Genomic DNA, 131,556 nt, shown 5'->3' with positions numbered 1-131,556 from the left:
GGTCAAGTTTGCAAGCATCCGGTAACGGCGTGGTTCCAATCACCTCATCATTGAAGTCGAAGTAAGCGAATAAATCGACTGATGCCTCATTCCAAACCATAAACACTTTCCATTCTTTACTGTTGTAGGATACAAACAGAAATCGTCAGTAGCGACGTCCGTATGTGTAATCCTCCAGTAATCAGTGCTTAAGCTGTATACCTCAACATGGTATGTTTCTATCTCCATATTTATTCCTGCTTCTTCATAAATAGTAGTGAACTTTACCACCTTGTAATCATTGTTTTTGACATCAAAACCAAGCACTGGACTGAAGCTATATTGTTCCACATCACTACCTGATCTATGTCCACTGGGGATCAGGTATTGTGGAAGAGGTCTGAATTGTTTAGTGGCAGGGTTCCATAGAGCAAGATCCGTGTCAGACACTTGTAAACAAATAATGCCGTTGCTTGAATTTACAAATAATATTTCAGAAATCGAATGAGAAATATTCTGATCAAAATATCTATTGGCAGACATCTCGCAATTGTCCCCGGAGAGCAGGAGGTACTCACCGTCACTACCAAACCACTTATCATGTTCAGATCCTTGAGAAGGTCCCTAAGGAGCTAACATAGGCAGTGATCATGCATTCACGCCCATTGGACAAAATTGGCTGGAAATTACGGTTTTAGGCCAGTATGGCTGAGAATTTCGGTTTTAGGACAAAAACACGGACGATATCCTAAATTTGTATTCACATATGTAAATACAAATTCACATACTTCTTCAAGAGCAAAAAATACTGTTTAAATACAATCACATATGTAAATATAAATGTACATAGACAAAAACATGGACGATATCCTAAATTTGTATTCACATATGCAAATACAAATTCACATACTTCTTCAAGCGCAAAAAATACTGTTTAAATACAATCACATATGTAAATATAAATGTACATACATAAATTTGTACATGTAAATAATCACAACATATGATAGCTGCTGACGACAACCCGTTTTTGTTCTAAAATCGAAGTTACTGTTCACTCATATAGCCTAAATTCCTATTCAATTGATTCCTTCAAGTTGTAGTCATCCAACACCCATATTTCAAGGCGATTGATACGATCGTCAAAGTGATCAATACGATCTCTCACGGGACTACAGGCACCATAATTATGACTTTGCAAGCATCCGGCAATGGCGTAGTTCCAAGCACCTAAGTATTGGATTCAAATGAAACAAGCGAAAGATGTGACAGCATATACGAACCTTTATACGCAAACCAGAAGGCAGAAACACATGCCGTTCCTTACTGTCACAGGATACATTAAGACATTATTGATAGGCAAAACTACGTCTCTATGTGCAATCCTCCAGGAATTAGAGCTTATGTGAACTTGTATTGCCAATATAACAACTTCCTAATCCAGTACCAACTCTAACACACTAAACATCCTAATTAACATCGGCTATATCTCCAATTGAACTTAAACTTGTTAATCACATTTACTTATGAGAGCAAACAAAGAATCTGGGTAAACAGGTTTTTGGAAGACCAGTTCTCAACAGAGAACAAGCACATGGCACAGAACCAAGTTAGTCTGCTGCGACCAGTTCTCTAAAGATTTACTCATGTAACTGAATCGAGTATGACCCTTATTGAACTGAAACCCCATTAAAAAGAGGCACGCCAGAACAAGAAACCAAAAAATTGATGATGAACTAAGAAAACGTCTCTCATTATACATTTGCAAGTTTGTAACATAAGATCCATTTACAACATCTGAACATCAGACCATCTTAAGAAACAAATTATGATCTATAAATACTATAAAATGCCATAGGGGTCAATACTAGTGTACAATCACTTTTCAATAGAGGATTCTCATGACTTGTTCTTTCTTCAGAGTGATGGGGCTACTTTTCCAAGACCAAAACATTTGCCTTTTTGAAAAGGCCATGAATCCCATGATAGATTTCTTACATGTCTGGATCAGAATTACTGACGTTTTCACCCCAACCCCATCTGCGACCAAGAGAGAATTTGATGGAGTTTACCGTATGAGTATAATGGATACCCTCGTGCTAGTACTAAAGCATGTTTGGTACGGAGTATAACCCTCAAACAGTTATACTGAGTACACCACACCTAGGCTTACGATTCTCTTAACTAAATGTGAAAATAAGGAGCAATTCACTTAACCAATTGATAATTCCACTCACCTTTTACTTCATTCAGGATTTAATGCAGGGTCGGTACAGTGAGGCATCCTATGTCCAGCAACCTTGGTAGTATCTGGAAGAAGTTGAAATTGTCAAACAATATGTAACCGAGCTTGCGGCCATGCGTAGGATTGGCTGAAGAATTTGAGTCTCCAAAACTATACCTCCCCACAGCGAGCATTGATCTTTAAGGGTACAAAATCATCAGCCCGTGTTACACCAATGTTCACAATTGCAACTGCTGCACCTGCCTCATAGGCAGCTCTGTGGAACAGAACTAGAGAATGTAAGTACAAAGAGTTTTATCAACTGAAGGCAATGCTTATAATTGAAGGAAAACGAATCATTAAATATTTGAAGTCACATACTAAAGCTTGGGATAATGAAATTGAACTTAATTTGGTCCTAGTTTATAGAACTTTGATCACATCAGCTACAAAATGAGTAACAGTTAGACAAACCTAAGTTCACTACCTAATGAAGTTGCACTAAACTAATCTTCAGCTTGGGATAAATGGTCAGAATTACATTAGCAACTTAATTTAGGTCCATAATCTTGTTTATAGATATACCTTCGTACTTTGAGTTTCACATCAGCTACAAAATGAGTAACAGTTAGACACCCACATCCACGAGATGTTCGACAAGTGATCAGTCTTTGTTATGACCCTGAAGTTTTGACAAGTAGTCTTACACCCTTATTGGAAAAAAACAAAGACAAGTAGTCTTATAGGGGGTATAGAACATCATTGTCCTAGAAACCAGTTTTTACTATGTAGGGGCCAATGTGAAGAAGTTGCATCTTGTAACAGGAGAAACAAGAAATATTCCCAGTGTCATTGTAAGACACACTTTTGTTTTCCCTTAACTTTTTATTAAAATTTTCAAATCACATAAGTAAATCGTATTTGGTCTGAGTTGTTTGCTCCATTAAACCCAAACTCGATTGCAATTCCCTACACTGTTGTGCAAAATGCTATATCCATCAGAGTGTGCATTCTCCCATGGTTTTGGTTATGAAACCATGACTGAATAGATTTTTTTTAATAGATTAAATGAGAAACTGGTGGTGTTTTTCAGAAAGATACAGGTTTTAGACCATGGGCTCATACTTAACAGCCAGTTGTGCACATGCTACTTTTACCTCACAAGCCGGAAAGCAGACATGGTCATTAGTGATGATCCCAGCACAAGAAAAGCATCACATCCTTTTGCAGCTTCCATTGCTTTATCTGCTCTATCCTTGGGGACATTATCACCAAAGAAGACAACCTTACAAAACACCAAGATAAGACCAACCTAACAATTAGTTATTACATTAGCAAATTTGCTCCTAAAAGCCAAAAGATACTCTTTGAAAGGAACAGGGGATAATTTGATAATGCATAAGTCCAAAACATATATGACCCAAGCAGCGTAAGTTGATCAGCAAAGTGAACTGCTTGATACCTATGAAAGTAAATCTTATTCATATAAAAATTTTACATCGGGTTTTAGCAGACCGCTGCATTTTTGGCATGTGGGAATGTGAAAATCCTCCTCCCAAAACTTTTCATCAATTTCTACATCACCATCTGGCCTTTGCTTCATGCCAAAGCTCTTATCTGACCCAGGGCTTCCAATGTTCAAATTCTCAATTGCTGCAGCCCACTACAAAGCATCATCATATATTTACAATATCAATCTCACAAAAAGTTATTATACAGTGCCAAATTTATCAGTTATCACTTTCAAAAACTGCAAAGAAAATAGTAACACTTTCAAAAAGCATCTACTGTTATAAGCAACAGCATAGAGTAGTAATTAATATATGATACGCCTAAGTGCCTAACTGCATCATCCATCTATAAAGTGACAGATTTTCAAATGTACTCAAATTGTTTTCACCAGGACAAGCAAAACAGCAACCTACATATAGCAACATAAAGAACTAAGAATATGGAGCGTGGAATAGGTAATACAACAACAAGACTATTAGGATTCTAAAAGTGACAAAAAAAAAATACATAATAAAATAGCAACTGAACTTAACCTTTGGATTCAGGGCCTTCACTTGGTCCTGAAACTCATTCCGGCACAAAGATGAACCACAGTCCAAACAAATTACAGAATAAACAGTTCCATGTAATTCAAGTGGGTTGCTTCCAGCACGATGATGCAATCTGAAAAGAAGGGATAAATTTCCATTATACTTGATACATATTCTATAAACGTCACTAAATAAAGACTATGGAGCACAGACCTTCACCTGTCAACATTTTGTGTAATCATAAAATTTATTCGGCCGGCTTTCTCCAAAGATGCTAGAGAAATATGGCCTGGACCTGGCTGTGCTGCAGTGAATCGTCTCCATCCAGCAAAACTTCTTGCCCAGTACCTCCTACGAGCCCGACTTGATCGGACAAACTCCTGCCCAAAGAATGACCCACAAGGAGAAAAGTTTGAAATAGAATCACAAATTGAGAGAAATGAACAAGAAAAAAGAGCATTTATTGCTGGTAATGTTGGAATTTTTTGCTTAGCATATCTATCGTATAAAAAGCAACAGCAAAAAGAAATCAGAATCCTTGGTTTGATACTTGTGCCCACACATCTGATGTGCATTATAAGGTCACTCATCCCATGTAATTAGGCAGCTTGAGTATGTAAACTGCTTGTTTCCTTAATGCTTGTGCACGTGAAGTCTTACCCCTAATACACAAGCTCTAGGGATACCTTTACAGTAAGCTAACAAATACCGTTCTTATTATTCTTTCTTACCTAAAGTAAACATAAGAGAGTTGGTGATCACAAATAAAGAGTTTCTGAACTAGGAAGTTATCTTGTAAAAATATCTCTAACCTTCCTACTAATTCTTAATGGGGAAATTTTCAGTAAATACTTCTTCGATGAATATCAGAATATAAAAATATCACAACAAATGTCCTAAAATCACCTGATGTGTAATTGGTTTGAAACCAGTACTATAAGCTCCATTAGGGCTGCAAAAAACAAAGGCATAATTGTTAGTATGGGAAAGAAGCAACTCGATTGATACTAAACGACCATAAGTTGCTGCTTATGTGAGATTGTTTTCTGTTGTTACAAATATCACAAAGTCAAACACATATCCTCCATATTCAATTTAACTAAAAGCAGTTGAGGTTCAGTTGGAATGTTCAATAAAACTACAAGAAGGTAGCAAATTCGGTGCCACCCTACCCACATACCATTAACAAAATTGTGAATAAAAATAGAGAGAAACCTTCTATAATCTGGAATGCCACTTTCTGTGCTTATTCCTGCTCCAGTCAGAACAACGAGCTTCGTACTGCACCATAACCACAAAATAAACAAACTAAAAATCAGTAACAACTCCCTAGGATAAAAATATGCCTAGCTAGTTCATAGTTAAAAAATAACCTTGGATCAACAAACTGGTATAAATGGTTAATATCTTTGACACTAGGAGGCTCCGAATCAGGTATAATTTTCTTGTCCCTCAAAAAACTGGTAGTAGCTTTTTCTTTACTTGTCGACGTTGTACCAGGAGCTGAGATTCTGCATGTTGTATGTAGTACATGCTTTCTTATTCCCTTATAACATAATAAACTACTTACTGATTGTTTCTGTAACAACCCGTATTTCATACCCGATAAAACACTACCTAAAACAAATACAAAATACAGTTAATGCAATGCAACGACCAAAATGTGGAATCTAGATGCCTAAAAAGTTACAAAAACTTGCCTGTGCCCAATAATTCTCTAGCACTTCTAATATGCTGCATTTTATATATATATATATATACATACACCGCCCACCTACATAGGCACAACAAAATGGTTTTATGAGAGAAAGAAAGTGGTTACGGTTTTAAGGGGGTGAGATGGTAATATCATGAGCGTTTTTTGGACTCCGTGGAAGGACGATAATAACAACTTTTTTGAGGTTGTGAGAAGAGAGTATGTACACTTTTTATAATGTGTCTCATGGAATTGAATTGCTAACTAATTCTGGAATGCAGCTCACGGTCCGGTTTTTAGTGTTGTAAGAACTATAAGAACCACTTAATTTTACGGTTTCAGTTCTCATTCCGGTTTGTGGTTCTTAAAATTGTATAACCATCGGTTTTTAGTGGGTATTTTCGGTTCCGGTTTTTCATTTCGGTTCTTAAGATATTCACTATTTACACACATTTTTTATTTATTTTATTAAAAATGTGTACTAAAAACACAAAAATATCGCAGGAATGAGTTGTTTTTTAAATATTGATATAAATAATTATGTCATTCAATAATAAGTTAAATAAAACTATATATTTAAGGCTGTAAGTTTTATTTTTATATTATTTGTAACATTAAATACTATGAAAACTATATATCTATTATAACAAAACAAAATGGATAAACAATGGGTGGTCGGGATTACGTGAGGATCTGAGTTAAATGTGCGTATGAATTTGTGTAGATCTTTTTAATGAGAGAGGAAAACACGACAACTTAACATAAGGAAAACTAATGTAAGAATTTGGCAGCTTCCTAGAATTCCCAAAAATAACCGAGAACAATTGTGTTTAAATTTTCCTTATAATCACGCGCATTTACTCAAACATTAATAAAAATAAAAACCATTTGGCACCCACAAAAATGGTGGAGCACTTTTGAAAGACCGCGTTCTCATGTAATAAAATTTCCATAAATTCGCTAATTAGTAACTGAATAAATGAAAAATAAGTGAATGAGCATTCTTCTCCTTCCCAGCCCAGGGCTCATTTATGACAGGTGATAATAAAAAGAAAACATATGAATAAAAGAAACAGTCTCTCTCACCAAGATTATTCTCTAATATCAGTTAATCTATAGAAAATTCGGCAAGCAGGTTTGTCTCTACTCTCATCAACTATATTCCTGCAAATACAAAAGAAATTGTTATTGTATGGTTATTTTAAGATATTTATTCTCATCGATTTCGTAGTTTTAGGTTCTTTGGGGAAGCAGGCGGCATTTGGTGATTGTAAATCATTAGAGGAAGTCGACATTATGGTGATTCAAATTTTCCTTTTTATTTTAATTTTTGTTTTCCTGCTTTTATAGAAATTTCTAGACAACGTTGGAAACTACCATTGTTCAATTCCTTGTTTCAGCATTTTGTGAGAGGCTTGTTGTTGAAAGCTGAAATCAATTAGATCCAGTTCAGTAGATAAAGCAAACACCATTTTTTTTTATGGCCGGTCTTAATTTCAGGGAGCCAAACAACTTTAATCATCATTTTTCCATTGTTCAACCATTATTCAATTGGAGTATGAGAGCTTGATTTGAATTTGTTGTACGCCTAGATGACTGTCGATGTTGATCAATGGCATGGCTGATGTGTAGAACTTATTAATTAATCTTGGATTACTGTCAATAGCTATAAATTATTTATTTCTTAATTCATAATTCACCATTGTTGGATTATTGTGGGTTATAAAGTTAAACTTGACATAGATGTTGTTTCCATTTCGCATTTATTTTATTTATGTATGAATCAGCAACATTGCATCAATTTCAAAGTTTTTCCCTTTGGGTATTTTAATTTTATTGATTTCGATTGGGCTCAGGGTTCTCAATCTCATCAATGAAGGAGTAATATCAAAGCTTGATAGTCTCGCAAAGATAATAAATGGTTCCATATGAGAGTGGCTTTTAATAAATGTTTCACATTGAAGTTTGTTATGACATGATGTATAACCATTGTGAAATGTTAGTTGAGATTTTGATATAATTTCATATGAAAAACCTCTCCATGATAACATATTTTGTTATGCGCTTCTACAACCAGTTATGCTTTTAATGGATCATGATAACATATTTTGTGGTTATTGATTCCCTATTGTACAATCTTTCTAAGAGGCACAAATTTTCATATTCTAATAATTCATATATGAGTAATAAATATGCCCATAATTTACCATATATTTATGGGAAGGCGGAATTAATCTTTCAGTGTGGGAAGACAAAGGGTGGTCGAGATTTCACAAGGATTTGTGTTTGATTGGGAATAGATGTACGCTCGGAATCATTTTGAAACATCTTCATTTTTTTTTTCTTTTTTTTTCAACTCATCAAATGGGTTGACTTCTTAGCTAGATTTCTTCTCGGTCTAGTGACTTGATTCTCAAGTTCACTTTTGATCTCTCAAAACAGAAAACCTATGTTCTATTGAGTATGGTCTACATATATCTCAAAACAGAAAACCTCTGTTCTATGGAGTATGGTCTACATATGAACAAGGTACGCAAAATGTCACACGTCACACGTATGCCTTCACCCAAGAACGCAAAATTTGAGTCAAAACCTGGGTGGTGCCTCGCTCATCTATGTATGTATACGACGCACCATTGAACCGAGCGTCATTCCCGAGATCTCCAAACAAATCTATTACCCTTTGCATCGTGCAGAAATTGCAAATTTGTCAAACTGTCTCGGGTATGTAGTGCCCACCACCATCAGATTGGTTCGCCCATTTATCCAAAGATACATTTGGTCAGCCTTAGATAACATTGAGGTCCCAACATGCGAACCCAATCTTTGAGTATACTTTTAAAGTACATATATTAATATGTAAAAATGCCAATTAAAAGTGGAATAAAGACATAAAATAATTCATAACAATTCAGTTTAATTTGTGAAATGCAACAGTTGTAATAAAGGGTCAAAAATACAAAGTAGAACATGGAAACATTACATTATTATTAAAGATAATAATAAGTGCCGTAGTTCTCAACCCTTCAACTTCTTCTTCTCTGGAGAATAAGTGCTCTCACATAAAAAAAATTAGGTGATGTATTCAATACAATTAAATTTCTCCACGTGCCGGTTTAAATATTGGGTCTTAATGAAAAAAGGGAAAAATAAGAAAAATAGTAAAGGAGCCGATAGTTTTATCTTAATCTATTTTCCCCCCATTTCACACGACCTCCAACAACACCAATGCAAAACCATGGCTACGAAGCTGAGAAGACTATTTCATTCATTTCATCAAAGAGATAGAGAGAGAGACATGATATTCCCTCTTCACATCAGGTATCAATCATTTTTCTAACTTTTATGGTAACCCAATTACTGACGAGGGATTTTTTTTTTACTCAACAAGTTACCATTATCTACTAATAAATCTCCTCAATAGGGATTTGGAAAATAAATTTTAGTGATTCTTTAGTGAAAGGATTCTGCAAAGGTTAGTTAAGACTTCATTTGTCATGTGATTCTTTTTTACAATTTCGGTATTTTTTTTTTGTTTCACTCAGTTATTTTTGTGTATAAATCGATCTTATTGGGATCAATTCGTTTAGGGGATTACAGTTTGTGTGTTATCTTAACCTATTTACATTTTTCACATAGATGTTGAGAAAAATTAAATCCAAGATCGATTTACACCAAACATGCAATGTAGTTGTTTTTTACAGTTCCATACCATCTAATCAGTTTATTACATATGTTTTGTAGTATTTTTGGGCATTTTGCAGATCAACAAAGTAAAAACTCGCTTCTTGATATGTTTTCATAATTTTTTTTAATATATTTTATGTTTGTAATTAGAATATGTTTTATGCCTATTAAAAATTGCCTTTCAGAGGAACGACAACAAATTTAACACTTAAGAATCAGTTTGCACATATAACCGCTGATCCATTAAGGTGCGTAATGTTGCTTAAACAAGCATTGTTCTCTTTTATTTTTTTGTTTTGTTCGTAACGTTGTTGTATGTTCATTCGATTGTTAAAGTCTACCATCGACACTACCACATTTGTTTTTTATTGGCAAGCATGTTTTTAAACGAGATCAATAACTAATTGATGTCATGGGGTTTACTCTTTCTTTCCTACGATTTCCCTTTAAATGTGTGTACCCCTATTTTAATATCTAACATTATTTCTCTTATATTGTAATGCATGCAGAATGATATTTCTAACGAATTACAATGTCAAACCTAATACTCAACTTCATGTTTCTTATTAAAAAAAATATATAAATATCGTTTCATAAACAAAAAAATTAATACAATCATCCATCCTCAACTCAAGTATATACAATAAATTGGTTATCAAAAGCGTTATACCAATCAATTCATTCACATTCCTTATTACATCCTTAGTGATAATTTGTTTGGGTCATTTAAATGCGTTCTTTTCTCTAATCATCATATAATTAATGGTTTATTTGCATAATGGATCATCTTTCCAAAGCAACTGATAAGGTTGCCAATAAAGATCTTACTTCAAGTGAAGACAAATTCTCGGTTTATAAGCCAATACTCACCCTGGGCATCTGTCACACCTCGAATTTCGACATAATTCGAAAAAACAATATTTGTTCCCGACTCTTCAATTTTCGAGGTGTGATGCATTCTCAACTTCTAAAAACCCATAAACAGTTTAAATATGTGGATAATTATAAACCAATAAAAATTTTAACTTAAACAAAAGTCCTCTTCATTACAAAAATTCACAAATAAGATTAGGTTCCAAATCTCTTTTCAATAACTCTTTATTTAAAATTACAAATGAAAATACAAATAACATTGTCTCAACTGAAAATCTATATCACCTCAAGGGAAAACAAAACCTATCTTGAAATGCGACGCTTAACGCAAAACCACAAGCAAAGAACCAATCTTCTTCAACACTAAACTCCGCCAAGACTTATCAACTATGTTCATTTAATGAACACACCCGATAATCAAACATGCAAATCGGGTCAGCATTATAAAAATGCTGGTGTGAGTAGCTCTAAAATACAATATATACTTATACATATATTTACACACTAAATGAGGGAGTTAGTTCCTCCACCAAGGCGCCTTAACATCCAACGAATAATACAATCAACATCCTTAAGTACAATAATTAAGGCAGATAGTTCCTCTACTGAGGCGCCTTAGCTTCCCAACAATAATATAAATGCATTTAGTTCCTCCACCGAGGCGTCTTAGGTTCTAACTAAACTACTAACCAGCCAAGCATATTCTATACTTACCGCATTTCATGCTCAATTACAGAGTGGGTCGTCTCTGCACAAGTAATTAGTTTGACCCACCCTTCTGCAAAACTCTATCCAATTATATATTTAAATATATATCATTAACTCACATATTACTATAATTATATTATTTAATGTTTTCTTTGCGTGTCCTTAAAATCACGTCGTATCCATGTCTTACCTAGTTTTCCCTGGCTACCACAATCGCTTCCCAACGCCGAACATTACATCCACATGCCTCCCCTCACATAATGAACCACTCCGTGTGTAGCTACCCTGAGCGGGATGCCGCACACCAGGTAACCCTAACACGAAAGCCATTATGTAAGTACTGCCACTATTCGGCATAAAATATCACGCGTCTCGTTCAAATTTTGCAAACGGAATAATCAAGCCACTATTCGGCTACGCCAGAAGGGCTATTCAAATTCATTGAAACGCCAGAAGGGCCAATCAAATTACTTACGCCCAAAGGGCCATTCAGATTCACTGAAACGCCAGAAGAGCCAATCAAATTACTTACGCCCAAAGGGCCATTCAGATTCACTGAAACGCCAGAAGGGCCAATCATATCACATACGCCCATCACAAAGGCAAATCACATGAGTTGTGGTAGCTAGGTTCTAGGATTTTCGTTACGTAATTTATTCAAGAGTCAGACATTCATGTCTCATAATAATTTCACTTTATCACGTACATGCCAAATACAGTGTTGCACTAAGCCACAATATTTAGAAATGTCTCAATACATCTCATAACAACTTTCATTCTTTCACGTGCCAATATATTATTGCACTAAGCCATAATCTCGTGGGAAAATATCCACAAATACTATACTACCTCATAGTAGCATCTCATAGATAAAATAATTGAGCGTTTACATTTATTTCTCCAAAAAATATTGCATTTAATATATATATCCCAACATATCATATAATGTCATAATTACTCCAAACGTATCGCATAACATTTTTATAGCGTTTTAGGAATATTATATCTCCTAAAATTTCACTCTTGTCATGTGTCAAAAATACAAAATATCAACGTCACATCGGTCTTAGATAATGCCAACCAAGTTTATACAGACTTCCACAACATTCTATCATTTGATTTGTCCATATAATTTACAACATAAAACGTAGCACAATTAAACAGTCCACAATCCACAATCAAAGCCCAAAAATTAAAATATTTAAAGACCTCATTTTTTTTTATCTATATTAAGTTATATGAACCGGCCCCAAAACCAATTTAGAAATTGGCCTAAAGAAAACACTAGTTAGTTTTTGGCCCAAGCCCAAAAGTTTAAAACCAACATATTTATTCAACCTGATCCAATTGGGGACATAAGGACCAGCTCACATGAAACTAGAAACCGGCCCAAAGAATACTAATAGGTTTCGGCCCAAGCCAACAAAAATAAAACTTAAACTGGCCCAAAACTTTAATTAGTTCGGCCCACAAAACTGAACCTAAACCGGGCCAAAGGAAACTAAGGTGGTCCGACCCAACAACAAACTAATAGAACTGGCCCAAACCAAATTGATTTAGTTCCGGCCCAACTAACAAAACCAAAAGGCTTTGGCCTAAAGCCCAAGCCTAATTATCCGACCAATAGTGTCATCTTCTCCCTCCAACAGCCTCTTCCACCACCAGTTCCGATCGCCACCCCTCCAAACATACTCGAAAATGATCAGGGGAAAAACCCCAACTACTTTAACAAAAGCGAAATCCCCAACTTATTAAATCAATACCCTTCATCAAACTAGATCTCGCGACCTCCATTAATGGCTTCTACAAGCTTCGACAGCCCCATCCGATCCAGCATTCAATCACCCATCACTAGCCAACCTCAAACCAACCAATTAAACATCACTACAACAACAAGAGTTCAAAATAAAAACGGACAGGCGACGCCATTGATGCCGGATTCCAAGCTTCGACCGCCCCATCTAAACTTCAATCACGATAGCACCCAATCCAACCTCAACAACCAATATTATATCCAACTAACACACTATATATTAAACACAATACAAGTTTAAAAAGTATACATAGACGATCTCTCTGTCTTGTGCCGCCATTAATGCTTCTTCGAGCTTCGCCAGCACAATAACTTTTTTTTTCAATAATTAAGAACAACGAACCATATATAACAGAAATCAGTTTAACAATAACGACATAGGACGAGGAAGAACGAACAGTAAAAATGAGTGAAAACATTGAACATTAAGGTTGTTTCTGTATACAAGTGAAGTAGAAAAACTAACTACTCACCTGTATTAAAACTCGACGAATCCCTCATCGTCCGAATTGTTGCGCTTCAATGCTCTAGCAATCAAGCTTTTATCTCCGCCTCCATTTTTATTTTATTTTTTTTCTCCAAAACCCTATTCTCTAGAAAAATATGTATATATATTTGGGTTTGAAACCTAAGCTCAACACAGACTCAGGCCCAGAAATCAGGCCCACATATCCCAAATCCAATTCAACAAATTTTAAATAAATAATTAAAATAATTAATTAATTAATAAATACGTATTTTAAATACGGGCGTTACAGTATCTTAGGGTGTGTTTGTTAACTGGCAAACTTCTAGTGGGAAAATATAAGATTTGCCAGTGTTTTCCCAATATAGATTTGCCAGACAAATCTATAGTGGGAAAATTTTAGTTTGTCAGTGTTTGTTTACAAAAATTTATAGTGGGAAAATATAAGATTTGTCAGTTTTGCCAGTGTTTGTTTACATGGTTTTTCTCCAGTGGCAAATGATATTTCAATTTTTTGGAGATATTTTTTTTGGTTTTCAAACTCAATGAAGTATAACAAAAAATTAAATAAAATACAAATTAAATACAATACAATACAACTCAACTTTAATAGTATCCATAGGATGTCTTCTCAAACAACTATAAAATAAAGTGAAAGTGCAATGAATCATAACAATTATTGTTATCCAAACACATAAAATAAAGTGAAAGTGCAATGAACCATAACAATTATTGTTATCCAAACACATATAAAATGTCATTGTGCCTTGAAAAAATTCTATTTTTGTAGTTTCCCATACTCGGATTCTGTGATATTGCTTGATCCCAAATATCATTGTTAGCTATGATCTTCTGTTCTTCATAACTCCATTTAAACCCCTCTTGCATAGTTACATTAGCAATATCGCGTGCTATCCATCGTAAGGTCTTTATTCGTTGAGTTACATGACTAATAGTCAAGTCGATACCAAATGTAAATATGTTTTGGAGTGTTTCCGTTGCACGCTCTTTTGATATTAGAAGAAATCCATTCTCATTCTTATGACCTAGAAGTAGCTCGCTATGAAATGTATCGATAAGAACACTGTCCATCGTGCATTTGTTCATTTGCATGTCATATCTAATTAATAAGCATACAAGTCGAGTTAATATACATAAAACAATTCCTAGTTAAGAAAGTGCATCAAGATAATTAATAAAACAAAGATAATTGATACTCGATACACCATAAGATTCTCTGTATAAATCATGATCGTCTATTTAATTACATTTGAAGGCCAAATGTGGATTCAGACAACATACACACACTAAATCAGCACACACCACAGTAGCACACACACTACTCACGCATCACACACACTCACACCACTCACACAGCACACAAACACAATAAAATGCAGCACACTAGTAGCAGCGCCAAGCCGCCAATGACAAATAATTGCAATCCACACTATAAGTTTACTAAAGAGGGACTGCAATACACACACAAATTACCTTAACACTAGTGCACCACATCAAATTGAGGCACCAGTGCAATCCACATCAAATTTATTATAAATATTTTTTTGGTGAAGACGAAGTTACCTTTATTCAATAATGAGCAAAAGATGGTGAGATCCTTTTCCAAAGAAGTATGATTTTGTTTTAATGAACCAACAAAGAACATTCATTTCGTGGTAATAGAGACATGTTGGTGACTCATTTCATGTGGTCTGAATCCGCTGGAGATGGCCTTAAATGGTTTTCAAGAGCTAAAGAAGGAAGACTCGAATAACGAAATCAGACTTTTCCAAAAAGAAGGGTGTAGAGATCAAATGACAAATGGTCCAGTGCGTCTATTTAGTGTGGGTGGTAGTGGAATATTTCATTTATTTTCCCCCTTTTCTTTTCTAAACGATAATTTCCAACTTGACACTAGATCATGCTAATCTCATTTCTTACACTCTGCGCTGGGCTTATGCATTACTTACTACCCATGTTGATCTCATTTTTCTTAGTGGGAACTGAGAAATGAATGAAAATGAACACAGGAAAACAGTGATTGCTATATATACTTGTAACCTGTGCACACACTAACACTAAATCAGCACGTAACAAGAAACCGGCACTCAAAGAACACCAAAGACCAAAGGCCAAAGAAATTTCAAAAAGAAGAAGAAGAACCCAACAAAGATAGAAGAAGAAGAACAACACACCACCACCACCCACCCACCCACCCACCTAATTTCACACACACACACTACCACACACACCATTTAGTAGTAAAGTTTTGAGTTTTGATTAGTATATACATACATGAAACGTGAGTATTTTGGTTTTCTTTATTTTGGTGTCTGTTAATGCAAATAAATAGAAGTGATGAAATGCCAAAAAAGAAACAGTGAAAAAATGTGAGACAGATAGATTAAAAGAAAGAGAGACCGAAAGTTTGAGAGAGAAAGAGATAAGAAAAAAAAAAAAAGATGAGAGATGAGAGTGAGAGAGAATACCTGAAAAGAGAGCGAGTTGATGAGAGGCGGCAGTGAGAAAGAGAGAAGAGAGATCGAGAGGGAGAGTTGTTTCTATTTTCCTACCATAGTGGGAAAATAACGGGTGACTAATTTAACTTTGGGGAGAGGTGTTTTCTATTTTCCCACTTCTAGTGGGATAATTTGATTTGCTAGCTAATTCCAAATAGTGTTTGCCAGGGCCCTTAAATACACCCAAACACTGGCAAATAGTACTTATAGTGGGAAAATACAATTAGCCACCCCCATTTGCCAGTTAACAAACACACCCTTAGGTCAACAAGCAATCTTAACAGTATCTGAGCGACTACCTTTACAAAGCTCACCCAAAGCTGTCTGTCGTGATTGAAAAAATACTGAATAAAATTTCTCAACAAAACCACAATGCCTTTGTGGTTTTGGCAAACTTAAGTCTTCTAACAATTCACAATGCATGGAGAACATCGATTAAGTGCTCTTTGAAATTAAGAATATTAGTGACAATAATAAAATGTGTTGTTGACAATTTTTCGGCTTATAAATTCCACATCCAAACATGTAGTACCAATTCAAAATAACATCTCTACAAATAACCACATACACAAAAGAAAATAATAGGGTGTACCAAGAGTAATCTGGCCCACAAACAACATGATAAGCACTTAACAACAAACCGTGCCAGAGGCACGGGTTATACCTAGTTACACTAATAAATAAAATTTAGTAATATATAAATGAATGTTTGAAGTTTTTATACAAGAATAACTGCGATGTAGTGGGGGCGTGAGCGGAGAGTGGAGAAGAAAAAATAGAAGGAGAGTTGGGGAAGAGAGAGAGAGAGTTGGGTTTTGTTGAGGAGAGTTATGGGCCAAAGAGAGTTAGGGAGATGGAGCAAGTGAAGAAGGGTGTGCGTGAACGGGTGAGTAGTGGCAGAGAAGAGATTCGTTGGGTAGAGAGAGAGTGAAGTTGTGAAGAAGATGAGAATAGAGAATGAGAATAGATAGAAACCTACCAAATAGACTTTTTGGCCCACACCCACCCACCCACCCCCCTCAACCTAGATCGTTCGGTCTGCTAACTTGATTATTTATTTTGATATTTTTATATTAAAAATACGGTTCCAATCCGGTTCTAGTTCTGGTCCAGTTTTTTAATTTAAAAGACCCTTCGGTTCCAATTTTATATGGTCCGGTATTTTTCAGTACCCCTCATAATTCTACGGTTCCAACATCGAAACTCTCGGCTGCAGGTTAATTATGGCATACCTGAATGTGTCGGCAAATATAGAACGGTAAATGTGAAGTAAGACAATTCACGTGAATTGCACGTGCTCTTATTCAATCAAAGGACACTTACTACCCTTGTTCTGGGATTAAAGCAAATGAGAAATAATGAATTGCAATTTTGAGCTAAAGACTGGAACAATGACAAGACGAGAAATGTTATTGTTGTCAACATCACCAAGTTTTAGCACTTCATTTCTTCTTTCAACTCGAAAACTCCTCAAAATACAAAACCAGAAACCATACTCTGTTTCTGCAACTCTGTTTTCAACAACAACAGTGGCAGCACAACTTACACCATTACAGCATTCTCTAACCAAAAGAGAATTTAACCTTTCCTTATTCTTGGGTATCTCTAATATTGCCATTTCATTACTGTTTTGTACTCCTTCAACAGCTTTAACTACTGAAAATGAAGAACAGTTGGTGTTAAAGAGGTATACAGATGAGAATGAAGGTTTTACTCTTCTTATACCTTCTACATGGAATAAGGTTCAACCCCTTTTCTCCATTTCTCTTTTCATGTCTTTATTTATTTGCATCGTGTCTTTTTCTCTATCTAAATTGCTTTGTTCTGTGCTTTTTTAGGTGGATAAAGCTGGTGCAACGGCACTGTTTGAAGAGGTGAATAAAGGAGCTAACAATGTTGGGGTTGTAGTTACTCCTGTTCGTCTTAATACTCTTGGGGATTTCGGGAGTCCGCAATTTGTCGCTGACAAGCTTATCCAAGCCGAAAAACGCAAGGTATATACTCAATTGATGCTAAATTGTTACATTATAATGTGGTTTTTATTTGGGTGCAACTTGTTTTAACTTATTTGTTCAATTAAGTAATAGTAGAGATATAACATGATTGCTTTTTAACCTTTTTTATTTATAAAATTTACTTAATTGAGTGCGACGAAGACATCAGTGTTAGTGATGTGCTTGGCTTTAGGTTCTTACCTAGGACTGTATAGTAGCAGTTTGGCTTCGATGGATTACAAGTTGCATAACAATTTTATACATCAATAGTTACATTGGTGAGCATTGTTAGAGGCTAAAAGCATCTATAATAGGACTTAAACTATCTTCGTTAAATTGTTGAGACCTCTCGCAGACTGTACTCAGCATTCATAAACCTTAGTTTGCGTAGTTGTTTCGTCTTGGTGCACTGCACAGACAAAAAGCTTTTGGTCTACAGGGCTGTACTTGTTAAATTAAAATTAAGGTATAGAAACTGGTGCCTGTTTGGCGGAACTTTTGGAAAGGCAATTTGCTACTTAGAGGATTTAAGCCATTTACTTTGAACTAGGTAGGCCCGCTCAACAAAGCTAGCTTTACATCAGATGCTCTAACAGTGTGGGCCGCAAAAGGGCGCAAAGACACTGCTGCTCAATTAAAGTGTCTAATGCAAAGTATCTACCACACTTGGTTTGAAAGTTGAAGTTGTTTGAGCTAAAACTATGGGACTTGAGATCATGGTCTGTTGCTACTATGGCCTGCAGATTTGAGCCTGTAAAACCATTGCGTGTATAACTTAGGTGGTTCTATATTGTGTTGTTTTAGCAATTTGGTAAAATCCAATGTTTCCATAACTTCAGATATCTTTCATACATTTGAGCTCCGTGAGTATTGCAAATCTCTTATTTGTTATACACATTCTATAGTAGATTAAGAACCTCATAAGTGGGAAAATATCAATTTCCTTGTTTTTCACCCAAAAAACAACATAACTTGTAGATCAACTTCTACTAAGAAGAATCAAGGATGTAATTGAATTTCTTAAGTTAACACTTCATATAAGTTGTCCTCTTAAATTTTGATCAGCACGGTTTTCATTATGCATGTCTTGCACATTTTATCGTATAATTTTCTTTTTGGCATTGGAAGAATCTATGACATGTGGTTTTAATATGTGCTACTTTTCCCTGAACGTCCACTTTAACTTCTTTAAGCTGGTAAACTATTGAACTGTTTTCTGTTTTAAGTTTTAAAATTTCCTGAACTGATTGAATGTTAACCGAGTATAATGTAGGTCAAGTTGATTTCACCTGAGTCTTCAAGTACCAATTTCATTGTGAAGTATTAATTATTTTTGTCTCTTCTTGTTATTTCTATCTAGCCGTTTCTTTCATTATGAGATCAAAATTGGAATGTGCTATTCTATGAGATCTTAGATACTGTATATTTTCGGACCAATCCAGATAAGAAAATAATGTTGTCGTGGCTTTTGTCTTCACTATCTATAAATTGTTCTTTCGGCGACCTATAGTTACAGGGAGATTGTAAAGTGAAAGACGCGATTCTGTTACAGCCGCTTGATTTCATTTTTGTATCTTCCATTTAACCACAACTCCACAACCTTGCAAAGTTAATAGTCATAGCAAGCCATGTACCATGTAACTTACATCGTATATGTCTCACTTTTTTACAGGAAAGTACGAAGGATGCTGAGGTTATTGGGGTTGCAGAGAGATCAGGACATGGAGGCATACAAGTTTATGAGTTTGAGTACCTATTAGATAGCACGAGGGGAGGGATGAAGAGGATATTTTCAGCAGCATTTGTGGCTTCAAAGAAACTCTATCTCCTCAATATTGCGCACTCTGACAAACCTGAGAATCCTTTAGATACCAGTACCAAAATGACGCTGGAGCAAGTTTTGCATTCATTTGACACTGCGTCAACATGATTCACGGACGATCATTCTTTTGAGAATTTATCATCTTATACAATTGGAAGCACCTACTTTGCATAATGAGGTCAACCAAGCTCCACTTCCATACAGGATTCAGTTCAATGGGAAAACATCCTCGGGCTGATTATGTTAGATATCTTATCAGTTTGCACCAGTGGCAGAATTCCAGAGTCTACTGTGTGAATTGTGAAAAAGAAACAACTCAAAATGAGAACTCAAACTGTTCTGATGATGGGATTAATTTCGTCAGATATTGTGAAATTCTTTGAGTTTGTTTGCACCCTACTAGAACTTCAACTTTTTTACGCTCTCACTTACCAGATGGTGTCTGATGCTTTCTTGTGAGACTCTTCATGTAAGTTTTAGGTTGTAGTTATCCATGCTTTTGTAAACAAAGCATTTGAAATGTTTATATGATCTAATACATCTGTATGAGATGATTCGCGTTACTGGTTATTGAGTTGCATATATATTTGAAAATTACAAAAAATAAAAATTGAATAAAATTGCGCCGCTGCCGGGGATCGAACCCGGGTCACCCGCGTGACAGGCGGGAATACTCACCACTATACTACAACGACTTGGTTGTTATTTGGCTATCCCTTTAGATTTTGCATGTTTTCTCTGACCATAGATGCTGTTTGATACTTTGATGGCTGAAATCTCATCTGCTGGATGATGATTGTTACTGAGGTACATTGTGATTTTTATGCCTTATTTAAATCCCAGTGATGGCAGATCATGACCCGTTCAAAGGAAAATCTTATTTAGATATGAGGTCGTCAAATTCAAAGGGCAAATGGAAAGAGATTCTTTCTCACTACGCAACCATTAATAAATGTATTATGTGGCTTTCAATTTTTCATTCATGTCTTCATGATGTATGCTCTTCATATTCACACCTTTTTTTTTTTTTTTTGGCTAATCCATATTCACACATCTTGCACCTCCTCAGCTTCAAAAAGCATGTGTTCAAACTTCATAGTCAACCTGTTAAACTATTTGGTTTGCAATACTTAAAGATGAGGGACAGAGTGTGCATGATTGTCGAAAACATGACTAACATAATCACAAATGGTTTTGTCATGAAAGTACGAAACAAATAAAATCTGTTACTAGTATGTAGAGCTGCAACGTAACAAAATTACAAAACTACATTTATAATCAAGTCCATAATAAAACTGAAATTCTTCAACTCTTTAGGCTAAAGTCCAATAGTGCGGCAAAATACCAAATATCACATAAATTGTGATCCATGTGTGAAATCGCTAACCCGCTAACGCTATCAGTATAAGTTTCGTTATGTATACAACTAATTTTAACGATATAGCATATGCTCTACACGTCAAAACAAGTGGCGGCCACAAAAATAATTTCGAAATAAATCTACACGCCTATCACTATGACGGTTAGAAGAGAAAGAAATGGGAGAAAGGATTAATTAGGGAGGGCGTGAAAAAACAAAGAGCCACACGCAAGTGTGAATGGCGGTTACAAAAAAAAAATCTCTCTCCAGCCACACGCCAGTGTGAATGGCCCGGTTACAAAAAAAAAATACTCTCTCTCCAGCCACACAAGTGTGAATGGCAGTTAAAAAAAAAAAATTCTCTCCTACACGCTAGTATGAGTGGCGGCTACAAAAGAAAAACCATTGGATCGAACAACACTATCCCGCCGCAATATATTGTGCTGTGTGGTTTGGTGTTTTAGGTGTCCAAATTATTGGACTGAGAATAGGACAAATCGACTTAAGGCGCCATAGGATCTAGTCAACCAGAATAAGACTTAAACTAGAATTCAAACTTGGCGACAGTTATAGTTTCACACTAGGAAAAACTAGTTATTTTTTTACGCAAAAAAATTCTTCTTCTTCTTCTTACTCTGTCCCTCTCTCTTTACATTATCTTCAGAAAGCATTTGAAGCTGTACGTTGAAGGGAATCAGTTTCAGTTGATCTTGAGGAGAGCTGAGAAACTTGTATCTTAAATACAATGGTACACCAACAAGAAGGTCCCATAATAATGGATTCTGGAGAAAAGCGTCTTAATGAGCTTGGTTACAAGCAAGAACTCAGAAGAGAAATGGTAATAACTTCTCTCTACTTATTTTCGCGAACTGCAGTTGGTGTATTATTATTTTTTCTTACTTGAATCGGTGTCTGTGTGTTATATATTGATTCAGACTTTGTTCAAGACACTAGCTATTTCATTCTCGACGATGACGCTTTTCACGGGTATAACTCCATTGTATGGATCAAGTTTGCGATATGCAGGACCAGCTGCTCTTGTCTGGGGATGGGTAGTTGTCTCATTCTTCACTTGGTTTGTTGGAATTGCAATGGCTGAGATCTGCTCCTCTTTTCCGGTTTGTTTCTTTTTTTTTCCCCTCCCTTGAGTATTCAATTATTGATCTCTATACAAATTAAATTAGCATAGTGAATATGGCCTGGTTCATAATAAAGGATCTCCTGATTGTTTATGTATACATATTCATATTGAAAATCTAGAATTCGACAAAATGCAAGTTCGAAAACATGTAAGTAGGACGAATACAAATACTATCTACATGTAACTCCGAACTTGACCAGTACAGAGGATTTCACAAACACCTGGGGTTTATTTCACAAATACCTGGGGTTTATAATCTTGTTGAGTTGCATTGGGCTTTTGGAGGGCATTTTTTAAGCCAATCTTGTCTGCGATTCCATGTTAGTTACAAGGATAGAGGAAAGGGGAACACCATTTTCTAAAGGTTACGACACATGTGAGTAATGATGTTTCAAAGATTATGCTTTTACTGTTTTACATGTTGACACATATGTACAAGGAACAATTTCTGGGTCAGGTATTACAGAAAGTGTTACTAAATTTAAAATGTTCACACTTAAAGTGCTGGCTTAACTTGATACTCACACTTTTATGTTGTTCCTTCTTGTACTCGGTGAGTCCAATAAGTATCCTGCCCATAACCTTCCAGTATCCGTGTCCGTATCTCTATATCCATGTTGCACTCCTGCAGTAACCGACACTATAAGCTATCCGATCCAGTTTCATTAAATTGCCATTCATTGCAGACTGGGAAGACATCCCCCGTTTTGTCCATACCTCCCAAATCAACTGCATTGTCTTGATTTTTTAGGCAGTGCAATATGAGCACCAAAATTTACCCAATAGTAGTGAGATAAAACAAGACATGAGAGATAGGAAGAGAGGTTGATCTGAAATATTTCAGTCCACACTCCACACTCCACACTCAGTTCAATCTCTGAGCCTCTTATGAGATTGGTTAGACTATTTTCCTAGTTCACCCTTTGTTAAAGAAAATTAATAGTCTTGAGCTTCAATTGACCTTTTCTAATATATCAATTCCGTGGAATAACTTTGCTAACAAGACCAGTAAAATTTTATTATATCTAATGAAGAGAAACGTTTGGGGAGAAAAGAGAGAGCGGCTTTATCGGTTTGGGACTTCTCTCACAATATGGAAAACATATTCGTTGCCACCTATTTAATGTCTCGTCTTAGAACTCTAAAAAATTGTTCTGTACTTGGTTCCCTCTATATCTATTTTGGTGTTATTGTTTCAAATCGAAGTTGACTTGTTTCTGGTGTGAAATTTGAACAGACAACTGGTTCTTTGTATTTTTGGGCTGCTCACCTAGCTGGACCAAAATGGGGTCCCTTTGCATCATGGTGCTGTGCTTGGCTGGAGACTATTGGCCTTATTGCTGGCATAGGGACACAAGTGAGAACACTAGAGTTTAATTGCTTCTTGTGATCATGCAATATAATCCTGACATATTAATACATAAATTGTACTTTAGCTCCCCATATGCTTCTGACTGATGATTTTCTTGCTTCCTCAATTAGGCTTACGCAGGATCCCAGACATTGCAGAGTATTATATTACTATGTACTGGAACAAACAAAGGCGGAGGATACTTTGCTCCTCGGTGGTTATTCTTGTGCATGTACATGGGTCTTACAATTATATGGGCAGTACTCAATACCTTTGCATTGGAAGTCATTGCATTTATTGATATAATTTCTATGTGGTGGCAGGTATATTTGTTTTTCCCGTATATTTCACTTGTATGCTCATTTTGTGTGGTGATTTTCATATTCAATGCTGACAGGTGAGTAAAGATACACTTTTTTCAGCTATGGGGAATATATTGATTTATGATTTCTTCCACGTAAGGTGGACTAACTAAACATGATATGTTTCTTAGCTTCGACGTTATGAAACAGTAATACCTGCTTCTTTATGCTAGAACATTTCACATGGGTTAACAACATGACACTGTGTGCCTTATGACTTGTTCTATTTCTGATGAATTAAGTACTTGTAGATTCATTTTTGGCTGATATGCAAACTAAAGACTTGAATTTTACTGTATTTTATTATTCTTACTCTTGTTTAATAAGAATTATAAGACTTGTAAAAGGAAGCCAAAAGAAGTAGGACGAGTTTGAACACTCCGTGAGCATCAGTGTATACCTAGTTTCTGTATATCTTGAAAAACAAAAGTTTACATGAATCTAAAGTCGATTCTTATATCTGACATCTTGCTGTTAAGCATTATAAATATGCATTTCTTTAGATATTTGAAGACTGCCTTATATTGAAATGCTTATTTTGCAGCTAATTGGGGGGTGGTTATAGTAATAATGCTGCCCCTGGTGTCGTTGACTACACAATCTGCATCCTATGTGTTCACTCATTTTGAGACAGCTCCAGAGTCCACTGGGATCACAAGCAAAGCATATGCAGTCATTCTATCTGTTCTTGTTAGTCAGTACTCATTGTATGGATATGATGCTGCAGCACATTTAACAGAGGAAACAAAAGGAGCTGATAAGAATGGTCCAATAGCAATTCTTTCTAGTATAGGGATCATATCGTTATTTGGATGGGCATATATCTTAGCCCTTACTTTTAGCATTCAGGTATTGTTTATAAACTGTTTTTACAGTTATAATTACCTACTGAACTCATTTTGTTTAACATAGATTTGTAATTCTTATGCAGGATCCGAGCTACTTGTACGATGTTAACAATGAGACAGCTGGAGCATTTGTACCAGCTCAGATTCTCTATGATGCATTCCACGGAAGATATAATAATTCCACTGGAGCAATCATTTTGCTCTTTGTCATTTGGGGTTCCTTCTTCTTTGGAGGGCTTTCAATCACGACGAGTGCAGCCAGAGTGGTATGTAAATACTACTTTTCTCCACTAATAGTCGTGGAACCTTTTGAGTAATTTGTTGTTATTATTGTTGTTTTTCTGGAGTGAAGAAACCATGGTAGAGGGAACCCTGTTTTGAGTCTATCAGGTCATTAAGAACTAGGCAAAAGAAAAGATTTGTAAAATACGCTTCCTTTTCCTCTAGAATGTAACACATTGAGTTTCTTCATATCAACTGTTTTCTGTTGCCATGGTCAAGCCTGATTTAGTCTCTTAGACATCACTAATAACCCACAGGTGAGAGACCTTTGAGTTAAAGGTTCAGTTGTTCATAGTTGTCACCTTTTGAAGCATTATTTAGTCACAGAACTGTGAGATGGTCAAAGAAGAACTAGCACAGATGGTTTATAGTCTCTTAGACATAGCTAGTAACCCAAAAGCTCATTTGAAGCACCACAAAGACATTTTCCTTACACAGTGATACCTTGTCATTTTCAGGTGTACGCTCTGTCAAGGGACAACGGAGTCCCCTTCTCGTCTGTTTGGCGAAAAATACATCCAAAGCACAAGGTTCCTTCCAACGCTGTGTGGTTATGTGCCGCCATATGCATTCTTCTTGGACTTCCAATATTGAAAGTTAATGTTGTCTTCACTGCTATAACTTCCATATGCACAATCGGATGGGTAGGTGGCTACGCAGTTCCTATTTTCGCAAGGTTGGTCATGGATGAAAAAAACTTCAATGCAGGACCATTTTATTTGGGCAGAGCAAGAAAACCAATTTGCTTGGTAGCCTTCCTTTGGATATGTTATACATGTTCTGTTTTCCTATTGCCAACTCTCTACCCAATCAAGTTGGATACATTCAACTACGCACCAGTAGCTGTTGGTATATTCTTGGCCCTGATTATGCTTTGGTGGGTATTAGACGCAAGGAAATGGTTCAAAGGACCAGTTAGAAACATAGATCTTCAGAATGGCAAAGTTTAATTTCCATCACAATTTGCACACTTGTAATAACGACATTGGATATTTGGATGTATATATATAGTACATTGGATGGCAAAGTACTCCTCTTTCTTGTGCCTTTTGAAATTGTATTATCAGTGTTTGATTTCCATTCTCTTTCCAAAACCAATGAATATTGAGCAGCTAGCAACAAACATGGGTGGAACATTTTACGTAAGTACATGATTATGTTAATAAGTTGTGGGAATGTATAGAGCAATTGTTTCAATCACTACTAATAGCTAAATATGCTTCTCTATCACTTAAATGGGTAGGAGAGTAATACTTTACGTACCCAACAGTTTTACTAACAAAGAGACAGTAACTAACGTGGTTACCTATTATCCAATAAAAAACGTGGTTACCCAGTTTCATTAAAGACTCACGCTGATGCTGACTAGAATTTCTAATAACAAAGCTAAGAAAAAGGAAATATAGTTAAGAGGTTAGAGAGAGAGAATCATTAAGATATCACCAAATTAAAATCAGTAACTAAACACCAGGTTGCATGAACGTACAAGTAACACAATTAAGTACAATCCCATAACAATTCAAGAGTGGTTCAGACTTGAGAGACAAAATGACACCAAAAGTGGTTCAGAGTTTCAGACTATCACACCAATAGCTAATGGAACTATCTTGGTTGGACTTAAACCATGGTTATGTCCAAGTATCACAAAGGTTATTGTCCACTCTTCATCAAGGCGAAGAGCTGCTGTAATTCTAGTTTTGCAATCTGTTTTTTATGATGGACACATATTAACTTGACTTTATGATATAGGTCGAGCCTTTCCTTCAGGCGAACAAACCCTATTATCATCTTCCGAACTGCTTCTTTTACAAATACCAAATCCCATCTCTTTCCATATCTTGCATAAAATTCAATGAGGTCATTAACATAGCTAAACAACATTCCCGTTGCAGGCTTCTCAACTCTGAGCTCTAGGGCACCCTCATCACACCCAAGATTTTCAACACTTAAAGTAGTTTTTGATTAAAAGATCATAATTAAAAGATGGGTGAACTAGTGTTAACCCCTACTAGATGAGCCAATTAGAATTTCCCCCACTAGATGGGAAATTATTGTCTCCCTCCTAAATACACACAATAAAAATTCGGTCAATCCAATTTGACTTTTTTTTGTGTGTGTATTTAGGGGTAGACCCTAATTTCCCATCTAGTGGGGGAAAATCCTAATTGGCTCATCTAGGGGTTAAAAGATCGGTTAAGGTTATAGTATTAGACTTACTGTATCAAATAATCAACCTTCTTAACCTTAAGCAAACAAAATGACATAGTAATAGTGGTGCATTAAGTATTCAAATTGAAGTCCTGGAAAATAAGTCAAATCTTGTTTAGAAGAGAATTGAAGTAAACTAGCTTATTTTTACAGTTTGCAACAGAGCACTCTATCACCAGCCACTGCACTACGATATCTTTTATGTCTAAGCTTAATTAGTGCTTCTTCGATAATTCCCAAACGACAAGTTCTTTAGCTTCCGCTTGTTACCTGTACATTCAACTTCATTGCCCCACATAGGTGAAACAAGGGTTCCGCTGTGAACAATTACATTAAAGAAACATAACTTGGGTTCATTTGAACTCCTTCGGAGTCCAATTTTCCTAATCTGCCGCTTTCCAGGATCATACAAAACCAACTCACCCCAATTACAATCAAATAGAACTGTTCCACACTTCAAAAGGCACAGTGGCCTCAAATGACCCACGTTGTCATGCATCGATATCTCATATTGTCTAGTCCAAGACTCTTGTACTCCATATTGCTTCATTGTCCATACCTCAACAACATGTTTAGGAGAAGAATAATCGACCGCAGAAAGACAACCTCCCAAGGCACCAATATTTACACTAAAACTATTGCTCATGCTTGACGGTAATAGAATAAGTTGAAACTTTTCTTTTGCAAGATCAAAAGAACCAATTTGCAATTGGCAACCAAGTTCGTCCTGCTTCAACGACAACCAGTGAAAAGCACCATTCGTGGAAATGTATTCGTCATCGCGTGGGGGATATGGGACCCTTCTAATCCTTCTCCATGAATCTGAACCAAGTGTTAACACCTCAGCTTCTAGAGTAAGTATTTCGTCGTCACTGCTATAACCACTATAATATGCGTCGGTGTAGTTATGAAGTACGAATGCTAATATCTTGTACTCGTTAAGGATATAACTGTGACCAAAACACGAAAAGTAGCATTTTTCAATCGTTTTGGTACTAAAAGATGGAAGCTTCGAGATGTGTCCTGTGAAAGGATTCCAAACATAAATAGGTTCTTGAGGCAATTTTAAGCTATTTAAACAAAGCAACCCATTACAGGAACCTTCAACCCCGAAGGACATATGCTGAATGGGTGGTTCAAGGAGGGGTGGTTGTGGTTGAAGGACGGGTGGCATTGGAAGGGGCTTTACTGCCTCGTCAATACAGCCAACATTCTCAGCAGTATACAACTTCGTCGTGGGAGAAATCTGAAATCCATGGTAGGGATCAGGGTAGAAGTTAAGGTTAATATCTTTGACTTTGATGGAGTCCTTAACGATTAGTAAAAGATAAGGGTCGTTTACTAGGGGTGCGCAAGCGAGGTGCATAGAAACTAGGTAGGGATCAGATATTATAGTTTGCCATGATTTGCAAACACACATGCATCGAAGGAGATACCTAATTTGTAACCTGGAGAATATGTTCAAGGAAATTTCTTCTGGGAGATTCCATGAACACACCGTTTTATGATCCTTCTTGAATCGATAATATACGCGGCGTTCTTCTCTTGCGCTTCTATTCATGTTTAACAACCTTTTTTCTCAGAAAATTAACTCAACTTCCCTTATAAATTCTTTAATTCTAAAAAAGGTTTTTCAAGAGAAATAACAATTTTAAGCTATCTATTTTAAACACTAACAACTTGGGCTCCATTTAGTTTTTAATTTTACCTTACCGATATATATCTCAACAAAGTGGATATCATGGACTCCAAGTTTAATTAGCCGTACCGACTTCTTGTTTTCTTAAAGTGGTCCGTTTTGTCATAGGTTCTGAATGCTGAATTCAAAAAAAAACAAACAACCCCTAAAGGTTTTAACTTTAAGCACACCACAACTTGGGCCCGACTCTTCTCCAAGTGGCGACTTCTTTAAAGTGGTCCGTTTTGTCATAACTTAATTAATGCCCACCTTTCAGTGGCACCACGTTTCTTGCTTGCTAACATGCAAATAGTGAATTGATTATCGAAAAAAAAAATGCAAATAGTGAATTTTATTGTCACTGTCTGCACTCTGCATCGGTGGCTCGGTTGCGCTTGAATTACGTGGATGTGATTCGATTCCCAGCAGGTATAATAAGGATCAGACTACGTTTTAACTTTTAAGTGGGTCTATCTAGCAACTAGTTTTTGAGCCCGTTCAAACGGAGACCTTTTTCATAAAATTGATTTGATTATTTGTAATATTTTTTAAATTATTATGTATCAAAAAAATTTAATTATAAAATACTATAATGATTCGTAGAAATGGCGTTGAAGCATAATAATATAGTATTAATAAAATAAAAAAAATAGCTCAACAAACATAATTAATTTGATTTATGACCAAACCACTAACAAATCCTAAAATTTAAAAGTAGAACATATCTTTCTTTTATGCACAAATTCAAATTGGAAAAGTCATTGAACTCTTAAAATTTAACTGTCGGCGACACTTTTTAATTGATTATATTTTGACAACCAGCCATTTTTTCCTCCCTAATTTACACTTTAATTCATAGGCGGAACATATTCAGTTCACATTTTGTGAAAACAGAATTATTTACTTAAATTACATAAATTGGCACCCTTCATAGAACGTGAACCGTTTTCATATAATTGATTTTTTTTTAATTCTTTTTTATCGAATTATTATGTACCAAAAAGTTTTAGCTTTAGAATATTGTAATGATTCAAATATCATACTTTCCCATTCAATACTAAGTGAGTTCGTGAGTAGACTGAATAATCCATCAAAAGATGCCTAACATAGAACGGGAGTAGCCACGTTGTAGCTTCTACTAACATGATGATATGTTAACAGGCCAGTTGCCCTCTCAAGACAACAACAATACAACATTCAAAAAATTAAATTTTCTAATCCAACCTCCATATTAGCCCACACAAACAATGAACCTTATCATAATTATAATGTCAAAAAGATCGAATAATTATGTAAATTCATATATGTAACAAAACCGTTTATTTAACAAAATCAATGGGAATTCAATTAATGACAAAAATAATTATATAAATTACTCATTTAAACGGAACCTGTTTACTGAATATATACTTTTTTATTTTATTATTATGTATAAAAAATCTTACTTCTAAACTATATTGAAACTCATATAATAAATTAATTTATCAAAGTTCCCAACGCCAATAATTTGTTATACTGTTTTTTTTATCAATGAGCTTTATAGTGTATTAAAATGTCAAACTTTTTGACTGTGGACTAAAATACGGTTTTTTTGTATGAATGGGGCCGTATTAAGATGTCCAAATTTTGGGCCCATTACTTTACTTAACACGTGGGGTTACTTTCACCGCTTCCAAACAACCTATCTCTTGCTACATTAATAGTGGATGATCTTATGACTAAGTGACCTAAAAGTTGCATATCATTTATTTTGTTAGCAATTTATAATTTAGATTAATTGATCATTTTTTTTCCTGTTAGTTTAGATGAAATGTGATCATTTGAGCTCAATTGTTTAATGATAATCAAGTGCGTGGGAACAACATTTCTAGAAGTTGGATATACGGAAGTTCAGTAATTTGTTAAACATGTTTTTAGCAAGTGCAAAATTAAATTGATAAGTATTTTATTAAATCTAACAATTCAAGTCTGAATATCTTTGGCAAAAAAAAAAAAAACTCGCACTTTGAGGGGGCGAATATATATGCTTGATCTCAAATCTTAATTGCTCAATATCACAACTATTTAGCTAGATTTGAAGTTACTCTGACCAACACTGAAACATCCTTATCATAGGAAAGTTACATACAACTACCTGGATGACAATGTAAAGAAAACTACAAACATATGACTTGTATTCCAATTTTATATTCTGCTACAAAGGTTGGGAATGCACATGCACCCCATAGGTTATGTTGCTCCTTCTCATGATCATATCCTCCACAACCTACAGCTACGACTCCTTTCTATCACTGCTAGAGAAAAGAAGTTTTATATTATACTGGATGGTGAGCTCATCATGTCTATCCTTGCCTCTTTTATCACATACGCTTCTAAGAGTTCCTTCCCAAATAATGTTAGCCCTCACCGTTATACCATAGTTGGAGTTCCGAGTCACGGATTGATCACCATGAATTGTATGAATGCATTTTACACAGAGGCCATGCGGAGCTGGAAGTCTTCAAAAGGTAGACCGAAATATTGGCCAAAGCAATTGAAGACCGGCCTGCCAAAGCAAATTTATAGAAAAACATTTGTTCTAGTCCAACACTCCCATTATACAGTTTAGGAAAACTAATTCTTAGACCGTGTTGTTCAATTATTATTTACAACCTTAAATATCATAATGTAGTCTCACTCTCAGTCTCTCGGATCATATTCTAGTAGCACATAGAATGAACAATGCATACCCCCATGCAGCATATAAAAGAATAAATGCTTTAATTCATTCAATGTGTGTCTATATCATAATGCAAGACATATATTGTATACTAAATCACAAAGTTGGACATGGTTAGGTCACATATTATGACCTTAGACAAAGCACAAATGGTCATGTCATACCTCATTCTCAAGTCCATGTCCATGCCCATGTGCGTGATCACCATGACCCTTCCAAGGATGTCTCCAGCCCTAATGAACAAAAGCACCATATAAGAACAACTCAACCCCAACAAACAACAAAAAAAAGGCATAGGCGGGCAATAACAAACTAAAGAAGCTTACAAAAACCAAAACAACATTCTTGGTGTAATGTACTCGGTCTTTATTTTGTAATCTCTTCAACCCAATACCCAGTATTTAAATAAATAAATAAAAAAAAAGATAAAATTGAAAGAATTGAATGATCAAATTTCTCGGTTGCAAACTTGCAATGAATGAATTTAGTTGTCATTTAAAATCTGAACTTTAACTTTCATTAAGTAACTTTCATACCCAAAGAATATGAAATTGCTTGACAAATCCCACAATTCCATTGTTCATTCATTATGTCATCATACACTCTTTGCTACAAGAGACAGGTAAATTATTGTTAAAGTAATCAGCCAAAAAAATAAGATATAAATAACATTAAAAATTATGACAGAATATACAAATGGGACAAACCTCAGAAAAATAAAGGGAGATCAGCATAGTCAATATAAATTTGGTATATCTTACTACTCAACCGACCTATGTTATATCAACGACAGAGCAATAGAGATGAATCTAACACCTGCAAGCGTCCTACTTCAAAACTTGTATACACCAATATAACATATCGACCATGGTTATCTGCAAACGTGTAAGACTACTTGTCAAGATTTTGAAGAATAGATTAAAGTAGGATGTTTGTAAGAAAAATCAAACCGAAATAAATTGCTTTATATTTAATATCGATTCGGACTCTTTTAACTTGAGAATAACTTTTCAATTGAATAAGCAAGCTAGACAAATAATGACCAACAATGAGCAATCTAGCTATCATGTTTGGTAAGCCTAAAAAATTTCAATCCTATATACACCAAAGAGTCTGATCATCAAACATTTAAGTGTCCAACAGACCAAGACCACAAATTCTTATCAAAGCATTGTTAAAACTATCTGGAATAACCCATCACAGGTCTCATCCCCATCCGGCCATCCCCATTGACATATCAAGTACCTTCTAGTTATGCCCTTCAACAATAAATGACATTACAACTACCTATTGTAACACTAAGACATTTCTCAAAGTTATGTTTGAGATACACTTAAGATCCTAAATGAGATTAATTAGTCACTATTATCCTCACTACTTTTGAAGGCAAGAGACGGATACCACCTGTTGATACTTCATAGAAACAGTTACTGCAAGCTGATACCCCCCTACACACGTGTGTTCATTCTCGCACCACACGCCACAAAATAAACTCCCTCGGTTTTTTATTTCAAAAGACGCCATCATTTACACATACAGTGGCTATTTTCTTCTTTCTTCTCAAAATATATTCATTAGACATATTTGATGTAGCTTGAAATATTTATGAGAAGCTAAACTTAAACTATAAACATTTTTATCAACAGCTCTTCATCTAAAAGCTAGACTTAGAGCTTCTATACACTCAAAGCTGATCAATATACTTCTCATAAACCTATAGTATGTATGTAACATGAGTGCCACAAACCATGAATCCCTATTTAAATTTATTCACAGAAAGTGCATAGTGAAAGAACCTAGGACCTTTCTCCTGATAGTACGAAATAACTTGGTGAAAATATCTAACACATCATTGTGGATTATATATATAATGTAGAAATGTGGTTTTAAAGCTCTAAAGTTTAAACTAAAATGGCTAACTATAGAATTTCCCAAACATATTCATGTCAAATGGTATACTCTATAGAAATATAAAAACGAAATTGAAAGCATAATTTTAGATCTAGAAACAGGCAATTAGCATTACTTGCTATTTCTAAATAGCATAACTATATGGAAGAGATGGAATTGACTTACTCTATTGCAATATTTCCACCAGGGCCTCCATATTTGCAATGCACATGGACTGCACTTCAGCCTCTCCTCTATGCATAACATAAATCAATAGAAATCAAGTTACACAAAATCCAGCAAATCAAAATTTACAAACTCAAAGAATTAATTTCGTATTTGAAAAAAATAATGTTATGGTAGAACCAATGAAAATCAGAAGAGTGCATATCCAACATGCACAATGCTTATCATCAAGTGATTTAAACGGAAGATCTCCATGAACGAAAAATTACACTATATCATTCTAAGGAGTTCCTTCCAAGTAGTTGGTTAGGCCGATTTCAGATACACATCTCTTCCTAAAAAAGAATTGTGAGAAAAATAGAGACGCAACTGCCTAGAAAAGAGAATATAAAAGCATAGCAATCAAATAAAGCACATTTTCTTGGCTTAGTAGCTACACAATACAATATCACCTCTTTTGCTTAAAAGAACAGTAGCAAACCACAAATAATTAAATATCTTAAATCATTTCTTGAAATCTTATTTAATTTTCTAATTGGATATATCACGATAAAATGTTGTTAACCTTGACGATATCTTGGTAGTTATTATTGTTTGTTCTAGTGGACAACTCAGATAGTGGAAAAACACAATTTCTTCATTTTTGGTATATAGTTTGTTGATTACATGTGTTCAGTTACCCTAACATCCCTGAATTAATAGCACCTTTTTGAAGCATTCAACACTAACATGATCGAGAACAGATCTAAGAGAAAAAAAAAAGGAAAAAGAAATAGGAAAGCACACAATCACCCTGCGCATTGAGTCCCATAATACCGTGCGCCTAGGATTGTGTTATTCAGTGATAACATAATTTATGGTTGTACGAAGGTTTCTGAATATAACTAAGACAAAGGACTACAGACCATAGCATGTTTTGATATATTTCCATGTAAACATGTTGTACCAACTTAAACACTTTGGTCTATCCTATCATTCCTATGCTATATGAAGCGTGAAATCATATCGGAACACTGGGAGTCTGGGACCATGGCCAATGTACCTGATGTTGCCGATCTAATTAAAATGGTCCATCCATATATAAGGAGGGTTTGCCATAGATGGGACAGTCTTAACTACTACTAAGAGTATGCTAAAAAAATCTAAAGGGGTTCCTGGATCTAAAGGAATCCAAAAAGGATAGAATAGCCGGACTGTGATCATGCAACTGCAACTCCTCAAATATGACATGTTAAAGGTTATAAGATGCATACCTACTCGAATTACGATAACAAATTGGATTCATTGAAAGAACCTTTAGTGTCATACTATCCCTGGCACGTACAAAAGTTGTTTTTTTTAGTTTTTCAAGTTCTTTCTCTAAGCTAAGTTGCTACAATGCATGAAGTTTCATTCACAAAAAAATGTGCTTAAGTTTCCATGCTATAATAATTGACCAAGCTGCTTTCGTCCTATCTCTTTCTAAGATAATCGTTAGAGCTTATGTCCGTAAGAGGGGCCTCCACAATGGTTCCCATGTCTAATGGATATGGCTTCCATTGCATGATCCCACCCTTATACCTTGCTCGACAATATATATATATATATTATTTATATATATATATATATATATTTTTTATATATATATATATATATTTTAATACCTAGTAATAAAATTCCAACTTGAGTTGTGCATATTAGGAATAATAATCGATGACCAAACATTAACATTCAGTAAAATAAAAATTGCCACATTATAAACAGAGTATCAGAGAAAAAGGGGTAAAATTTGATAAGGTGAAAACACATAACTACTTGTATACCTAAAACTACATGAACAAAGTGGTGGATATATGAACATGAACTACAACAATGTATGCAGAGAAATAAAAGAACTGTAGATAGAAAAACATATATACATGACTAATTACCTGATCAAGGGATTTCACCTTTCAATTGTGGCAAGTTCAACGAAGTGCAAACGATTCCAAACAATATGACACCCGCCGATAGCAAAATCAAATGTCGATCAATTTCAACTGATGATTTACCATAAATACTGTATTGAGATATCAAACAATGCACTTGCGATAATTGACACTGATTAATTACATAAACATGAAAGATGAAATTAAAGTGGGAACTATTAATCAAAGAAAAACTCTGAGAATCTAGAAGCTCTTGTAATTGGTGTGTATTTTGTGACCAAAACTAAAGTAAACAATTAATTGATAACCTAAAAAATAGATGGAGAAAACACTTCCAAATTCTAAGCATGGTCCTTTTTCTCAAGCAAAAAAGAAAGAGTGCAGTGGCAAATAGGCTAGAGAAGAAAAAAAGATACTTATGAGAGGAATAGGCGAACATTATCCATGTTTTGCTAATTGAGATAGAGAACTCAAGAAAAGTGACGGAAAAAATGATGAGTGAGAGACTCGAAAGTACAAATGTGAAGAAAGAGATAAATAACAACTAATGACAGACACGATTTTCTCATGCCATATGTAGATTTCAGTCCTCAAGCCAAAGATAATAAAAAGGTGAGTCCATACTTCCTACCAATATCACAAATTTATTAATTCAGCTCTAATTCATACCTTTGGGTAATGGAGCAGACTCTTCTTCAAGTGACAAAGACCCAAAACCAATATTTTGGTTATTGATTTCCTACACCAAACTGAACCAAATGTCATTACAAAAAAACCATGCTAAATCCAAAAACAATAAACTCAATCAAAAACCCAATTTACCACCAATAAAAAATACCCATTGTTCTAGAGAGAGAGAGGGGGGAGTAACTCTCGTAAATACACAAAAGAGAGAGAAAAGAAAAACAATTGACATGGACTTCAAATTTACCTTGTGGATCTAAAACTTTATTTGTTAGCTTTTAGCTTATACTGAGAAGCAGTGAACTTCTCCCTCGTTAGATTTAGGTGAAGAAGAAGCGTATAGAATTTTTTTGAGAGAGAGATACCGATAATAAGTTTGGATGGCACTTTCGTATAATCACTTCTTTCAAGCAAAAAAAAAAGTTAAAGTTAGAGATTCGTTACCTTGAAAGAGATGGTGAATATAGCATAGTTGGAGCGCCAAAGAGGGGAGAATTCGTGGGGTTTTTTGTGGGGGTCTTATATCTTGTATATATCTGATTTGAAGAGAGTCTCCCGGTTATTATTTAAATTCGATTTGTCTAATATATATGCTGGGAAGAACCGATCATTCAAACCCCCTTCTTTTTTATAGAAGTGATGGACAGGGAAGAAAGGTTTTTTTTATGCGACGAATTATTTTTTCTTTTGGGTCTAAGTGTTTAACTTTTCGCGGGTTTTGGTTTGCAGGTTTTTTAGGTTTAGGTTTGATCACTTTTTATTAGGTTAAAGGTTTGATCACTTTTCAGAGTTTAAATTGGAATCATGTTTGCTACTCTCAGAACTCTTTTGTACATATACGTATATAGTTGTAAGAATGATGGTCAGAGATAACATTCTATGAGGCTTTTTGACAAACATTGGACACAATTTTATTCCAATTAATCACATGTTCAATCCAGAAACAACAAAGTAAAACAGATTGTTGGGAAATATTTGAACACTAAATATTTGTAAAGAAAGATGTAAATATTGCGAGCAACTCAAAAAAAAAAAAACTAAAAATCATACACGGACAATGCAATGAGTAAAGAGAGCCTTTTTGTGTGCTTGAATTTATTCCACATAACTAACTTTGAAGAATTAGCATTCCTTTCTTCCAACTCAATCCATTCCTTTCATTAATCTTTTTGATTATTGTGTTAGAGTCAATTTCTTTCAAATGATTCGAATGAGGCACGAAGATGCAAGCTAACGAAAACAGAAGTAAAATCAAAGCAATACAAAACAAAGCAAATTATAAATTACTTACATGAGATTTACGGTGACAGTCGAATTGAGAGAGAACGCAAGAGAGTTTAAGCGATGAAGTTTAATTAATTTCTTGGTTGTTGAGAACAGCGGATTTGAGATCGAAGGGTCCATTTTCTCCATTCTGTCTGAAAGCTTACTGTTTTTTTTTTTCTTTGGAGAGACGAAGGGTGAAAAGAAAGGGTTTTTGGTTTTGTTTTGTTTTCTTTGCGTCAACAAAACAAAAGGGATTCACCTAAATTGTTAGGAGTAAAAAGGGTACTTAAAATTTGATTACGTGGACACTCTCATATCGCAGCAAAAGGGATTGCTATTATATATATATATATATATATATATATATATATATATATATATATATAAAGATTTTCTTACAGCGTACTAGTGTAGTATAACAATTTGGGCTTTCATCGTGCCTTTTATTTATTTATTTTTACAGTGTACGAGTGCAGCCAGAGTGGTATGTAAATACTACTTTTCTCCACTAATAGTCGTGGAACCTTTTGAGTAATTTGTTGTTGTGGGAGAAGAAAGAGAAGGCGCGGGTCACGCCTTGGGCAAGGCCAAGGCGAGCGCAGGTCGCGCGTGAAGGTACTGTTTAGTCGACCAAGGCAAGAGTGCGGGTCGCGCCTTGAGCAAGATTAATTGGAGCGCGGGGCGCGCCCTAGTCGGTTTTGGCAAAGATTTATCGGATTCGTATGTTTTCTATAAAGGAAAGTCTCCAATCATTTTGGAAACTATAGACACGAATATGCACTCATGTTGTGCTATATAAACACCTCTGTAACACAAAAACCAAATCAATCAAGCAATATGAAACCTTTCTTCTCCCGTGGACGTAGGTTGCTGTATTGGCACCGAACCACTATAAATCATTGTGTTTTATCTCTTTAATTAGGTGTTCAATTCTACATGGTATCAGAGCAGAGCGCTTAATCTATCTCTAAATCAATCTAGATAAACACAATACAACTATGTCAGATCCAAAACCAAACCCAAAGTCTGCTGTTACAACAGAGACTGATTTTAATCCTGGTTGGAAGCTGTCATCAGTTCTCTTGAATGGAACGAACTATATACCTTGGTCTAGGACAGTTTCGCTATTGCTTGGTGGAAAGAGGAAATTAGGTACATTAATTGTGCAAAGGTGTGTCCTGCCATTGATGATGCCAAATATGAGAATTGGGTTTCCAATGATCAGCTTGTTCGATCTTGGTTACTTAATTCTATGGAGTCTACTATTGCTGGGATTTTTACTTTTTCTGATTCTGCGAAGGAGATGTGGGATTCAATTGAAGATTTATACGGAAACCAGAACAATTCTGCCCGTGTGTTTGAACTTCAACTCGCAATCGGTGCTTTGCAACAAGATGAGAAAACTTTTATAGAACACCTTGGGAATTTGAAGAAATTGTGGGATGAGTTAAACATATATCGTCCACATACCACTGATGCGAAGACTCTGTTGAAACGGACTGAAGAGGATAAAATCTTCACAATATTTCGTAGTCTTAAACCAGAATATGAAAATTTGGAAAGCAACATTCTAATGGAAAGCACTATTCCATCACTTGCTGTTGTTTGTGCAACTATTCAGAAGGAGGAAACAAGGAAGAAAACCATGAACTCCGAGGTAAAGTCCTCAATCTCGAATCCATCAGATACTTGCAAAAACAATTTTAGAAAGAAGTCACAGGGATTTGAAAAGGGTAAGGGAAAAAGGGAACCGTCTCACTGTGATAATTGTGAAAAGAACTGGCACACCAAGGATCGTTGTTGGGAATTATATCCACATCTTAAGAAGGAAAATGAACTGTCCAAGAAAGAGCATACTGTTGTTGCCGAGACATCAATATCCAACTCAGATATTAGTCATCAGTTAAGTCAAATTCTCCAACAACTCACTAAGTCCATGTCTTCTAGCAAAGGTCAGTTTGCCCCAACTCATGTGTCTGGTAATTTACATGCCTATTTTACTGTGTCAGAAAATAGTAACTCATGGATAATTGATTCAGGGGCTACTGATCATATGGCTAACTGCCCTGCCTCTGTCCATAATTTTGTGTCCAAAAATGAAAATCATAATATTTCCATAGCAAATGGTTCCACCGTTCCCATTTTGATCAAGTGAATTTTTTTTATCAAAAAATTCAAGAGTGATGCTCTAGTTGTTCCTTCATTCCCTGTTCAACTTCTATTTGTTGGAAAACTTACCAATTCTTTAAATTGTGACGTCATTTTTTCTCCTAACTCTGTCGTCTTTCAGGATCGAAAGTCAAAGAGGACGATTGGTGAAGGAATTTATTCCAATGGACTCTATTTGTTGAAGTCGCATAAGAAGGCGTGTCAAGCTTTTAGTGATTTACTTGAGAGTCGTAGATTTTGCATAAAAGACTTGGCGATCCATCTAGTCATGTCTTGTCAAATTTGTTTCCGCATCTTTCTTTAAACTCTGATGATGTTTGTGATGTTTGTCAATTTTCTAAACAAACTCGTTTATCATTTCCAAACTCGAATTCTATGTCAAATAAGTTGTTTGAGTTAATTCATTCTGATTTATGGGAACCTGCTCCTATTAATTCTTATGATGGCTATAAGTATTTTGTGTTGTTCATTGATGATAAATCTCGTGCTACATGGTTATATTTATTGAAATCAAAAACTGAGGTTGTGACTGTATTAAAGGATTTTCATACTATGATTACTAACCAGTTTGGTGCTACTATCAAGACGTTTAGATCTGACAATGGCACTAAGTTTTGTAAAGGTATGTTACCAGAGTATCTTTGTAGCTAGGGGATAATTCATCAAACTAGCTGTGTTGGCACACCTCGCGTGAGAATTCCAAACCGAATGGCTTAGGTTTCAAACTGCGAAAAGAAAGAACAGACACCTTTTGGAGACCACTCGTGCTCTTATGTTGGGCATGAATGTTCCTAAGCATTACTAGTCTCATGGCGTCTTAACTGTTGCCTATTTGATTAATCGTCTTCCCAGTCGGGTTCTTGGTTTTAAATCCCCATTGGAAGTGCTCAAAGCTAGGCCACTAGATCTCTATCATTTGCAAGTGTTTGGGTATGTCTGTTATGTGCATCAACAAGCTATTCATCGAGATAAATTTGATGCTCGGGCTACTTGATGTGTGTTTGTTGGTTATTCTACCACACAGAAAGGCTACATATGTTACAATCCTGCGACAAGAAAACTGGTTGTCTCTCTTGATGTCCGATTTGTGGAATTTGAAGCTTTCTTTCACGATTCAGCTGTGCCTGGGAATCGGTTGTTAGGGTTTATACCAATACCAATCGATTCCCCCACTACACAGATAACTTATATTTGAACACAATTTAACTCTAGACAAATTCTAAATATCAACTACAACATATACTAACATGCCCAACTCGCTAAACAACTATTAATAACAGATAATGATGTAAAGCAGAATTAAATGCATACCACAACACAAAGATATACCGTTGTTCAGCCAATGGTGCCTACTTCCACAAGAGCTCGTCTTTATATAAAGTGGGAATGAAGATTACAATCTCTTCTTTCAGTCTCTCACCTTACTAGATTACTTTTATCTCTTTACAGGGTTGTATCTCTGTAAAAGTTATCTCTCAATCTTGATAGCTTTCAAGATTGGGTTTTCTCTGACTTTTGTGTTGCCTCTCGTGTGTTTACTAGGTGTTATGTTTTGCCAAAAACTCTAACTCTTATTACAAACTCGCGGTCTCAATTTTCTTCTGAAAATAGACTTGGGCGCGGGTCGCGCCTCGGGCAAGACCAAGTCGAGCATGGGTCGCGCTGAAGGTACTGGAAGTCTTCCACGGCATGGGCGCAGGTCGCGCCTTGGTCAAGGCCAATCTGAGCGCGGGTCGCACTCAAACATTTCCACGCAGAATGAACTCCTTTTCTCTCTCCTCATGTGAGGGATAAAGCTAATAATCTCTCCCGCCCGAACAGTGAGGGGGGATTCCTCCATGCAATTTCCAAATTAACAGGAGGAGTGTGCTGCCATTCCGACAATAGTACAACAAACATCAAACTTACCTTTCGGTAAGACTTTGGTCATCATATCCGACCCGTTCTTGTCGGTATGGATCTTCTCGATACACAAATGCTTGTCTTCGAGTACTTCTCTAATCCAATGATAACGCACGTGTATGTGCTTGGATCTAAAATGAAAACTCGGATTCTTGCTCAAATGGATGGCGCTCTGACTGTCACATAGAACTATAAACTGTTTCTGCTTTAGCCCTAGTTCGTCGAAGAACCTCTTCATCCATAGTAACTCTTTGCAACACTCAGTGGCTGCAATATACTCGGTTTCTGTAGTGGAGAGAGCAACACACTTTTGAAATTTTGATTGCCAAGAAACTACTCCCCCTGCAAAAGTAATCAGATAACCGGAGGTGGACTTCATCGAGTCAATATCACCTGCCATGTCTGCATCAGTGTAGCCTTCAAGTAAGGGCTTACTTCCACCAAAGCACAAACACGATTTGGAAGTGCCTTTGAGATATCTCAATATCCACTTAACACCTTCCCAATGCTCTTTCTCCGGATTTGACAGAAATCAGCTTACAACGCCCACGGCAAAAGCTATATCCGGTATTGTACACACCATTGCGTACATCAAGCTGTCCACTACGGATGCATAAGGAATCTTTTCCATCTAACTCTGCTCATGCTCACCCTTTGGACACATCTCTTTGGTCATATGGAACTGGCCACCAAACGGACAACTGACTGGCTTCGCTTGATCCATGTTGAATCTCTTCAACACCTTCTCAATGTAGTTTTCTTGAGAAAGCCACAACTTCCCACTCTTTCTATCACGAGTGATCCGCATCCCAAGTATCTGCTTTGCTTGACCCAAATCCTTCATCTCAAAAGACTTACTAAAGTCTTTCTTCAGCTTAGATATTTTGTATATGTTTGTGTCACGCCTCGAGACCCATCACACATCCCGAGGACGTGGAATGAATCTCGAGGCAGACACCTATCCCGATTCTACCGAAATTTCGGCAGAGTTTCCTTTGTTTGATCGACATTCGTAAACCCTAAAACCTGTCATAAACCTGTCATAAACCTGGAAATTCTAACTACAACCTTCCAACAACCATATATATACAAACCAACCTTCTAAACAACATCAAATCCCATCCACCAACTATGTAAGTGTAACTGCTACTTAAATACATCAAATATTACATCAAAATGGCCTAGCTCACCATATATACAACCAAATGAACTAGCCTCTTACTATACAACCAAAAGAAAAGAGCTATGCTCATTATATACAGCAAAAGAATAACCTAGCTTATCTCTATACACGCCCTTTTAAAATATAAACTTGACTGTCTCGTCAAGCATAAGGGAATCCTCCCAAATCCCCATAACCCTCATCGCTAGGGTTAGGAAAAGCCTCCTCTGCAACTGGCTCGTCTGAAATGTTAAGTAGGATGAGCAAACAACTATGCCCAGTAGAAACGCACATAGCCAATAAATAGTCTACTTATAGAAAACATTTGAAACATGCAGGGTTTCTATAATAGTATTCAAATATAGTGACTATGTATATATACATCACTAACTAGCAGAAATCATCTCGACATGCTTCATTGATATTTAAAATAGAGTTTTCACAATCATCATACAACTATTGTGACCGCTGCATCCTATTAGAATGGGAGGGTACGATTTTCGTGATCCGCAGGCAATCTCGGTTCAAGACTTCCGGTGTGAACCATGCACCGTTGTTTTCCCGATTTTACGGCGAGGGAGATGAAATGCCGTTGTTGTGTTCAGACACACAAAATCCCCAAAGCTTTTAGGGCTCAGGTGGGCCCTGTGACCACGACCCCCATACGGGCTGTCACCTAACTTACGGTGGTCAACCGTTCGACGACTGCAGACTGCTCAGGATCCTGACACACATCCAGGAGTGGACTAAACTCTCACTCCTCGCGTCTAAACCTCATCGAGGTAACATGTAACCCCACACAAGCTAATCACCATACAGCGTGACACGTACAAGCATGGTTATCTAGAAAAGTAGAAAAGGAATTCCCGGACTACATCCAGTGATGCATCCCTTTAAAGGTGGCCCACCACCTCGAAAGGTGTACACCACAGTTGGAATCCTAGAGCGAACTGCCGTCTCCGGAAATGCGACAACAGTTCCTTCTTTATAGGAATTCACAGTTCCTTTTCTAAATCCCCTCGTGATAAACATAGTAATATCTATATATATATATATATATATATATATATATATATATATATATATATATATATATATATATATATATATATATATACTCGTATTACCGATTGTTTTCAAATACTCTAGTTACATATCTAGTTTTTCTTTTAAAACTGTTGATTATATAGGTGTGAGTTCCTGGATTTCCAAATCGCGAGTAGAACAACCTATGACTCCCCAAACGCCGGGCCATAGTAAATAACAACCGATGATTCCCAAACGGCTAATCATCGTAAATAACAACAACCATCCGGGGAACAATCCAGAATCTTGCACCTAGTTACAAACAACCGGGTAATCCTTACCGCAGATTTCAAAATCCATCTCTGTCTCCCCATCGAGACAAGAGACGATTTGAACCTTTCCCAAAACCAGTTTTTCACTTTTAACAAAGAAACAATCCCTCGCTACCCCCGATTTTACAGAAAACCCATTTCACGCGAAAGCTATCTATATATATATAGTTTATAGCGAGGAAATACAATGCAAAACATGAATATCATATATACATGCATGGTTGATACACAACTATCTATTTCCTATTTAAACGATTCAAATCATGCATGAAAATAAGCAGGCTATATACTGGTATGTAGGTTCCTACCTTAGCAAGCTCCGTTCTCCTCCAGCCCACTTAACCGAATCAAGCCCACTTAATCAAATTCACTCGAGATCACTCCTATAACATCAGATAAGCCCAATCATAAATCTATTAGAACCCGAAGAAGACAATTAATATTTCCTTTCAACATAAGTCGAGAGAAATAATTACTCGTTGATTATATTAACCACTAAAGTAATTATTAACGTACTACCCTTCCAGTTACCCAAAAGTTTTGTTCTAAACTGCTATAGGCCACCACAAACCGTTATGAACACCGATAGATCGTCGGCCATGAACCGACTCGTGCCATTTCCAGTTCTTACATATATTTTCTCAGTAACTTAACCCCTTTAGATGCTTCGTATTCACTCTCCTCCCATCCCACACAATTTCCATTTGTAATAAGATCCCAATCCAATTCCAAATTTCCACTACAACCCATTCCACCCTCTTGGTTCATATCAAATCTAATTACAATTACTGCCGTGTTTCTTATCAATCGCGTGCATTCTTGAATCAAATCCTAAACCAAGTTTAGACTAACATAACTTCTTTTAAATTAAAGTGAATATAGCAATTTTACCGAAGTCGAGAAGTGAAAATCGCTCCTAGCTTGCTGCTCCACCAAAATCGCCCCACTTTGTCTCCTCCCACAGCTGCTGTCGACCTAACAACCACCCAATTTCAATCATCCTTCATCAATACAACCCAATAGAACGAAATCGAAGTTCAAATTATTTGATTGAGGCTTAAACTAACTCACCTTCGACACTGTGTTACGGCAAAATCTGAATTTTTGCTAGTCTCCACACTGAATTCAACCGTTGTTAGTGATTGGTTGTTGGAATTAAATGGGTTTGAATTGATTGGAGAGGAATTCACTCACCGTCGCCGATTCCACCGGTTTCGCTTGGATGCATTTCGAATTTCCAATTCCAAGATTACTTTTAGTGTAGTGTTTCTAGGTTGGAGTGTGAAGGATTGTGGTAGAATCGATAGGAATTGAGAGGACTAGGTCTCTCTCTCTCCTAGGGTTTTTGAAAAGTAGCCAAAATTGGAGAAGAAGAAGATGAAGGGTGCGATTTTTGCTTGGGCCGATTTTTTTTTTTTCATGTTTAGCGATTTTTTTTTTTCTATTTGGGCGTGATATATTTAGGCCCAAGCCCAATATATCCTAATTAGACTTAACGCCCTACTTAGACTCCTAACCACTAACGAATTTGACGTCGGCGTCGTAATTATTTCTCCGCTCATCCCGCTAAATTTAATCTTCCATATTCTATCTCTCCGCAAGCTATAATAATAAACTCCTCCTACAGAAGCGTTTAACTCGCGCTGCCTTCAAGACGCGTAAAACCGCTAACCGCCATTTTTGTCAAATTTTCGTGATATGGATCGCTTACCTAACGGACTTATGAGTCGGAGTTAAGTTTGATGAAGTTTACGATGGTTGAAAAATAAACCCGACGCACCAATTTACAGAACGACCCTAGAGTTGATATGAAATTTACAAAAATACCCTTAATAATAATTCAGGACTTTACATCCTACCCTCCTTAAAAGAAAAATTTAGATCCTCTAAATTAAATCATACCTTAGTTCTCGAACAATTCTGGATATTGTTGCCTCATATCGGCTTCTTTCTCCCATGTTGCTTCCTCCACGTTGTGATTTCTCCATAAAACTTTTACCAATGGAATGACCTTGGACCTCAATCTCTTTTTTTCGTGATCTAGAATCTGAACTGGCCCTTCCCGGATAGGTAATGTCTTCTTCCAACTCCAATGATTCTAAATCGACAACATGTAGTGGATCCGCTCATACTTGCGTAAAGCATCGAGATATGGAACACGTTATGGACACGCGGATAGCCTTTCGGTAGCTCTAGCTTATAAGCTAGCTCTCGAGATCTTCCGGATAATCATGAATGGTCCCACATATCTAGGTGCAAGTTTCCTTTCATCCAGAACCTCCAATTCCCTTCTTTGGAGATACTTTCGTAAATACCCCGTCACCTTCATAAAATTCCAAGGACGACGCCTATATCCCAGATAGCTTTTTCGACGACTGGCTGCGGAGCAAACCGATTCAGATCACTCTAATCTTTCGGTGGTGTCACTAACCATCTCTCGCCCCAATATAATACTATCTCCGGTTTGACAAATTCCAGAGAGGTGTTCGCAAGGTCCGCCATACAACGCTTCAAAACGGAGCCATACCAATACTAGATTGGTAATCTGCTATTGTAAGCAAACTCAGCCAATGCCAAATGAGTCTTCCAACTACCCCAAAATCAAGCACGCAAGTCTCAAGCATATCTTCGATGATTTGATGACTTTTCCGATTGCCCATCGGCCTCATGGATGAAATGTCAGATCAATTTCAGTTTGGTCCCCAATTCCCTTTGAAGACTTCTCCAAAATGAACTGTAAATTGAGTACCTCTATCTGAAATTATAGAGAGTGGTGCCCCATGCAACCTCAAGATATCTCGACACGTAGATCCTACTTAGCTTTTCAGCAGAGTAAGTAGTCTTAACAGGTATGAAATGGGCAGACTTGGTCAGTCTATCAACAATGACCCATATAGAATCCATTCCCTCATCGGGTCCTCGGTAACCCGGATACAAAATCCATGGTTATATTCTCCCACTTCCATTCCGAATCTCCAGAGGTTTAAGAAGACCGGTGGTCTATGGTGTTCAGCTTTCACCTGTTGGCATGTGGCACATTTCTTCACATATTCCGCAATGTGCCGCTTCATTCCCGGCCACCAAAACTGACGACGCAGATCTCTGTACATTTTGGTACCGCCAGGATGAATTGTATACTTCGATATATGGGCTTCACTCAAGATATTATTCCGCAAAGAGTGATCAAAAGGTACCCAAATCCTTCCTCTGAATCGGATACTTCCGTCTCCGTGTTTTTCCCAATCAACATCCTCGACATTATTCACATATCCTTGGTACCTAGGTCCATCCCTCGATGTATTCTGAGCATTCACAATCTCTTGAACCAAGGTGTTTTCTGCCGTCACTGTCATCTGTGCTAAATAACAGCACTTCTGAGAATCTCCACTTCCATTTCCCGTGATTTCAAAACCATAAGAAGCAGCAGACTCCAGCAATTGCCACTCCTTCATCATCATCTGAGCACAAACATGTTCTCGCTTCCTACTCAATGCATCTACAACTACATTTGCTTTACCCGGATGGTATTGCAATGAGAACGTATAGTCCTCCATGTACTCAACCCATCTCCTCGCCTCATATTCAAATCTTTTCATGAGAACAAGTACTTGAGACTCTGATGATCGAGAATATCTCAAACTTCTCACCATACACATAATGCCTCCATATCTTTAGAGCATGGATAATCGCCGCTAACTCCAAGTCATGAGTAGGATAATTCTTCTCATGGGCATTCAATTGTCTAGACGATACGCTTATCACTTGGCCTTCTTGCATTAAGACACATCCTAACCCGGTGTTAGAGGCATCAAGATAAATCACATAGCTCTTCTCCGGATCCGAATAGTCAAACTCAAGTTTTACCAATCGCGTCTTTAGCTCTTGAAAGCTTTTTTCATGCCTCCGTCCATTCAAACTTCACATCCTTCTCAGGTCAATCTAGTTAAGGACGACGCTATGCTAGAGAATCCTTCTACAAAACGACGTAATAATACCTCGCCAATCCCAAGAAACTCCCTCGATTTCCGCCGACGACGTCGGTTCCCTCGCCAATTATTCATTGCTTCTATCTTTGAACGGTCAACTTTGATTCCATTCTCCGATACAACATGCCCTAAGAACCTCATTTCATTCAACCGTAACTCACACTTGCTGAACTTGGCATAAAGTCGATGATCAACTAATGTTTGGAAGACAATCCTCAAGTGTTCTTGTGTTCAAATTTCTAGTCTTGAATAAATCAAGATGTCATCTATGAATACGATAACAAATTGATCTAAGTATTTCCACATCACATCACGGTGCATGAGATCCATAAATGCAACCGGAGCATTGGTCAATCCAAATGGTAACACCAAAAACTCAAAATGCCCTAGCCGTGTGCGGAAAGCTGTCTTCTGTATATCTTCTTCCCGAATTCTCATCTGATGGTAGCCTGTTCTGAGATCTATCTTCGAGAAATACTTGGCACCCCTTAACTGATCAAATAGGTCATTGATCCTAGGCAACGGATATTTGTTCTTGATAGTCACATTATTCAGCTTCCGATAATCCACACATAGCCGAAATGACCCATCCTTCTTCTTCACAAATAACACTGGTGCTCCCCAAGGTGACTGGCTTTCCCTTATAAACCCCAATCTTTTCAATTCATCTAATTGGGACTTGAGTTCTCTCATTTCGAGAGGAGCCATTCGATAAGGAATTATCGAAATAGGCGACGTTCCCGGCATTAGATCTATTACAAAATCTATCTCACGCCATGGAGGCAATCCCGGCAATGCATCTGGGAACACTGCCGCAAACTCACTAACTACAGGAACAAGCTCGGAAGATTCAAACTTTGGCCCTTGGAGACTAAGACCAGCTAACAATCCGTATCTATCATACTTGAAGTCAGACTTGGCCTTCACCACTCGAGATACCGTATTTCTAATCCCCTCAAACACAACTCAGCCGCTGTCCCTACTCTAAAGCGCATTTGCCTTGGCAAAAAACAATCTACATGGGCATGATACTTCCCTAACAAATCCATCCCTACGATGACATCGAAATCTTTTAGGTCCATCACCGTTAGATCGACTATCATCTCCCTATCACCTATCTTTATCACACAATGGTAACAAACTTCAAAGAACATAGTTTTTTTCCTAGAGGAGTAGATAGAATAAGCTTCCTCCGGTATTAACTACTTCCAACCCAAGAATTTCCACCATAGTTTTAGAAATGAAGGAATGAGTAGCACCCAGATCAAACAAGACATGCACCTTATGAGTAAACAAACATATCATACCTTCCACCACTTGATCGGTAGCACCGATATCTGCCCCATAGCATTATATACCGTGGCTTCCTCTTGGGCCGATGCAGGATCCACAACTTCTTCCTCCTCGCACTAGATAATACACCTTGCCCCCGTGGTCTCTCGCTCCACCCCCGAAGTGGACTTGGGACAAAACCGCTTGATATGCCCAAACTTCACCAAGAACTATAGCAAACTACACTCTCTCCCCGATTTGTGGTACTCGGGGTATTACAGATTGCAATCTAGCTCTCGAATTCGAGGCCTCAAATTCTGCACCGGTGCTCGGGTCCGAGAAGGAGCAGTACCCTCGGTGGCCTCTCGCGGATCCACTCCATCGGTCTCGAGAATTGGTAAACTCAGTGCTGGCCTAACCACATTCAAACCCCCTATGTACAAACTGGTGCCCTCCATCGTGGTGGTGCCTCGGTTGAATGACCGCCTATACATCATTTGCGACTCAACCACTACCTTGGTAAACCCGCCTCTTTTCCCGTGATCCCGCTTCTACCCCGAGATGCCGACCGTCTTACCCTTCCAACCTCTTGCCTCTCAGAGCAATAACTGATCATCCACTCTTTCAATACCTTGAGCCTTTCTCACAGCCTCAAAGATAAGAATCAACCAAGGACCGACATCTTGCTCTCAGATATACGGTTTCAGCCCACAATGAATTTCCTAGCCTTAGCTTTTTCTCGTGGAAATCAACTCCTTCCCATATCATTGAAAGAACAATTGAATTTCTCTTCATACGCCCTTTGTCATGTTTCCTTGTTCTAACTTGAGGAATTCTATTCGCTTCTTATCTCTCGCCTCGTCAGAACATACCTCAAAAGGAAGAGTTCCTCAAACTTAGCCCAACTCATAGGAAACGTCTCCACGCCCTTAACATCGATCCACCGTGTTTGGCTTCACCTCTAAGCATGAAGGAAGCCAAAGTGACCCGCTCCACATCGGTACACATCATGGAGTCTAGCATACTGACATGTCCTAGCAACCAAGTCTTCTGGCTACTTTTAACCTCGGAAGACCCCACAAATTCAAGGTGGACGAACCTCGATGAAATTTGCCGCCAGAAAACCCGATTGACTTTGCAGCGGTGGCCCTGAACTCCTCAACTCTCGCCACGGTTGGGGATGCTACCTCGGTGTTACACCGGTGGAGTAACAATGGATGCTAAAAGAGGTTGGGGCTCGTCCGACTAGCCCTCAAACTTTCGATCTCAGCTCTCATCTCATTTTGTGCTTGAGCCATTTGATTCATCATAGTGAGGAGCCTATCCATTCGGTCTCCCGACCACCATCCGTAGAAGATCATCACCACTAGTACTTTCGGATCCATGGCGACTATTCTCGCACATACACAAAGAGCCAACTTCGATTGTATGATACATTAGAGAGAGAGTTCTCAAAATTATGCAAGAAGTAGGTAGGTCGCCTCTATGGAACTCACATGCATAGAATGAGCGAGTAGAATTTCAAGAGATGAGCGCAGTCGCCGTAAGGCTTAGCGAGGGCAGGTCGCTACCGCACCTCGAAATAAAAATTCACTCCAACCTTATAGTGACCGATTCGTCAAATTTTTCTGACTCGTGTCCGCGCTCTCCGCTATGACAAGACGACTACCCGTGCGACGTCTCGACATTGCTAAGCTAGTATTAACGTTTAATGGAACGTAAACACTACTTAGGGTTTTATCGGGTTCCAACTAAAACTTACAAAACGCGTCGCGACCGAGTCCCCCACTACAGCTCCCAGACGGATCTAATAGTGGACGCTCCGATACCACGTTTTCTGTCACGCCCCGAGACCCATCACACATCCCGAGGACGTGGAATGAATCTCGAGGCGCACATCTATCCCGATTCTACCAAAATTTTTGCAGAGTTTCCTTTGTTTGATCGACATTTCAGTAAACCCTAAAACCTCGCTATAAACCTCGTCATAACTTGTCATAAACCCGGAAATCTAACTACAACCTTCCAACAACCATATATATATACAAACCAACCTTCTAAACAACATCAAATCCCATCCACCAACTATGTAAGTAATAATCGCTACTTAAATACATCAAATATTACATCAAAATGGCCTAGCTCACCATATATACAACCAAATGAACTAGCCTCTTACTATACAACTAAAAGAAAAGAGCTATGCTCATTATATACAAACAAAAGAATAACCTAGCTTATCTCTATACAACTTCAAAATATAAACTTGACTCGTCTCTCGTCAAGCGTAAAGGGAATCCTCCCAAATCCCCATAACCCTCATCGCTAGGGTTAGGAAAAGCCTCCTCCCAAGAACCGCTCGCCCGAAATGTTAAGTAGGATGAGCAAACAACTATGCCCAAGAGAAACATAACATAGCCAATAAATAGTCTACTTATAGAAAACATTTGAAACATGCGGGGTTTCTATAATAGTATTCAAATATAGTGACTATGTATATATACATCACTAACTAAAGCGTAAATCATCTCGACATGCTTCATTGATATTTAAAATAGAGTTTTCACAATCATCATACAACTATTGTGACCGTGATCCTATTAGAATGGTGATGGTACGACCGGTGGTTTTCGGTGATCCGCAGCAAATCTCGGTTCAAGATTTCCCAAAGTGAACCATGCACCGTTGTTTTTCCCGATTTTATCGGCAGGGAGATGAAATGTCGTTGTTTGGTTCGTAGACACACAAAATCCCCAAAGCTTTTAGGGCTCAAAGGTGGGCCCCGCGGACCACGACCCCATACGGGCCGCCACCTAACTTACGGTGGTCAACCGTTCGACGACCGCAGATTCTCGGGGATCCCGACACATCCGGGAGTGGACTAAACTCTCTCACCAAGGCCTAAACCTCATCGAGGTAACATGTAACCCCACACAAGCTAATCACCATACAAATGAGGACACATTACAAGCATGGTTATCTAGAAAAGTAGAAAAGGAATTCCCGGACTACATCCGGTGATGCATCCCTTTAAAGGTGGCCCACCACCCTCGAAGGTGTACACCACGGTTTGAATCCTAGAGCTTAACCGCCGCCTCCGAAATGCGACAACAGTTCCTTCTTTATAGGAATTCACAGTTCCTTTTCTAAATCCCCTCGTGATAAACATAGTAATATCTATATATATATATACTCATATTACCGATTGTTTTCAAATACTCTAGTTACATATCTAGTTTTTCTTTTAAAACTGTTGATTATATAGGTGTGAGTTCATGGATTTCCCGAAATCGAGTAGAACAACCTATGACTCCCAAACGGCCAGTCATAGTAAATAACAACCGATGATTCCCAAACGGCAAATCATCGTAAATAACACGACCATCCCGGGAACAATCTAGAACCTCGCACCTAGTTACAAACAACCGGGTAATCCTTACCCGCATTTCAAAATCCATCTCTCTGTCTCCTTACTGAGACAAGAGATGCGAACCTTTCCCAAAACCAGTTTTTCACTTTTAACAAAGAAACAATCCCTCGCTACCCCCGATTTTACAGAAAACCCATTTCACGCGAAAGCTATCTATATATATATATATAGTTTATAGCGAGGAAATACAATGCAAAATATGAATATCATATATACATGCATGGTTGATACACAACTATCTATTTCCTATTTAAACGATTCAAATCATGCATGAAAATAAGCAGGCTATATACTGGTATGTAGGTTCCTACCTTAGCAAGCTCCGTTCTCCTCCAGCCCACTTAACCGAATCAAGCCCACTTAATCAAATTTACTCGAGATCACTCCTATAACATCAGATAAGCCCAATCGTAAATCTATTAGAACCCGAAGAAGACAATTAATATTTCCTTTCAACATAAGTCGAGAGAAATAATTACTCGTTGATTATATTAACCACTAAAGTAATTATTAACGTACTACCCTTCCAGTTACCCAAAAGTTTTGTTCTAAACTGCTATAGGCCACCACAAACCGTTCTGAGAATCACCGACAGACTACAAGCCGGTCGACTTCATGAGCCATTTCAGGTTTCTTACATATATTTTCTCAAGAACTTAACCCCCTTTAGATGCTTCAGATTCACTCTCCTCCCATCCCACACAATTTCCATTTGTAATAAGATCCCAATCCAATTCCAAATTTCCACTACAACCCATTCCACCCTCTTCGGTTCATATCAAATCTAATTACAATTACTGTCGTGTTTCTTATCAATCGTGCATTACTGAATCAAATCCTAACCAAGTTTAGACTAACATAACTTCTTTAAATTAAAGTGAATATAGCAATTCTTACCGAGTCGAAAATCGCTCCTAGCTTGCTGCTCCACCAAAATCGCCCACTTTGTCTCCTCCCACAGCTGCTGTCGACCTAACAACCACCCAATTTCAATCATCCTTCATCAATACAACCCAATAGAACGAAATCGAGTTCAAATTATTTGATTGAGGCGAAACTAACTCACCTTCAGCGGCGTGTTACACGAAAGCAAAATCCGAATTTTTTGGAGTCTCCACACTTGAATTCACTGTTGTTAGTGATTGGTTGTTCAAATTCGTGGGTTTGAATTGATTGGAGAGGAATTCACTCACTGTCGCCGCGATTCCACTTCGGTTTCGCTTGGGTACGCTCGAATTTCCAGTAGATTACTTTAGTGTAGTGTTTCTAGGTTGGAGTGTGAAGGATTGTGGTAGAATCGATAGGAATTGAGAGGATTAGGTCTCTCTCTCTCCTAGGGTTTTGAAAAGTAGCTTAAATTGGAAGAAGATGAAGTTGGGTGCGATTTTTGTTTGGGCGATTTTTTCATGTTTTCGATTTTCGTTTTTCTATTTGGGCGCTGATATATTTAGGCCCAAGCCCAATATATCCTAATTAGACTTAACGCCCTACTTAGACTCCTAACCACTAACTCTAATTTGACGTCGCGTCGTAATTATTTCTCCGCTCATCCCGCTAAATTTAATCTTCCATATTCTATCTCTCCACAGCTATAATAATAACTCACTCCTGGCAGCGTAGTCGTTAACTCGTGCAAGCTTTTCACACGAAAAACCGCTAACGGCCTTTTGTCAAATTTTTTTTAGATATGGATCGCTACCTAATTGACTTATGAGTCGGAGTTAAGTTTCATAAGTTACATTATGGTTGAAAAATAAACCCGACGACCAATTTACAGAACGGCCCTAGAGTTGATATGAAATTTACAAAAATACCCTTAATAATAATTCAGGACTTTACAGTTTGGGCCAACTATCAACATATCATCCACATACAACAAAAGCACAATGAAATCCCCGTCTAGAAATCTCTGAACAAACACACAATGATCGAAAGCAGACTTCTTATATCCTTGCTTCGCCATAAAGGAATCAAACTTTATGTACCACTGCCTCGGTGCTTGCTTCAACCCATACAAGCTCTTTATCAGCTTGCATACTAGGTGCTCTTTGCCTTTGACCTTAAACCCCTCTGGCTGGTTTATGTAGACATCTTCTTTAAGATTTCCATAAAGAAAAGCTGTCTTAACATCTAGCTGCTCAACCTCTAGGTTCATACTTGCGGTCATACCCAATACCACCCGGATAGAAGTCATCTTCACTACAGGAGAGAAAATCTCATCAAAGTCAATCCCTTTCCTTTGACCGAATCCCTTCACAACAAGGCGAGCTTTGTGCCTTGGGTGAGGATTGTTCTCTTCATGCGTAACTTTGTATATCCACCTATTCTTGAGAATTTTTCGTCCTTGGGGTTTCCCAACTAACTCATAAGTGTGATTCTTATGCAAAGATTCCATCTCATCATGCATGTCTTTCAACTAATTTTCTTTGTATGTACCTTCAAGTACATCTTGATAGTACATAGGTTCTCTACCATCCGATAGTAGTACGTACGTATGTGGTGGATACCTGGTTGAAGCTAGTCTATCTCTGTTTGACCTCCTTGCCCTATCTGCTGGTGCCTCAGGAGGATGCACTTCTGCTTGCTCTGGTGGTGGTTCATGCATCTCATCTGCATCTTCTATACCAATGGGTTCTATCCCATCATGAGTAATAGGATTCTCATCATGAGCTTCAAACTCATGGTTCTCTACATTCTCAATGCCTTCTGCACATTCTACAGTAGAAACTTTTGGTTCTGAATCAAAAAGATCATTGGTGAAAGCCTGTAGCTTCTCACCCTCTTCAAAGTCTGCTATGGTTTGGTATTCTAGGAACACAACATCTCGACTTCGGATTACCTTTTTGTTAATCGGATCATAGAGTTTGTAACCAAACTTTTCATCTCCATAACCCAGAAAAATGCACTGCTTGGCTTTGTCATCAAGCTTGGATCTCTCATCCTTCGGAATATGCATAAATGCCCTGCACCCAAATACCCTTTAGTATCCATAATCAACATCTTTGCCTGACCATATTCTCTCTGGATAGTCACTATTCTGAGGCTTCGACAGCGATAGGTTGATCATATGCACAGCTGTACGCATTGCTTCTACCCAGTAGGTTCTAGGTAGCTTAGAGTGAGACAACATGCATCTCATCCTCTCTATAATGGTACGGTTCATTCTCTCTGCTATTCTATTATGTTACGGTGTCTTGGGAACGGTCTGCTCATGACGAATCCTATGACTTTGGCAATACTCTTCAAACGGCCCAATGTACTCACCCCCATTATCTGAGCGAATACACTTCAACAACTTCCCAGTCTCTCTTTCTACCATGTTGTGGAATTTCTCAAACACGCCAAGTACTTCATCATTGGTCTTCAGACTATAGGCCCATATCTTTCTTGACGCATTATCAATGAAGGTCACGAAGTATGAAGCTCCCCCATGGGACTTCACTTTTATAGGACCACATAAGTCTGTGTGCACTAGTTCAAGGACATTATCCTTTCTGTGAGACGGGAATCTTTGGAAAGACACCCTGTGTTGCTTTCCTACCAAATAGTGAGTACATGTATTTAAATGTGTACCTTTGATGTCTGGCAAGGCCTTTTGCTTAGCAAGAACTTTCATCCCTTTTATGCCCATATGACACAGTCTCTTGTGCCACAGTTCGGAGGAAGCTTCTTCTTTTCCTGCATTCACTTCTGCTTTACACAAACTAGCCTGTGTTTTGTAAGGAGAGCAAGTTTTCTTCCCTCTGACTGCTATAATGGAACCTCTGCTCAGTTTCCATGCCCCGTTATCAAACGAGTTTACAAAGCCATCGTCATCTAATTTCCCAGCCGAAATTAGGCTTAACCGTATGTCAGGGACATGTCTTACATCCATGAGTGTCAAGGTGTAGCCGACATTAGTTTCTACATGAACATCTCCAATGCCTATAATCTTCGAGACGCCACTGTTACCCATCCTCACTTCACCATATTCACCACAGTTGTAGGTAGTGAAGAATCCCCTATGTGCGGTGTGGCGTGATAGGATACTCCTATATCTATCACCCACTCTGTATCCTGACATGAGGTACTAAGACAACACACACCACAATCTGATACAATTCCCACTAGATCGTCGACTAGTGTAGTAGTATCTCTGCCTGTGTTTTTGTTCCTCTGCGCCATGTCTTCATGTACACAATTATTCTTCTCATCCCTCTTCAGTGTTTTGCACTCATATCTGAAGTGGCCCTTGGTGGCATAATAGTAACATTGCCTCTCTGCCTTAGGAGTTCTAGCTTCACCCCTAGATTTACTTCTGTTATCACCTCTAGAACGAGATGGTTTTCTGCTTTTACCTCTCCCCCGTTTCTCTGTGAAAAGGATCTCTAAGTGAGATGAGCTGCATTTTGAACTCCTTCTAGTTTCCTCATTAAACAAAGACGTGGTAGCCATCTCCATGGTAACAATTCCATCCTTGGCTGCTCTGTGTAGAGAGACTGCTAATGTCTCCCAACTTTCAGGTAGAGAGCCTAATAGAAACAAACCCTCAACTTCGTCTCCCAAATCAATCTTCATCAAATGCATCTGATTGATGGTATTCTATAATTCTATAATTCATCAAATGCAACATTGAAGAACCTTCTTGGTACCTCGTGTCGGCAAACTTCTTAACGACCAGCTCTTTGTTTTCGCCCGACTTTCTCTCATAAAGGTCTTCGAGTTTCTTCCACAAGCTGAAGGTTGTAGTCTCTTGGGACACATGGTGAAAGACACTGTCGTCAATCCACTATCGAATGTATCCAATCGCTTTTCTGTCAAGCTTTTTCCACTCAACCTCATTAGTCTTTTCTGGTTTTACACCCTCATTCTCAATGGGTAGTGCCAAGTCCTTGCAGTATAGCAAGTCTTCCATCTTGGCTTTCCAAATGGTGTAGTTCTTCCTATTCAGACTCGTCATGCGAGTGTTCACGGACTTGTCCATCTCTACAAGTTATTTAAACTCAAATCTTCTCGCAGGAATTTTGTCAAACACCTTCCGACTAAGATTTGGATAACACCCTAGGCTAATCTAACCAAGGCTCTGATACCACTTGTTGGGGTTTATACCAATACCAATCGATTCTCCCACTACACAAATAACTTATATTTGAACACAATTCAACTCTAGACAAATTCTAAATATCGACTACAACCTATACTAACATGCCCAACTTGCTAAACAACTATTAACAACAGATAATAATGTAAAGCGGAATTAAACGCATACCTGCACAACACAAAGACATACCGTGGTTCGGCCAATGGTGCCTACTTCCACAAGAGCTCGTCTTTATATAAAGTGGGAAGGAAGATTACAATCTCTCCTTTCAGTCTCTCACCTTACTAGATCACTCTTATCTCTTTACAGGGTTGTATCTCTGTAAATGTTATCTCTCAATCTTGATAGCTTTCAAGATTGGGTTTTCTCTGACTTTTGTGATGTCTCTTGTATGTTTGCTGGGTGTTAGGTTTTGCCAAAAACTCTAACTCTTATTGCAAACTCGCAGTCCCAATTTTCTTCTGAAAATAGACTTCTGTGAAGGCGGCAAGACCAAGTCGGAAGCGAAGTCGCAAGTTGAAGGTACTGGAAATCTTCCACGGCATGGGCGCGGGTCACCTTGGTCAAGGCCAATCTGAGTGCGGGTCGCGCTCAAACATTTCCATGCAGAATGAACTCCTTTTCTCTCTCTCTCCTCATGTGAGGGATAAAGCCAACATTAGTCCCAGTGGGAGTGTTTGGCAGATCTGGCACCTCTCCCAGCTGTTATTATGGCTGATTTGGCACCTCTCCCAGCTGTTATTATGGCTGATTTGGCTCCTCTCCCAGCAGTTGGCGAAGGCATTGTTTATGTCCCAATGGTTGGTGAAAGTATAGTTCTGCCACTGAATAATTGGGCTCTATTGAAGCAAGCACTACACCAGAAAAGACATTTACTAACGGTTATATCCATTACTTATATTTTTACTAACGGTTATATCCATTAGCTCTGGGGCGTCACTCTCACTTAAGCCAAATTTAGTAATGGATATAACCATTACTGATAATAATTTTAGTAACGGTTATATCTGTTACTAAAATTCTTTGTAACAGACAGCCAACAGTTAATGGATGTGCTATTTACTAACTATTATTTGTAACGGAAATATCCGTTAGTAATCTATCGCCAGTAAAAAAAAAAAATACGAATTAAATTCCTAGGTCAAATTGTTTCCTCCTCCACATCTAGTTCTAGCATATACGATTATTCTCTTATAGAGATAACACATTCGACAAACTTGATTAACAAATGAATAACTAGAAACAAAACCACCAATCAATTAAACAACATCAATTAAGTATTATTATGAGAACATAGCCACCAAACCAAATCCCAATTTACAAATCAAAATTAGAAAGAATTGAATTCACCAAGACACGTGGGCTTCTTGCAAATCTAGCCCCCCCCCCCACTAGAAAGAGAGCCCTTACTCCACTCTTTGTTGGGGATGCCGTCACATGTCGTACAATTTCTAGAGCAAATGCATGTGGACTGTGTGTTTCAATTTGTTGTTGGGTTCCAAGAGCCATATCTTCATATTTAGGTTTGTTAATGCACCCTTGGCATGCACAAGGTTCAGTACAATATATTCCAGCAACAAAGCACCCACAATCACACTCACAAAAAAAAAATCATTCAAAGGCATTAGGCGCCTAAATATATGCATAAGGCACACAGCAAAGAACATGCATTAAACTTGCACCAAAGCTTATATGAACATCGTAATGCAAATGAGAAAGAAGAAAGATCACAAAGCCATTACCCGATTTTATAGGCTGTAGGTCTACCCAACCCAGTAACAATTACCCATGAGTCTCCACAAAAAAACAATCCGACCTCCAATAACAATTGCTACCTAAAGCGTGTAAAGGAGGTATTAGATGCAAAAGTAGAAGGGGGAATTGTACATAGAGGATTTTGGAAGTACCTCTACACCAAGGCGACAAACAATTGCAACTTCACTAGAAATCAGCAAGGCCACCTAACAATGTAAGGAAGAAGTTCAAGCAACATTTTATAGGTTTACTACAACCACTATAAATTGTGAGGATGAACTTAGACTTATGTAGTATGAACAGAAGAAAGGCTTAGAATATACAGTAGTTACGGAAAGCCTACATAAAACAAAGGATAATTGAAACTTGAAACAGATCAAGAGAATGAGAAAGAAAGTGTACCTGGTTCACTTCCTTCTTCGTTTAAGGAGAATATTAGCAATGAGTTTATCGTTTTCCTCAACAGCCGTATTTGTATGTAATGGTACATTCATATCATGTATAATGTAACGCCCGTATTTTTAAAATACGTTTTTATCTATTTATTAATTAATTAAATTAATTATTTATTTAAAAATTCATCGGATTGGACTCGGGATACGTGGGCCTGGTTTTGGGCCCGAGTCGGTGTTGGGCTTGGGTTTCGGATCCAAGTATATAAACACATTTTTCTAGAAAATAGGGTTCAGAGAAAAATCCTCGTTTGCTTTCGAAATGATGGTTTGGACTACACGGAGGATTCGTCGGGTTTTAATTCAGGTGAGTAGCTATTTTGCTATTTCACCATATTTACAGTTTTCGCATATCGGTATACTGTTTAATGTTTCTGGTTTTTTTTTATACTGTTCATTATATTGTTTTGATTCGACGTCGTGTTGTTGAGTTGTTAAAACTTCGGAGTTGATATAGAACCGTCGAAGCTTTAAAAAAAAATATGAAGCTTCGAGTAGCATTAATGGTGGTATTTGAAAATAAAACCACGCATGCGGTTTATCCGGTGGTTTTAAATTCCTCTTGTGGTATTGATTGGGGATGATTGGGTTATGTTTGGCTGTTGAGGGTTGATTGGGTAGGTGTTGTTGAAGCTTTGAACCGGCAAGAATGGTGGCTCGCCCATCATCCTCTGTAAAACATAATTCGAAACGTTTTGGAGGATTTCGTTGGTTGGTTAATAATGGATTGAAGTGGGGTAGTGTAGGGTGTGTGGGGGCTGTAGGAAGTGGTAGAAGCCGTTAATTAATGGGCGCTGATTTGGTTGAAATTTGGCACTGGTGAGGTGGGTGAGAGGAAAATCGAGTTGGAGGGTATCGAAATGTTGGGTTTTCATGGGATTGCAAAACCGAGTTGGTTTAGTTTGGGTTGGAGTGCGGTGAGTGGTGGTGGCCGGTGGCTGGAAGGTGGTGGAGGAGAGAAATGGGGAAGAAGGGGAATTGTTGACGAATTGGGCTTGGGCTTGGGTCAAGACCCAAGTGGGTCGGTTTTGTTTAGGCCCGATTATAGTTTTTGTTTAGTTATTGGGCGGTTTTGTTTTAAGTTCTTGGGCCCTAGCTTGTTTTGTTTGGAGCCGGACTAATTTGGTTTAGCCTATGGGCCAATTCAGTTGATGTTGGCCCGGTTTTGTTTTAAATTTGTGGACCGGTTTTATATTAAAGTTTTGGGCGAATCCATTATGTTTTGGGCGCCCAAATACAAGTTTTGGGCGTTTCTTAATATTCTTTGGGGGCAAGTCCATGGACTTAAAATAGATCTAATTGGGTCTTTAAATGTTTGGACTTTCGGGTTATAAGGTTTGGGCTTGGCGGTTAAGGTCCGAACCATTACCTTGGTCATGAGCCCACGAGCCATACACTGCCGCTTAGCCATGAACCATGGCTATGAATTGAACATGACTCAACCCGGGGTTTAAACGGTTTGACTTTTGACCATGGCATGTTGATTTTGACCATGCCAGTTTGACTTTGACCATGGCATGTTGACTTTGACCATGCCAGTTTGACTTTGACCATGACGTGTTGACTTTGACCGTTGACCATTGACTTTGACCGTTGACCGTTGACTTTGACCGTTGACCGTTGACCGTGGAATGTTGACTGTTTTCCAGTTTTTTACATATTTGATTATATGGACTAATATAGTAATAAAATATTGTCGAACATTATATAACGTTGTTTGTCATTATCTAATTATGATTTGACGTGAGTAGTGTGTAAAGCATATATATATTGGGCTTTGATTGTGGATTGTAGACTGTATAATTGTGCTACATTTTATGTTGTAAATTGTATGGACAAATTAAATATGGAAATGCTGTGGAAGCTGATATAAATTTAGTTGTCATTATCTAATTAAGATTTGACGTGAGTAGTGTGTAAAGCATATATATGTTGGGATATATATATTAAATGGAATAGTTTTGGAGACATAAATGTATAAACACTCAATTATTATATATGTGAGATGATACTATGAGGTAGCATAGTATTGGTGAATATTTGCCCACGGGAGTGTGGTGTAGTGCAATAATATATTGGCACGTGAAAGTATGAAAATAGTTATGAGATATATTGAGATATTTATATATATTGTGGCTTAGTGCAATAAGGCAATTGACCTGCATGTGATATAGTGGATTTATTATGAGTCATTAATGTATGACACTTGAATAAATTACGAACGCGAAAATCCTAGAACCTAGCTACCACAACTCATGTGATTGACCCTTACGGCGTTTAGTTAATCCGAATGGCCTTTGGCTGCCCTTCCGGGCGTTCAATAAAAATTTGAATGGCCCTCCGGCGGCCCGAATAATAGTGGCTTGATTAAAGCAAAATAAAACGATGATGCCAATATTTTATGCCGAATAGTGGCATTACTTACATAATTGCTTCCGTGTGAGGATTTACGGTGTCTGCGGCATAAAGGTGGTGGTTACATACTGAGTGGTTCATTATTTGGGGGAGGGCATGGATGTACATGTTCGGCGTTGGTAGCGATTGTGGTAGCCAGGGAAACTAAGTAAGACATAGATACGACGTGATTTTAGGGACACACAAATAAAGCTTTAATTAATATAATTATGGTAATATGTTGGTAAATGATATATCTCTAGATAGATGATATAATATGCTTGGTTGGTTTTGTTTAGTTAGAACCTAAAAAGCTACTCGATGGAGAAACTACCTGCCTTATTTATTATGCGTATAGGTTGTTGTGTGGTTAGTGGGAAGTTAAGGCGCCTCAGTGGAGGAACTACCTGCCTAGATTATTGTACTTAAGGATCTTGTATTAGTTGTTCGGTGGAGGAACTAAGCTGCCTTATGGATTATGTATATATTTGTATAAGTATATGCTGTTTTTAGAGCTACTCACACCAACATTTTTATAATCTTTGACCCGATTTGCATGTTTGCTTATGGTGTGTTCATTCAATGAACATAGTTGATAAGTTTTTGACATTTAGTGTTGAAGAAGGTTGGTTCGCCGCTTGTGGTTTGCGTTATCGCAGATCTCAAGATTTGTTTTGTTTTCCCTTGAGGTGATATAGAATTTCAGTCTCTAGACAATGTTTTTGTATTTTCATTTTGTAAATTTTATTAAAGAGTTATTGAAAGGAGAGTTGTAACCTAATCTTATTTGTGAATCTTTGTCATGAAGAAGACTTTTGTTTAAGTTAAAAATTTTATTGGTTTTATTATCCGTAGATATTTAAAACTGTTTATGGGTTTTGGGAGTTGAGAGTCGTCACACCTCGGAGAAATCGGGAACAAAAAAAATCGAAATTCGGGGTGTGACATATAATATCACTAAAAAGTACTTGCAATTGAAAAAGAAGTGACTATCCAAATGAGGAAGGAAGCTTAGTGACATACCAGGAGGTCCTTGTTGACTGGTGTTTCCATACACCCTACATTTAGGCAAGTTGCCACCTAAAGGCATCCTAAGATTCCCTCTTGAGGAGCTGGTGGGTGATCAGTGGCGGGCACCATTGCAACAGAACTAGTGTGCTGATCATTTGTCTCCACATCATCTAGCACTAGTACTTCTTGTCTCATGTCAACAGATTGATCACCATAGCTATTTAGTCTAATTCGCTTATTAGGAAATGCATCACTATTCTTGTTTTGATTACCCATCCTACAAAGGTCAGAGAAACAACAGATTCTCACAATCCCACAAATGAAAAAACATCTCTTCCAAAGGAAAACCCGAACTGTAGCAATGCAAAACAAAGTAGGGTTAGTTAGACTTACCCCCGTTTTCAAAAATATTAGTGATACCCCAAAAATATGCAAGATACCCATTTCTGAGATGATTTTTTTTTCGGATGAAGAAATCGACCGTTGGATCACTCAAATGGGGGTATCACTAATATTTTGAAAATGGGGGGGGGGGGTAACACTAATTGCAACTAGTAATGGGGGGGTAAATCTAACTAACCCAACAAAGAGTAACCGTCTTGACTATAACTGATTTCTATGTACTTCCGCTCAGACCCTTTTTTAATTCCGCAAATAGATATTGAAGAGGGGGAGATAGTATATACCTGAACTTATCAAAGCTAATAGCAGAACCCATAAACAACTAAAACCAATTGATAAAACAAAACAAAGGAAAATTGAAACTTAGCACTGAAACTAGCTAATTTAACTAATACCAATTTTTTTTTTATTATTAGCAAACTAAACCCCAAACCAATGAAATCTCCCAAAGTTATAGTTCCCACACAAAACTTAATTCCCAAAAATTTGTTAGCAAAGATAACCAAATAAACCTAACTTGAACAGTTCAAGGAGCACAATTAAAACAAAAAACTTGGAAATTTGCTAGGTAGGGTTTGGGTAGAAAGAGAGAGCGAGAGGGAAAGCATACCTGGTTCACTTCCTTCTTCGATGGTGAAGGTTTGACAGAGCATACGAGGTTTTCATGGAGGCTTGAAGACTTGAGCGAGATGAGCATCGAGGAGAACTTGTTTTATTTAATTCTAATCTTTTTCTGTTACTTCCACATATACCCTTTTGGTGTTTGTGTTAGATGTTCTTTATCCTTTTTTATTTGTTTACTAATAGATGTAATTGTTACCCAATATTAAAACAACACTTTGAAAATAATCAGAAAAATAAAATGAAATATACTAATGGATACAAAATAACCTAACAATTATATCCGTTAGAAAGGTACTAATGGATATATGTGTTACAAATGAAAATTTTGCTGTGTTACAAAATGACCCTTATGGTGTAGTGAAGGCGCTGGGCCACAGACTGAGTATATTGAGGATGGGGCGTGCTCTGGTGCTTCTCTAACTCCTCTAGTTTCTAGACAATCTGAATGAGAGAGACCTAGTAACTCTCAAGGATTACTATAAATCTGATAGAGAATGACATCCTCCAGCGACTCACAGGAATTTTTATTCTTTGCATGATGTTACATATCATCTACATGAGTATATAACGTATGCCAATATCACTTCATCTCATCATGCTTTCTTAAGAACAGTCGTTGACATGCAAGAACCCAAGAACTTTAGAGAAGCTAACTCTCGTCCAATATGGAGAAAGGCGATGCAAGTTAAAAAAGGCTATCTATGGACTTAAACAATCTCCACGAGCATGGTATGCCAAGCTCAGTTCTATTCTAGCTATGATCGGCCTTAAGCGAAGTGATGTTGATCCTTCCTTATTTGTTAAATCTAGCAGGTCAGGCTTGGTTATTGTTCTTATTTATGTTGATGACATAGTTATCACAGGTGATGACCTTATCGAGATTTCTAAGCTCAAGGAGTTACTGCACAAGAAGTTTGCCATCAAGGATCTGGGTATTATGAAGTACTTTCTTGAGATCAAAATTGCTTATTCCAAAAAGGGTATATTTCTAAATCAAAGAAAGTATGTGTTGGATATTTTGAGTGAAGCAAGAAAGATGGGGGTAAAACCATCTGATTCTCCAACTGACAGTGGAGCCAACAGTGGAGTCAAGTTAGATAACACTGGTGATCTTCTTACTAATATTAGTCAGTATCAGCGATTAGTTGGTAAACTAATATATTTAACTATTACTCGACTAGATATTTCTTGGTTAGTCATTTTATGCATGCTCCAAGGACTCCACATATGAATGAAGTTTCTAGAATACTACAATATCTGAAAGGGTCACCAGGCAGAGGTATTTAGATGTGGAAAAATGGGCATACATCTATTATTGCTTACACAAATGTTGATTGGGCAGGATGTCTAGTTGATCGGAGGTCTACTTTCGGTTATGGTACTTTTGTGGGAGGTAATTTAGTCACTTGGAAGAGCAAGAAACAGAATGTAGTGGCTCGTTTTAGTGCAGAAGCTGAGTACAGGGATATGGCTTCCACCACTAGTGAAATTATATGTCTTCGGTCTCTTATGAAGGATTTGTGTTTTGGGTTGCATCTGCCAACTACATTTTACTGTGATAATCAAGCTGCCATGCACATTGCCGCAAATCCGGTGTTTCATGAGAGAACTAAGCATATCGAAATTGACTGTCACTTTGTGCGTGAAAAAGTACAGTCTAACATTGTCACTACCTCCTTTGTTCGAAGTGACCAACAGCTTGTAGACATTTTTACCAAGGGACTTCCAGCTTCCAAGTTCTATGATATTCTCTCCAAGTTGGGTTCCCTGGATATCTTCACACCAACTTGAGGGGGAGTGTGGGAGAAGAAAGAGAAGGCGCGGGTCGCGCCTTGGGCAAAGCCAAGGCGAGCGCGGGTCGCGCTAAAAGTATTGTTTAGTCGACCAAGGCAAAGGCGGGTTGCGCCTTGAGCAAGACTAATTGGAGCACGGGGCGCGCCCTAGTCAATTTTGGCAGAGATTTGTCAGATTCGTATGTTTTCTATAAAAGAAAGTCTTTAATCCTTTTGGAAACTATAGACATGATTATGCACTCATGGGTGCTATATAAACACCTCTGTAACACAAAAACCAAATCAATCAAGCAATATAAAACCTTTCTTCTCCCGTGGACATAGGTCGCCACATTGGCACCGAACCACTATAAATCATTGTGTTTTGTCTCTTTAATTAGGTGTTCAATTCTACAGTTGTTGTTATTGTTGTTTTTCTGGAGTGAAGAAACCATGGCAGAGGGAACCCTGTTTTGAGTCTATCTTGTCATTAAGTACTAGGCAAAAGAAAAGATTTGTAAAATACGCTTCCTTTTCCTCTAGAATGTAACACATTGAGTTTCTTCATATCAATTGTTTTCTGTTGCCATGGTCAAGCCTGATTTAGTCTCTTAGACATCACTAATAACCCGGGGTGGGAGACCTTTGAGTTAAAGGTTCAGGTTGTTCATAGTTGTCACCTTTCGAAGCATTATTTAGTCACAAAACTGTGAGATGGTCAAAGAAGAACTAGCACAGATGGTTTATAGTCTCTTAGACATAGCTAGTAACCCAAAAGCTCATTTGAAGCACCACAAAGACATTTTCCTTACACAGTGATACCTTGTCATTTTCAGGTGTACGCTCTGTCAAGGGACAACGGAGTCCCCTTCTCGTCTGTTTGGCGAAAAATACATCCAAAGCACAAGGTTCCTTCCAACACTGTGTGGTTATGTGCCGCCATATGGATTCATTTTGGACTTCCAATATTGAAAGTTAATGTTGTCTTCACTACTATAACTTCCATATGCACAATCGGATGGGTAGGTGGCTACGCAGTTCCTATATATTTTGCAAGGTTGTTCATGGATGAAAAAAACTTCAATGCAGGACCATTTTATTTGGGATCTACCCCAACCAACACGACGAATTTAGAATCTAGAAAACTCATAAGAAAGAAACAAAGAAGATGAACACACAGATATACGTGGTTAGGCAATTGCTTTAATCCACAAGCGCACCACGATTCATTATTATCAAGAAGTAGTTATAAACACTAATATATCTCTCTCAATCAATCTCGCACAAAGCACTCACAAAATAACTCACCTAATTTGTAATCTATGCTCTAAAGTTTCTCTCTAATGTGTGATACTAAAACTCTAAGGATGGGGTCCTATTTATAGACTCCCATCGAATACAAGTCCTAAAGCAAAAGGGAAGAAACTAAAACTGATTGAGATAAAGATCATGTGTAGTACGTAGTTGGTTATGATAACCAACTCCACTTATAGAGTCCTAGTACATAACCAATTCCATGAACTAATGGTTATCAAAACCAAAACCGATTTGGATAAGGCTTCATGTCTGGCGGTTGCAATCAGACTCTAATAACATAACAATCTCCCACTTGAAGATTGATAAACAAAGTAACTGTATTCCTTGTATAACTGGTGCATCAAGGTGTGCTTCAACAATGATCCTCAAGCTAGAAGACCAATCGAAGATGAACAGAGCTTCAGTTTCTCAATAGTCACTGGTTTAGTCAACATATCAGCTAGGTTCCGACTTCCTTGAATCTTCTCAAGTACTATTACTTCATCTTCTAGAAGCGACCTGATGAAATGGTAGCGTATATCAATATGCTTAGTCCTTGAATGGAATGCTGAATTCTTTGCTAGATGTATTGCACTTTGACTGTCACAATGCAACACATTTTCTTTTTGTATCAAACTTAACTCTTCCATCAAGCCTTGGAGCCATATCATCTCTTTGCTAGCCTCAATGACTGCAACATACTCTGCTTCTGTAGTAGACAAAGCAACTATCTTCTGTAATTGTGAAACCCAACTAACGACTGTTGCACCCATAGTAAACACATAACCAGTGGTGCTCCTCCTGCAATCAATATCTCCTGCAAAGTCTACATCAACATAACCTTGCAGTCTTATATTACCTTTGTGATAACACAAACAGACATTAGTAGTGTCTTTCAAGTAGCGTAGTATCCACTTAACTGCCTCCCAGTGTTGCTTTCCAGGATCACTAAGAAATCTGCTCACAACTCCCACTTCTTGAGCAATGTCTGGTCTCGTGCAAACCGTTGCATACATTAGACTTCTAATTGTTGAGGTATATGGTACCTTAGCCATGAAATCTATGTCTTTCTGGGTCTTGGGAGATTGTTCCTTAGATAACCAAAAGTGAGTACCCAAGGGTGTGCTAACAGGTTTAGCATCACTCATGTTGAACTTTCGAATGACACGTTCAACATAATCAACCTGAGACAATGTCAAAGTTCCCTTCTCTTTATCTCTACTAATTCTCATCCCAAGAATCTGCTTAGCTGCACCTAGATCCTTCATAGCATATTCACTTGCCAACTGTTTCTTCAGATTTTTAATCTCATTCATATCTGACCCAGATATCAACATATCATCAACATATAGCAACACAATAAGATAACTAGAATCAAACCTCTTGTAGTAACAACAATGATCAACATTACACTTGAAGAAACCGTTATTTTGTATGAAACCATCAAACTTCTTATACCACTGTCTTGGTGCCTGTTTCAAACCGTATAAGCTCTTTTTCAGCTTACACACCATTTCCTCCTTACCATTCATAATGAAACCCTCCGGTTGGTGCATATAAATTTCTTCATCTAGGTCACCATGAAGAAATGTGGTCTTAACATCTAACTGCTCTAGATGTAAACTTTCAGTTGCCACAATACCCAGAGTCATTCTAATAGTAGTAAGCTTCACCACTGGAGAAAATACATCAGTGTAGTCAATATCATGCTTTTGTTGAAAACGTTTGACTACCAATCTAGCCTTGTACCTTTTAGAGCCATCATGCTCCTCCTTTACTCGGTATACCCATTTGTTATGCAAGGCCTTCTTTCCATTGGGTAATTTAGACAACTCTCATGTCTCATTTGTGATGATGGAGTCCATCTCATCTTTCATAGCAAGCTCCCACTTGCTCGCATCCTCTACCTTCATTGCTTCATCATAGCACTGGGGTTCACCACCATCAGTAAGGAGCAAGTAAGTACCATAAGTGGATGTGGGATACTTTTGACTCGGCACATGTTGCCTAGAAGTCTTCCTAAGATCATTGGTCTGAGCTGGAGTCTGTGATGTAGCAATCTCATCACCACTCTCTGTGTTTGATGCGGGAATATCAAGACTTTGTTGTTGTCAGTGCCATGACTAACCGATTGTCTTCCAAGTCAACAAAGTTAGTCCCACTAACATGTGTGTCATTTTTGTCCTTGTACATTATATTCTTATTGAATACAACATCTCTACTCCGTATGATTTTTCGATTATGGTAATCCCAAAATCGATAACCAAACTCATCACCACCATATCCAATGAATACACACTTCAGTGATTTAGAGTCAAGTTTACCCCTAGATTGATCACTGATATGCACATATGACACACATCCAAACACTCGCAAATAAGAGAGACTTACTTGTTTGTCGCCCCAGACTTCCTTAGGTAACATGTGATCTAATGGAACTGATGGCCCACGGTTAATCAAGTAAGCTGCTGTACTAACTGCTTCAGCCTAAAACAATTCCGGTAACCTTACATGTATACGCATGCACCGTGCATGCTCTGTCAATGACCTGTTCATTCTCTCAGCCACCCCATTCTGTTGAGGTGTCCCTGGCAGTGTCTTATCCATCCGAATACCATTTTCAGCACAATACTCTTTAAAACCAGTATCATTGTACTCTCCACCATTATCAGATCTTAAACACTTCAATTTAAACCCTGTCTCATTTTCAATTATAGCTATCCACTTCTTGAATACATCAAAAACCTCAGATTTCTGCTTTAAGAAATAAACCCATACTTTTCTAGTAGAGTCATCAATGAAAGTCACAAAGTATGAGTTACCACCAAGAGAGGAAACAGATGAAGGACCCAGACATCTATGTGAACCAACTCAAGCTTCTGCTGCTTTGGAGTTCTTCCCACTTTTTGAAAACTAACACGCTTCTGCTTCCCATATATACAGTTCTAACATAAGTCTATCCCAGTAGACTTCAAACCTAGTAGCTTTTCTTGTGAATGAAGGACTTGCATTCCTTTTTCACTCATATGGCCAAGTTTGCGATGCCATGTGTTTGGATCTTCTTTGTCATCAGCAACATCAACATAACCACAACCACCTGGTTAAATAGAGAGTATCATCTTTCTTTCCACGTGCAATAAGCGATGCACCTTTTGCTACTTTCCAACTTTCACCTGTAAAATGGGTAGTGTAACCTTCACTTGCTAGCTGCCCTACTGAGATTATGTTTCTCCTCAAATCCGGAACAGGCCTTACATCTTTTAGCTTCCATACAGACCTATCAATCTTGATCGTACATTGCCTTTACCAGCAATGTTACAAGACTTGTTATCACCCAGGTAGACTATACCAAGATTACCTGGAACATAGTTTTCTATCATATCCTTATTTGAGGTCGCATGGAATGAAGCACCCGAGTTCAACACCCAGGAGTCGTCTCTGCTCTCCATAGAACAAATTAATGCATCATCTAACACCTCAGCCATATTGGCTTCTTGTCGTTTCTTCTTTCCATGTTCCTTACCTTTCTTTTTCTTGGGCAACCGACAATCATAAGAGTAATGTCCTTTCTTGCCACAATTATAACAATCTATCTCGGATATATCAACTTGAGATTTTCCTTTGGATTTAGATATGTTCTTATCATAATCCCTGTATGAACTCCTACCCCTACTTTCAAAATTCAATGCAGACTCAGAAGTTGAAGCAACATCCGATTTGCTTCAAATCCTCGATTCGATTATCATACTAACTACATCATCGAACTTTAACTTAGTTTTACCTCTGGAACCAGCGATGGCAGTGGCTGTAGCTTTCCACTGGCGGCATCCCACCAAGAATGGCCAAAGCTCTAACTTCATCACTAAAAGATATTTCAACAGACTCTAACTGATCCCTGGTCTTGTTGAACTTATTGAGATGTTCCTTGAACGAATCTCCTTCAGAAATCCTTAAAGGAAAGAGTTTTATAATAAGATGTACCTTATTAGCAACAGAGGGTTGTTCATACATAGCAGAGAAAGCATTCATGAGGTCCACAGTGGTCTTCTCAGTCTTGATATTGAATGCTACTGACTTCCCCAGAGATAACCGAATTGTACCAAGTGCCTTTCTGTCAAGCAGGTTCTAAACATTCACAGCCATTGCTTCAGGTTTGGATCCCATCAATGGAAGATATAGATCTTTCTGATATAGATGATCTTCAATTTGCATCTTCCAAAATCCAAAATTTGTTCCGTCAAACTTTTCGATCTTCAACTTTCCTTCGTCATTTGCCATTGCTCACACAGGAACAATCAATACCCAAGATCCACAATAAAACCTTACGCTTTGATACCAGTTGTTAGGGATCTACCCCAACCAACACGACGAATTTAGAATCTAGAAAACTCAGAAGAAAGAAACAAAGAAGAGGAACACACATATATACGTGGTTAGGCAATTGCCTTAATCCACAAGCGCACCACGATTCACTATTATCAAGAAGTAGTTACAAACACTAATATATCTCTCTCAATTAATCTCATACAAAGCACTCACAAAATAGCTCACCTAATTTGTAATCTATTCTCTCAAGTTTCTCTCTAATGTGTGATACTAAAACTCTAAGGATGGGGTCTTATTTATAAACTCTCATCGAATACAAGTCCTAAAGCAAAAGGGAAACTAAAATTGATTGAGATAAGGATCATGTGTAGTAGTTGGTTATGATAACTGTCACACCCCGAATTTCGACAGAATTCGGAAAAACATTATTTGTCCCCGACTCTTCGATCTCCGAGGTGTGACACACTCTCCACTTCCAAAAACCCATAAACAGTTTAAATATGCGGATAATTAAAAACCAATAAAAATTTCTATTATACAAAAGTCCTATTCATTTCAAAAATTCTCAAAACCGATTACTTACAAATCTCCTTTCAACAACTCTTTAATTAAAATTACAAATGAAAATACAAATAATATTGCCTCAACTGAAAACCTATATATCACCTTAAGGAAAACAAAACACATCCCGAGATGCAATGCTTATGAAACCACAAGCAACAATCAATCTTCTTCATCACTAAAACTGTCAAGACTTATCAACTATGTTCATTTAATGAACACACCCGATAAGCAAACATGCAAATCGGTCAACATTATAAACAATCTTTGGTGTGAGTAGCCCTAAAATACAACATATAATTATACATATATATATACACAATCCCTACGGCAGTTAGTTCCTCCACCGAGGCGCCTTAACTTTTAACGACTAATAAAACATCCTTAAGTACAATAACTAAGGCAGGTAGTTCCTCTACCGAGGCGCCTTAACTTCCCACTAACCACACAACAAACTATACGCCTAATGAATAAGGCATGTAGTTCCTCCATCGAGGCGCCTTAGGTTCTAACTACACAAATAACCAACATATTACCATAATTAGATTATTAAGGCTTTCTTTGTGTGTCCCTAAAATCACGTCGTATCTATGTCTTACCTAGTTTCCCGGCTACCCTGTCGCTACCCAACGCCGAACATGTACATCCACATGTCTCCCCTTACATAATGAACCACTCCGTGCGTAACCACCCTGAGCGGGATGCCGCACACCAGGTAAATCCTCACACGGAAGCAATTATGTAAGTAATGCCACTATTCGGCATAAAATATCAGCATCATCATTCTATTTTTTTAGCGGAATAATCAAGCCACTATTCGGCCATTTCACGATTGCCCAACACATGGGTCAATCAACATCTCATATATATACAACATCTTATATATCAACATCTTATATATCAAGCCACATACGATTGCCCAACACATGGGTCAATCAACATCTCATATATATACAACATCTTATATATCAAGCCCTTTATTCTCACGATTGCCCAACACATGGGTCAATCAACATCTCATATATATACAACATCTTATATATCAAGCCACTATTAAACTCACGATTGCCCAAACACATGGGTCAATCAACATCTCATATATATACAATATCTTATATATCAAATACGCCCCACACCGGCGGATCACATGAGTTGTGGTAGTCGGGGTTCTAGGATTTTCGTTACATAATTTATTCAGGTGTCATACATTTATGACTCATAAGCGTTTCACTATATCACGTGCATGTCAAATACATTATTGCACTAAGCCACAATATTTAGAAATGTCTCGAATATATCTCATAACCATTTTCATTCTTTCACGCCAAATATATTATTGCTAAAAGCCACAAAAAGTGGGCAAATATTCACCAATATTTATGTCTCCAAAACTATTCCATTTAATATATATATCCCAACATATATATGTTTTACACACTACTCACGTCAAATCTTAATTAGATAATAACAACTAAATTTATATCGGCTTCCCGCGGCATTTCCACATTTAATTTGTCCATACAATTTACAACATAAAATGTAGCACAATTATCTGATCTACAATCCACAATCAAAATGATATATATATGCTTTTTACACACTACTCACGTCAAATCATAATTAGATAATGACAAACAACGTTATATAATGTTGACAATATTTTATTACTATATTAGTCCATACAAATCAAATATGTGAAAAACTGGAAAAGTCAACATTCCACAGTCAACGGTCAACGATCAAAGTCAACGGTCAAAGTCAACAGTCAAAGGTCAAAGGTCAACAATCAAAGTCAACATGTCATGGTCAAAGTCATACTGTCCTGGTCAAAGTCAACATGTCATGGTCAAAGTCAACAGGTCATGGTCAAAGTCAAACTGTCGTTGTCAAAGTCAAAGTCAAACTGGCGTTTCTATGTTCAACAGGTTCATGGTCATAGCCATGGTTCATAGCTAAGGTCAAAGGTGCATGGCTCATGGGCTCATGACCAAGGTAATGGTTCGGACCCAACTGGTCAAGCCCAAACCTTATAACCCGAAAGTCCAAACATTTAAAGACCCAATTAGATCTATTTTAAGTCCTATGGACTGGCCCCAAGCAATATTAGAAGCGGGCCCAAAACTTATCTTCGCCCAAAAACACAACCGAAGTTCGGTAGGAAAAATTTTTAAACCGCCCAATCAAAACAAATAAAACGGGCCCCTAGACTAATATTAGAACTGACCCATACAAAACAACTAAGTTTTCGGCCCCAAAAACTAAAACTGAAATTTCGGCCCAACCACCATTGAAATTTCGGCCAAGCCACTAAAAGAATTTGGCCCAAACCAAACACTTAAACATTTCGGTTTAGGCCCAAGGAAAACCGACCCAGGCCCAAGCCCAAATCCGGTCATCTCCTTCCTCCAGCAGTTCTCCACCACCACCAAATCCGACCACCACTATTCCAATCGACCACCCAATTAAACTAATCGGTTTTAATCCTTGCAAAAACCCCTACAACTTTACCAAAGCTAAAACCCCAACTCCTAACCCACCATCTTCTCCAAAACTAGATCTCGAGAAATCTATGGCGCCATTAATGGCTTCGACGAGTGAACTCCCATCTACCACCCTCACACACTACAATCAACCATAACCCATCGATTTTTAGTCTATATTCCATTGACTCAAATTAAACCAAAGCGATAACCACCAATTAACCACTTTGCCATTGGCGACTTCCATAAGCTTCGACAAAGACTACTATCAAGCCCCCACTTAATAACCAACATCGACAATACCTTAAACCATTCCATCAAAACCCCAGGCGATTCTTTTGGCGCCATTAACAAGTTTTTACAGAAGTTGAAACAAAAACCGATTAAAGCCCATCACCACCAATCCGTCACCCACTATCGATCAACCACAAAACAAAAACAACCATACTAGTTACATAAGATTGGTGGCGATTTCTTGTACGGGGCTTTTTTCGCCATTAAGCCCATGAAGTTTCAAGCGATCCATACCACATAGTTTCAGATTCACTCGTTTATAACTCACGACGGTTTATCAATTTTAAACAATGATAGGATCTAATGATAATAATGAAAACCTATACACCGATATAGAAAACTATAACTTTCGGTGAAATAGCAAAAATAGCTACTCACTTGTATCCACGCTCTCTACAAATTTCTCCGAAGTCGAAGTCGTCTGGCTCCTAACGCTCCTCCAAAGAACGAGCTTCAAGCTCTGCCTCCATTTTCATTATTTTTATTCTCCATGAACCCTATTTTCTAGAATAATGTGTTTATATACTTGGGTCCGAAACCCAAGCCCAACACATACTCGGGCCCAAAAATCAGGCCCACATGTCCAAATCTAATCCAGCTGATTTTTAAATAAATAATTTAATTAATTAATAAATAGAAAAATACATATTTTAAATACGGGCGTTACAATAACCAACTCCACTTATAGAGTCCTAGTACATAACCAACTTTATGAACTAATGATTATCAAAACCAAAACCGATTTGGATAAGGCTTCATGTGCTGGCGGTTGCAATCAGACTCTAATAACATAACAACACCAGTAGCTGTTGGTATATTCTTGGCCCTGATTATGCTTTGGTGGGTATTAGATGCAAGGAAATGGTTCAAAAGACCAGTTAGAAACATTGATCTTCAGAATGGCAAAGTTTAATTTCCATCACAATTTGCACACTTGTAATAACGACATTGGATATTTGGATGTATATATATAGTACATTGGATGGCAAAGTACTCTTTCTTGTACCTTTTGAAATTGTATTATCAGTGTTTGATTTCCATTCTCTCTTTCCAAAACCAATTAATATTGAGCAGCTAGTAACAAACATGGGTGGAACATTTTACGTAAGTACATGATTATGTTAATAAGTTGTGGAAATGTATAGAGCGATTGTTTCAATCACTACTAATAGCTAAATATGCTTCTCTATGAGAATAGCTAAATGGGTAGGAGAGTAATACTTTACGTACCAACAGTTTTACTAACAAAGAGACACTAACTAACGTGGTTACCTATTATCCAATAAAAAATGCTGATGCTGACTAGAATCTATCTAACAAAATAGGGAAGTGTGGGAGCCAAAAGGCCCCATCCAATAGTAGGTAATCATTCTCACCAAAATATGGCTTGGCAGATCCAAGTGTTTAGCTGGTTTGTGAAATTTTGTTAAGTGCAATCAATACCATGTGATATATCCAAAAATCAGCCAAAAGTCAACAATACCATGGGCTTATAAATTGTTGGGCCTCCAAATTTGACATGGTACTGCACAATTGGCTGACCCAATTGATGTTATTGGGCTTATGGATAATGGGTAATTAGGCTGGCCTTGCGCGCGATGAGTTGTTTCGTGTCGAAGGCACGTGTACGCCTTGCGCCAAAGGCGCAACGAGTTGTCGGGAGTAACGTGGCAGGCGCGTTGAGGTCTCGCGGGCCATAGGCACGAGCATACCTTAGTTTCTAATAACAAAGCTAAGAAAAAGGAAATATAGTTAAGAGGTTAGAGAGAGAGAATCATTAAGATATCACCAAATTAAAATCAGTAACTAAACACCAATTTTCATGAACGTACAAGTAACACAATTAAGTACAATCCCTTAACAATCCAAGAGTGGTTCAGACTTGAGAGACAAAATGATACCAAAAGTGGTTCAGAGTTTCAAACTATCACGCCAATAACTAATGGAACTATCTTGGTTGGACTTAAACCATGGTTATGTTCAAGTATCACGAAGGTTATTGTCCACTCTTCATCAAGGTGAAGAGCTGCTGTAATTCTTGTTTTGCAATCTGTTTTTTATAATGGACACATTAACTAGACTTTATGATATACGTTGAGCCTTTCCTTCATGTGAACAAACCCCATTATCATCTTCCGAACTGCTTCTTTTACAAATACCAAATCCCATCTCTTTTCCATATCTTACATAAAATTCAATGAGGTCATTAACAGAGCTAAACAACATTCCCGTTGCAGGCTTCTCAACTCTGAGCCTAGATTAGTTGTTTTATCAACTTCATTCTTATCAGTTTCTTCCATCCCTTCAATCTTAATTTGTAAAATCACCATGTACTTTTGCCATTGGTAAAATATTGTATTAGAAAATATTAAGAATGAAAAACACATTTCAAAAAAGGTACTATAAACTACTTGTGAAAACAAATGTTGTGTGTTTTTGAATCTTAATTATTTGAATATAATGGAGATGAAAGTTCAAGCAAATAAATACATTATTTTAAAGAATGTACATTATTACATACTTTTATGGGATCACTCTTTGAGGTGATTCCAAGGCAACTAGCTGTTAGATAGGATATTTTGCAACCTATGATATAGTGCTCTAAAAGTTTCCTTTTCTAGCAAAAGTTAGTAGGTAAGAAATTCATATCTTCTTCTTCGCTCTTCTTTTTTCCTTTTATGGTATCTTTCAAGACCGTGTAGGTTGAAGAAGATCAGAATTTTGTCTTCCAATCTTCTGTTTGATCATGGGGGATTCTACCTCTCAACCGATTTCAAGACAACCTATGTCTTGGAGCTCTCTTTTTTAGTAATCCTTGTATTTCTAAAAATACTACACCTTTGAGAACTTATACACCTGAACTTACCAATGAAGTAGATGCAGTACCTCAAGACCTCATTGATAAGGGGATTGAGGAGTGGAAAGATACCTTGGTAGGGTATTTTCTAGAAAAAAGACTAGTTTTTCCTTATGTGAAAGCTTCACTTGAGAAAGCTTGGAAATTGAAGGGTTCGATGGAGCTAACTACAGATGGGGACTTGTTTTATTTTACCTTTACTGTTGATGAGGACAAAAGATGGCTCTAGAAAGGGGCCAATATTTATTGCTGGGAGAATTTTCATTATCAGACCTTGGAATGTTGAGGCTGAAATGATGAGAAACAAAATCTCTACTGTTTTAGTATGGATTAAGATGTCGAATGTTCTGAAAGAGTTGTGGACGAAAAATGGACTGTCTTTTCTTGCTAGTTTGGTAGCGAAACCCATGTGTATGGATGATGCCACTGCTAAAAAGTAGAGACTATTGTTTGCAAGGGTATGTGTTGAGATCCCATTACTCTTTCACTACCCAAAATATGTTAGTATTAAAGTTGGTGAGAGGGAAATGAACATTGGTGTCGAGTATCCATGGAAACCTTCCTCCTGCTCCACCTGTATGAAATTTGGACACAGTACAAACAAATGCAATAGCACTGTAGTTAATACTTGGATTCCGAGAAGAAATACAAATGGCCAGAGTAGTGATGCTGGTGCTCAGTAAACAACAACAAGGATTGGTCATCTTCCTACTCAAGTGGTGGTCTAGACCATTATAGAGAATGTTAATGCGGTGCTGAACTTTCCTCTTGCAGAGTCAGTACCAATAGTTTGTGTGGGTCCTTCTACTATTAGAACAGAAGAATCTGGCCAGAGTAGTAGTGCTCAGGGGAATGGAACAGTGGTTGAAGAGCTCAATGTTAGTAGACATGATACTGGAGCTGATCCTTCCATTGGACTTCATTTAGCACTTTATGTGCCTGCTGAGATAACAACTCCTATAGTAAATAGGATTGGTGAAACTATGGATACTCTTCAATTGCAAAGAGGAGCTTCAAATAACCAGAGAGATAAGAGTAATACGGTTACACCAACACAAAGTCATCAGCCTAGAGTTATTCCGATTAATCAACTGCCAAGTAGTAGAGAACGAAACATGTATAAAGGGCTAGTTGCTGGATATGAGGATAAAGATGATGATCTGTTAGAGAATGAGACTGAGCTTTTTATGGATGCTGCTATAGTAGATCCAATAATTGGCTTGCATAAGAGCTCATCAAGGTATGTAGTGCCTTCTAAGGATCAAAATCAATGGACTACTGTGAAGCTAAAAAGAAGCAAAAGGATCCAAGAGCGTTCTTCAGGAGAAATAGAGCTTACGTTTGCAATGATGAAGAAGGTAAAATCGCTAACGAAAAACAAGAAGATGAGAAATCTTGAAGACTACACCAAAGAGTTTTGGGATGATACTTTGGGACTTACTTATGTGTGTTGTGCTTGCGAAGGTTTCTTTTGCAACTATGAGAAAGCACATACTCATCTTAGAAAGGATCATCCTAAGATTGTTAAATAAATCATGACTAGAAAGTAGGACTATTATCTCTACTTTCTTAGGTTCGATTGTAGGATGAATAGTATATTATCTTATGTATGCTAGGCTTGAAGCTTGTCGATATAGTGTCTTTGTGTTCTTCCTTTCAATGATCTAACTCCTAGGGAGGCTTGTAAGGTTTAACCTTCTGCAATAATATAAGGTGGGGGTATACCTTAACCCCAACTTACTTTTTTCAAAAAATAAAAAAATAAAAAAATGAACATAGCACACTCATCCATATTAGGAATAAAAAGGGGAATACAAATTAAAAAAACTGACCTAGATTTTTTGCCTAGAGTGTTCTGTAATGCTGAGATTAAATGGTGTTTGCTGGAGAAAATTTACAATCGTTTATCAATTTTTACCAAGAGCCAAATGTTCATTTTTTCTTATTTTTTTGTTATTTTGTTTTAAAAGCATTCCCAATGCAAGTCACTATGAGGGGAAATTGAGAGTTTTCACCTTTAAATACCAAAAAACCCTTGCCCAATGCAAGAGTGACAAAGTTGGTGACTTGTAACTAAGTCACAACGAGGGTAGCACTTGCTACTAAGATTTTCACTGATTTGTGAGCTTCGGACGAAATGTTTTATTCCATCCTGTGTTTTATTCTGTCTTGTGTGTGTTTTTAATTTTTTTCAAATGGAAAACATTCCATCTCGCGTGTTTTTTCAACTTTTTTTCGTTTTTTTTTTAAACTTAAGACGAGATGCTTCATTTCATCCGACGCATTTTTTCGATTTTTACATTCAGACGGAATCAAACATTCCGTCCGAGATTTAAAGTCACCTCTGCATTGGGCAACTTTTTCTTGTTTTTTACCATTTTTCACCACAAAGGTAGTAAATAAGAGAAATAGTCCTATGTGGAGGTGGAAAAAAGTTGTTTGTATTGGGAAAAAGCATTCCCAATGCAAGTCACTATGAGGAGAAATTGAGAGTTTTCACTTTTGAATACCAAAAAACCCTTGCCCAATACAAGGGTGACAAAGTTGGGGGAAAGAGCATTCCCAATGCAAGTCACTATGAGGAGAAATTGAGAGTTTTCACTTTTGAATACCAAAAAACCCTTGCCCAATACAAGGGTGACAAAGTTGGTGACTTGCAACTAAGTCACATTGAGAGTAGCACTTGCTACTGAGATTTTCACTGAGTTGTGAGCTTTAGACGGAATATTTTATTCCATCTCGTGTTTTTTTTAAATTTTTTATGGTTTTTTTTTTCTAGATGAAATGTTTCATTCTGTCTCGCGTGTTTTTTCGTTTTTTTTTAACTTCAGAAGTAGAGGGATGTTGCATTCCGTCCAGCACATTTTTTCGATTTTTACATCCAGACGGAATCAAACTTCCCGTCCAAGCCTCATCTCTGTATTGGGCATCCTCACCTTGTTTTTCACTAAAACGGTAGCAAAGAGGGAAAATTGAGCCTACGTGGAGGTGAAAACTACTGTGGGAATGCTCTAAGGAGTCAAATGACTTTGACTTGCAAACACTGACTTGCATTGTGAATGCTCTAAGGAGTCAAATGACTTAGATGGAGGGAAAATAATTGGAACGAAACAACAGTGAATGGGGTGCAAAGCATTGTTAGTGGAAATCCTAGTCAGTATGGAGTTTCAGTAAAATTGGGTAACACGTCTATTTGTTGGTAAAACTGTTGGTACTTACAGTATTAGGACGCTAGCAATCCTCGTATGAGTACAGACAGATAGACTACAGCTACAGAGCAATATTTTGTACACGAACAGAGTTTTCAGTTTTCACATTGCAAATGGCTAGAATTCGTTCAACATTTATGATAATCGTAGTGTCCTGAGGTAAATAGTACTGAATTGCTCAATACATATATGCTAACAGCATCCATAAAACTTAATTGTGTGGATCAAACAAGAAAATGAATTCAAGAAGACATAAGGAGTTAGACACAAGGAGTTAATGAAAAATACATACATCAAACAGTTCATGTTCTTTTTTCAAACTCAGAAACATAGTTAATTAACACTTGACTAGTTGGACTTGCCTAGAACTCATGAAACATTAGACACCAAGATATTAATCACTGTAATCATCACCGCCGTCATCGTAGTCACTGTACTCCTCCTCGTCCTCGTCCTCGTCATCGTCATCGTCAGATGTTAACCCTTGTTGATCTTGAGCAAATTTTTCTAACAAATAACATTGCCACATACAAAAAAAAAATCAAGAAATTAAGATACTTCAAAAAAAAGGTCCCAACAATGAAATGTGTATATGAAGTAATGTGTACAATATTACCATGTGCATCATCAAAAGACTTGGCCTTTTCAAAAGTAGCACCAGGATAACCAGCGACTTGTTGATGAGCAGTACGCCACGAACCATAAACACCACGTTCATGTCCTTTATGAACAACATAAGGCTTACTTGGTGCTTCACCAGATGGATCTAGTTTCTCATAACAGTTCTTTGGGTAGCCATCAACTTGTTGTTTTGTTTTGGCCCCAAGTATCATACACTCCTGGATTACGCCCATCATACACTGCATACTTGTTGGCCTCTTTTTTGTCCATCTCTTTTACTGAAATGAAAAGGGAAGAAAAAAAAAATAGGAAGTTGTAAAGTTCTGAGCCATCAATACAACGAGGTACATTGAGGGAGAAGAGAAGTTGCCTTGGGGATGGAGACAAGTAACTTCCACTGTTCTCTGATTCTCTCTGTCTTCTGAAAAGACTCCACCAAACGCACGCCTCAGACGGTGAAAAAGACGTTTATGAAGAAGTTTGACTGTGTAATGAATATATTTCGACCATTGGATTGATGTTTAGTGGCATGCCTCAAGATTCGAGTCCTCGCCAGCACTCAAATTAGGCCTACACGTCAACAACAAAATCTCAGTGTTGAAATCGTCCACCCAGACGAGTTTTCATCCAAATTAGAGTATCAAATTTTGATGAAACCTAGTTTATTTCAGAAGAATCACAGCTTATTTTCCAATTTTATTGAGAATGTTGAAAGTGCTAAAAAATGTGAAGGGGATGGTTATATGAACTCCACTTAAAGTTACTCCAAACAAACTTTAAATACAATAAATGCTAATTTTTGGTGGAGAGTTCTAAAAATGAGATTATCCTTGCAAAAAATCAATTCATTTGAAGATGTACAACCTCGTCAAATATCATTTATAATATTTTGAAATTATCCAATTTATAATATTTTGAAATTATCCAACGGCCCATATTTGCGTTCTTCATCATATTATGTATATCTCCACAAAAAATTAGCTCTCAATTCATCTTATAAGTCCACTATTAGAAGTGGAGTAACTTTGGAGCGTTTAGGTAAGTTTAGAGTTTTAACACTGAATGAGTAACTTATGGTTAAAATAACAGTAAGGCGCTTTTGATGTTGCTGTAATTACCAAGCTTTTCCCCATAAATTGTAGCTTGTGCTCTTAACTTATTTACTACATCTTCTTAACGAAGTACCTCATTTTGTTCAACTTAAGTAACTGCACATACCATGCCAATCCTTGTCAAAGTCATCATCCCATACATTGCTCAAATAAGTTTAGATCCATACGATCCTTCAAAGTAGTTATCAACACATCAAGCACATAAACACTTCAAAGTTCAAACCAAACTAAAAGCAAATATTTAACCTAAACACCTAAAGTGCCATTATCACATACAGCACATTACATTATTTAGCATAGATAATAACATAACCAAAGCTACCACTGCTCAACTCCTTAGTACCCCTTGTACGAACCCTTGCCCTTGCTCTGGCTCTGAGATGCTTCAAACTTGGCTTGTGCTTCACCAAAAGACGGTGCTCTCTCCACAGTACCCCCAGGGAACCCTGACACCTGTTCATGGGCATCACTCCATTTGCCATAGACCCCAGGATTGCGTCCCTCCGGCACCACATATGGCCTAATGTATGGTTCTCCAGAAGGTTGCACCTTTTCATGGCAGTTCCCTGAGTAGCGATCAACTTGGGCTTTCGCATCTTCCCATTTGTCATATAATCCTGGCTCTCGCCCCTTGTGAACAGCGTACTTGTCCTGCTTACTCATTTTTCCTGTAAGATATAACAAGGCACCATTGTTTTTATTAGATATTTAAATCATTCATAATCAATCTAAGATAAAACAAAATTGGTAAAACAAAAGGAAGGAAGATAAAATTACTTGACAAAATACTGTGAAAGAGAGGGATGTAGGAGTTCTGATTAAGAGGACTCCCTTATATAGAGAAGTTGGAACCCCTTAGAAGTATATCCCGAAAGTTTCTCATTTCAGTAACTCAGTTTTGGCAGTTTCGCCAATATCATTTACTATGTCCTTTCTACCTTCCATATTTACTATCTATTCTCATGATCTTATCCTTTCACGTGTTGATCACAAATGCATGACCTTTAGGCTCCGCTTGGCACGATGGAAATCGTAGCAAATTTGTAAATATTTATTTTAGAAAACTTTCCTTTACAAAATTTTCTAAATGAAAATTTTACCCGAAAATACAGTTGTTTGGTCGCAAACAATCCAACGAGATTATCAGAAGAGACTTTACAAAGAATGAAAGTCTTTCATTTTTTGGAAAGTTTTGCCACCAGTTTATCAGGGAAAACATTTATTAACATTTTTTACTTTTATAAAAAAGTTTCCGGTGGTCCTCCCTTTACACATGAGTTATCAAGCACCGGGAATCCGAGTGAAACAAGCGGAGCCTTAATGATTTTAATCCCTTACATATTTTTTTGGTAAATTTAATCCGTTACATGCTAAGTATGCAACATAAGACCAAGTCCACGAAATTGTTTTGCTAAATTGCCAGCCATGTTAGTTGAGTTGATCATCTAAAGTGCATTTTGTCACAAGAAATCCCTAATGAATGTATGTGTGAATTTGTGATTGATGCATGGTTTGGGATTTCAAAATTATCGATAAATTTAAAAACTGAAATTTATAATAGTTCGATTAATGTTATATTTTAAATTTTAATTTTTTTGAAATTATCAATATGTCAACTCTAAACTGTTTTTTCCGGTTTCCGTTTGGAATAATGAACACCGGATTGAAAATTTATAGCAAGCAAAATCACACACCTGTGCAAATGTGCAATTGACTGCTACAAAAACATTTTTGTGTAGATATAGATTAACTAGGAAAAAGAAAGAAGAAAAAAAGCATCAGAAATGCGGGCCTACACTACTGCAGACATCCCCAACCATACCAAAGTCCAACCCAAGAAACATACTTTATGACTTGAATATGGCTGTAACCATGGTCAATGTATGTCCCAAAAGCCCATATATGTGGCAGTGTATTTGAGCATCTCTAATGGTGAGACTTCTTAAATACCAAACACAAAATTTTTGAAAATTTGATAAAAACAATCTTTAGTAGTGAGACCACATATATTTTTCAGGGTCTCACCATTAAAGATGCTATTAGAGATTAGAACTTGAATTTAATTTAGACACATCCAAATTATTGTACAGTATCTCCATACTCACAGGTCAAATTTATGGGAATTCATGAAAGGGACAAACTAAAAACAGCTTGCTTGGCAAATTTATTTTCTAACCACACTTCAGTTTTTGATGTTTTTCCAATACTTTCTTATATTTTCTTTTTGGAATCGTTCAGCATCCTATCTAAGAACAAGGGAACTCCGTTGACCCATTCCGTTTATTTATGGGCCTACGTACCATTTTATTTGCAGCCGAATAGGTCTCGGCTAGTTGATGACTTTTATGGGCATTAATTTTGTACTTTGCCTAAAAGGAGTAAAAGCTATGTATGCATAATTGTTTGTAGTTTGTACATATCGTTGTGATTCAAAAGTCACCACCCTTCAGTGGACTTTGCGAACACTTGAATTTCAATATACTTCGTCAAGGATCAAACCATAAGAATCTCGAGAGTATACTCTGATTGTGTGCACACTATCGTTTGACTGATTCCTGACTTTCTCTGATGATCTCACTTATGACCATCTGTCTATCTCCAGTCCATTTTTCACAACAACAGTGAGTCTTTCAGTCTATAATCACTTGAAGCTAGTCACTATACAAATTTAATTCAAACAATGTAGACCAAGGAACAACTGATGAGCTCCACTATTCTTTTAGATTATCTATATAGCTATTGAACTTTAATATGCAGTATCATATCAAATCGAATTCAAGGTGGTGAACTCTTAGTTCAACTGAATTTGGTTGAGAGCACAACTTTTTACTAGTTAAGACAAATATATATATTCTTGTTTTTCTTGGTTCTGTGTATATCACGTTCTTTTATGACGGCTAGGCGGGGCTAGCCAAGAAACTAATTCAAACTTATCACTAATATATTATTACTTGGACTAAATGAATTTCCACCATTTCTTTTCCAAGTTATAAGGATTTCCTGCAAAGAGTCATTTAAAAGAAACCAAGAAAGTCCTTTTTATTGGACTTGAACCTTCACTTTAAACTAAAAATCCCACTCTTTCATCATCCAAGCGCTTGAAATAACAAAATATCGTTGCTAACCATACAACTCTGAAAGCAAGCAATTGCAGCAATGGAGTCCAGGGAGACACACCTTAATGGACACAAACAAGCTTTTGAAATGGATCCAGGAGAGAAGCGTCTCAATGAGCTCGGCTACAAGCAGGAACTCAGACGAGAAATGGTTTGCATCTGACTTCAATGTCCTACTTTTGTTACTTGAGCCTTTTCTTGTCCAAAATTGGAAGAAAGTTAGTTGGTGTCTAATTAACATGTTGGCTCATGCATGCAGACTATGTTCAAGACACTTGCAATTACATTCTCAGTGATGGCAATATTCCCAGGTACACCTCTGTATGGATCGAGTTTGCTTTATGCAGGGCCAGCAAGCCTCATATGGGGATGGTTGGTTGTTACCTTCTTCACTTGCTTTGTTGGGATTGCCATGGCTGAGATATGCTCCTCTTTTCCGGTCTGTTTCCTTATCATTCAATAATTGTCATAAGTTATAGTTTACGTATTCCTTTTTCTTGCCCCTTTAAGTTTGGTATTGCGCGCATCAAAACAGACTACTGGCTCTCTCTACTTTTGGGCTGCACATTTAGCAGGTCCCAGATGGGGTCCTTTCGCATCTTGGTGTTGTGCTTGGTTGGAAACCATTGGCGTAATTGCAGGTATAGGTACCCAGGTACTAACCTTCTTCCTATTCCTGGTTTCTCGCTCTTACCTGTTTATCATAGAGACACAGATCCAACGATACCACCATCTTATGACCACCATAAAAAGAACACCAATATTTGTATCCATTAACCAACCTGGTTCCGTCTGCTCGGTTGTAGGCTTACTCTGGAGCACAGATGATGCAGATGATAATTCTCTTGTGTACAGGTACAAACAAAGATGGAGGCTATCTCGCTCCTCGCTGGGTATTCTTTTGTATGTACGTTCTCCTTACCATCATATGGGCAGGACTGAATACCTTTGCTTTACAAGTTATTGCCTTCATTGACATCATATCAGTATGGTGGCAGGTAAAACTTAGACTTCATTCAAAATTTATGCAAACACCTTTCTTCTCAAATCAGGTTTTTCTTTCATCTATTTATCTTTCGTGCTATGTTGTATAGGTAATTGGAGGTTCAGTTATAATTATAATGCTTCCTTTGGTGGCAAATTCAACTCAACCTGCTTCCTATGTTTTCACTCATGTTGAACTCTCCCAAAAGTCAACTGGAATAAGTAGTATACCATATGCAGTCATTCTGTCTGTTCTTTATAGTCATTTCTCTTTGTATGGCTACGACACTGCGGCACATCTAACAGAGGAAACTAAAGGTGCAGATAGGATCGGTCCCATAGCAATTCTTTCTACTATAGCCATGGCATCGTTGTTCGGATGGGGATACATACTAGCTCTTACTTTCAGCATCAAGGTAGTTTTTCATAAACCAGGGATCGTTTGGGTGTTAGGTTTTAGGTTTATATTGACACTCCCTTCTCTAAAACTCTTGCGCGGTAGATAGCAGCAGTATGCTTAATGAGTTAATGATAATCTGGTGAACAAACGCAGGATCCAGCCTATTTATATGATGTAACCAATGAGACAGCTGGTGCACTTGTGCCTGCACAGATAATGTATGATGCTTTCCATGGAAGGTTTCAGAACTCCAGTGGAGCCATAGTTTTCCTATTCATCATATGGGGATCTTTCTTCTTTTGCGGGCTCTCGGTCACCACCAGTGCAGCTAGAGTTGTAAGAAATTAACCCTCCAGCTTTCTCATGTTATCTACATTCCAACATACCATGAATCACTAGATGCAAAATCACAGTTATATACCAAATAAACAACAAAATCATAACGTAAAATTCCTCCACTTCATCCCAAATGTTTGTTGTCAGACATTTCCTTCCGGGAACGCATTGCATGTTTCACTGCACTAACTTGCGAAATCAAAAGACACGAAAACACATTTATATTCAATATTTGAGTTTTAATACAGTCCTCAAATGCTTCATTGCTTTGAACTGCATGATCTGTGGTGCTTAAAAGTTAAGTGTAGAACTTTGTTTGGTTGTAGGTGTATGCTCTGTCAAGGGATAAAGGAATTCCATACTCACATATCTGGAGGAAAGTACACCCAAAACATAAGGTACCAACAAATGCGGTGTGGTTGTGTGCAGCCCTCTGCATAGTACTTGGGTTACCCATTTTGAAATTGAATGTAGCCTTCACTGCAATCACTTCTATAGCTACAGTGGGATGGGTTGGTGGCTATTCAGTGCCAATCTTTGCAAGGATGGTAATGGATGAGAAGAATTTCAAACCAGGGCCATTTTATCTGGGTAGAGCTAGAAAACCAATCTGTTTGGTAGCCTTTTTATGGATATGTTACACATGTTCCGTGTTCCTTTTGCCAACTCTTTACCCTCTCAAATGGGATACTTTTAATTATGCACCTGTTGCTCTAGGAATAGGTTTGTCACTGATACTGTTGTGGTGGTTTTTGGATGCAAGACATTGGTTCAAGGGACCAGTCAGGAACATTGACATGTAGAAGAGAGAAACTTTTTTTTTTCCCTCTATAATAAAGAAAGGGTTTTTTTTACATACACCTTCCATTTGAAAACGGAATTAGACTTGCCTTCCAAATTTAGGAGAATTAGACTTACCCTGAGTCCCAGACTCACTTGTCGTCTCAGTCAACGCATTTTGACCATTATCTCTGTGGCCAAGGTAGTGAATGTCTTGAATATCCTTGCCGTTGTATACTACCAAAATAACATTTGACTTTACAATTCAAGACCCATTTTCATGTTTGAGAAAGAAAAGACACATTGTTGACATCTCGTCCTATCTAATCTAACGGACACAAACATTTAATACATTAAACACATGGCAACAAGAGGGGTATTAATAGCAAGAAAAGACAATTAAAATAAATCTAAGTTAGAAATTAGAGATGCCACCCCCCCATCACAATTACAATTGAATGATCTCTATTAATGAACTCAACGTGTAGGGCTTAATTATCAATAAGTGATGTGAGCCGTTGGATGTGAATAATTAGATTTTGACACGTGTCATGTGTATTTCCAATTTAAATTGGGTATTGCAAAACTAATGTCATTTTGGTAATTTGCCTGACCACTGCCTCGACCACAAGATAACGGTCAATAAAAGTTGACTATGACGGTGAGTTAGTTTTTTTTGGGGGAGGGGGGATTCCATTTTCAAATGGGGGGCAGGTAAAAAACAACCCATAAAGAAAAGACCATCAATTTTGTGCATTCATGTCTTACCTGGAGCACCATTTACGATTTCCTGCAGTTATCTCCTTTGACAAGTTCCAACTAAATAGGCCATGAAATAAACTGGCTAAGGGAACTTTGCAAGTTTTTCAGCCAGATAATATGAATGCACAACAGAAACAAATCAATTGAACATATAAATAAAACAGTTTACAGAGGTAAACAGGAAAATTGTTTCTACAATACAAATAATTCTTCAGACTCCATTGGAGAGGACCAATACCGTAACAGAGATTCCACTGTCAACCTACGCGTAGCACTGAGCATCGAGATGAAAAACCTACACCCATCTATCTTGTATTCTTCTAGGGGGTTCCTGTAACCAAAACTCCTCACATTTACCTGCACGTAAATATAAACTTTAATCGCACCTGGGAACCTGGGATAGCGTATGTAAGGAAATAAACAATCAATTCAAACTATACCGCTGAACTGAGCCTGTTCATGTTTATCAGATGGTCCCTCCAGAAACAATCAAGAGTCTTTACAAGAACTGCTCTCTGTAATGAATGAAAACATAAGCAGTTACAAATAAGATCACTGACAAATTTGTTAGAGTAAACACAGTAAACCTATCAGGAGCATAGGAACATAATGAGAAACAGGTCTTAAATACCTCTATTTCCTTGATATACGCATCATCAAAGCCAGATTCTTCGATCACATCTAAATAAGAAGCAATTAGAAAATCACCAAGGTACTTGCGTAGTAGATTAGTGGTTCCTTGATACCTTCCCTTCCTATATTTTGCAAAAGAGAATCCATATGAAGCTTATAAGATCAGGATAAAAACCAGCCAAAACAAAAATACAACGCAAAACTTTACTCACTTGGTCGATTCATCAGTGCAAATGACAAGCCAGCGTTTCAAAGACGAGCTCTTCCTACGGATTCCTCTGAAGGCATTTGGAGGTGTGGGCAAGCTTGGAAGGCAAGAGTTATCAATATCTATGGACTGTAATTTGTTTTGTTTTCCAAGTGCTAGCAATAAAGATTCTTCAGTAACGCCTGAAAATGATTCTGAAGAATTTTTGCTTCAGGAGGGCTATCTAGAGCATGTGAGTTAGATACATCTCTAATATTATAAGCAGATAATAGACAGTAGAACAAATGTATATTATTACTATTATAGAAAAATATGGGGTCGAGTGAACAGTAAATTCTACGTCCGCCCCAGGGGCATTTTCATAATTTTACAGTTGCTTTTTTTTTTGTCTTTTTGAGGGGCAAAATCATAATTGCACAATTTCAAAATTTGTTTTCAGTCAAACACATCTGCGTGGTGGGTTCCAATGTTGGGAAAAAGGTTTGTACATGGGGGTAAAGTAATAAATTCACTTTTATTGTAAATTGTTTTAAAAAAAGAAAGAAAAATAGTATATATATATATTAGCCTCATGCCACTTGGAACAATCTCAACGTGGTTGAGCCCCACCACTTTTCTTTTTTTTTTCAAATTACAATTGAAGTGAAATTATTATTTTACCCTCATATGCAAACCTTTTTCCAACACAGGACCCCACCACGCCGACATATTTAACAGAAACCAAATTTTAAAATAACGAAATTACAATTTTTGCCCTCAAAAAGACAAAAAATAAAAACAAAATAAACTGTAAAATTGCAATTTTGCCCCTGTGACGTACACAAATTCACTGTTCATCAACCCCCACATTTTTTCTCTCTATATATAGGGGATTAGGGGATGAACAAATGACATGGGACTCAACTCACCAGCCAAAACTTTTCCTGCAATGCCAATAAACTCGTGCAAAAGCTTGCCCAAACTCCAGGTCCTTGGATGCTAAAGAACAAATGAGAGGCTTATGAGTAGAAACATAACAAATATTGAGAAGCATACTGAATTGTAGGACGAAAATCAAGTACCATCACAGGATTCACATTTCCAAAGACGATTTCATCAACAACTGCTTGCATATATCTGCAACAGACTTCCTTCATCAGTGTATTTCAAACGAAGAGGGCTATTTTTTTGTGGAGATATACATCACATGATGGAGAACACCCCCACAAAAAATCAGCTCACTTGAATATATTTAACCTTGTCAAAAGTTGTTATGAAATTTAAAAAATCTGAGCCATTGGATAATTTCATAACATTCTAAATGATTTTTTACGAGGTTGTACATCTTCAAATAAACTGATTTTTTGTGAGGATGATCTCTATTGTGTGGAGAACATCTTCACCAAAAATCAGCTTCTAATTCATTGTATTTAGTGGTGGAGTAACTTTGGAGTCACTTTAAGTGGAGTTCATTTAACCATTAACTTTTTACTTGTTGGTATTAGTTATAACACAAACAGACTAGCAAAGTATATCATATAAGAAACTACGAAATCAAATTTTGAGGGCATAAAGGGATGAACTCACTTGGATATGTGCGCAGAACAACTTTCAGAATCACCAGTTAGTATAGATTGTCTAAGGTTGTAAATGTGCTTCCTTTGCACCTAGTGAAAGGAAACATGGCTTTAATACAGAATCAACCTAAACATGTTAAGACTTACAAATAGATCCGACACTGGTGAGAGGTTTTAGATGTGCATCCTTAATTATAACACTCAAGTGTTAATAGATAGTAGTCAGTGTTATGTTTAAATATGAATATCGGATGGGAGTTGTATCAAAAGTACGTGTTAGAGTTCATTTTCAATATCGAACCTTAGCCGAGGGTGTCCGGAGGCCCAGACCAAGATGGTCCAGACAAGAAATAAACTCTCCCCATGAGCATGTCGGGGTACCTGGACCCGACATTTCCCCATGACAGGACCATCTCGGCTGGCCCTCCAGTCTTTCGACACCCTCAGGAAAAGTCCCATGAATAAAAAGAACTCTAACAGTATGAACAACTCCAATGTAAACAAAACTAGATTCACAAATTGGGAATAAAGAACTCATAATGAGCTAATCTTTTGGGACTGGTCTCAACAGTAAGGAGATGGTCCAGACAAGAGAAAAGCTCTACCCACGAGCATGTACTATTTCATCAAATAATATTGACATGCCTATGGGCAGGGGGAGGAAGGGCCATAGAGTTTTGAGATTATTCCACCCCACTTCTAGGTTTGTCCCACCATATATTATTTCGCTGCATCTCCTCTATATGCATAGTGTTCAAGCTTGTAGAGTAAATGGCAAGTTACACAGAGAGAGAAAGAAGGAAGAGGGGGATGGATGCAATAACAGATACGCACTAATAATCTCTTTCTTATACCTACCTCCAGCACTTCATCAAACTCAACAAGGCTCTTTCTTATGCCAAAAAAGTACTTCTCAGCATTTACTTGCAGTCCCAGAAGCTAAACATAATTGGCATTGAATCGTCAGTGTCAGCATTTTCAAGTAAAAATTTGGAAAAGGACACGTCTGTATGCCCTGTACCTGTTTTACAATGGCACCACCTTCGATTGGTATATCCTCGTTATTTGTGATTTTTGATATAAGTCTTACAGCCCACTCAGTATCAAAATTGAACTTTTGAAACATTTCATCCTGCAAACTTTTTCATATACCGCAACATAATCCAGTTAAGATACACTTCGGATATGCAGAAATGTATGTACAATTTATAGTGAAATGGGGATAAATAAGCATATAACCATAAATGGGCTGAGCACTTGGAAAGTTAGCTTCTAAAATGTTTGAGCATACTCTGAGAATATGTTACAGACTTCTTATTACCCTCATTTAGTGCATCCAGACACGCAAAAGAAGGAATTACTCTGTAAAAAAAATATGTAGAAGCAAGCAGTAAATTTTTGTACAGCTACAGCCATATCCGCTAGTAAATAGTAACCACGCCAAGGTGGGAAAGACAATGCCTCAACACACAACGAGACAATCTCCAAGCCACTTATTTACAGGAATGGGAAGCTCTACAAACACGATTAGAAAGGAAAGGAGAATAAAGTGCTCTTAAAGACTTCCTGTTTCTCCTATGCAATGGCAATCATTATACAATGCATCGCCGAAAGGGGAAAGACCATTTGTTGTAAATTTATGCTCATTAAACAATCTGAATGGTTGCAAATGTTTATTGCTTGTCTAACAAAAAAGCTAAGCTTCTATAAGAAGTTCATCACAAAAAGACAAACCCCTATAATTTTTTCATGAAGATGACGATCGCAATTACTAGTTAACTCCTTCCCACACAATACAAAATTCTTTTTCCTTCTTCTTTTTTGAATGGTAACATAGATATATATTATTAGCATACAACGTCAAATGATGATGTGAGTCTGTGAGATACCCTATTACAAGGAAAATATAAAAACAACCAAAAGCATCCAAACAGGGATCTCAACACTACTACAACCCCAAAAAAGTTACAATACCTGACCATAAACCGTGTTGATCCAGGGTCACCTTGTCTGCCTGCTCTTCCACGAAGCTACAATATAACCAATAGTTTTAGAAAAATGGTTCAAATGAGGGGGAAAAATATATATATATAATAGATGACATAGACCCTGGATTTTAGAGGATCAAGGTGGTCAGGAATCAGAGCTTTGTACAAAAAAAGTCCTTATTAGACGATATCAGGCAAAAAAAAATGACAGCTTTACAAGGAAATAATAGTAGCTAAGATATCAGATAAAATCTGACATATTCATATATTGCTCTAGCATAGCCTCACCTGGTTATCTATTCTCCTGGACTCATATAAGGATGTCCCGATCACATGAAGCCCACCCAGTCTTTTCACATCAGAGCCTTCGTTGAAACAATGTGATTCACAATCCTTCAAACTGAAAGATAGGCATATGCTATTGTAGGACCGAGAGGATACATTTCAGATTCCTCAGAGAGGAGTTTTTGAAGTTCTTGCATACTTGTTGACTGACTCGTTTGTATCGACTCTGAGATCATAGATGTCGCCTCCTGATATGTCCACCTCTTTCCCTCACTTTTTCTAACATATTTGGCTGTATAAAAATATAATTGAAATGCAGGAATCCATTACCTCTAGAATAAGTTCAAAGAAATTGATGTATTCTGAATGTGATATACGAAAACCACAAGCATCAACTACTAACCCATAAGTGCAGTCTTGGCTAACAAAGCTAATGATGCTGGTCCAATCTTTATTTTTGTCAAACCCTAAATCAGAGTATGACACTAATAAATCGCTGCTTTAAGGATTCATGACATGAACTCATTAGCCAATACCAAAGCAGTAAACAGCACACAGGACCTTCAAGAAATCACCTTTTGTGAAATCGGCTCACCATCAATTTCAAAGTTTGGAGACTCTTGTGTCAAAAATGATAGTAAGCTATCCTCCATCACTTCTTTCGCCAGCATCTTAAAATATTCAGTCAGCAAAAACAAAACATGGACAGATTTTGGAGATTATATTTCTCACAGTAATAGCCGTAGGAAAGGTTTGAATCCACACAAGTAGAACATACAATATCTAACCATTCACTAATTCTAGGTATAAAAAAACTGGACAATGCACATACTTTTGGATTTCCACCTAGGATTATGTCAGTACCTCTACCAGCCATGTTGGTAGAGATTGTAATCGCAAATTTACGACCAGCTTGAGCGATTATTTCCGCCTCCCTAGCAGCATACTACAGAATGAAGGCACAAAAGTAGAAAGACAACAGAAACTATAAGAAGATCCACATGTAATCAAATCAACGGATTTTTCCAGAAAAAAACACAAATTTAAACAAGAAAGCAATAACATATAAAATCTTAAATACCTTGGGGCGGGCGTTTAGGACATTGTGGGGGATATTCCGTTCCTTAAGCAAATCAGAAAGATATTCAGAATTCTCGACACTGCAATTAAATGATGATAACTTCTGGTAATCAAATCCTTTTTTACGAGGCAAAAAGAGGAAACATAAAAGAAATAACCAATTGGAACAAAATAATGAAGTAGATTGCAAAAACTAATATATTAAGTACGTTGATAATCACGCTGACAAACACGAATATATACCTTGTGGTCCCCACCAAAACAGGTCTGCCTTGTCCAAACATGTATACAACTTCTTCGCGTACATTCTCCCATTTTCCACGTGCAGTCTAAGAGAAAAAACATTGGAAGAGTGTATGCTAGACAGTTACATATTAAAGTGTGTTTGATTGAATGCTGAAAGCAATTTTAAGCGAGTCAGCTTATCAAATGTTTTTTTTTAAAACAACAGACTTTCCAGCAATATTTTCCAGTAATCCCGCACATCCTTGTGGCTGATTAATGGGTAATCCCTGCTAGAAAATGTAACTTTCAGGAAAATAAGTTTTCCAGCAAACAATCAAACACACCCAAACGGCCAAAAGGTAAAAAGTGGTATCATCAAAAGATAGACTCCGGGATTGAGAGGTTTACCGCAAAAGCTTGAATCGGTAAATCTACACGGATGTTTGGTAGATTGGTAGGCACTTCAATGACTGGCATCTGGAACATTTTCAGGAACTCCTTTTCCTGTTTTTATAAATGAAGATTCTTTTACAAACATATAAATAATATATACATAAACTAAAACTAAATTGCTTGTACCAACTAAAAAACAGAAAAAACTAATAACATAAAGCTAGTATGTGATTTCCATTTTCAGAAATATTTACTTCAGTTTTTGCAGTTCCAGTCATCCCTGAAAGCTTCGGATAGAGCTTAAACAAAGATTGATAAGTGATTTGCGCCACAACGACTGAGTCAGCCTAATAAGATCCAAGTAATCATAATAATGTCAATTAGATCAGATGAAGTTGATAACAAGATTCAAACATAAAGCTCCACATTTAAACTGAATGTACCTGGATCTTCAGACCTTCTTTAGCCTCTACGGCCTGGTGAATCCCCTCAGACCATCTTCTTTTCTCTTCAATTCTACCTGTCAACTACAGAACATTTGAGATCATTGATCCCTTAAAAACAATGAAACTTCCATTACCCTCTCTGCATATTCTAGAACAATTTAAATTTTACATATATATATTTAATTTGTAATTTTTAAAAAAGATAATTAATCCATCTTGTAGAATGAAAGCTACAGCCACTTAAAGATAGTATCCACTCAAAGAAGAATTTTCAATCAGAAACATCAATATCCTTGCTCGATAGTTGGTATTTTACTAAAAAATTGAAAAGTGAGGTGTGTGTTAGAACAGTGTTTGAGGGGATTGGTTGTGCCTTGATTAAGACCTCGCAAGTTGCATTCAGATTGTGCCATGACTTGTTAAATGACAAAATCCCTACTTTGACTCAGGTTCTGCTATCAGTCTTTTGCATAATACCACCTGGGCAAAACTACTAACAGCAAGATAATAGAAAAGAACAATATAGTCAACTGCTTACAACATTAAGCCTACGAATTACCTCATTGATTATGAGAGCCTTCCCATTTCTAACAATGTATTGGACATCACGCCGATAGAACTCTTTGGCCTTTAGGGCATTCATCACAAATCTGCATAATCAAACAGCGCTACTAAGAAAATTTCAAGTAAAAGAAAGCACGGCAGAAGCTATTAATAAGGTAGGACCAGAAACAATCCAAACAAAAATTGGAAATTGGAAACCAGCCGGTTTTTCAGTTCAACTCATCAACCTATGGATAGTGGACACAAAAAGAGCTAAGTTTGATTGAACTTACGCACCTTAGAATACTTCAAAGATAGACAGAGAGAAGAGTTAGATCAGTAAAATAGAGATAGCTACAAGATGAAATTATGCACCTTGCCCAAGGATCATTTTCATCCCATAGATCTTTTGTTTCAAGAGCCATCTCAGCAAGTGCAATACCTTCTTCAGTCAACTCCACAGAATTATCTTTAAGTTCCGCATTGTAATGCTATATTGAATGAAATGGTTGGATACATCAATAAGATGATAACAGTAGAGAAATTCAAATCCTACCAAATAAATGAGCGACAAACCAAAAAAAGCAGTATATGGTCCTTAAACAACAGAAATCAAGAAAGCATAAGTGAGCAACAGTCTGAAACTTACAAGGCCTCGAACAAGAAGCTCAGCTACTTTTGCAGCAACCGGATATCGTGCAGCGTCTTTATTTGCCTTGAGAAAATAATAGAAGTTCACAACAGATTAAAAACTTAACAACTTGAAGGCATTTGATGTTACAAAATTCACCCATGCATCAACAAATTACCTCACCACTTATTAGTAAGGGATTTCTTCCTTCATCGATAAGGACTGAATCAACTTCATCAACTATTGCAAAGTGAAATGGCATTGGCCTGTTTTACATGTACTAAGCTCGTCAAGTACTCTAAAGATGCAAACAAATGAACTTCATTAGACTCTTGTACACGTACCATCTCATAACAAGTTGTTCACCATTTCCAGCAAGATTGTCTCTGAGGTAGTCAAAACCAAGTTCCTGCAGACAGAACCACAAAGAATACAGGGCCAACAATGTTCCCAGGTCAGCTGTATCTTGTAACAACAAAAGACAAGCCACTAAGTTCATCTTTAGAAGAGGAAGGAGGGAAATCCAGAAATGCAATATCTATTGAAGAATCCTATCAAGTTTAAAAGGTCAAATCAAATGACTTACAGAATTGTTAGTGTACGTAATGTCACAGTTATAATTTAATCTCCTCTTCTCAGATGTCATCCCCCTCTATAACGGCAAAGAAACAAGAAAGAAATAAGGAAATAAGATTAAAAAAAAAATTACTCCGCATACCGATATGCCAATAGACTGAACAGAATTTTCATATGCTGATATATGTAATATAAAGGCCAATTGAAATGCAGTAAAATAATATAAACAACATACAATGTTACGTGATAAAGAAAAGGTTCATCCTAATTTTTAGGGATCATTTTGAGTTTTGCTATTACATGTTCAGAAGTTTGTGATTACCACCAGTGAATCACTCTTTTGGTCACTACATTTTTCTTTAAATTTGAATTTGGTCACTTTTAGAATTGGAGATTGGTCACGATTTTAGGTTTTTTGATGCACTGATGACAATTTGCCTATTCTTCAAAATGTAGTGACCTGACTCAAAACGACCCTATGAGACAGTGAATAATGTTGAATAAAAAAATAAAAATTTCACTGTGCAAGTGAATCCTGCACCAAATGTTTCATAAAAACAAAGTTCATTTCATTTGACTGGAGATGGTATCTGCAGTGGACTAGTGTCTAGTGGAGTTTCATCCCATCACTAGGGTTCCAATTTAGTCATTTATGAGAAGGCAGCATAAAAATGAATTAGACACCTTACCTGTATAAGACCTACTGAAAGGCCAAGGAAGCGATGAACACGACCCATCCACTCTGCATCACGCTGAGCTAAGTAATCATTGACTGTAACCACTATAATCAGAAGGCCCAAAGGAGGGTCAGAATAATATCAGGAATATTTGGAAAAGTGTGGCAGTAAGAACTATATCAAGTAAGACACCAATCAAAACATCAGGAATAAATCACAATATCCTCAAAGTTCAGAAGATATATATCAAAATAGGTTTAATAGTGCCAAAATAAGTCTGAGATGTCGAGGAAACTTACCATGGACGCCCATACCCGTCAATGCATTAAGATAAGCAGCTAAAGTAGAAACAAGAGTTTTCCCTTCACCCGTCTTCATCTCCGCAATAGACCCATCGTGAAGCACCGCCCCACCAATAATCTTGCATTAAACACCCCAAATTCAACAAAAAAAAAAAAAAAAAAAAAAAAAAAAAAAATCTACCTTGAACAGAAACTTGAAAGAAAAGAGTACCTGGACATCAAAATGCCTCATCCCAAGGGTCCTTTTTGCTGCTTCCCGAACAACAGCAAATGCCTCTATTATAATAATAAAATGCAAAACTCATAAAGCTACATACATTGACCAAAAGAGTTACTAATTTACAATAAAACAAATTTTAGCAAAAAGGTATTGGGTGAGTGAAATAAGTCCTAACCAGCTTGAATATGGGCAAGAGTTTCTCCTTGTCTAAGACGACGTCGAAATTCATCAGTTTTAGCTGCCAACTATTATAAACACACAGAAATCAGACAAATACAATACAATACAAAAACAGAAAAAATGTGAAGAATTGGAACCTGTTCATCTGAGAGACTCTGAATATGATATTCAACAGCATTAACAGAGACGACAAGTCGTCTGTAATCACGAACAACCCAGTAGTTTAAACTAGTGATTTCAGACCAGTTCTTCTTCACATCACCCAAGCTTTCCTACAAGATAATAAATAAGAAATAATATTTCAAAAAATAATAATAATAAAAAAAAAAAAAAAAAAGGATAAAGAAGTGAGAAAACCTTGAGAGAAAAAGAAGAAGAAGAAGAAGTAGTTAAGGGTTTAAGAGAAGCACAGAGTCGAAAACAAGAAGAAGAGAGTGTTGGGTAAGGTTTGAGGAAGGGGAAATGGGTCGGTGTCAGAACAGGGTTTAAGAAAGCTGGAGCCAGAGACATCTCTCTCTCTCGCTCTCAACTCAACAACTCGAGTGTTTGAGACTTTGAGTACAAACTGATAAAAATCGAAAAGACGAGTCTGTCCCCGGCATGGCCGCGTATAATATAAGAGCATTCCTATGCAAATCATATTATGGTGGGTTTATGACTATTCACCTCCAAATCCTTCAAAACGAACGTGATTATTTTCCCAAGTCAAAACGAAGGTAAAATCTTTTAGGTGATTCAAAACGAAGGTGATTTTTTTTGGGGTCTTTTAGGTCTTGGTAGTTGGTACTCCTAAATAGACTAAAAAGTCAACACGTGCCTCACATATGTAAGGGTATGATGGGTATTTATAAAATACCAACGTCAAATTTTGACTGTTAGTTGGTTATTTTATATTTTAATCCGAGCCCAATCCAAAATTTGATTTTACAAGAACAATTCCGTACCAGGGATATGAAATGTTAGTTTATGACCAACAAAAATTGGGTTTTAGCCTATTTGGATAACCGACCCAAGTTCCACCCTACTTCAAATGGTTTTTTCCCAAAAGAATGCGTGGTAATTAGTGGTGTTAATCTATTGGAATCTATAATAAGCATATGAACCTTCATTAATCAAAATATAGACAACATAATGATATACATATTAGTAGTTACTAGTACTAGACATCATCAGAATAATTGAACACTCATGTGGTGTTACAAGTACATATACAGCGGCGCTACAATCATTCATAGCTGAGTTCATCTAATTAAGGAGAGTTCCGCCAAAATGACCAGGAAACATTGATCTAGGAGGACTTTGCATAAACTGCGACTTCAATTCCTTCAACTCGTCCACCCACAGACTATAACTTGAATTTTTGGCGACAACGTCTTTAGAAACCTCCTTACGTTCAACTAATCTCATGGCATACTGTTCAAACTGATTAATATTTTCCCAAAGCTGTGCTAACTTTTGAGGGTCATTCAGAGTCATAACATTCTTCACCCATTCACTTGCTTCCTCCACCCTTGCCCAAAAACATGAATCCTGCGTCAAACCAGCGTACTTGGTCCTTTTCTTATATTCATCGGTAACCTTCCGGTCTCTCCACCACTTGTCGAAGATCTCATATCGCCTCTCCCTCCCATGTTTCAAATAATGACCTTTGGTCCTGTGCATTCCAGACCGGTAATAATCTGCAATATCTAGAGGCTCGACGAGAAGTTTATAGAACTGAGATGCATTGACCCATTTTGGCCGCTTGTGAAAATCATGAGGAAGCTCATTATTCTCCACCATACGTATGACATTATTCCAGAAACTACCAAGCTTATGCCGATTCATATTAACATGTGAATCTTTCTTAGAGGGTCTAATTAGCTTGAAAGAGTCATAGTAACCCATTTGATCGTCAGAGTCGTCGCAAGAAGCCTTGTACCACTCAATTTGGGCACGATTAGGTGTTATCTTCCCAAGCTTTCTTGAAAGATCTACACTATTACGGTTTGGTGTAAAACCCGTCTGCCTTGCCTTCTTCAGGCATTCCCAAGCTTGCTGGGTGAATAAGTCCTGCTGTTTATTCATTTAAAAAAAAATGTTAGCGAAACCAACCACCACGCATGCTAGTCAATCAAAAAAAGTACTTCAACTAATCCTCAATTAGCTTTTGGTGGTTTTTTCCAGCTGTGACCAAATGCTCCTAAAAATAACCAAGTACACTTTTACGCACTCTAGGAGCTATAGGCAGTTGAACCAAGTACAGATTACTTACCACCTGGGGCAGATTTGGTAGTCCTAAGGCACCCAATGCTGAGGCGATTCCCATATCAGAGCTTGAATCAGACATATTTACTCCTTGTGTGAAGCCTCTCCTCTTTAAAAATTGATGTGAGACCCTCGTTACAACTTCTCCGTAACTGAGATGATCAGTAATGCTAGAATTCACTGTGGAATCTATAAACAACAAGTGTAACATCTTCACAACAGCTGATATGTTATCAAGACAAATTGCTCCTTCATTAGAGCAAAAGACATAATTGCCAAATGGACTGTATGGACTCCTCATTGTATTGTCTTGTGCTGTTGCGGTAGCTGCTAGATGACCTGATAAACGTTGATGAAATGCATGCATTTCAATGTTATCAGATAATTGTGAAGCCAAGTGTCCCAACTGTTGGGATGTCATTGCCAAGACCCAAAGCTGAAGTAGACCATTGAGTTGTCCAGTGACAAAGGTAAGAGGAGAGAACTCAGAGAAGAGCAGCCTTGGAACAATATCATGTTTTGAAACTACATTGAAAAAATTGCCTCCCCATTTCTCTCTAAGAATAGCTTTAGCAAGAGATTCATTACCAAGCAAAGGAGAACCAAATGTGAAGCAGATGACAGAGTGATTAGAAGAATGAGACTTCAACCAAAGAGCTGCCAGCGTCGCAATTGCTCCTCCAATACCGTGTCCTGTGAAAAGTAATGCTTTGCATTTCTCCATGAGTCCCAACATCTGCATAGGCACAAGAAACAAGAGTTAGGAAAATCACTAGACTAGTTTTCTAGCTACGAAACATGGTTTTATGTTCATCCGATCATGTGATTTCCATCACATTAAACTATATATTGTCTTTTTTAATAAGTCGTGATGCTCAAATTCATTAGAAGCTGTTCTAAGCTAATCGACCAAGTCATATTTACAGATCAGTACGTCAATTTATTATGCAGTGAAGTTCTTCAAATCAATCACATTCTACCAATTTATCCTGGTTCAATCTCAAAACAGTGAACCTATAAGAAATCAATGCCTCGGCCACCTTATTGGCAGTTATATTTGATTGTTAGCTCGCCTATATAAAAGGCGAGTTTTAATATTTTAGCCATACTTTACTAGCAAGCCTTGACAAAGTTGAAAGCTGACTCCTCCCATTGTCATTCAGTATGATGAAAGCCACCCTTATCAAATCAATTCCCTTTGTGTTAAAGAGTAGAGACTAGTTAAATTGACCATTACTTATCCGTACTAAAGTTAATGTCGTTGCTCCCCCACTCGACGCAATATAAGGCCATGCGAAAAAAGGTTTATATATGCCAAACAGTCACTATTATCTCAGATACCAGAGAATCTGAGCAATCTTTGAGAGCAATGAATTAAGACTGATCAAGTCATGGTCACAGAGTTTTCGCAGTTTAGCTAATGGAAGAAAAATAATTGGCATAGAGTGATAGAGAAGTAGTGTAATATCTCTTCTCATAAAGTTCATAGCTTGAAACACGTTTTCATTTATTATCTCAATTTTTGGTTGAGGAATATAACAACCCGAGCAACACACCCTATCAAACCTTAATGCAGAAAACAATACAAACACGTCAACACACAGTTTTAAGTTTCAACTTTTAAAATAAAAGTTTAACGACACTCGAAGCCCAATGATCAAAGTCATCAACTGTGGGGGAAACAAATTTAACTTTGATAACGATGGTAGTTTTTCAGGCTTTGCTGAAACAACCGAGGCAGATGCAGTGCTTTAGTACTAGTGTATAGAATTGATTGATTGTGAGTAGAAACAATAGAAAATGACTTCTTCAAATTAAGTGCTCTTGAGTCTTGAGTCTTGACTCTTGAGAGCATGTGCTTAAAAAACTTGACCAGGGATTTATTCCTCAATTATTTTTTCTTTTTTTTTTAGCTTCAAAAATTCCTCAATTCCTTACGGCCTTACCAATAAGAATATAAATTATATATATATATATATAAAGGCTGAACACAATTAAATAAAGACGGCTGCGTGTCTGCGTTCATACCTCATCCAGCACTCGTCATCCCAATTGAGAATTTGGACTAATCAGTGCAAATCATAAAAAAAAATTGTCTGATCCCAGATCCCAGATCCCAAATCCTGTGAACCCGCATCCACGTATACAATACTAATGATATTGTCGTTATGTTAAAGATGATGTTGATAATATGTTGAACTGTGTGTGTTCTTCAAACGGACCAGTGCCAAACTGCCAATTAACTCTCTGCTCTGAAGGAGCACAGTGTTCAGAGCAGAGTGATGAGTAAACTTTGTTTTTTTGGTAAAGAGTGATGAGTAAACTTGGTCCTAACCATTACGAACTATTTAAGTTTTAACCACCTATGTTTTATCAAATATCATGACTATTTTAAAAGTACGGGAGTACTCACTCAACTCATTCAAGTTGAGCGGACTTAAGTATAATTTACAGGAGTCACATTTGCCTCGAAATACAGACCTCGACCTCGATATCTGTGTGTTGTGTATCTTGGCACAGATCTAACGGTGCAATAACAGAGATTCATCTCTGTACCGGTTATAGAGGAACCGGACTCAATTTACAGATTTAAATACTCAAATATAAGCCAAAGCATCTCCAGTGCAACTGTGACCTGTAAATAAAGCAATCCCAATACTTTTACCAGATAAAACCGCCAAATTAAGCAAACCATATCCTGGGTTTCACGCTTTCACCTGTAACGCGCGAGTGACGCATTTTTGTATAGTTCAATAAATTGCAATACTTGTTAGCAAAGACAAATGTATTCTGAACTGGCTCATGTATTAACAGAACCAGCTACTACTAGATTAAAGTAGAAAAAGAGACATGTAAGAGTTGTGTTGTGCACCTTGTTCTGGAATTCTGGACTATTGCTGTAAACAGAAATGAATAGATGCAAGAACCCTGCATGAACCATAGGAGGGACCTCATCATCGCCTTTTAAATTCAAGAAAACCCCGCTATCAATTTGCACCAGTTGATTCCCAATCAAATTCAGTTCTGTGACATTTTGTACAGCAGAGAAACCAACATATCCCACTTCTCCAACTTGATCAATAACAAAACTTCCAGGTACAGTAGGATTACTATAAGTTAGATTACACAGCTTCCATGACTCCAATAGCAAAGGTGTCGAAGCCAGAAAATCTGCCGATATCTCACTGGTCTCAAACCTGTCATGGTAAATGGAAAATTCTAGTTAGATACTACTAAAGTTGTATTATATAACAAGACTATGACGGTGGTCATCGTCAAATGTTTACTTACTTTGAAGCTTCTGTTTCCATTTGATCAATTGTTTCTTCAACCTCGAACAAAAAGTATGATAAGGGAAATTTCTATGAACTTCGGAACTGAAATGGCTGTTACAAAAGGTTTGTTGTTGACTGACCAATGAGTGATTGCTTACTTATGACCAATGTAGAGAAGGAAGCGTTCAATAAGGTCTCATATATTGGTTTCTTGACATGAAGACAATTACACAAAAGTTCATAGTTCATAGACTTGGCATTCCGCGTTGATATGACTTGGATTGAGCGTTTTTTAAACACACCAATGGCGAATATTATGCTAATTGTTTCTAGAACAATACATTTAAAGTGAAAACAACAGGTAGTTGACCTTGGAACACGTAATTAATAGGAATATAAATTCTAAGAAAAATGAATAATGGTAAGAAAATCCGCTTGAAAGTAGGGGTGATAATTTGGCCCTCCGACCCTCAACCCGGCCCGACCCGGCCCTCAAAAATGCGCGTCAAAACCCTCAAAAGTTGGCCCTCACAGATTTGATTTATGGCCGCCCCCATGCATGTTGTTAGGGGCTAGCTAGGGTCTAGGTTTTGGAAGCATAGTCCTACCAAGATTTAGCCCTTCCAAGCCCCCTCACTTGGTTTTTTTTTTTTTTTTTTCGATAAGATATATTTTTATTTTTTACATTATATATGTAGTAGTACCACAATTATCTCTATTTGAACTAAATATTTTCACTACAAACGATGTTTAATAATAATAGTTTACCACATATCATATGGGGTATTTTGTAATTGGAGTAAAATAGGTCAAATATAAAAAGAAAAGTGAATCCATGATTATTTTACAGAAAAACCCAAAAATAGGAGTGATAATTTATGTATTATAATATATATTTATGTATTATCTTATAATTATCTAAATTGTATAAAAAATCATTAAATTTGTTTTCAATAGAGAATAAATTATAACATAATATAATATATAACTTTTTGTAATTGATTTAATGATATGTATATAAGTCATACATAAAGCAAATCCAACCTAACAACATAATTAAGTATTGAAAAATGTAGATGTTTTTAAGAATATCATCTCTTTCACCATCTCTATCTATTTTTTTAAAGATATAAAATTGGTTTCAGATATCTTATATACATATCATTAAATCAATTTAAAAAAAAAATCACAAAAAAAAAGTAAATTAGTGAAGATAATTAGGACCGGCCCTAACCCGCCCCTCATTTTACTCTAAAAATGCGGGTCGGGGGGATTAAGGGCTTGAGTTTTAACGCTTGACCTACTTCGACTCGCCCTCAATATCAAATAGGGGCAAGCTGACCCGGCCCTCAATCATGAGGGTTTTATGGTTTGAGAGGCGGGCTAGCCCGGCCCGGCCATTTTATCACCCCTACTTGAAAGGCAGCACTGCTTTAAGAATTAAGATGCACTTTTGCTATTGCAAGCCGCAATATTGACCGAAACTTTCATTTCAATTTTTTTCATATAGACTGTCCGTTGGGGTACACTCTAATTTTCCTGAATTTCATTTAACAACAAATGAATCCTAGTTCAAAATACAAGCAAACAATTGTTGATGTCTTCGGATTTTTTTTTTTTTTTCCACATATTTCGAAATGTTTGCTTTGGGAGTTTTGGCCTTTAGGCAAACAAGAGTGTGACTGTGCGATATGTTCACAAATTTCAGGGGTCACTGCATAATTCATATGATCAAATCTTAGTCCGACAAAATCTCAAACTCTCAAATCCCTCTCAAATGTATTGGGGACCAGCATGTGATAAGACCGTAGAGTAATTCTCAAGGACAAAACCGACAAAAAAATTATTATCAAAATCACTTTTTTTTAACAAATATTACAGCTAAGGACAAAGCCCAATAATAATTTCGCAATAAGTCCACATTGATTTTTCATTTCGCCATAAGTTTCAAATCGGGATCACGTCATCATATTTTACTTATAATTCTGCCGTAAGTCCTATATAAATTTAAATTTTCCTATTTCTTTTTCATATGAATATTTAAATTTGCATACGAAAATATAAATTTATATAATTTATTTTTATGCAAATTTAAATTTACATATAGTATTTTATATATGAAAATATAAATTTACATAATTTACATGGGACTTATGGCGAAATTAAAATTAAAGTGGACTTAGGACGAAAATATTTGGGAAAATTGGGCTCAATCCAATTACTTGTTTTTTTAATCATTCACAAGGACCAGATAGATAAAAGGTCGAGTATACTCTTGACGCGAAATAAAAAATGGTTCAGATAGATGAAAAGTCAAGTATACCCCGATGCAAAATAATAAATGATACAGCCCAACCGAAACGATCCGGTATATACACTATAAACAATCACTATTCATATTTATTTGGAGTATGAACAATCACTGTTCATACATCAACATGAGATATGGAATAATTATTGTGCATACCTCAACATAATGTATGATTAGTAATAATAACACATATGGAGCATTTAACATTGATTTGCTCATACCTACCTATGTTTGGTGTTTTCCTTTATTAACAATCAATGTTTGTACTTTTAATATAAACTATGAACAATCACTGTTCATATGAATAATCATTAAATTTCGAATATATGAAACATATGGTGTATATAAATCAAATATAGCCGCCATACATCAATATAATATATGATCGGGTAAGAAAACACCTATTAACTGCGTATGAAACTGATAATTATTTATATATATTTTTGATATGGACAATTATTGTTCATAAATCAACACAGTGTATAAGGTATGTTCACCTATTTGGATATGAACAATCATTGTTCATTCATCAACATAAAGTATGAACAATGACCAAAACGATAGAAAATGTAAAATCATAAAGGATATGTTTGGAAGTTTTCCTTTGGAATTGGAATTGAAAATATAGTTCCAACTTCCAAAACTTACAAATTTCAAGTAGTTAAATTTACATATGTAAATTGATTTTTACATACCAATGTCACTATGCAAATTTAAATTTATATAAAAATGTTCAAATCTCAGAATTGATTTTGAGTGAAAAAAAAAAAATCAAATATTGATATTGCTTCTCAAATTTGATTTGCTTGGTTGGAGAATAACAAATTTCAGGAGAAATTGATTGAGAAAAAGAAAAGGATAATTTCGTATTTGAAAAAAACAAAATGAGATAAAGTGAGAAAAGAAGAAGAAAAGAATTAGTAGTGTTAGAGACATTTTTGTCTGTTCCCACTTATAATTTGGGGTTTTGAAAAGGAGAGAGATTACATAAGTTTGTTAGTATAATAGGAGTTTTAATTTTTTGAACAAAATAAATTTGTGGACAAGCAACAGTTTGCTGTCCACAAGACCTCAGCTTCTTAATGGTGGAGTGGCTGCCCGAAAAAACTGTGCCTACTGCCTGAAAAAACTGTTAACCAATAGAATTGTGCTCTTTGTCGACAAGTCTTTCACAAATTCGGACTCTTTTTTGAATAGAGAGATTAAATCCAAAACCTGGATAATATAGACAACATAGAGGGTAAGCCATCCACATCTGTCCTAGTCCTAACTCCAAACCGCGTTTGCTTTTGTTGTCCCAGAGCTTTGAAACCTTGAAGGTGCATTTCGTACGGAATAACACACATTGTGCGGCACATTTTACCAGACCAGTGGGCAGTTTAAGTTCGCATTTAACTGAACTGAGCCATTAAACATTTAATTTGCGAGTGAAGTCAATTAATTGACTTTGACATTCAATCTAATTAACTACTACTAATCCTAGTTGTTATCTGAATAAGCGTTTAGCTTACGTTAAAGAAACAAGTTGAGATGGCAGTGATGGCGTTGAGGACGTAAACTAATGCATTATTTTACTTTGAACAAGATCAAACTGAACTGCTAAATAAAAAAGAGTTAGCTAGTGAACTAAAATAGATTATTATTAGGTGTAATTTGACAAGAACAACATCTTAACGACCTAAACAATCTTTTGACCTGAATTAACATCTATTTAGACAGGGAACTGTGAACACATACTTAATGTGTATGCACGTGTGTAAATTTCTTTATAAAAATAAAATTAAGATAGTATAAAATTGAGTAAATCCGACCTTAACATTGGATTTTTTTAAGTAAATCTTTAACATTGGTTATTACAATATTACCTCACTAGCTGCGTCATTGCCCTATTCGACATTGGCTGTAAACTTTCCCAAAACGTAATTTATGGTTCGAAATTCTTTTAAAGAATCTAACAAAAAAAGTACAATTTTGGAGGGATGTCTTTATGCAAAAAGCCACTTGCCCATTCTTGTGAAGTGGCCCACAATGTAGCCTTCAAGTTAAAATTGACCGGAGAATGTTGACTGTTGACACTGGTCAAGGCTAACAGCCTAACACGACCGATCTCAGGAATTATATACGACAAATCTCATGGATTAAGTGATTAACTATAGGAGTAGGGTTGGAAATGGTACGGGATTCAATCCGAATCTGACTATATCCGAATCAATTTTAACAGATGTGGTTTATAAGTTTGTAACTAGAAACCATCCGATGTCTAAAAATTAATTTATATATTATATTTATATATGAAAATTATTAAAATAGTATATTTTTTAATAGATATAGATATCCAAAATCCAACCCGAATCCGGATAGATTCTAATATAGTAAAGAATTTGAACAGCCTAGCTTGAACTGAATTTAAGACATATTTACTCAAGGCCCAAAATATCGATATTGATGAATATATTGGTGTACCAAAAAACCGATATATATCGGATATATCATTTTTTTGTGACCAGTCCAAACTATTTAAAATATCAAAAATAACGAAAATATAATATCAAAAATATCAAAAATATATTAGAAATATCGGATTTATATTAAAAAATGGTTAAAAAATCAACCAATATATATCGTAAATACCATATATATCAATTATATCAGTGATATAAAATTTTATATAAAAAATTCCGATATATATCGGAAAAAAAGGTTTTATATTTGGTAGATATATATCGAAAATATCAATATCAGTATACAAAAATACCAATATATATCGACAATATATCAAATATATCGGCGATATTTTGATCCATGTGTTTACCAACCTAAAATTCTTTAATGGAAAAAAATAATAAAATTGAGTGGACGTATTTCAGGGAAAGAAATCATGAAATGTTAACCACAATTTTCTCGAAGAATGATTTGACTGGAGTCATTCATACATTGTATAAGAGCATTAAAAACTTCCCGACAGTGAAAGACTCAATCCATCCACGGAACCTAATGAATCACAATCAAGCTAGTTGCGGTCAAGAGCAAAGTCTTTTTGTCTCACTTCCATTCTTCTATGCGGTAGAACGTGATAAGCCATGAGCCAACATCACAACAACTGTTAACACTTTATAAGGTTGTGTTATTAGATTTATTTTGACTTCCGTTTTAATAATAATAAGTACGATATAATTACAATTTCAGAAAGACAACCACGTGCACGCCATATGCACTACTCCGAGTAAAAAAGTGCATCTTCTGTGTAAATGTCTCTTTTCACCTATTATTTTTACACTCGTAATATACATGAACATCTTCTATTCATTTTCGTAAACTAAACATATCTATGAAAATAAAATGAATTTACAGGTTCTCTTAATACCATAAATAATAGTGTCGTAATTCTTGTACCCTCATCTGCTCATCATACCTCTAATACTTACAGAGTTACAGCCTTACAGGCTAACTGTGACGCATGTATTGTAACCTCCCAGATTATGGTTGGGACGCAGCGATATAAGAATTCAGTCACTATCTGTATTTGTACACCTGATGAACCAACCGTTACAAAAATCAAAACAAAATAGCAAAGCCTGATTCCCATATCTATTTTTCAAGTCAGCTACACTACTGCAACAAGCCAAAAAGTATCTACAACAACTAGACATATGATGGTTCTCATACCACAGCTTCTGCGAACATATACCTACAGATTCAAATACCAATTCATTTTAACGTGAAAGATTAATATGCAGTGGCCAACATATTACTACATTTTCAATTTGAAATTGTTTACTGAGTAATAGTGTAATACATATATATCTTGCTGCATACAGATTTCGTTGCAGTGGCCAGAATGACGATTTTGTGAAAAAGTCCTATGGCCATCTGCTACTTCCAATCTCCTAAGGCATACTTCAACATTTTTAGAACCCAGTCAAGGGTGGGTTCTGAAATTTAGCATTGATTTTCAGTTTGGGCTAATGATAGATATTCTACTTCCGGAACATATAAGTCAAACCTATGCAATAGACAGTGCGCCTAGGGGGTGTCTGGTCTCGCCTACGCTTGTCCTCAGCGTGTTCTTTAAATTGAACAGATATACATTCGTAAAGTAGATAGTTAGAGTTTATGGTTCAATAGCATTTATTCCTTTATTTCTTTCAAAGACTTCGACAGTAAGAGATGTCAATAGAATAAAAGATTATGGGCTCATGAAACTTTTGTTACAGTCAGAGCCTGCTCTTTTTGCAATATTAATTATTATATAACATATTCATACTAATATTGCTTACAATTTCATAAACTACTTGGCATCACTTCTTTCTTTGAACATCCTAACTTGAGAGTTTCTAGCGTTGGAAGCTTTTGTGACTTATATCTTAAAAACGGCTCGAAATTTAATAGATTTTTAGCAAGGATGATATTGACATCATAGAGACACAGACCATCAGTAAAAAACAGACTGGAACTCCGAAAAACTAAGTTACACTGACACGGATACGCAGTGTCTGACACGGCAAAATATCAAAAGTTGAGGTATATTACATACAATATGTGTCCGACACCGATGCGTGGATACGTATCCAACACGGATTATTTTTGAAATATGGCGTGTCCATGTAACATAGCCGAAAAACAATGGGTGGTTTATCAGCCATGGGAATCAGACCCTCGTATTTAGCAAAAAAGGTAAATTTTATGAATTAAAGAACACAAAAGCACGCTACACAGTTCTAAAGAGAGAGAAAGTTCATTGTTTATATTGTACGGGGAAAAGTGATAATTAATGATGAGATCATGTGAGCTTGCATTAGCTCTAATGGGGACTTATAAGTGGCAATTTTTATATTAGGGGTATTACAGTCTTTTTACCAAAAATTAGAAAAATATAGAAAAAACAAGTGATTTTAGGGTTTATGCTGTAAACCCTAGCACACCAGCTAGGGTGTGCATTGAGGGAGATGAATCTGATAGTCCAACACCAACAAGTGAGGAAGAGGACATGGAGTTTGCTAAATCTCTGCTCCTTAAAAAGTATGGTGCTGGTTCGCTGGAGAGGTTCAGGAGGAAACTTGAACTTGAAAATGTTGGCTCTGATGAGAGTGGTTCAATTAATCAAGTAGGCCGCAAGATCAAGGAAGAGGCACTGGATTATGTCTTGAGTCTTTATGAAGAACCTGATAGTGAGAAGAAGGTATCGGATTCTATAGAAGTGAAGGAAAGAGTACAAGATGACGTACAGGCTATGCTTAAACAAAGATACTTTCCTGAAGCAAAGGGAATAATGACTGCTGAAGTTATCAAGATAGACGAGAAGACGAGGGAACCAGCAAACCTACCATCAGCCATGAAGCCTAACGAAAAAGGTATGAAAGGCTAGGTTCATCCTTTGAATATCGGGTTGTGCAAAATCGAGGTGGCAGTGATATCGTCTTGCATGAAGGATTAGGGCAACCTGTCCTGGCTCTGTGGAAACACAGCAGAAAAAAGGATTCCTTTTCATGAATCCGAGAAGGAAACCAATATGGAAAGCATAAAAGGAGACACTGCTGCTGCTGCTGTCAAGAATAAAGATCAGCCAAGTTCGTGGGTTGAGAGCACGAGCACCAAAAGTTCATGGGCTGAAGTGATTGGAAAAACAGTAGCTGGAAGAGAAGAGCTGAGTTATGTACCACCAACTATAGTGAACGGTAAGCCAATTATACATGTAAAAAGCTCGCAATTCACAGCTTATAACAAAAAGTTCGAAAACTTGGTGATTGGTTCTTTCGTGGGGAGGAGACTAAATTATAAGTATGTTAAGGAGGTTGTCAGTAGAACATGGGGGCTCAAGAACTTCACAATGAAACCGTATGGGGACACCATGTTTACTTTTCAGTTTGCGACAGAAGACGATCGTAAAGCAGTACTTGACATTGGATCGTTTCATATTGCAAGCAATTTGTTTGTGATACGACCTTGGAAACTCTTTGTAGAGGCGGAAACAAGAGATTTAAAAACGATACCGATCTGGGTTGTAGTGAAAGGACTACTAATGGAGATGTGGAATAAGGATGGTTTCAGTCAGGTGGGGAGTGCTATAGGAATACCGATGTTTACAGATCGACTAACGGAGAATATGTCGAGAACAGCATATGCAAGAATGTGCATAGAGATAGATGCAACGTGCCCTTATCCAGCAGATATCCCAGTTGTGTTAGATCAGAGAAGAGCATACAAGGTGACCTTCGAGTACAATTGGAAACCACCATGCTGTAGTACTTGCAAGGTATTTGGGCATACTAAACTAAGCTGCCACAAAACCAAAAGTGGCAACGAAGACAGTATGGATTAAAAAAGAGAGCACAGGAGCAACTACAAGCAAAGCCTCTGAGGGAGAGGATGAACAGGAAAAACCGCCAGAAGAAGGTATGATGGCTGCTTTAGAAGTGCACGAAGTGCAATCAGACAATGAGGACAAAGGATGGCAAACTCCAAATAGAAAACACGGCTGTAAAGCTAGACACAGGAGTGAAGCAAGAGCGTCACATGCAGAAGAGGAAGATAAGAACAGATATAGCAAGAGTACTGGAAGCGGTAGTGCTGCAGACGAAACAAAGACACCTGAGCAAACAAATGAAGAGGCAGAGAGTGATAAATGGAGTTTGCTACTGCTGCAGCATGGCGATAACAGATACAAGCATTTATTCATCAGTAATGAAGAGTCTGAAGGGAGTATGGAAGCAACCAAAGACGGCATGACACCAAGGAAAGATGGATACAGAGAAACAGTTTCAAGGAATGCAAAGGTTTGTAGCAGTAGCGAAGAAGGGACAAAATCAAGTTAAAGATAGCACTGAACAAAAGGATGATAAGATCAGGTTGAGCAATAAGGAAGAAGGGATTCACCCTCAACGAGGTAAATGACAACCTTGCCTGCTGGATTTTGAGGGGCTGTAACAACGCTATGTTACTACAAAAGTTAGGATTAAACAAGGGAATGGCAGCTACTTGGCAAGGAGAGTTATCGTGGCTGGAGGTTGTTACCAGAGGGAAAGGATACCAACAAGATGCAACATGACTGCTGTGGAACGGGGTAAACTTCAGGAGCGGGAAAATGCGGAATGAAAGCATATTTCAACTTATATTTCACAATGGTGCAGCTCATTATGCCCCTAAGGCACGGCAACAAAGATCAACGCGCAAACTGATTCCAGGACTGTGGTTTATCAACAAAAGGAAATCAAATAAACTAGCTGATGCTTTAGACAGTAATATTTACACAGCTAGTTACATAGAGTTACTTCCCAGTTCTTTTATGAGAGAGTGAGAATATAACAACTATGATTTATTTTATTTTTATTATTAATAAAAGGGGTAGGGGACCTCTATAAAAACCTCGCTTACCGACCAAAAAAAAAGGAGGGGAAGTGATAAGTGTGTTGCATACCTTAATAATCCTATCAGCAAATCCAACAAAAAGCTTTCCATCCCAGTATAATAAAGCTGTTATAACAGAAGTACAAGCAATAGACCCAATTGATCTAGTGTCTGTATGAAGCTCATCTCCTGATATCTCCTATTTAGCAAACAAATCCAGTATAGGATATTGTTAGATGAAAGAGATGGACAGTCATTGAGAAGATTAATTGATGAATGTTTCTATGGTAACATCACCAATGAACCAAGTAAAAATAACAATATGTAATATTAAGTTATGTACTTATATGCATGTTGCATTTCTAGATGAATATGGCTAACTACTAAACAACAGGATCAAATCTACTTACTCTAGTTCCAACTTCCAAAAACTAACAACTAAAGTAGTGTACTGAACTCGGTGCAAATTTTAAAATTCAAGATGAAACAAACCTTTACATCCACTGTCTTATTCCGACCTCCCAGAAAAAGCAATTTCTCCTTAATGTCAAGGGCAAATATAGCACCACTCTGAGTTTCTATGGAGCTTGAGAACACGTCATTCTTCCATAACTGAAAAAAATCAAAATAAAAAACAGAAGTATCACAAGAAATCAAAATTTTGTACACTACTCAAACTAGTCAGTAATCTTACATCTTTATAATAAATGTTCTTCTCTTGGAACAAGGAAGGTGTGAGTGCCCAATTGAGCTACCCATTCAACTATCAATAGCCGTCCTTAAGCTTGCTCTAGCTTAGGGTTCATCTATTGTAGCACAGAATTGCAATGTGATACACGTACAGTATATGCTGGAAGGATATAAGGTATCACATACCTTTACACATCCATTCTCATGAGCTGCAGCAAGCATGTCATGGTCCACGGAGATAGCTAATACAGAGGCCACATTTCCAGGTATGTCCTCCCCCAGTACTGCCAGAGGATTATGATTACTAAGTGACCATAAGCGGATGGTTCCATCCCAACTCCCACTGTATAGAACCCCATCACACACTGCCAGAGAAGATACTACTGACTTATGACCATTCATAGTGCACGTAAGAGTGTAATCCTGGCAAAAGAGAGTACACAGTGAGTAACAGGTTAATAGTAATTTATCCAGTATAATAATAAGTAAGAACAAGGTGAGTACAATTGCCATTACCCGCAGTGACCATTCCTTAATTGACTTATCGCCACTCCCTGTATAGAGATGTTCAGTTCCAGAGACAGCCAATGCATGAATCCCACTATAGCGCCAATCTTTTTGCTCATACCACTTCTTTAGTGGCTCCTGTCCAAGAACTACGCCAATACTCCATACACATATGCCACCTCCACTATCACCGCTTATGCACAAAGGTTCGGTGGCATTCACAAAGACCACACTCATGACTCTATCCTCATGGCCTACGTAGGATTGCACATGAGAAAAGTTCTGCAATGATAGAAATGGAGAATGGTAAGTACAGTGTGAGGCACAACAAATAGATTAAACTCTATATTACATGGACATGCCATATTTCAAAAATAATATGTGTCGGATACGTATCCACGTGTCCATGGACACATATTCTGTGTGATATACCTTAGTTTTTGATATTTCGCCGTGTCACACTCCGTATCCGTGTCGGATACGGACACACGTGTCCGTGTCAATGTAACCTAGATTAAACTACTAAGATTGATTTATAAGGGAAATCTACAAAGGAGGATAAACATTCTCTCATCTTAGTTCAATCATATTATTCCCTAATTTTTGTACTACTGTCAGTAGTGTGTATCCTAGGAGGAATCTTCATGAAAAGAAACTTTTAAGTGTATCAAGCATCAGGAGCTCTCACTGAAGAATTTGTTCATATCTCTAGTAAAAAATATGAGTTTTCAGTAATCCAAAAAAACTTTGAGACTGGCACAAAAAGAATGCCCCTAAAAACAGTTATAACAGGAGAATAATAATAAATGTATACCTGCAGGGACCACACATGGACAGTCTTATCGAAGGAGGAACCAAATATAAAGCCCCCTACAAAAAGGTAGGACATATAAAAAATGTAATTGTGCATAATAGGAATACGCAAAACATAACTGCCAAAAGAAACCCAAGATTGATGGTTAATAACTCAATTTTTTTTTCCTTAACTTTGTTGAGATATGAAAATCAAGACCACTGCCAATAGGGTAAACAAGATCTGCAGGCGCAGCGAAGAAATCCAAAAAAGATTCTAAACAGAAACACTTTTTCTTGTTTTGGAAGGTATAACACCAATTTTTTTGTCATAGGTAGATAATTGGAATACCACAATATATATGTTATAATGGAATTGACAAGAATCCTTACCTCCAACAGCTAATCCAGTGATGCAATCTAGGTGGCCCTGTAGATCGACAGATTCAAACTTTCCTAGACGCAGGCCCTCAACAAGACCTGTTTCTATTTTCCCAACCCCGGTTTGCTGTTCTGCTCCATTAATGCCCTGCAAGTCAAATTCATCCTGTCTTCGGGACTCCATGTCACTTTCTTTGGGCGTATCACACAAATTTCCAAGCGTTAAGCAATGAATCATATCTTCTATGGAACCTAATGAATGGACACTGTTCAATATATCGATATGCGGTTTTACAAGCAATTCTCTAATGCATTTCCATACATCAGTAACTTTGGGCCGACATCCTGGATCGAATTCCAAACATTTGGAGAGAATTTGACGTAACGATACCAACTCTGAACCCAACGATACCTCCAACGTTGAACATACTCTCTCTACCCAACCCTTGTACAGTTCCATAAATTCAATAAATTTTTCTTCATGTATTTCTGAAATAAGGTGATACAAAGTTTTGCATAACTCTTCACTTACTGATCCCCCCACAATAAATGAGACCAAGTTACATGCCAAAGACCAGACATCCGAGGAGTACCCAACAACACATTCTAAGCTACTTAAGTCTTGTATAACCCCCTCAACATGCAATAACTTAATAATGATCTCTGGGCTCACGAATGCTCGAAGTTCCAATAAATCATGAAAGATAGTTTCTGTTTTTGAGTCATTACTTCTTTGAGAGCCGCAAATCGCAAACTCCGCAATACACTTGCGAACCCTTCTTCCCAGTACCAAAACCTCATTGGGGTTGACAAAGCCACGACCAAAACAATCAAAACTAAAGCAAGACATAGCTAAACTCCCACACACCAATCCATCAGAATGTAAACTAGCCAATGCTTCACACAACTCCATACCCACCATTGCAAAACTAGGCATTGCCCACTTCATCTCCCCATTCTCCTCCACATCCCCATTTCCCAACTCATCCAACTTCTTCCCCAAATCACCATCAATCCTCTCACACACTAAAAAAACACACCCATCTTCTGAACTCATCCACAATCCATAAACCTTACAAACCCGAACACGCAACGACAAAACTCTTAATACCAAACACAATTCATCTCTCTCCCCGTCATTCATTTCATTCAAAAACTGCATAACTCTAACAATATAACTATAACTAATCACAGAATCATTCATAACAGAAGTACCAATACACAAAAGACTCACCATTTCACCTTCTCTATAACCAACTCGACCTTTGGCCTCATCACACTTGACAATCTTTCCATAACCCAACGAAAACAAATCATTCCCAGTCGTCTCGACCGATACCAAACCCATGGGCAGAACCCAGTCTTTCCAATTAGTAAAAAGTGTTGAGACCAAAAAGAAGGTAGAAAAAAAGCATGTTGAGAAACAAGGGTGGTACTGGATTCTTGTTTTGGAGATTTTAAGGAAGTGGGATTTTGTTGGGAAATGAAACTAAGAAGATCAATGTTTTTAGGAAGTGAACAGGGACCACCTTGGTCGTTAAAGTAGTTAACAAGTTGGTTACAAGAAGGACAACGGATTGTGTTTTGAAAACGTTGGGGCAATTGTGGAAGACATGTTTCACATGTGGAATGACCACATGATAGAACTCTTGGGATTGTATCTGTATTGTTGAATTCTTGTAAACACACTGGACATTCTGGTAGTATTAGCTCCATCCTAATTTCTCACTTCTTGAGACTTTGTTCGTTTGACATTTTAGAAATGAGTGCTCTTTTTATAGACTTGGTTTTTGCCATTTTGGACTCATGTAGAAACCCAATTTTGACACTTGACAGTTTCGCATTCGCCTATGCGCGGATCCTACAAAGGAGCTCCGTGTCACGAAATTTATTCTGAAATCTGAACCCATGACATGAACGGTGAACTAAGATTAAATTGAGTAGTTGTAGTTCTAAAAGGGCATCCCCATCTACACCAGTATTTAGTAATTGAGAACTGATTATTACAGTATATACTAGTGGCTAGTACAGTAGAACTAGATTGTTTCTCCATTTCTCTCCTCCGTTTTGGCAACCCTGGCACCATAGGCGCACGCCTATAAATAACACAAACCCCATTGTTGCTGCTATAGGTACCGAAGACATACCAAACAGATGGTACAATACAATGCAACGAGTGCGACTATAATACGAAACTTGTTAAGGTCATGAAGAACCACGCAAAATCATCGCACAAGGATTCCCGTATCATTGTGAGAATTTTTGGCATAGATGGATATAACTAATAAAATATACGCTTATGGTCACTTAGTAATCTGATTTCATCCGATATACTCTAGAAATATACGCTTCATGGAAATCATCGGTGAAGTATATAGAGTTCAGTTTGCATTTCGTAAACTCTGATGCTGAAAGAGACAATGATGTATTATCACCAAGAAGTAGTATACGTCCACCTAAGCTCTTCACCTCAACCCATTCAAGTTTGAGTTGTATCCAGCTTAAAGAGTTCAAATCTGCAAGTGTACAAATATCCGCCTGTGCCAGCCCTTCGCCTTGAAACTTGCAACAAGTCCCCAGATGATACCACGAGATACTTGAAATCACATCTAAGTGAACCATCCGTGGGTTCTTGTTTAAGAACAAGTCATGATAATATTACTTACAAATGGCAGAACACATGAAAACCAGATTTACAATTTAAGGATAGCAGCTGACGGAAGAATTAGCTGTGAAACTCACTAGACAAAGACAGAAGACATCACACAACAGTAAATTAAACTTTACATACGCAAATAAGCAACAAAACAAGAGCAACATGTTCTTAGCAAGAATATTAGTTGTCTCAACCAACTCAGCCACAGAGCAACTGTTTTACAGTGTGGGCTCAATCCAGATAGGGGGAGGAATTATCATTTCCGACTTAACTGCATAATGTTGTTGAATGCTCCCATCTTCCAAATTGAAGACTCCAATGTCCTTCGGTCCTTTTCCATACGAATCCCTCTCATACACTCTAGGAGCATATGCATCGTGGTAATCATCGGTGAAGTATATAGAGTTCAGTTTGCATTCGGGAAAATCTGAAGCTGAAAGAGATATTGAGGTATTATCACCAAGAAATAATACATGTCCACCTATACTCTTAGCCTCAACCCACTCAGCTTGAGTTGTATCCAGCTTAAAGACTTCATCAAACCTGTAAGTGTGGTGAGATTCGTCTGTCTCTTCCCTCCGCCTCGAAATTTGCATCCCCAGATGATACTACGAGATACTTGCTTTCACAAGTTAGACGACGACACCTTTTGTTTTGGCAAGATTACTGACACCTTGGGGAAAGGATGATTCACATCAAAGACAAAAACTCCTCCAAAATGCGTCACAACATAAAATTGATCCTTGAAATATATCATATCCATAGCCAACGTGTATTTGATATCCAGAGAAGTCCACGATTTGTCACCAGACCTCCAGAAGGCTAATAATCTACATCCACCATGGATAGCCATAACTGCATAATTCGGATCCAAAGTGGGATCTGCGGACAAGACTGTTAGAATAGTTGTATCAACCCAGTAACTAAAGTAGAACAGAAGGAACAGTAGACAAGGACAGAAAGACAGAATTAATAGGTAATAACCAAGGCGCGGATTAGGCTGTCCTTAAAGAAAGATTTCGCCCCTTCTAATGGTGCAGAAAGGCAACAGTGGCGTCTTCCTCACAGGATTCAATGGTTAACAGCAACTTGACTTTTGCACTAGAACAGAGAAGAAGAATAGGATAGGTTATAGTTTCTGTTTCTCTGAGATGAGTTTCTGATCTGTTAAAGTCTATCCCCTCTATAGACTCATAGTCCTATTTATAGAGGTTAGGTCGGTCTCCTAAACAGATAAGGAAGAGAAACCAACTCCTAATAGAACACCAAAACTTTGCCGCCAAGAAAAAGCAAAACAAGTTTAGGCAATTGGTCAAACCACTACCCACAACAGTAAGCCCAAGCCCAAGCCTGAACCCAACCTGATGTGGTGGATAACCAATGTGGGACTATCTATTATGCACTAAAGTGGAGAGAACACGATTTGTTCATCTCCTCCACTTTGCACACACACATTAGTATTTAGAAATACACAAGAGATTCTAACAATCCCCCACTATTTCAAAATACTAATAGTTCTCCACTATTTTAGAATAGGATATTACAAAAGAAAAGGGTTAACTAAATGCCAGAGAGAATCGAAAAAACAATGCATAAGATACTGGTGCTTTACGGGCTTGAACCAGTCATAGGATAACATATCTTATAATACGTGAAAGTGGTGGATTAAAAAATCTTTGAACCGACATTCCCTTGTAGTAAAATAGATCACATGCACCCACATTGCTCTTTCATTATATGTCTGTTCTGCGGTGTTGCGCTTTTTGGCCTTTGCGCTGCCTGTGTTCCATGAATGCTCTAGAGTATTGCCCATATACTCATAAGAACCGACCTAGTTCTACATTCACGTAGGTGGATATCCATCAAGTGTACATTGCAGTTAAAATACACTATCTCATTATAAAATGGATTATGGATTCCAATAAGAGTAAAATAACTCCTCCTTACTCATTGCAATTCTAGTTATACAAAGTATACTATAGTACCATTTCGCCATAGGGTGGGACGTCTCATAAATAAATAAGACGATAGTACTGCAGAACAACGAAGTGACTTGTTTTTCTCTTTGAACCTACTTCATGGGATCTCCAATCACATAGGTAGGGTTGTCGTCAGTGTCGCCCTATATATGGGCATAAGTCCCATCCCCCTCGACGTATAACAACTTGCCTCCAAAGAAGTGGTGCGGTCAGACATGTGGCCAAACTAAGTCCAACCTAACATAATCTCTAGCAGCTACTTGATTAAGTTATATCTCAAACTTACATGTATTCTTTTCCTATTACACATATTTCTTTATGTCTTAGCTATTGTAATGAGACAGTTGCAAAACATATACACATCAGGAGACTGTTTAGAGCCAATAGGAAGATTTGCCAAGAGGTTGTTAACCCACTCAACATCATCACATGCCTTTTATAAGGCGATTAGCTTGGATAATATCCAAGACACTTAATTTCCACCAAGGGTAAACACATAAATATTACTGGATCCAGTTTATAACACATTACCCTTCCAACAATGATGGAAATCTACTAAATATAAGTCCATAATCAATGGCTCTGCTATAGTACTTGGATAAACTGACAATATACATCCAATGTTTCTTATAAGAACAATGGGTTATCAACTCAGTATGCCATTAATGTAGGCAATATCATGTCTCACATATATAATTCATCAAGTACAATAGGCTACCAATGAGATTGACATATTTAGTATGAGAAAACACAAGTAGATTATTTTTCATAAGATAGATATTTGTCACAAAAAGTCTTAACGCATGCTTACTATCAGAATACCCATACTTTTCAATAAAAAATATTTCTACTACGTGTTAAAACAATATAATAAGACCAATATGAGTTATAATTCCTATATTCTCCAGTCATTCAATTCTGTAGTGCCCAAAATTCCCCTAGACCATCCGGCCGGTCTGGTTTAAGGTACGCTGTGGGCTTCAACCATATTCAAACGTCAACATTTAGACAACTGAATATAGCAGTTATAGAAATGAGTTTAACAACATAATGAACTATCATTTTCAATGACGGTCTATTATGTGTTTCAAATAGGAATTTCTCTGTCTCATACACATTCTCAATGCTAGCACTCATGATATTAAATTATTTAAACAAAGAGAGATTAACACATATGTCTTGCTTTACTCTAAAGAAAGGACACATCTTTATCAACAACGGTACTTTGACATCCATACGACACCAATATGTCGTTGAATTGCTCATGCCATTTATAGGCGCTTGAATCAACTCATACAAAGATTTAACTAAATTGTATACCTTAAGCTCATCACCTGGTACTACTTGGTATTGTAGTTCCTCATAACTACTCAACTAGAGTCTTTAGAATTCTGAAGAAGAAATTCTAGTTACATGAGCAGGGTTCTAAAGTAGTATAAATCTTGTCTCTGAGTGAAACCCATTGGCTATTATTATTAGCCTTGTATTTTGCAATACAATTATCGCGTTTTAGTTTTCTCTTGAAGATCCAAATCAACCTATAGATCCCCCAATAAATCAAGAGTCCAGTTTATAGGAGTTGTATCCTTCAAAAAAGACACTTCTCATAGACAGACAATTTCCTTATAGGTTAATGAATCTTCCTCAAGAAACATATAAACATGATCACCGTGAATGATAAATATATACTCACTGATAGTCTTCCAAATTTCTTCTTCAGAAATTATAGGATCCTATTATGTAGTTCATTATGAACATCCAACCACTCTATGCCAATTTCACAGAAAGCACATCCTCAAATAAAATTAGCATATAAGACATTCAATAATAGTGTGGTATCTACAAGATTGTTATCATGCATGACAACTAAAACAAATATCACTATTATGAGTTTCACCAATGAACATATACTAGATAGTTCTAGGTCTCAAAAAAAAATTCTTTTAGATTCATTCACAATAGCCTTGGCAAGACACCCCCCACATTTTGAAACATTTTTGGATAGATCCAAGACCTTTTCATATTTTGTAGTTCAGTGTCTTTCCAATTATCTTGTGAGAAGAACTATGGTAAAACAGTGTCATGCATATGGGTCACCACCCCCCACAGTTCAATGGTTACTCAACCTAATCAAACTTACATGCAAAACACATTATACCGCTACAAACATTAAAAGAAACACCAACAATAATATGCACTCTTATGACAAGAATATACTTTACTCAAGTCTGTAATTATAGATCATATTAAACATAGTCATATTATGTTCATGCTATCTATATGAAAGGAAATCCACAAGTGATTCAAATGAATTTTAAAGAATAGAAAAATTAGATGAAAAAGGTTTTACCCAAGATAATATCATTATCATTCTTCTTTTCATCATTCAACATTCCAACTTACATAGAGAGACAATCCAGGCACTTGTACATCGCCTTGGCTATTTATTCATAGTCATAGGAGGATAATGCCTAATAAGACAATCCACACGCGTTACATCTCCTTGTCTAAAATAGTCACTGGAGGATATTGTCTAAGAAGACAATCCATAACCTTACATCTCCTTGACTAAATTAGGTTTAGGAGGATATTGATTGTTTCCCATATTGTTTCCTCTCGTAGACAACGATGCTCATTATTTAATAATATATGACATGGTTAAAATTCATGCCTATGTTAAATAATGCATTCATGCCAAAGATGGTTAATATTATATCATAGGTTCAGGAAAAGTAAACTTTAACTGTACCCCTCACAACAAAAAGTATACGATATTTAAGCAAATCTAGCCCTTTGAATATGCAAAACAACTGAGGACTTCACCTCCTCTTTTTACATGAGCTCAAGCAAGATAGGATACCCTATCAACAAGACCCAAGTACTACCACAACATCTAATGGCTCAACCCATTAATGTCTTCAACTAGAAAAATTTACCAATAAACTATCATCAAGTTCAAAGTAAATCCACGATGATTAATATCCAAAACTAGCATGCTATACAACTTTAACATATGCTATATTGGATATAAGCTAGGGGTGGGCAATGGGCCGGGTCGGGCTAGCCCGGCCCTAAATATTTACCGGGTCATAAGTCTAAATTTCAAGCCCTAACCCTACCCTAAGCCCTCTTTAACAATTTAGGGCCGGGTCGGGCCGGGCCTATATATTTTCTTCTTTTTACTGCATCAGCTTTAAAACTCATTTATATTACAAAAAAATTTCAAAGATTTGCAAACTCAAAGTCCCACCACTTTGAAATTTGAATAACAACCAATCTAGTAATAATTCTTGATAAGTCCAACAATTTAAAATGCATATCCACAATCTAATAAACTGAAGTACATAGAGACTCATATTTATATTTCAAAATTACAGTTAAAATGCACAAAACACATTTTGGAATGAGCTTTCACTGACATAAATCCGTTATTTCTTGTACTCAAATCTCACCAAAATTACATTTAATATTGAAGAACACAAAGACAATTCAAATAAGAGTATGAAATAAGTTTTTACTGACGTCAACCTATTTTTCATTAGGCTAGTGCTCAGTGCTCATTATTGTTCTTGGCGACTAGGTTAGACGGGGAGTTGTGAGGTGTACGTGAGTTGTGAGATAGAAACAATTAGGTTTACAAATTTTTATGATATAAGACAAGTTATTAGAAGTACCCATACGGTAAGTGATAAATTACAAAGGATAGTGTTATTTTAATTGAAAATATGTAACAAGGAGTTGGATAGTTTTAGTTGTGTATTTTATAGTGAAATTATAACTAGGGCTTGGTTATGGCTTAGTTAAGGTCGGGCCTATGTTTCAGAACCTTAGCCTTGACCCTGCCTTAGAAGGCATTAGGGCCGGGTCGGCCCTGCCCTAAACTCTGTGAGGGTTTTAGTTGTAAGGGCTTTATAGGGCTTAGGGTCGGGTCGGTCAGGGCCGGGTTAGGGTCGTTAGGGCCAAATTCCCACCCCTAATATAAGCTAAAAGTTACTTCATCTAACATGTATTTTCACAATAGTACAATTATAATCATCGTCTAACAACACGTACACTCAATAGAGGTAAATAATTGTGCATTGAATACATTATAATTACTATCCAAGATTTGAGTGTGACTGATATTAAATATCTTAAGGTCTCTCTTAGACCATCTACATACATCTACATATGTACAAAGAAAAATAATATCAAACTACTTCTAGTCAAACCAATTAATATCTTAGTGATAAACACATATAATTTGTTAACTAGGTTATTAAAGAAGTTTAAGCTTAGGGATTTCCCTCCTAACAAAAAACTAGCATGCAACTCAAGGCAAGAATATCACCATATAATCAAACTAAAAGAATTGCAAAGAGTGAAAGAATATGATACCTAACCGATTGAAAAACCGGATTACCATGTTTTCTTCCTTCCAAAAAAAACAGTTCAAAAGAACTGTAATTCTAAACCAGCTCAGGACGAATTGGGTATCAAGCCTTATACCACTGGAAAGCTCTTTGAATCAGCTATCCAACACAAAAAGCGGATTGCAAAACCAAGCTCTGAGCTGAAAGTTACAATAGTTTCCGTAACGAGCAACACAACTGTCAAAAAGATGAACTTTGATATTTTTCTTGATAGAAATCTCAAATTTGACTCTTTCAAATGTAGGAGAAAGGTCTACAACTATATAGGGTTTGATAAACTACAAAAGATCAATTAAGATTCAATCTTTAATTGGTTTCCTTAACAAAAACGAAATTATCATAAAATTTCTAAAGTCATAACCCAATAACACAAACAATAACTCAAAGTAAAAGACTTATCTTTTGATTGCCGTATTTAAAGCACTCTCCTTTGTTCTACTACGAATCTTTCCTTAAGATTGTTAGAATAGTTGTATCAACACAACAACTAAAGTAGAACAGAAGGAACAATAGACAAGGACGAGAAGGGTAATTAGTAATGTAATAACTAAAGCGCGGATTAAAGGGCGTCCTTAAGGAAAGATTTAAGCCCCTTCCAATGGTGCGTAAAAGCGGCGATGGCGTCTTCCTCACAGGATTCAATGGTTAACAACATCCTGATTTTGCACTAGAACAGACTACCCTCTAGAACAACAATATAACTCTCTCTGGCGGCTACAGGAAGAAGAGAAGAAGAATAGGATATGTTATAGTTTTTGTTTCTCTAAGATGAGTTTCTGATCTTTTAAAGTCTATCCCCTCTATGGATTCACAGTCCTATTTATAGAGGTTAGGTCGGTCTCCTAAACAGAAAAGGAAGAGAGACCAACTCCTAATAGAACACCAAAACTTGCTGCTCAAGAAAAAAGCAAAACAAGTTTAGGTAATTGGTCAAACCACTACCCACAACAGTAAGCCCAAGCCCAAGCCTGAACCCGACCCGATGTGGTGGATAACCAATGTGGGACTATCTATTATGCACTAAAGTGGAGAGAACACGATTTGTTCATCTCCTCCACTTTGCACACACACACTAGTATTTAGAAATACACAAGAGATTTCAACAAAGACTGCCTTGGTCATGTAGTCATTATGAACAATATCCATCGGATCAAGTCTAAAAGCTGTTAAAGGGGGAAGCTAAATCTCATTGTTGACAGACAAGAATGGATTAAAAAGAAAAACATCAAAGTTGTCGCACACTACTACCAGCCACCCATGTCTAGAACTTTGGCAGTGCCAACCATGAGGAACTCGAAACTGGTAACTGCTGACTCTATCCTCAGTCAGACTGTAGCAACTACGTGTCTGACCATCACTATTGAATTCAGTGGGAAGCAGAAGCAAAGGAAGTTGGCGGGGTAAACGTTGCCTATCCTTCCGAATTTCAACAAATATAGATTGCCAAGACACACAAACAGAACCAAACCGAATAAAGTCCTTAACATTGTAAAAGAGCTTCTCTGCAATGACGAATGTAAGATGACTAGGGAGTTCCAGCCAATCAACAACATTATTTGAAAGTGAAAGATCATCAGTAACTTCATTTCCGGCCATGGTGTTTTGAAAATATAAGGTATCCAACCCAAAATAAGAGAAACTCTTGCTCTTTAGTCTTCACTTATAAACTGAAAAAAAAGTTTTTTTAAAAAATAGTGCCTTTACTATACCTCCCGCTTCATCAGTTTGTAATTCTGCATCATGTGGACGCGGCGATGTAGAGTTTCCAAGGTTTCCCTCTCGCACCTTTCTTAATTGGTTTTCCGGGATGTTGTCCAAAAACTTGAATCTTGTCACTTGCTCATGGACTTTTAACCCATATATCTTTTATAACAACTAGCCTTGCTTTTAGAAAGGCTAAAAATAAAAATAGAAGAAGGTGCAAATGAATGATGAATAATTGAGGGAACCTGGAAACAGGTAGGAAGAATTATATAGATTTTTGTAAATATGAAGGTTTGACAATTGTACAATATCCACTATCACAAAATAGAAGCTGAAATCTCAAAGAGTCACGACTCCTATAGGGGTCAAATTCGTGACATGTGACATCTTTGGTGGCGAAGGGTCCGTATACAGAATAGTGAAGAGAAGACCGGGTGCAGCGGATCTGAGCCACGACACCATACCCGCCGAGAACTGCGGGGAATGGCAGGGGTGGTGAGTGGGCAGTAGTCAGAGTAATGAAGATACTACAGGGTGCATCGGATAGGAGCCGCGGAACCCTAACTGTCGAGAACTGCGGTGTATGTTGTGGGACAGGTGGCAAGCTGATGCACGTAGGATCAGGGTGGATGGACGAACGAGAGAGAGCGGTTAGAAAGAAGAAAAGTATAAGGACAAAGAGAGAGAAAGAAAGGAGGGAGGAAAAGAAAAAGGCGAGAGAAGAATACGTAAGAGAAGGTGACTAGTAATTGCTTAGGGTGTAATTCTTGTAGTTATATTTGGCGCCGTCTATGGGGACCCGAAAGCAAAATGACTACTGTAGTGAAAAGAGGAGTAGGAAGACCTAAGAAAGCAACATTTAGAGAAGTGGTGGAGGAAACAGAGAGCACCGAGGTGGAAAGGGTAGGAGAGGAAGAAAGAGTAAGAGAGGAAGAAATATCTGACGTGGCGGCGGACGCTACTAGACTTCTCCAAGAGGAGATAGTCAGGCTACGAAATGAGAATGACGAGTTGAGAAAGGAGAGAGAGATTATACATGGTGAAACGGAGCGGAATGATCATCGAAAGCGAAGTGGGAGGGGAAAATGAGGAATACCTACCACCGGACCTTGAACAAAGCGGTGGGTATCACATTGGAGGTAGTAGTAGGCTATGATTGAGAAGGATAGGGAGATAACTCGCGCAGCAGAAAAACAAACCAGAGTGCTACGCAGAAGGAGGTTGCAAGCCTCAACAAAAATCCACTCGCAGATTCGATATGGAATTCGGAAGTGCCTAAGAGGTTCTCCCAACCCAGGTTTGAGAGGTATGATGGGAAGGGAGACCCGACGGATCATTTGCACCATTTCCGTGCAGATGCCGTTGTGGGAAGGAGGAAAGTATGATGGGCTTCATTTGCATGATGTTCCCGGCAAGTTTAAAGGGGAACCTCGGATTGGTATTATCGGTTGGCCAGCGGAGCATCAAAATGTTTGAAGAACTGGAGCGCGTTTGTTGACCACTTCATACACACCGAAAAAGAAGGGTGGTTGATATCATGACTACATTCAACATAAAACAAAGGTCCATTTGAATCATTGAGAGAGTTTTTGTGCAGGTTCAAGGAGGAGACATTGAGAGTGGAAAATTTGGATGAACATACCGCGGTAATAGCCTTCCAGCACGGCTTGAGGGCGGGAACCAGGGTTCATGAGTTGGTTTCCAAAATCGAAATCACTTCGTTGCATGTTTTGTATCCCAAGGTAGAAAAATACATACACTACGAAGATATAATGCAGAGGAACGCGAAGGAACAAAAGAGAGCGGGAAAGGCAATGCAGGCTATCGACCGAGATGATCGGAAGGGAAAAAGCAGAATGGAAGAAAAAGAGAAAGGAGCGTACAGAGGGGAGAGCTGAGGTTCGGATAGGATGGGAGACCGTGGTAGAAGCGATATCCGAGAGAGAAAGCCATACCGAGAAATCGGACAGACACCGCTTAACACACCCTTAGAGGAAATCTTGCCTCTAATTAAGGGGCAACAATACTTTGAGGGTCCGCAGAGCACACCGGTGGCAATAGAAGGGAAGCTATTCTGTGCATATCATCTGTTTCGACCCCCACCTACGTGGCAAACGTCCATTAGTAGGGGTCTCTATTTTATTCATTTAATCAACAAGGCTAAAGCCCAATTCGCAATATCATGGATCAATGTATAGGCCCATTAACTCATGTGTCTAAGGCTGAACCTTAGCCACATGGCTTGCCACTAATATACATTGATTTATGTCCAGATTCATTTATTATCAAAAAGATAATTATCAGTTGACAGTTATATTCTATCACAATTACTCAAGCAACAAGATTACTTGAGCTACAAGAACTCTCTACTCTACCTATATAAATACCACATTATTTTTCATAAGGAACTACGTTGAAACTTGATCCCTAGAGAATAGATCTTGGGTACGTAGGCAGCCATTATTTGGTTCAGTTTCATCTCCCCCAACATCAAATTCCTCTGTTTCTTAGTGCGTTCTTTACCATTGCTCTCGTTGTGTTGAAGCAGTTTACTGCCGAAACATAATTGGCGCCGTCTGTGGGGATTTAGAATTCATTATCACGTGAAACAATCAAGATGGTAAGCACAAGAAGCAGACCAAATAGTCAACATATTCCTCCTGCTAATAGGAATTGTAACCCTCAAAATTCAAATTGGCCAATGCAAGAACCGTTGAACAATCAAGTTGCTCCTAGTGGTAAGATCAATTCTCAACATCCAACCATAGCGGCCGCTTTGCCGCCACCACCACCGCCTCATTTACCGCCACTCCTAATCACGGTTGGCGTGAGTTACGATGAGTCAAAAATTTGAAATAGGAACTTGAGAAGGAATCGGCAAAGAGGCAAAGGCGGTGGGCGAGGTACGCAAATTCAACAACATCGGCGACCCACGAAGGGGCGGACGAGCCATTCTAGTGTATGGGACCGCGTCTTGAAGATCCACTTCATCGCCCCTCAACAACGTGTTATTTCTCAAACACAATCAACGGCACACTCTCAAGAGTAATGACCCTATTACCCGTACTTATGGGGGAGAATCGGATTGGCGGGGATAACTATACTACCCTAGACATGTTCGATCTCAAATGGAAGATTTACCTATGAGAAACAATTTCGGGGAAGACCGCCATCCGAGATATGTCCGACATGATTGGGAAGGCGAGCATCCCGCATAACAAAGCAACAAAACATATAGAAGTGGTATAATTATACCGACCACCCGCCAAAGGGTGACTACCGCCTAAAACAGTGGTTCTGAGGGATAAACAAAGACAATCACCGGTCGGAGTCGATCGTATGCGTCACCAAAGATCTCTAACACCAATAAGAGATAATGGAAGGTATCCTTCTCCACATGGGCACGACCGGGGGCGTCAGTTGTTCGAGCCAATACTTTAACTCTAACATAACAACAGTTGAAAGAGTTGATTGCAAAAGAACTTAACGATAGAGAGTCAAGGGGGGTAAGAATGAAAAACTTGACAGTCAATGATGGCGTACTTGATAAGTTTTCGCTTGACATTCAAGAAGCTTACCACCATCCCGACTTCAAACAACCCGATTTTGAACTTTATGATGAGTTGGAAGGAGATCCTGGCTTGCATGTTCTATCGTTCAAAAATAAGTTGGTGTTATGGGGTGGAGATGATCCGCTCATATGTAAG

The 131,556-nt window shown here is 37.3% G+C and overlaps 9 protein-coding genes, 2 long non-coding RNA genes, 1 other non-coding gene and 1 pseudogene across 21 annotated transcripts; 3 read left to right on the top strand and 10 right to left on the bottom strand.

Annotated features, from left to right (window-relative positions):
* Window positions 1-838: 838 nt before the first annotated feature.
* On the bottom strand, window positions 839-6,137 carry SRT2 (sirtuin 2). Of its 4 annotated transcripts, none has more exons than XM_086607682.1 (12): window positions 5,942-6,137; window positions 5,619-5,858; window positions 5,461-5,526; window positions 5,152-5,197; window positions 4,465-4,625; window positions 4,249-4,378; window positions 3,702-3,866; window positions 3,362-3,488; window positions 2,789-2,840; window positions 2,381-2,480; window positions 2,217-2,289; window positions 839-1,209 (listed from the first exon to the last, which is right to left on the bottom strand). In XM_086607682.1, the coding sequence occupies exons 1-11, from the start codon at window positions 5,983-5,985 to the stop codon at window positions 2,236-2,238; spliced, it is 1,185 nt and encodes a 394-aa protein (XP_086463808.1). In that variant the 5' UTR covers window positions 5,986-6,137; the 3' UTR covers window positions 839-1,209; window positions 2,217-2,235. The 4 variants fall into 4 exon arrangements, with proteins under 4 accessions (XP_086463808.1, XP_086463811.1, XP_086463807.1 ...); XM_086607681.1 differs by lacking the exon at window positions 839-1,209 and adding an exon at window positions 1,705-2,019; XM_086607685.1 differs by lacking the exon at window positions 2,789-2,840 and having other exon boundaries at window positions 3,361-3,488.
* An 11,206-nt stretch (window positions 6,138-17,343) lies between these two features.
* On the top strand, window positions 17,344-20,433 carry LOC147502835 (Photosystem II reaction center PsbP family protein). The gene is made up of 3 exons (XM_086603910.1): window positions 17,344-17,749; window positions 17,846-18,001; window positions 19,674-20,433. The coding sequence occupies exons 1-3, from the start codon at window positions 17,366-17,368 to the stop codon at window positions 19,929-19,931; spliced, it is 798 nt and encodes a 265-aa protein (XP_086460036.1). The 5' UTR covers window positions 17,344-17,365; the 3' UTR covers window positions 19,932-20,433.
* Window positions 20,434-20,446: 13 nt separating this feature from the next.
* Window positions 20,447-20,518, bottom strand: TRNAD-GUC (transfer RNA aspartic acid (anticodon GUC)). The gene has a single exon. It is a non-coding gene; the product is annotated as a tRNA-Asp (tRNA).
* A 1,244-nt stretch (window positions 20,519-21,762) lies between these two features.
* On the top strand, window positions 21,763-26,214 carry LOC147502833 (amino-acid permease BAT1 homolog; annotated as a pseudogene). Its single transcript, XR_015221814.1, has 7 exons — window positions 21,763-22,021; window positions 22,119-22,301; window positions 23,562-23,681; window positions 23,807-23,998; window positions 24,582-24,886; window positions 24,969-25,151; window positions 25,626-26,214. The product of XR_015221814.1 is annotated as an amino-acid permease BAT1 homolog (transcript).
* Window positions 26,215-27,473: 1,259 nt separating this feature from the next.
* On the bottom strand, window positions 27,474-28,953 carry LOC147502832 (F-box protein At3g07870-like). The gene has a single exon (XM_086603909.1). The coding sequence runs from the start codon at window positions 28,934-28,936 to the stop codon at window positions 27,587-27,589; it is 1,350 nt and encodes a 449-aa protein (XP_086460035.1). The 5' UTR covers window positions 28,937-28,953; the 3' UTR covers window positions 27,474-27,586.
* A 2,132-nt stretch (window positions 28,954-31,085) lies between these two features.
* On the bottom strand, window positions 31,086-60,300 carry LOC147502831 (uncharacterized). Of its 3 annotated transcripts, XR_015220065.1 has the most exons (9): window positions 60,222-60,300; window positions 59,972-60,025; window positions 59,807-59,899; window positions 36,425-36,494; window positions 35,759-35,886; window positions 33,849-33,916; window positions 32,546-32,647; window positions 32,309-32,381; window positions 31,086-32,005 (listed from the first exon to the last, which is right to left on the bottom strand). It is a non-coding gene; the product is annotated as an uncharacterized LOC147502831 (long non-coding RNA). The 3 variants fall into 3 exon arrangements; XR_015220066.1 differs by lacking the exons at window positions 59,807-59,899; window positions 59,972-60,025; window positions 60,222-60,300 and adding an exon at window positions 36,884-37,041; XR_015220067.1 differs by lacking the exons at window positions 59,807-59,899; window positions 59,972-60,025; window positions 60,222-60,300 and adding an exon at window positions 36,884-37,041 and having other exon boundaries at window positions 35,759-35,866.
* A 21,385-nt stretch (window positions 60,301-81,685) lies between these two features.
* Window positions 81,686-82,575, bottom strand: LOC147502830 (uncharacterized). The gene is made up of 2 exons (XM_086603908.1): window positions 82,114-82,575; window positions 81,686-82,004 (listed from the first exon to the last, which is right to left on the bottom strand). The coding sequence occupies exons 1-2, from the start codon at window positions 82,361-82,363 to the stop codon at window positions 81,892-81,894; spliced, it is 363 nt and encodes a 120-aa protein (XP_086460034.1). The 5' UTR covers window positions 82,364-82,575; the 3' UTR covers window positions 81,686-81,891.
* Window positions 82,576-83,347: 772 nt separating this feature from the next.
* On the bottom strand, window positions 83,348-84,175 carry LOC147502829 (uncharacterized). The gene is made up of 2 exons (XR_015221813.1): window positions 84,008-84,175; window positions 83,348-83,898 (listed from the first exon to the last, which is right to left on the bottom strand). It is a non-coding gene; the product is annotated as an uncharacterized LOC147502829 (long non-coding RNA).
* A 2,080-nt stretch (window positions 84,176-86,255) lies between these two features.
* Window positions 86,256-88,920, top strand: LOC147502828 (amino-acid permease BAT1 homolog). Of its 2 annotated transcripts, none has more exons than XM_086607679.1 (7): window positions 86,256-86,497; window positions 86,606-86,785; window positions 86,882-87,001; window positions 87,153-87,344; window positions 87,441-87,746; window positions 87,884-88,066; window positions 88,393-88,920. In XM_086607679.1, the coding sequence occupies exons 1-7, from the start codon at window positions 86,387-86,389 to the stop codon at window positions 88,867-88,869; spliced, it is 1,569 nt and encodes a 522-aa protein (XP_086463805.1). In that variant the 5' UTR covers window positions 86,256-86,386; the 3' UTR covers window positions 88,870-88,920. The 2 variants fall into 2 exon arrangements, with proteins under 2 accessions (XP_086463805.1, XP_086463806.1); XM_086607680.1 differs by having other exon boundaries at window positions 86,267-86,497; window positions 86,882-86,987; window positions 87,202-87,344.
* Window positions 88,921-89,726: 806 nt separating this feature from the next.
* On the bottom strand, window positions 89,727-100,315 carry SECA2 (Preprotein translocase SecA family protein). Its single transcript, XM_086607673.1, is given in 32 exon segments — window positions 89,727-89,965; window positions 90,049-90,123; window positions 90,240-90,363; window positions 90,454-90,643; window positions 91,358-91,427; window positions 91,511-91,565; window positions 92,016-92,095; window positions 92,864-92,944; window positions 93,027-93,144; window positions 93,980-94,035; window positions 94,282-94,400; window positions 94,403-94,570; window positions 94,682-94,745; window positions 94,854-94,949; window positions 95,111-95,224; window positions 95,360-95,438; window positions 95,602-95,687; window positions 95,992-96,087; window positions 96,231-96,323; window positions 96,420-96,503; window positions 96,982-97,072; window positions 97,341-97,456; window positions 97,615-97,680; window positions 97,775-97,862; window positions 97,941-98,005; window positions 98,183-98,248; window positions 98,862-98,953; window positions 99,149-99,269; window positions 99,363-99,427; window positions 99,547-99,616; window positions 99,689-99,823; window positions 99,909-100,315. Coding segments are annotated over 32 exon segments (3,141 nt in total). The 5' UTR covers window positions 100,062-100,315; the 3' UTR covers window positions 89,727-89,800.
* Window positions 100,316-100,636: 321 nt separating this feature from the next.
* LOC147502826 (lipase-like PAD4) lies at window positions 100,637-105,379 on the bottom strand. Its single transcript, XM_086607678.1, has 4 exons — window positions 105,090-105,379; window positions 104,671-104,995; window positions 101,806-102,534; window positions 100,637-101,606 (listed from the first exon to the last, which is right to left on the bottom strand). The coding sequence occupies exons 1-4, from the start codon at window positions 105,107-105,109 to the stop codon at window positions 100,797-100,799; spliced, it is 1,884 nt and encodes a 627-aa protein (XP_086463804.1). The 5' UTR covers window positions 105,110-105,379; the 3' UTR covers window positions 100,637-100,796.
* Window positions 105,380-110,622: 5,243 nt separating this feature from the next.
* Window positions 110,623-119,177, bottom strand: LOC147502825 (zinc ion binding protein). 3 transcript variants are annotated; one of them, XM_086607675.1, is made up of 7 exons: window positions 117,111-119,177; window positions 116,740-116,795; window positions 115,935-116,207; window positions 115,605-115,841; window positions 115,221-115,340; window positions 114,799-114,927; window positions 110,623-110,915 (listed from the first exon to the last, which is right to left on the bottom strand). In XM_086607675.1, exons 1-7 carry the CDS (start codon window positions 118,444-118,446, stop codon window positions 110,898-110,900), a joined length of 2,169 nt encoding a protein of 722 aa, XP_086463801.1. In that variant the 5' UTR covers window positions 118,447-119,177; the 3' UTR covers window positions 110,623-110,897. The 3 variants fall into 3 exon arrangements, with proteins under 3 accessions (XP_086463801.1, XP_086463802.1, XP_086463800.1); XM_086607674.1 differs by lacking the exon at window positions 110,623-110,915 and adding an exon at window positions 110,929-111,072; XM_086607676.1 differs by lacking the exon at window positions 114,799-114,927.
* Window positions 119,178-119,972: 795 nt separating this feature from the next.
* LOC147502824 (putative F-box protein At3g25750) lies at window positions 119,973-120,350 on the bottom strand. The gene has a single exon (XM_086604624.1). The coding sequence runs from the start codon at window positions 120,348-120,350 to the stop codon at window positions 119,973-119,975; it is 378 nt and encodes a 125-aa protein (XP_086460750.1).
* Between the last annotated feature and the right edge of the window lie 11,206 nt (window positions 120,351-131,556).

The sequence above is a fragment of the Coptis chinensis genome, chromosome 4, assembly GCF_015680905.1.
Source record: "Coptis chinensis isolate HL-2020 chromosome 4, ASM1568090v1, whole genome shotgun sequence".
Lineage (NCBI taxonomy): Eukaryota > Viridiplantae > Streptophyta > Magnoliopsida > Ranunculales > Ranunculaceae > Coptis > Coptis chinensis.
Note: the sequence above shows the minus strand (reverse complement) of the source record. Positions and strands in the feature narration are given on the sequence as shown.

Excerpts from the sequence above, each read along its gene's own strand:
- LOC147502824 (XM_086604624.1), bottom strand. The coding sequence starts at position 120,350 with ATGCAAATTTCGAGGCGGAGGGAAGAGACAGACGAATCTCACCACACT.
- LOC147502825 (XM_086607674.1), bottom strand. The coding sequence starts at position 118,446 with ATGGGTTTGGTATCGGTCGAGACGACTGGGAATGATTTGTTTTCGTTG. Across the intron at positions 114,928-115,220 it reads ATAAGACAGTGGATGTAAAG|GAGATATCAGGAGATGAGCT; the intron begins GTTTGTTTCATC and ends TTTGCTAAATAG. Across the intron at positions 111,073-114,798 it reads TTGCTGATAGGATTATTAAG|GTATATGTTCGCAGAAGCTG; the intron begins GTATGCAACACA and ends TTGAATCTGTAG.
- SRT2 (XM_086607682.1), bottom strand. The coding sequence starts at position 5,985 with ATGCAGCATATTAGAAGTGCTAGAGAATTATTGGGCACAGGCAA. Across the intron at positions 3,867-4,248 it reads TGAAGGCCCTGAATCCAAAG|TGGGCTGCAGCAATTGAGAA; the intron begins GTTAAGTTCAGT and ends GATGCTTTGTAG. Across the intron at positions 2,290-2,380 it reads TCAATGCTCGCTGTGGGGAG|ATACTACCAAGGTTGCTGGA; the intron begins GTATAGTTTTGG and ends AACTTCTTCCAG.
- LOC147502832 (XM_086603909.1), bottom strand. The coding sequence starts at position 28,936 with ATGAATAGAAGCGCAAGAGAAGAACGCCGCGTATATTATCGATTCAAG.
- LOC147502835 (XM_086603910.1), top strand. The coding sequence starts at position 17,366 with ATGAATTGCAATTTTGAGCTAAAGACTGGAACAATGACAAGACGAGAA. Across the intron at positions 17,750-17,845 it reads TACCTTCTACATGGAATAAG|GTGGATAAAGCTGGTGCAAC; the intron begins GTTCAACCCCTT and ends GTGCTTTTTTAG. Across the intron at positions 18,002-19,673 it reads TCCAAGCCGAAAAACGCAAG|GAAAGTACGAAGGATGCTGA; the intron begins GTATATACTCAA and ends ACTTTTTTACAG.
- LOC147502826 (XM_086607678.1), bottom strand. The coding sequence starts at position 105,109 with ATGGAAACAGAAGCTTCAAA. Across the intron at positions 104,996-105,089 it reads ATGGAAACAGAAGCTTCAAA|GTTTGAGACCAGTGAGATAT; the intron begins GTAAGTAAACAT and ends TTACCATGACAG. Across the intron at positions 102,535-104,670 it reads GTCCAGAATTCCAGAACAAG|ATGTTGGGACTCATGGAGAA; the intron begins GTGCACAACACA and ends GTGCCTATGCAG.
- LOC147502830 (XM_086603908.1), bottom strand. The coding sequence starts at position 82,363 with ATGCAGTGTATGATGGGCGTAATCCAGGAGTGTATGATACTTGGGGCC. Across the intron at positions 82,005-82,113 it reads GTCTTTTGATGATGCACATG|AAAAATTTGCTCAAGATCAA; the intron begins GTAATATTGTAC and ends GTTATTTGTTAG.
- LOC147502828 (XM_086607679.1), top strand. The coding sequence starts at position 86,387 with ATGGAGTCCAGGGAGACACACCTTAATGGACACAAACAAGCTTTTGAA. Across the intron at positions 86,786-86,881 it reads AGATATGCTCCTCTTTTCCG|ACTACTGGCTCTCTCTACTT; the intron begins GTCTGTTTCCTT and ends GCATCAAAACAG. Across the intron at positions 87,747-87,883 it reads CTCTTACTTTCAGCATCAAG|GATCCAGCCTATTTATATGA; the intron begins GTAGTTTTTCAT and ends GAACAAACGCAG.